The 137,791-nt window shown below is 28.5% G+C and overlaps 9 protein-coding genes across 38 annotated transcripts in view; 5 read left to right on the top strand and 4 right to left on the bottom strand.

Annotated features, from left to right (window-relative positions):
* Nucleotides 1–13,865, top strand: part of LOC107439470 (phosphoethanolamine cytidylyltransferase) — a 34,204-nt gene extending 20,339 nt beyond the window's left edge. For both annotated transcript variants that reach the window (XM_043041289.2, XM_071185022.1), the window contains 4 exons: nucleotides 3,715–3,780; nucleotides 4,731–4,796; nucleotides 4,873–4,961; nucleotides 7,585–13,865. In XM_043041289.2, the coding sequence (XP_042897223.1) occupies nucleotides 3,715–3,780; nucleotides 4,731–4,796; nucleotides 4,873–4,961; nucleotides 7,585–7,660 (297 nt within the window). In that variant the 3' untranslated portion in view covers nucleotides 7,661–13,865. The remainder of the gene's footprint in view (nucleotides 1–3,714; nucleotides 3,781–4,730; nucleotides 4,797–4,872; nucleotides 4,962–7,584) is intronic.
* Nucleotides 13,866–19,039: 5,174 nt separating this feature from the next.
* On the top strand, nucleotides 19,040–19,831 carry LOC122269229 (uncharacterized). The gene has a single exon (XM_043041277.2). The coding sequence runs from the start codon at nucleotides 19,040–19,042 to the stop codon at nucleotides 19,829–19,831; it is 792 nt and encodes a 263-aa protein (XP_042897211.2).
* Nucleotides 19,832–25,680: 5,849 nt separating this feature from the next.
* Nucleotides 25,681–26,499, bottom strand: LOC107439449 (uncharacterized). The gene has a single exon (XM_016052051.2). The coding sequence runs from the start codon at nucleotides 26,497–26,499 to the stop codon at nucleotides 25,681–25,683; it is 819 nt and encodes a 272-aa protein (XP_015907537.2).
* Nucleotides 26,500–28,783: 2,284 nt separating this feature from the next.
* On the top strand, nucleotides 28,784–48,207 carry LOC107439468 (uncharacterized). Of its 6 annotated transcripts, none has more exons than XM_016052090.3 (7): nucleotides 28,784–28,922; nucleotides 35,913–36,001; nucleotides 36,632–38,653; nucleotides 39,785–41,181; nucleotides 43,068–43,230; nucleotides 44,767–44,935; nucleotides 47,779–48,207. In XM_016052090.3, the coding sequence occupies exons 3-7, from the start codon at nucleotides 36,691–36,693 to the stop codon at nucleotides 47,960–47,962; spliced, it is 3,876 nt and encodes a 1,291-aa protein (XP_015907576.2). In that variant the 5' UTR covers nucleotides 28,784–28,922; nucleotides 35,913–36,001; nucleotides 36,632–36,690; the 3' UTR covers nucleotides 47,963–48,207. The 6 variants fall into 6 exon arrangements, with proteins under 6 accessions (XP_015907576.2, XP_015907569.2, XP_071041087.1 ...); XM_016052083.3 differs by having other exon boundaries at nucleotides 43,068–43,248; XM_016052087.3 differs by lacking the exon at nucleotides 28,784–28,922 and adding an exon at nucleotides 28,941–29,049 and having other exon boundaries at nucleotides 43,068–43,248.
* Nucleotides 48,208–57,998: 9,791 nt separating this feature from the next.
* Nucleotides 57,999–74,125, bottom strand: LOC107439466 (BTB/POZ domain containing protein 3 lute). Of its 2 annotated transcripts, XM_071185002.1 has the most exons (4): nucleotides 74,076–74,125; nucleotides 73,788–73,989; nucleotides 64,197–64,620; nucleotides 57,999–62,492 (listed from the first exon to the last, which is right to left on the bottom strand). In XM_071185002.1, exons 2-4 carry the CDS (start codon nucleotides 73,858–73,860, stop codon nucleotides 61,445–61,447), a joined length of 1,545 nt encoding a protein of 514 aa, XP_071041103.1. In that variant the 5' UTR covers nucleotides 73,861–73,989; nucleotides 74,076–74,125; the 3' UTR covers nucleotides 57,999–61,444. The 2 variants fall into 2 exon arrangements, with proteins under 2 accessions (XP_071041103.1, XP_015907566.1); XM_016052080.3 differs by having other exon boundaries at nucleotides 73,788–74,115.
* Nucleotides 74,126–74,924: 799 nt separating this feature from the next.
* On the top strand, nucleotides 74,925–83,394 carry LOC107439467 (ribosomal protein S27A). Of its 2 annotated transcripts, none has more exons than XM_016052081.3 (5): nucleotides 74,925–75,084; nucleotides 75,511–75,567; nucleotides 76,528–76,582; nucleotides 79,429–79,646; nucleotides 83,227–83,394. In XM_016052081.3, the coding sequence occupies exons 2-5, from the start codon at nucleotides 75,520–75,522 to the stop codon at nucleotides 83,374–83,376; spliced, it is 471 nt and encodes a 156-aa protein (XP_015907567.1). In that variant the 5' UTR covers nucleotides 74,925–75,084; nucleotides 75,511–75,519; the 3' UTR covers nucleotides 83,377–83,394. The 2 variants fall into 2 exon arrangements, with proteins under 2 accessions (XP_015907567.1, XP_015907568.1); XM_016052082.4 differs by having other exon boundaries at nucleotides 74,989–75,203.
* An 8,900-nt stretch (nucleotides 83,395–92,294) lies between these two features.
* LOC107439464 (aarF domain containing kinase 5) lies at nucleotides 92,295–114,278 on the bottom strand. Of its 9 annotated transcripts, none has more exons than XM_071184911.1 (13): nucleotides 114,261–114,278; nucleotides 111,111–111,383; nucleotides 108,212–108,275; nucleotides 107,459–107,659; nucleotides 106,567–106,707; nucleotides 105,507–105,620; nucleotides 103,159–103,290; nucleotides 101,647–101,730; nucleotides 101,376–101,457; nucleotides 100,195–100,365; nucleotides 99,224–99,401; nucleotides 94,682–94,849; nucleotides 92,295–92,471 (listed from the first exon to the last, which is right to left on the bottom strand). In XM_071184911.1, the coding sequence occupies exons 2-13, from the start codon at nucleotides 111,374–111,376 to the stop codon at nucleotides 92,363–92,365; spliced, it is 1,710 nt and encodes a 569-aa protein (XP_071041012.1). In that variant the 5' UTR covers nucleotides 111,377–111,383; nucleotides 114,261–114,278; the 3' UTR covers nucleotides 92,295–92,362. The 9 variants fall into 9 exon arrangements, with proteins under 9 accessions (XP_071041012.1, XP_071041004.1, XP_071041000.1 ...); XM_071184903.1 differs by lacking the exon at nucleotides 114,261–114,278 and adding an exon at nucleotides 113,366–113,503; XM_071184899.1 differs by lacking the exon at nucleotides 114,261–114,278 and adding an exon at nucleotides 112,559–113,359.
* Nucleotides 113,564–130,631, top strand: LOC107439465 (protein IMPACT). Of its 8 annotated transcripts, none has more exons than XM_043041282.2 (11): nucleotides 113,564–113,715; nucleotides 114,153–114,205; nucleotides 115,580–115,699; nucleotides 116,731–116,783; nucleotides 116,872–116,934; nucleotides 118,373–118,533; nucleotides 119,984–120,087; nucleotides 124,520–124,593; nucleotides 125,561–125,651; nucleotides 127,685–127,816; nucleotides 129,963–130,631. In XM_043041282.2, exons 2-11 carry the CDS (start codon nucleotides 114,167–114,169, stop codon nucleotides 130,098–130,100), a joined length of 975 nt encoding a protein of 324 aa, XP_042897216.1. In that variant the 5' UTR covers nucleotides 113,564–113,715; nucleotides 114,153–114,166; the 3' UTR covers nucleotides 130,101–130,631. The 8 variants fall into 8 exon arrangements, with proteins under 8 accessions (XP_042897216.1, XP_042897219.1, XP_071041047.1 ...); XM_043041285.2 differs by having other exon boundaries at nucleotides 124,538–124,593; nucleotides 129,963–130,320; XM_071184946.1 differs by lacking the exon at nucleotides 129,963–130,631 and adding an exon at nucleotides 128,572–128,654 and having other exon boundaries at nucleotides 124,538–124,593.
* The window catches only part of LOC107439463 (NAD-dependent protein deacylase sirtuin-5, mitochondrial), a 48,938-nt gene continuing 40,907 nt past the window's right edge, over nucleotides 129,761–137,791 (bottom strand). For all 7 annotated transcript variants that reach the window (XM_071184962.1, XM_016052069.4, XM_071184957.1 and 4 more), the window contains exons 5-9: nucleotides 137,154–137,241; nucleotides 136,241–136,294; nucleotides 134,175–134,292; nucleotides 133,585–133,700; nucleotides 129,761–130,319 (exon numbers count right to left, since the gene is read on the bottom strand). In XM_071184962.1, coding sequence (XP_071041063.1) covers nucleotides 130,265–130,319; nucleotides 133,585–133,700; nucleotides 134,175–134,292; nucleotides 136,241–136,294; nucleotides 137,154–137,241 — 431 coding nt within the window. In that variant the 3' untranslated portion in view covers nucleotides 129,761–130,264. The remainder of the gene's footprint in view (nucleotides 130,320–133,584; nucleotides 133,701–134,174; nucleotides 134,293–136,240; nucleotides 136,295–137,153; nucleotides 137,242–137,791) is intronic.

Here is a 137,791-nt window from a genome sequence, read left to right as displayed (position 1 = left end):
AAAATAAATTCAAAAATAAAAATAAAAGGGATTTAAATATTATTTTATAATTAATTTTAAAGTTGTTAAAAGGTAACGCAACAAACAGGAATTCTAATTTTGCAATTATCTGAAAAAAGTGGTGCGGCACAAAATTAGGGTTTCAATTGAAGTCAACATAAAAAAAATAATATTTAAGAAATGTAAAAATTGAGAAGCCTGTGTAAGAGTCTTTTTTTTTCCGAATTACTTCTACTATTCTAGTTTTCATAGAAGAAAATAGTTTTTAACAAAGTTAGGTATATGTTTTATATTATTGTAATCTCGTCTTTTATCACACGAGGACATAGTTTCTTCTTTCCGCATCCTTTTTTACCATTATTGTCTTTCAATTTTAAGAACTTACTGACTAGAGTCTTTGATCTTGAACTACCTATCATTATCATCGCGCTAGCACGAATATTTATTGAAGAAAAAGCTTCTATCGGTTCTTTTCATGATCAGTTAATCTCTTTACCTTTGCAACCAAAACTTCTAAAAAACGCAATAAAAAGTACATAGCAAGAATTCATGGCAAATTTGCAAATAGAAGTGTTTTTCAATCGTCGTAGTAGCAAATAGTAATTTTTAATTATATTTATTTCTAAAAATTACTGGTAGCCTTTAAGTTTTTACTCAGGCTAAAATGCTAATTTTGATCTTAACAATTTTTTCTACATAATTGCAAATCTTGTTTGTAGCGTTATTTCTTAATAATATACTTTAAGAGTTAAATAAAAGGGATTTAAATTGTATTTTTCGATTTCTCAAACGTTTGCTCTAGTCTGAAAATTTTTACTCAGACAGTACTTTATGTTGTATTTCATTATAGATTGTTTGATTTGTAATTTTCTGCGCATTTAATAGTATTTTTTCACAGAATTGTGCACATGATGCTCCGTAAAGACAACTCCTTCGATAAATTTCTAGAATTCTTGTCACAAATGAAGTTATAAAAAAAAAAAAAGGATCACAAATTGATATTTCAGGGGGAAAAAAAGAAAATCAAAACATGACCAAAAAGTGTGACCATGAGTTGCCGAAAAAACATAGAGGAATTGAAAGACACTTATTTGAGACACTTCAAACTTATTTCGGCAATCAAACTGGTTTGAAAGTTTCAATTCCGTTTATCTTAATAGTGATTTTTACGATTTTCTTATCGTTTTTTCCCGCTTTTAAATGGTAGTTTGCTATTCCTAATTTGTATAGTTTTTTAAACTTAATTCTTAAAGATGATGCTAAAATTATATATGAGGAAGTAGATTACGGACCACTCTGCATCATAGAATCAAGATGTTTCTTGATTCTATGATGCAGTGGTTATTCATTCATTAGAGTTGTATTCTTATTATATATAATAAGGGCAAGGGTGATATTTTTCTTTTTTTCTCAAGAAACGTGAAAATAACAGTCTTAAGTATGGTCCCCCCCCCCCCAATAAATTTTATCTGACAACGCCAATGAGTTGGGAAATACATTGAATTCAGTGAAGCAAATCAAATCCGGCTATAATATTTTCAAACTTATTAAAACTTTTGTATTTGAATATGGAGAAGAAAAGCTATGCAATTGATTCTTTGGAACACTTGTGTAAAGAGAGTTTAGAACATGTTCGAAACAACACTATCAACAACAAACCTTACCCTTAAAAACTTTAAAATTGTGTTATCAAAGTATTCTTTTTTTTTTGTAAAAAATAATTTTTAAAAAAATGCCAGTAACAAGTTTTTTTTTTAATTCCTGATTTTATCTTGTGTATTAGATTATTATTTTATTGATTCACATTATGCTATTGCAATGATTGTATTATTATATTAGTTCTCAAAAGTGTTATTGAAAATGGCATAGGATTTCAGGCTGAGACAACATTTAGATGAACTTTATTATGTGCATGTTTTGTAGAAAATCGTACTGAATTGATTGTGTTTAGTAGTTCAGATTAAAATGAAATCAGGGTTAAAATGAATTGTTTTTCTTTTTTGCATTAACTAATTATTTTTAATATTTTTTCTAATACAATTTACACTACAAGAAAGGTATTTAGTTGGATTTAGAAGCAAATAAATAATACAACTAGTAATGAAAAAAAATTTATTATAATTTTTAGTAAAAAAAGTCTCAGAAATATCGCTAACGGAGAAATAAAAGTGCTACTTTCAAAACAATTTGCAAAATGTTGGCCAGTTTTAAAAGAAAAATTAAAATTCAGTGCAAAAATTTGTTTCAATTCGTAAAAAAAAAAAATTATTTTTTTTTGCAATTTGTTTCGTTTTACTGACATATTTAAAGCACTGGAGACATTCTAACAGTTCAAAAATACTTTTATAGAACTGACTAACTATTTTTCCATTTGAATTTGAAAACATCTTTAAATTTGATCTTTAAAATTGGTTGTTATAACAATAGGATGATTCAAAAACTTTCAGATAAGTTAAAATTGATTTACAATTGAGATTTGATTCCAAAATTCAAGTTTTTCCACTTTGAGGAAAAAAGAAGGAATGTTATACCAAAATTTTTGATTGAGTTATCAAAAATCAGAATGATAGACTATCACATTTTTGACCTTTGACTATACATTTAATTCTCATATTTTGATTGATTTTTAAAAGCCTCAAATTTTGATTTAATAAACTTTGTATGAGTTATTTCAATTTCTTAAGCGTTTTATAATTAAATTTATTCTATTTTAAGACTGCACTTTGACTAATAAAACAATTAAATAAATTATTCACTAGAAATGCACAAACAAATTGTTTGCTATTTATTTTCAAAATTAATTAGGATATTGTGCTATTTTATTGGTGGTATATTAAAATGTCACAATTGGACCTATAATAATAATTTAAATGCAGTATGTTTATAAACTGAATAATTTTTATTTGTCAGGGGTTCATTTTTCAAATTATTAAGTTTTTTAACATATCAGAAAAGAACTTTTACTAAAATGACGAGTAATTTAAAATATATTTATTATTGTAACAATTTATTCTAAAACTCATTATAGCTTTTTTGTAGTACTTAAAATAGTACAAATTTAAAAATAATTATAAAATTCAATACAAATATATATTTTTTTTTTAATCTAAATAAGTTTTTTTTGACAAAATATTCTTTATCTAATATAATTTAATTAGAATTTTGACCATAACAAAATTCTGATGACTACAATTGCTTAAATTAAAGTTTTAAAACCTATATAGTACGGTAAGTATAGCTTAAAAAATTAATAAAAATATTTTAAAATCTAAATATCGAGAAGAAAAAAAGTTACAACCAGTAGCAAACTGTTAAGTACCCACCTCATCTTGCACATCAGGTTTTGACAGGAGGAAATAAATTGAGAAGAAACTTACAAGCTACTGTTTAGACATATATAAATAAGGCATTATTTATTTCGTTTATTATGCTGGATTTAATTAGACCAATCAGAAGACAATAGGACTAATAATTTAGAAATCAAAAAATATTTATTTGAGGAAAAGAAAATTTCACTCTTTAAATTTTTGTTCAGCACAATACTTATTTCAAAAAAATAATGAATTCTGAAAGATTTTTTTTTTCAAAAACTATCTTTAATAACTGTATAAGAGATATAAAATGCTTTTATTATAGAATTTTTATGTTATATTTCATTGTTTAAAAAATCTTATGTTATATTTCATTGTTTAAAAAATCTCATATTGTATTTAGTATGTGAATGAAGTAGTTATTGGTGCACCTTATGCTGTTTCTACAGACTTAATGGAGCATTTTAAGGTAACTATTATTTCACTTTTGTTTAATAATTTTTCTAATTTATAATTTTAAATGTCAGTCACATTTCATTTTAAATTTAATAAATTGCACCAAATCTTGAATAGACAAATGCATATTTTAAAAAAATTTATTGGCTAAAAAATTTGATTCATTAAAAATATAGATTTCACAGTTTATATTGTACTTGTTAGTGTTTTTGTGCCATATGCATTACTTATTTCATAGCTTTTTTAGTATCAGTTGACTCTTAAATATATATTTAATTCTCTATTTCTTTTTTCAACCAATATGTTTAAAAGAATTTCAAAATTACACTTGTAGTATTCTCAGTTTAGATTGTAAGTACTACTTAAATGTAATAATATAAAATATGTAAATACTACTGTACTGTATTGTTGTGCTATGTGCATTACATATTTAATAGTTTTTTAATAACATTTTACTCCTAAATGTATATTTAATCCCCAAATCTTTTTCTTGACCAGTATAGTCATTAAAAATTTTCTCCAAATTATTCTTGTAGAACTCTCAGTTTATATTGTAAATACTTGTGTATTGTTGTGCCTTACACATTACATATTTCGTAACTTCTTAATATCATTTGACTGTTAAATGTATGTTTAATCCTCTTATCATTTTCTCAATTAATAGATATATTAAAATTTTTTCTCAGAATTACACTTCTAGATTTCTTAGTTTAGATTGTAAATACTACTTACTATGCATAAATCATTTAAAATTAGCCACTATTTTTGGTTGATCTTTCGATAAATTAGCCAATAAATTGATTTTAGATAAATTTGCCAAATAATGGATTACTGTTTAAGATCAGTATCAATTATTTCACCCACATTTGTTAAATTTTTACTACCCCCCTGTTTATTGCAATATTTTACAATTGCTTTTTCAGTTCTTATTTGCATGTATAATGCATCTTAGTTTATTATTAGGTTGATTTAGTTTGTCATGGCCAAACTCCAGTAATGTCTGATGTAAATGGAGGTGATCCATATGAGGTGAGTATGCAAGTTTAAATATAGAATCTGTGAAAGTAGAATACAGTAAATTCATTCAAAGAAATTTTTTTTTCAGGCCCCCAAACAGTTAGGCAAGTTCAAACAACTGGACAGTGTCAATGATATGACTACTCAAAAAATAGTAGAAAGAATTATTTTGCAAAGGTAATCTGACTATTCATTTTATAGTCATAGGTTTATTTAATGTGAAGTATTCCAGGAACAAAAAAATTCTTCAGAATGGAAAGAGATTAACTTGTATTGTTTCAAAATAGATTTATGATTAGCTTTGGTTCCCATAGAAGTGAATTTCACAGAAGTTGTGTTTTTAAATTCTTGATGCATAAGAAGTACTGGACAGATTTCCTTCAAATTTTGAATTTTTATGTTGTTCATAATTGTGTAAAAATCTTACAATTCCTTTGGATTCATACTAAAAAAAACCGTTCTTAAACATGATTTCTTTAAATCACCATGCTTTTTCTTATAGATAATGTTTTGGTCCACTCATATTGGCCCTATCTAGACAATAGGGCCCCTAGCTAGGAGTAATTGACCCCTTTATTATCAATTTCACTTTTTGCTCATATCCTGAGAACTTTTTGAGCTAATGAAAGAAAAATTTCACATGGATTTGTTTATCTAAAGATAATTCCTTATAAAAAAAAGAATTTTTTAACAACTATTCATTATTTTATCTAATAATAATTTCAAAAAATGGAATTTTTTAATAGACCTTATTAATTTTTGAATATTTCAACAAAAGCTTTTTGGTGTGACTGAACTATTAAAAAATAGAAACAATAATTTTGTAACATTTATAAATAAATTACTTATGTTTCGTATTTAATGTGATTTATAAATCCATGTGATTTACAATTTGCCATCCTGGCTGTTACATTTTCTACTGGATTCTTAAAAACTCTTTTTTTTTCTTCCCTCAAACATAGATTAAGTAAAATTCAGATTATCACAACTGTCTTGTACATAACATTGTTATTTCCATTTTACATAGCTGCCAACTAGTACAATCATTGGAACAAGGTTTTAAAAAGGACAATAAAATGAAATTTGAGTAATTTCTTAATTACTTCACTAGTCCTTAAAAGCATAACTAACTATTGGTGCTTATTTGCATGCTAATCATTGTTGTCAAAAAGTTTTCTTAAAATCAATGATGCATAAAATTTTGTGCTAAAAAGTATTAAATGTTGCTAATACTAAGAGAAAGTTTTCTCAATGACTGTGCAAGTTGCCAATTATGAGTAAAAAATAAGTCATTAGTAATTGAGGGGAAAAACTAAGAGATAATAGTGGACAATAAATAGACGTTAGAATAGTTAATAGAAGTTTGACTAAATATTTTAATTATTTGTAGATTACTAAAACTCTACTTTATAAGCTTTAGAACTTTATAAGCATCATTTTCATAAGCATAAAAAATAGATCATAAGTATACAAATAATAGGGAGACAATAATGGATAAATTATTTGACTGAATATGTAAGTCACTTACAGATTATAGAGATTCTTTTGTATGTCATGCATTCATTGTTTTGTACATAAGCATAAGTGCCTGCTTATACAGTCATTGAATATGATTTTACAAAATGGTGGTAAAATAAAGTAGGAAGAATTTCTTAAATATTTAGTTACTTCATCAGCACTTAAAATCAAAACTGTCTAACTACTGCCCCTTGTATACATACATTTAAACTATTGATTTATCATGAGTAAACATTTTTATATTAAACTTTAAATGAATAATGCATTCATCTTTATTTATGCATTTAAATAAATGGTGTACATAGAGAAAGTCTCTTCATTGATTGTGTAAGTTGTCAATTATGTGTTAGAAATGAGTTATTATTGTTCAAATAGAAGGCAAATAACAGTGGATGACAGGTTGAATTGAATTAGCCTTGATTAATTGAGCATTTGAATTACTTATACTGATTACTGAGACTCTTCTGTATGTCACATATTCATTGTTATATGCCTAAGAAGTAAATAATAGGTATACAAGAAATTGGGAGACAATAGTGGATAATAAGTTCAAAATAACTTCAAAATTTGATTGAATATTTTTTAACCTACTCACAGATTATCATTACTCTATAGTACATATTCATGGCTTATATGCATAAGAAATGAATCATATACGTCAGAAAAGAAGACAATAACTAATAATTTGACTACAATTTTGATTGAATATTTTCTTAAGTTACAAACAGATTGTCAAGATTACATATTCATTGTTTATATTCTTTAGAAATAACTCATAAGTGTACAAAAAAAAGGAGACAAAAATGGATGATTTAATCTCTAATTCGATTGAATGTATTTGAATATTTTTTATTGCTTGTTCTAAGTTAACTCTTTTCTTAGAACATATCTTTAATAGCATTATTTACTGATGTTTAATCGTGTAAATTTTGCTAAATTGTAATTTAAGTTAAGTACAAGAAAGAATTATTTCTGGTGAAAATAGTTACTGATTTACTGTTAATTGAATTTAAAACACTTTTTTCATTGCACAATCAGGGAAAAAGCTGCATAAGACAGCAAATTATGTCAGAAGTTCATTGTAGTTTTTAAAAATCATATATGAGCTAGAATTCTTTAAAATTTGTATTGCACTTTTCTTTCCTTTTTATTAATTATGAAGAATTTTTGTGTTGTATATACTAATTAATGTTATTGATTTCTCTGATTGTTATTCATTTCTAAAGTGATTTGTTTAAAATTAAAATATGTTATAATTTTCTTTCTTTTTTACTCACCATAGATTGGCGTATGAAAAAAGAAACAAACTGAAAGAGGAGAAAGAAATTGCAATTTTAGATGCAATGAAAAGATTGTAGCAATGTCAAAAATATATTAGGCTTCAAAATTTCTTCCAATAAGTAATAGAAATTTTTAAGTGCCATTTCATTACAAAAAATTTTAACTCATGCTGTACAAGCTTTATGTGATAAGCATATTCACATACACAATAGTTTGTTAAGAGACTACATATGCTTATGTTGATAAGAGTTCTAATCTGCATGTACTAAATATTTGTTTTTACTGATATTTTCTTTCGGTTGACTTAAAATAATACTTGTGTAAATATTGCAATTTTAAATTTAACTTCTTTTAAGAATTCAAAGAAATAATTAGAAAAATGTGCATACTAGAGTTTAAAACTAAAGATTCAAATTATAACTTTTTAGGGATGTGATTTGAATAAACAAGTTTTAAACATTCATTCAAATTTTATAATTCAAACATATTACTGACTGACGTTATTATGAATAAGTTAAAGTTAAAAATTTTAATTATGTTAAAGTTGAAAATTTTAATCCATGGATTAAAATAGAATTTCTAAATTTTATTCTAATTATTCTTAATTTCGGATTAAAATGAATTATTAAAAATGTTAATAAGTAGATTATAATCTCTAATTGAAACTAATGTTACAATGGCTCAGAGGATTTTATTTAATCAACAAAATATGAAATTAACTGATTCAAATTTACAGATTGTAATCAATTAATCTTGGCATAAAGATAGATCAATGGTATTCTAACCACAGATTCAAATTAATTAAATATAATGAACTCGTTTGATTCAACACATTATAACCAATTGATTTGAATCAACAGATTATTACAAATTAATTTGAATCAATGACTAATTTCTTCAATTCCGATCATTGATTAAATGCCCTACTCTAGTGTGTACCCCATTTTTTTTTTTTTTTTGTTATTCTCAAAGGGAGTTTAACTTAAATTACAGTGAAACTTTACAATACCAAATACAAGTTAATAAGTATGATTATGAAGGTTCGCCTTNTTTTTTTTTTTTTTTTTTTTTTTTTTTTTTTTTTTTTATCTTGAATGTAATTTTTTTCAAAAATTTTACATTTACTTTATAATGTGTTCATTATTTTTTAAGCACTATACTAGTCTTTTAAAGTGAAATAAATAAATAAGGTCATAATGGAGTATGATTTTAAATTTTTCCTCCTTCAATTTTATTTTTAATCCATTTTTCTTAGTATCATTTTTCCTTCTCAATTTAATCTTTTTTTATAATTATATTTTATTCTTCCTCTCCTATCAAGTGCATATAATAAAACATCATTTATGAACGAATTTTTCTATTAATTTTTTTTTTAATTTATTGATGTTTATTTTATATCTTAATTTTTCCTTCAATGAACTCTATTTTTATTTACTATGAATTTGTACATATATATATGCATCTAACTGGTCAAATCGCAGAAGTATGTGAAAGAAATAATATATTTTTAGCTTTATATGAAAAATGGCAATATTCAATTTATTTTTATTATTTAGTATTTATTTTCTTTCTCTTTTCAATTTGTTAATTGTTACTTTCCTGTCTAATGAAATTAATAAGAATTTGTTACACTTTTCTTTGACATTACAACAATAAATTTTGTGAACCTTTAAATTATTATTTGTATTTAGATTGAATAATTTACACTATTTACTTCAATATATGCTATTAATGATAATATTTTATATACTCTAAATAATATTCAAAAATTTTAATTTGACAAACAATAAAACACATTTACCCATTTTAAAATAAAATTTAAACTTTAGCTTTTGTTTGTAAGATTATTGTTTTCTGTTCCACTTTTTTTATATGAAATGAATTATGTTTTAAAAAATAAATATTTTATGCTGCCATAATTTTTGTTCCTAAATGTAAATATAATCATGTTAAATTAGATTATGAATGTTTTTATATATTCTTTAACTTGTTAATAAATGTATATTTATTTGAACAACATAGTATCTCTTTAAGCGATACATCGTTATGAACATTATATGTCCCGTTACCTAAACTAGTGCAGAAGCTTCTTGACTGGAAAATTCGCTAACTGTAAACTAGACTGAAAGCATTGGTATTTAAAAACTTCTGGCTTTTTTTTTCTTCCTTTTATTAAAAAAAGGTCAATACTGAGTCAGTTAATATGAATATCTTCTTTATAAAAATTAAAAGCTCTGTTGTAGTTTTACTTACTTTATTTTAATTAGAAAAATTTATTTAAACTGTAAAGAAATAACTATTTTTTTTCTTTCTTAGAATTATGTTTATTTACACTTGTTACAGACAAAAAAAGTTTAACATACTTTTTATGTGAACCCATTACCTATTTTTGATGCAATATGGTATTTTGTGCTCACTGTTACTAATGTAATATTATGTTGTATTTTAGTCCCTCCATTTCCTCTTGTTTTTTTTATGTATCATTTTGTCCTTTATACCTGGCCTGCATGCTAGAAGATAGCAAAGATTGTCTGCATGCAAATAAAGTGAGATAGAGAAGCAAATAACTTAAAAACAAAGGGGATGATTAAATAATAATTTTGACCAAATAATGCTTTATCTTAAATTTGCTCCACACTTCTCTTAAATTTTTCATGTTTAATGTTCTAATCATTATGAGATTACTTGTAGTATATATTTTGTTTGTGTCCTGTTATTTTTTGATCAAATATTGAACTTCCATGGTGTTATATGTAAAAACATAATACCCTAGTCAAAGTGCATAAATACAATGTATAATCATCTGATTCAAAAGAAAAAACATTTTTGTTTAAAAAAAAATCTCAATTTACTTAACTATTTTGTACTTATGGTATATTTTAATTTTCTGTTTAGACAATTAGTGTTAGTAGCATTTTGTATACATTTTTATAAGATCAAAATGAATTTGGTAAAATTTGTAGCCACTAGTATTTATGTGATTTTAACTAGCTTTGAAGAAATTATATTGCTTATAAGCCTTAAGCGTTCAAAATGCTTTATATCATTTTTCACAAAATAAAATTTTGCCTCGTTTTCAAAACAGATGATAAATGTATATTACTGATCATCTATTTGAAAATTTTTAGAAATTTGTTTGTGCTTAATTATAAAATAAATAAAAAATTAATTGGCTGAAGGGTTTTTTTTTTTTTTTTTAAGTTCCTATAGGAAATAAAGTATAAATTACTCAAAACTGGTTATTTTGAGTATAAATATATTTACTGTGTTAAAATATGGCTTATTTTATTTTATTGTAAAAGAAATATATGTATATTGTATAATGTTACATTTTTTGTATAGAAATACCTTGTTCATTAGAATTTCCAACCCTTTGTTGTTTTTTTCTTCTTTATTTAAAACAGAATTGCAATAATAACACTGCTTTTTTACGACTAATTTTTTTATATTTGGAAATTATCTTCATTTAGCTTTAAAAATATTTTTTTACCAGTACTTTTAGGTGTTCATATTCCCATAATTTCTGCAAATGATTTTATGTACAAGTTTCTAGTCATTAACTTTACAAAGAGCTCATAAGGTTCCTAAAAAGTTAAGAAATGGTTTAAAAAGTAAAAGAAAATCAAATGCTTTAGCATGTTTTTCATCATAATATTTTAATAATTTGAAATAAATTAGGAGTGTGCAGTTTGTATCCTAGTTCCTTGAACAGGTCAATGTACAGCCAGCTGCCTTCCAACAGAAAATGTTAGTAAAACCACTTAAATAACTTAACAAAAGTTAATGACTGTTTTTTCAATTCAATATCAATTAACTTTGAAAAATTACTAAAATTATGACATAGAAAATGCACAATATAAAAGTGCTGATTAAAGAGGCTGAAATTTTTCTCTAAATAAAAAATTCTTTGTCAAAATCATGTTTTAAATAAAAAATAGTTCAAGATCTTAAGAATAATTATAAAAATGATTTAAAACCACTTAAAAAAATGTATGCATGTAAAAAGAAATCTTTTGCTTTGAAACTCTTTGTTACTTTTTTTGTTTTTTAAAATTATGCATTTTAGTTTTATGTCATTTTTTCTAGTCATTAGCTCCAGCTATTACTTTAACAGTAAAATTGTTTTTTTATCAAATACATGTGAGAAGTTGCCATACATCTTTTACTGTAGTAAATGCTGTTTTATACCTAACCATGATCAGAGAAACTATTTTATTATTTACATTCCAACATATGATCTTGGAGTATGTTTTGTTTTATGACCCTTTATTTTAATTGTTAATTAATTTCATCAATAATTAAGTTTTTCTAAAAATTGTTCCTCTAAATATTATACTATTCTAAGTTTTGTGCTATAGTAAAATCACTGTGGAATTAATTGACTGTTCTAACTCTGAGGCAATGTAAACTACTTTTTTATAATTTCTATTAATTTTAGTTCTGTGATGAAACTATAGGAAGCATTTTGTAATTATAGAAATGAGCAATTTAATTCAAATAAAGCTTTTTTTTTCTTAATAAAATTAATAAAGACAATAATTTTGCCAACTCGTTTGCAGAAATATCTTTGTTTTACAGCAAAAATTTAGCTTTAAAAAAATCTAATGAAATTAATCAGTTTATATTCAATTGTAATCTTTTATATATATATATATTCTACAAAGTTCACAGACTAATCAACTTCCGCTTTTCAAAATGATACACATATTAAACTTTTATTAAAAATTTGAAGAACGTATGAAAATTGAAAAATTCTGTTTCATTTTCAAAAGTAAATTAAGTTTTTAGTTAAAATTAATAAGATAATATTAAATTTAAGTAACTTTCTAATTAACTGAAAATTAAACTTTCTTTTATATTTATTTTTTTAAACTTGGTCCCATGTCTAAAAAAGTTGAGGCATTTTGACTTTGAGTATTCTCTTTATATACCAGTATATGAGAGTGCCTTCTAAAATCAACTTACATGACTTTATTGCAATTGTTTTACTAATCATATAAATAGATAGTGCTCAGTGAGAATGTGTGCTTTATCTATGCAACAATAGTTTTTTCATTTAAAAATTATGGGAGAACACCATTCTGATATTATCTGAAAATCTAAATTTTTTTATTTTATGACATTATATATTCTGCACTATTTTAATATTTTGTAAGTATTTTTTTATGAGGTCAGTCCCCAGCTTCATTGCACACATAAGAAAGAACATGACACTTTTGCTTACAGTTTCTGAAATTTAATACAAAAGTCAAATTTAAAAAAAAAATTATAATATACTGAAAGAAAGTAGCTGTTATGTTATGCATGATATAGCCACATCTGGCTCTCGTACCAATAACTCCAAAATAAACTAATATGTATGGGTGGTTTTTGAAAAATTAACATAAAGGATGGATGTTTTAGAAAAAAGGTGTTTATATAAATAATTTGTGTAGGTTGTAAAAAAATCCTTTAAAATTGGGACATCGTAAAAAAAAAATTTTAAAATCCTATGTTTTGTTCTACAAAATTCAATTGTTCATTATCTCATTTAAACAACAAAACCTAATGGAAATTATATGAATAGTAGTTTTTGTGACCTCAAATTGAAAGCAAAAGGAGGAAACCTGAGTAAACCTTGCAAGGACAAATCATGCAGACCAGGACTTGAAAAAAGCTGTCGGCCAGCATTAAATTTGCAGTTCAGCATCTGTCTACCGCCACCTTGAAATATTCTATAGAGAATAGTTGGCCACAAAAGAATTAGCACTTTTGAATTCTAAAATTGCTGCATGGTCAATAACGGGATGATAGAAATTGCTCGTCCTTTTTCAGAGATTTGTTTCACACACCATCAGCGATCTAATGATTCTGTTTGCAACCTATGTTCTTTCAGTAGAATTTTGCGGCCTAATTCAGATCCAAGGTTATGAGAAATCGTTTAATATATATATATATATTTTTTTTAACAGATTATCAGCTTTTAAGGAATTATGAAAATAAAAATTGGATTCTTGGAAAATATCATATTGATGTCCCGTCTCTTCAATGTAAAATTAATATTCACTTTTGAACAGCATTTCAAGTTATTTGTGTATAAAGCTAGATCATGTGACTTTTGTGACAGCATTTATTTTGTTCTGTTATACTTTTAAATTTTAACTAAATACTATATGATTTTAAAGTTTACATAGAATTAATCTTTGAAAGTAATATTTAAAGTAATAATTCTGTTAAAAGTTTAAAAAAGAAATGAAATTTTGTTGCATATTTTGGTTTTTCAATAAAATGTTCTTATTGCTCCATTGTCTGCTTTATTATAATTTTAGCCAATTGTTACTGACTAATCATGAAGAGTTTCCAACGTTAACCACATATTTTATGATCTTAAAGCCGAACTAAAATAATTTTGACAATTCTGGTGTTTTATTTTTTTTAAAAATCACAGACCCACAAGCTATGTCTATGAAATGTAACATAATTTTTTATTCAAACTTTATGGTTGTTCCGTAATGTCTTTTAATATGCATTTTAAACGTTTGCTAAAAATTAAGTAAAAAAAAATATTTTTTTATAGTGGATCTCAAGTTAATAATGTTCATGTAAAAAAATTATCGAACTTTAAAGAATTTTTTATAAAGAATAAAAAACATACAAAAACTCAATACTGTATAAAAACGAAATTAATAATTAATTAAAATAACAAAGAACTTTTTTTTTTCATCTCTGAGAGTGTTGGGAAACCTGTGACACTTCTTTGTGAATTTATACGTTTTCTTATTATCTACAGCATTCATTATTATTATAACTGAATTAACCCTCTTTCGTGTTTTTAACGATGGTAACATGCAATTGAAATTTCTACTACTTTCTTATTAGCCTGAGTACTCAAACCTTTACTTGAGCTCCTTGCTTATTGGCGAAAGCTACGCTCGAATACGCCATCTGGGGAGAGATCGGTTTCATGCCTTTGGCCCTTCTCCCTTCCCTCTCCTCTTTTCAGTTGTATAGGAATACACTACGATATTTTCCCTTTTCTTAATATTTGTCCATTTTATTTAATAAAAATATTTTTTAGAGCTATGTTTAATGTAGTTTTCATTTCCATATATCCCCTCCGCAGAGGATCAAAATTGTGATGGCATGTCTTCGGATCATCCTCCGGGATGTTTCCCAGACCGTCGCCAATAGCCCATTGTGCAGCTCTAGTGCAACGTAAATTAACAACAATCATTTCCATATAGTTTTCCAACTTAAAATATTTTAATCTGCATGTAAATCAAGTGAGAAACTAACATACTTCCTTCCTCTATGACTCTCTACATGCTAATGGGGAAAGTATGCGAGTGTTGCCATAGTTCTGCTCTATGCCACCTGCAGCCCATTTCGATCGCCAATTGAGAATGCAAGTCGTTTCCTCACCACAAACAAAGTTTATTTATCATTTCATCGGCAAATAGAACGTAACACAAACCGAAATTTCGATCGATTTCTAAGTAGCCGAAGTGCTCCAAATTCAACCAGTATTCTATTGACAAAGCAAGTTACGATTGTTCCGGAAAACTGAAAGCGTCATTTTATTACTAAAGAGAGTTTTTCGTTAATCAAAACTTCGAATTTTTTTCGCCTTATAAGTACAATCCTCAAATTTCAACTGTGTCTGGAACTGAAATTCTGTGTCCGATGATAATTCAAGTTACATTTGTTTCCTAAAAATTTCGAAACAAAATTTATCGCCATTTTATTCGTAATCAAAATTTCGACCCTGTTCAAACATGGAAAATAGGAATTTTAAAACCTACATTTTTTAGGTGGACTAAAAAGAATTTTATTTTTGTCGCCCCTAAAACGAAAAATATAGGCGTATCACTTTCTAGAGATGGAGAGAGAAATTAATGTTGGTAATAATCCTATCACAACTCCCCCCCCCTCTCCAGAAAGTGGAAAATCGAATTCTTTCTTCTTTTTTTTTCGCTCACTTGAAAAACAACGTTTAAAATTTTATTTTGTATTATAATGCAAAACAAAATTTTTATTACAATCAATTATTAATTACACTCGATTTATTTCTTACAGTCAATCAAAAATATTCGACACATTTAATATGTTGAATATACAACTAAAGTTCTGAATTAATAAGTTAACTTTATAATTGAATCATTATGCGTTACTTCATTTTGAAATCTTTTGTGTGAAAATTAACAACAAAAAGCGAGTTTCGTATTTAAGTCATAGATTGATAGAGCGATTGCTTTATAACGCACAATATGCATTGTATCTATCAGTTTCTATCTTCGTTAAAAAAATCTATCAGTTTCATTTATTTATTTTTGTTTACATAATCTGTTGGCTATAACAGATCGATTGTTGTTTTCCTGTCGGCAGAGCCGTTTTTAAGGATGGGCTCCAGTGGACATTGGCCCAGGACCCCGAGTTCAGGTGGGGCCCCCGAAAAGTCTGAAATCTCATTGCATTAATTGTTTATTTTTTTTTTTTTAAATTCTAACTCATTTATTATTTATAACTAAAGAGGGCCCCCTAATCCCACTGTCTGATGATTTTCAGAATCTAATCGAAGTGTTTACAAACATAAAATAATTGTTACTCTTCACTTTTCTAACCAAAAGAGCAATAAAACGCTCTTTAGATGAAAATATCCCCACTTTCGTAGCTACCACCCACTTTACACTGTGAGAAAATGTTTTTAGCTTCTTTATATTGCCTTGGGGCTCTTTTTTCCTAACTTCGGAAATATCAGATATCCACAGAAACACCCTTATGTCTGATTTCTGGTCATAAATTTCTGGGAAGAAAGCATTTCTATGGCTGTAAATAGGGGGAGGGTCTTGCTAGAATTTCTTTGGGTCACTCTGTCTTGAGATTTCCATAGTGCCTTTAAATTGGGCCTCGTTATCAATTCTAAATTTTCTTTCTTACAAAATCTATATATTTTTTTCTAATTTATTAGAAAAACTTTTTTTCCCTTTACTCTTCCTAAATGTTTCAACTAGCCTAATTGTTTAATTTACTTAATTATTGTAGTTAATTTTATTTTGTTATTTTATTTTTCAAATTAATCGTAAGAGAATCCGTAAACTAGGAATTTCTATACCAAATTTTCATAGGATAATAGGAAGAAATAAATCTTTCACGTTGGAGGTAAGCAAATGTTTTTATTAAATCAATTTTGGTTGTGGTTAGGGAAAACGTGAAAGGTTTGCGCAGTTTGTTATATATACATTGTGATTTTTTTGTTTATTTATTTAAATGGCCGGCCACTAATCAATTCCCTCCTTGACTTGCCTGTCTGCCAAAACTCTTGATTTGGTCTGTTCTGGGTGAAATTGAGATAACAAATGAAATTTTATTTTAATTTTACTTACTGCTAATAGTCAGAAACAACGTACGATTTTGTTTAATAGAGCATTGAAATCAAATGATCATCAGCTAAACAAGAGAAAAAAATTGTTTAAAACTCCTGTATGACCAAATTTTCCATTTTCCCCCTAAATATGAACTATGTTTAATTTGCAATATTATATTTCGCACACAAAATTAATTTATTTAGTTAGCTTGGCATTTTATTGTTTATTGATCACATTTGTTTCTATTTTTAACTCCTTGATTTTTGTTGTTATTGCGGTGTTTAAAATTAATAAGGCTTCTCAATTTTTTAATTAGTAAGGCTTTTAAATTTCCAAATCAAAGTCGAAACAATTTCTTAAAATTGTAAATCGAAACTATATGTGAAATTTTGACAGCTTTGTTTTTATTTTAAACGTATACATTTAATTTAATAAAATAAAAATAAGTAAAAAAATGAAAAAAATATAAGTAAATGACTGAATAAAATAAAAAACTTCGTTTTCATATCATTTTTTAAACAATTCGAGTACTAATAATGATTTAAAAATAAGCAAATTTTTAGTTTAAAAGGTAAAAGAGTTTTTGATTTGTTTAAAAGGTAATTATGCTCCATCATTCGATCATGAGACTATTTAATATCTGTTCCTTCGGAATCTTGATCAGAATTCTTTTTTATTTTACTTTATTGTAAAAATGATATATTTAATACTTTCATGTGATATGCTGCAGTTTAAAATACCTAAAAGATGACCGAAATTGTCAATAAATAAAAAAACAGTTAATACTTTTGAACATGAATTTAAATAACTCCATACGTTTTGTTTGACTATCTCATTTTATATTATCGCAGTATTTAGAGCAGACAGTTGCTTGTAGGTGGGGATGATATAAGTAAAAAAAAAATCTATTGATGCCCTTAATATTATATTTTTAAACTTCTCGCAAAAATGTAGTAAAAAAATAGTTGTCGCAAACAAATTAAGTAAGTACGAAACAAAAATGATATCAAAATATGCTGAATCACTAGTGAGACAGGTGGGATGAAAGACATCGAAGCCAATTTGATTGAATGGATGGAAAAAACTACACATTTTGTAGATTCAGTGCGGAATTGAAGTGAGTATTTTGCATAATTTTAGATCGAATTTATATGTGCGTTGGTTAACAACCACTCTAACCTATAAATTTATTTGTGAAGCTATTTGATTTCATATAAAACTTTTTCAATTGTTTTTATTTAAAATTTCTTATTTGAAATATTAAATAAAAAAAAAGCAAAAAAATAAAATTACGCATTTTTTATCTAAAATTTGGTACAATAAATTTTTTCAGTCCTGTTTCCTAATTAAAATATCATTTTCAATAAATTACTCATATTTTTCATGTACTATTTTACAGTATTTTGTTTTACAAAGAAATGCCACGTCTTCGTGGAAGAGCAAGAAATATTGGTCGACGTACTCGAAACGCACAATTGGTTCATGATCGTCGATTGAATAGAACAGTTGAAGAACACTTGAAGGATAATGTGAATTCAAGAAATCAAGTTGCATCTTCACGTGAAGATGAAAACTCAGAGCAACTCAATCAACGTCTTCGTGCAAATGCATTAAGACAAGAGAGACGCCAACGAGCGACCAACGAAAACAGAGAACGTAACCAACGGCGAATGCAAGATAATCGAGCATTGATACGAGCATCACTTAATCGTCTTGCGTTTGAATATGACCCTGAAATAGACTATTCGTCACATGCATTAATCTTAATCGGTAGTATGGACAACGAGTGTCAATTTTGTCTTGCTTTAAAGTACAAAGGTGAATCAGCTGGTTTATGTTGCGCATCTGGAACCTTTGAAAACGTTATTAGCTGGAACCGCATCTCAATCAAAATTGTTTTTGCGGAAAATTCGTAAATTCCTTTCAAATGACATCATTTGGAGCAACAAAAATTGTTCATAATGAGGATGGTCGTAATTTTGAATCTACATTTAAGATTCAAGGTCAAGTGTACCACCAAATTGGTTCATTAACAACATCGGTACCGCATATATTCTTCCATCATGATACATTGGTAGTCCGCGTCATATGCAAGAATATATTCAAGACGCCATGACTTACGTACGCGCATACGGCCGACCAGATCTTTTTATCACATTTACGTGTAATCCAAGGTGGGAAGAAATTAAAAATTTGCTGTTATCAGGTCAAACATCGATGCATCGCCATGATATCATTGCACGTGTGTTCAAACAAAAATTGAAATCTCTGATGAAATTGATTACACATCACTCGGTATTTGGTGAAACACGATGTTGGCTTTATTCTGTTGAATGGCAAAAACGAGGTTTACCTCATGCGCATATTTTGATTTGGTTGGTGGACAAAGTACGTCCAGAAGAAATTGACAAAATTATTTCAGCGGAAATTCCAAATCCGAATGTTGATCAAGAATTGTTTGACATTGTGACTACTAATATGATCCATGATCCATGTGGTTTTCTCAACATGATGTCACCATGTATGGATAATAAAAAATTTACGAAACGTTTTCCTAAACCATGTCAAACTGACCCTATCACCAATATCGATGGTTATCCATCTTACCGTCGTAGAGATGTAGACAATGGCGGCCAAACATATGAATTGCGTCTATCAAACGGTGTAAGAGTTGACATCGATAATCGCTGGGTGGTTCCATACTCACCATTGCTGTGCAAAACCTATAAAGCACACATAAACGTTGAGTTATGCAGTTCGGTGAAGTTTATCAAGTACATTTGTAAGTACGTTTATAAGGGCAGTGATAAAGCTATATTTTCTGTTCAAAATGTAAATAAGAATGACGAAATAACACATTATCAAATGGGACGATACATAAATAGTAATGAAGCTATTTGGTGAATTTTTACATTTCCGTTCCGATACATGAAAGGGATCCCGCTGTTGTACATTTGGCTGTGCATCTTGAAAATGGACAGCGTGTTTATTTCACAGGACAGAATGCACTACAACAAGCTTTAACAGCTCCAAAAACAACTCTTACTGAATTTTTCAACCTTTGTAATCGACAAGATATTGTTGGTGAACTTGCAAAGACATTAATGTATACTGATTGTCAATTTTTAAGCAAAAACTGAAGAAAACTATTTCTATAAATCAAGGTAAGTTCTACTTACCCCGTTCTCCAGGACTGCCACTGTTGGATGGTAATAAATATCATCCTTGGTATCAGTGCAACCGCCCAGGTGGCAGCCTGACCCTTCAGTGCAGCAGGCGGGATCAGACGGTTATATCAAGATTTCGAAGCGGTCACCTAAGAACTATGTTGTTCAGTAATGGTTCAAGAGTTTTCCCTGTTTGCACTAAGTGTAACGACCAACAAGCTACTCCTGAACATATACTTCAATGCCTAAATATCTCTAAAGTGGACCTCTTTTCAGATCCACTTTTTGTTACAGACTTGCTCAGAGTCTCTGGAGTCATGGACTTGGTTTAGCTCCGCTAACCGTGTGGGCCAGCAACAACACAAAAAAATTAAAAGCATTAAATATTTACTCGAATTATGTGTTTCTAATAATCTTGGCTTCACCGGTCCCCGGTGACCCCCATGGCGTTAACGTGTTAACAATCCAGGAAATTCTAAACTGCCTTACTTTCAGCACGAAAGCTCTGTGTGAAGCCCATATATAATTGCAAAAGCTGGTACTACATGATTAGCCATTTCTTACCAAAAAAGGAAATACTACACAGATATAAATTGCCTTATTTCATCTTTGCTAAGATTAATATTCTTGCTATTGTAGCGTAAAACTATCACTACAATTATTCAATTTTCATTCACTAGTATATAATACATGATGTTAACTCGATGTACCTTTTGATAGATGACGGTCGATACTGTTCGGTAGCCAAAAAAATCCACCACATTGGTGACTTTTGGATGTGATCAGAAAACGCCTACCTCAACTGAAACGCCCACTTCGATATGAACACGCCTACTTTGATGTACGGTACACAATGAAGAGTTGACTTGCTATTTGTGACAGTGAGATTGTCTTCCTCTCGCTGCTGCTATTCAGTCTCGATCACACACAACGGGGGCCTGTACATTTTCGACTGCTAATGGCATCACAGGAGAGACCATGCACACAACCGAGTTCTTAATACAGCTCTTCCTGCGTATCACAAATAGTTATTAATCAACTAGTGATATCCATTTATCAAATTCTATCACAGATAAAATTCTGATGGGGGAGTATTGTAGCACAGCTACCTCTATAATTATTAAATTCTCATTCACTAGTATATAAGGAGGATATATATCTGGAGGTACCTTTTGCTAGAAGAAGCTTGACAATGTGTCGGTAGCCCAACCTCACACTAAAATAAAATCTTCGTTATGGTTTACCTGCAAGTGACGTAGTGTGGGTATTTCGATTCTGATTGGTTGTTGAAACGTAGCATTTGTTTACGTTAGCAATTGTTCTTTCCATTCTATTTTGAGTAAGCCAAGTCCGTCAAGTATCAAATCCCTTAAATGACACATTTTATATTCTTTCACAAAGATTTCAATTCAAAGACACAACGACAGGCACAGAGCCATGTGGAGCATACACTAACTAATTATGCATCAAAGTTGCCAGGAACGCAGAAAATATATCATGGTTACAATAAAATACATGCGCAAATAATAAATCTAATTTATCTAAAAACGTAGACTGTGCAAGAATTCTATTTCAACAAATTTGATGTGCGATACGGTACTCTATGTAATTAACNCTAGGGGGAAAATATTCATGCTGTCTACTCCTGTCCCCCATGTCCACAGTAGCCTCCTTTTCCTTTAAATATAATGCTAATCATAAAATACCAATTTTATAAACCTCTTTAATCCGGTTACTATATCGTTAGGAAGGTCTTTTCAAGACAAAACCATTATAAAAATGAAAATTATTTTTTAGTTTCTAATCTAAAAGTTCTTGATCGCGTTATGAAAACTGAAGGAAATTACAGACTTTTTTTTTCTAACGACACACGTACCCACATTTTAAAAAGTCCTAATTGAAAAAATATTCAGAATTTTTTTCTCTTTATACATCGATTTACAAAAATAAAGTTGCCTTACTCCAATATGGACAGGTCCATAGAAAATCGTTCTTGAATATTTGGCCTATGTATTCATGAGGCCATGTAATCATATGTGACAAAATTATGACAAAGAGTAATAGTTTTTTTTATGAAAGAAAATGAGAAAAAGTCAAAGCATATTTGTTAATTAAAAATAAATTCTTTTTAATGGCTTGTCATGGAAATGAATTTTAATTGCTACGGATTTCTAAGCTGATGTTCATAGCTTTTTTATTAAATTAAATGCGTTCTTTTATTAAATTGAATATGATTTTTTTTTTATATAAAATGAAGATTGCATTTCACTTTTTAGTGAAATCAAAGTTGTTAAAAACCCTAAAAATTTGAAGTTTCAATTTAAAAAATTTAAAGGTCTTAATTTGAAAAATATAAAATAAGAACAAAATCCATGCACACAATAAACAGTAAAATTATCAATTAAAATATTTACTATACAAATTAAATTTTATATACGAACATAAAAAAAGCAATTTTTATGTTGCCATTCTTATAAAAGAATTCGAACAGTATATAAATATAAAATTTAAATGTATTAAATGAGTTAATGCAAACATTTACTTACCTCCTTATAAATAAATTTACATTTGGTTTTCTTATTTTCCAACGAAAATTTTTATTAAGAATGGGAATTATTGATATATCACGATTTATGTATGAAAAAAAGGAAGTTGCAAGCAATTTCAATAACTCTTAATTAAAGTTAAATTTTAATTTCAAAAATTCAATAAAATGAAAGCTAACAGAAAATTCATAGCTGAATTAAAAATGATTGATTTAAATGACGCAATTAAATGAGCTAAAAACTGGAATTTAACTGGAACGTTTTACGTTTGTCTCCGAAAAAATCTCTTGACAAAATGACCTAAGTAAATGTGAACAAGAGTCATCCCCTTGGATCCCTTAAAAGCTTACATCTGTTTTCCTAGAACATCTAGATAATTGCTAGTTTAAGACAACTTAAGGGACATATAGATGGTACTGTAAATATATGACATTTTATAAAAGCACAATAGAGCCCAGGGTCATAAAAATGATTAAGGCAATTTAAAGAAGCAAAAGGTCATTTTTCCATGGTGTAAAAGGAGATGGCTATTTTTTGAGGAGTCAGATAACTGTAGGTCAACTCTGCGGGTGGTATGAAAGTTTTAACACCTCACCTTCATACCACCCACAGTCAAAAGATGCTTTAAAATATATCTATTAGTCTCAGTGTATGATGCATTTTTCAGGATGCAAAACAGTGGTACTTATTTTAGTTTTCTAAACACTTGTTATGTTTTTTTATGATGTGCTCCTCTTCTCTTTTCGTGCTTGAGTTTTAAATTTTTTTAATAAATTAAAAGTTGTAATATGTAAGAAAAATTGAAACAAAACCGAAGTATTTTTCTTGTGGGAGGGGGGGGGGATTTCTACTTCAATTTGGAAAATAGCTAGTAAATTGGAAAAAAAGTAGTTTCTTTTCTAAAATTCTCAATTCTACTTTACTTTATTGTAGCGATATGTCAAATTTTCAGAAGGGGTGGCGCACATTATCTTCCATCTCAATTAAATTTCAGAGGAAAATAAAGTTTTCGATTTGGAAAATAGCTTTAAAGTCGAAAGTAAGAGTTAAATATAAATTTTACTTGACTTTATTCTTGCGAACGTCTGAATTTCAGAAGGGGCGAAGTATATTCTTCGCCCCCTCACTTTAATTTAAGGGGAAAATAAAATTTTCTTTTTAAAAAATAGATTCAAAGTTTTTGTTTCAAAAAAAAAAATTACTAGACTTTATTATTTAAAATGTCTAAATTTCAGAAGATACAAAACACATTTAAGCCCCCCTTACTGTATCTCAGAAGAAAATAAAGTTTCCTATCCCCTTACTATAATTTAAGAGGAAAATTAAGTTTTCTATTTGGAAAATATCGTCGAAGTTATGAAACAAAACAATTTTCTTCCTCTAAAATTTCCTACTTTACTTGATTTCATTCTATTAATGTTAATGTCTAAATTTCAGAAGATGAGAAGCAAATTCCCCCCCCCCTCACTTTTATTTCAGAAGAAAATAAAGTTTTCTATTTGGAAAATAGATTCAAAGATGAAATTTTTTTTAGTTATCAATTTCTATTATTTTTTAGCACTTTGAAATTTCAAAAAGGGCAAAACACTATGTTCGCCCCCTCATTACTATTTCGGAAGAAAATAGAGTGAAAATTGGAATTATAATATTTTTTCCACTTTCGCTTTACTTTTCCAAAAGTCAAAAAACACATTAATCGCCCATAGAAATTTCCTACTTGTTGTATAACTTCAAAGCTGAGAAAGAATAGCTTTTTTTTCTTCTTCTCTAAAATTACCTATTTTAATGGACTTCGTCTTGGCGAATAACTAAATATCAGAAGAGGCAAAGCACATAAATGTTAGTGGAATATAAAGTTTTCTTATTTCAAAAATAGCTTCAAAATTGAATTTTATTTTTAAAATTACCGATTTTACTTTATTCTTGTGAGTGTCTAAATTTAAGGAGGGGCGAAACGCATCGTTTGCCCCATCACTTAAATTTTAGAGGGGCCCTCTGCCTCCCTCTGGTTGCCACGCCACTGGGTCTGACGCTAGATAGCAGAGGAAACAATGTAAACCAGAAGTGCAATGTACAGAAAGTGTTAACAATCAACTACATGCAGCTGTGGCCTTTCCCCTTCTCTGTAAAGCGTGTTTGTTCTTACGAGAAAGGGAAATAATTCGCGAAAAGCTGTTATACCGTTTTTTACCCTTTCCTTTATGTTATAGTAGGTACGTAATTACAAAAAAGAAAATTTTCAGCAACTCTATCTTAACACAATTTCTTTCCTACATATATATAATTAGAGTACTGTATTTTGAAAAAACATGATGTGATCTCTTCATATGGGGCCCCCTTGACCGTCGGGGCCTCGGGGCGGTGCCCTGGCGTAGTTACGGCCCTGAGTTAAAGTCTCTTAGTTGGTTTCAATGATCGTCCATAACGAGAGTATCGAACTTCTTTATTGGCAGGGATTAAATCCTTGTTGTGACAAGGACTCTCATCATGTCTACCAGAATTGTTCACAGATGGAAAGACATTTGCTTTCACTTCCAGCGGAAAAAGTCTTTGTATAGGTCTCAATAGTTTTCCAGATTGGGTTTTAAGTTCAACTAAACGTACTCTACCATCCTTTCCTGGATAAGTCTTTTCAACTTTGGCTAATGGCCAGTGGATTCTTTTATTGTTGGAATCTCCTATTAGCACAAGATCTACTTCTTTGATAGACGACTCTCTTTTAATTTTGGAATTATCTTTAAGCAATCCTAGATATTCAATTCTGAATCGGTTTCGCAGGTCTTGTCGCAATCTTAACCGATAAGAATATCTTTTGTTCAATTTTTTTGGATCAATTATGTCAAGTTCAGGAACACCAATTTCTTTAATTTTCTGAAGAAACATAGATGGCGTGAGCGCTGACAGATCTTTGGGATCTTCTGAAAGATACGTTATAGGACGGGAGTTAAACTTTCCGCGTCGCATAATACTGTAGCTAACTCTTCTTCATTCAAACAAGCTCGTCTTAGAACCTTTCTTAGGATGCCTTTCAAAACTCCTATTAATCTTTCGAAGAAGCCTCCCCACCAAGGGGCAGAGAAGGATTAAATTTAAATGAAATTCGTTTCCTTGAAGCAAAGTCTTCAACTTCCTTCCAATTAATGTTCTTCAAAAGATTTGCCGTTCCCACAAGATTTGTCCCTTTGTCAGAATATACTGTGGACGGGTGCCCTCTGCGAGCAATAAAACGGCGAAGGGCCAAGATGAAACAATCTGTTGACAGGGACGAGACTACTTCGAGGTGTACCGCTCGGTAGATGGAACAAGTGAAGAGTACCACCCAGCATTTTCTATCTCCTTTTAAAAGCAGAGGCCCGCATGGGTCGACGCCTATAATTTCAAAAATAGCTGCGTCTCTGAATCGATCTTCTGGGAGAAGAATGCTTACGGCTTCCAATGGTTTAACCGAGAATCTCTTGCACTTGACGCAATTTTTTACGACGTTTCGAATTGTCTTTCTGGTTTTAATGATCCAAAACGACTCTCTGAGGTGAGACATCAAAGTTTGAACACCGGCATGTTTCAGTTCAATATGTTTGTCCATTATTAATTTTTCCACCAAATCATGCTTGATAGGCAATAATATAGGGAATCTAAAAGTTTCTAAGTCTTTTCTCGATGTTATTTTTGTCTCAACTCGTAAGAGACCATCTCTGTCTTTCACTGTTCGAAAATTTATCTTTCCATTAAAAGATTCTCCTTGAATTTCTTTCAAAACGAACTTCTCGGATGCTTCGATCTCTTCTACCTCCAATTTTCCCTTCTTTCTATCACTATGATTTCTTAGAGTATTTTTATAAAATCTGATGACGTAGGCCATGATTCTCACAATTTTATTAAAGGAAGATCTCTTTTGGAAGATTTCAAAGGCATTAGTTGTTAAATTTGTGGCTGAGGATATAGTTCGTTTTCTTTCTGAAAGAACTACTTCAATATCCGGAGAAAGTACGAAAGTACACTAGTTGGCCAATTCTCGAATGGCAGTTTTAACCATTGGGGGCCCTCCCACCAATGGGATTTCAATAAACCTTTAGAATTGCATCCCCGCGAGGGCAAATCTACGAGATTATACATTATACTTTCCTTGAATATGCCGCCAAGCCTCCGAATCCGTAAGTTTTCGAATTTCATTGACTCTGTTAGCAACAAAAGTGGCTCAGTTATCTTGCTTTTTAATCCAGTATAAAACGTTCATTGAGTCAGTGTAGAAAAAGGTTTGCACATTCTTCATATTCAAATCATCTCTTACAGTTTAAGCGAGCCTGGCTTCAATGGTACACGCAAGAATTTCTAATCTAGGAATTGTTATCGATTTTAGAAGTGCTACCTTGAATCTAGCCTGTAAGAGTTGACAGTTAACTATTCCCCCTTTAACATTTCTAATAAAAATTGAAGCCGCGTAAGCCGATTTGCTCGCGTCTACGAAGACATGCAGAGTAGAATTTTCATCTACACTATCTAGCCATTAATGACCGGACACCCCTTGAACGGCAGGTGGACTCGTCCTGGTGGAATAAATACGGAACCTGTGGTGGGGGAAAGACCACTCGCAAGCAGGCGACGGCCATACGAGCGTTAACAGTGAAAATGAGTGGACGACGAGAGCTGAATGAGGCGGAAAGGGGCATGATCATAGGCGCCCACCGATTTGGCCATTCCATACGTGCCATCTCCGACAAGTTTCAGGTACCACAGTCAACAGTTGGTGATGGTGACGTCGTGTTGAAATGGGAACGAGAGGGAGTGAAAAACCGCAGTCCCGACAAGGCAAGGCCAAAATAATGTCCGACAGGGATCGACGATCTCTTCGACGTGTAGTGAAGGCAAACCGACAAATGTCGTTGGACACTGTTGCTACCAACTTCCGGGCTGCATCTGGCAGTGTTGCCAGTGCACGTACCATTCGTCGGGAGCTGATTGCACAAGGATTCCATAGACGAGCATCAGCACATAAGCCAAACATCTCTCCATCAAACGCCCGCCACCGATTTCAGTGGTGCAGAGCGCGTCGCCAGTGGACAGAAGAGCAATGGAAAAGCGTTATGTGGAGTGATGAGTCACGCTACATGTTGTGACACTCTGATGGACGAGTGTGGACCTGGCGAATGCCCAGAAAATGGTACCTACCGGAGTGCATTGTCCCCATTGTGAAGTTCGGCGGTGGAGGAATTATGGTTTGGTCCTGTTTCTCATGGTTTGGCCTTGGAGCCTTGGTGTTAGTGCGTGGAACCCTGAACGCAGAAGGGTATAGAGACATCCTGGACAATTCGGCGCTTCCCACCCTGTTGCAACAGTTCGGTAATGGCCCGTTTGTGTTTCAACACGATAACGCTGCCATTCATAAAGCACATGCCATCACGGACTGGTTTGATGAAATGGAGGTGCAAGAGCTTGACTGGCCATCCCAAAGTTCCGACATCAATCCAATTGAGCATCTCTGGGATGAGTTGGAGCGCCGGTTGAGGCCCAGACCACAATGCCCCAAAACCACCACTCAACTCTTCGCCATGTTACAGGAGGAATGGCGGGCAATACCTGCCGCCGTATACCAACACCTAGTGGACAGCCTTCCTAGAAGGGTTAAAGTGATTTAGGCGCGTGGTGGCCCTACGCCCTACTAACTTGATACTAGCACCTCATGTATCCGAAATGAGGGGTGTCCGGTCATTAATGGCCAGATAGTGCAGATCAGGTGTTTTTCTTGGGATTTCTATTTCTTTCAGACATTTTAATTCATTAGCCCACTTTAGAGATTTATTCCTCAGATTATCCGGAATTCCTGTAACCCAATTAATTTTTTCCTTCCAACATTCTTGCAAGATTAATTTAGGAACTAGTGTGACTTTATGGGGCTCCTCTAAGCTCTGGTGCCCAACGCACTTGCTTAGTATGTTTATTGGTTGATCCGGCCCTGAATCACGATGAAATCTGTATATGTTGTCAAATAAGTTGCTAAGTAGTATTGCAATATATAAATTAATGGGCCTGCAATTGAATGTTTGAATTGAATATTTTGCAGGAAAATATTTTTTACCAACCAGGTTCGTCCTCTCCTTCGTCGGCGACAGGAAGTGCGTGTCACATTGAAGTAGCTACATCTGCGTTTCAATCTGTTCCCAAGTTTTCTGGCCATTGCGTTTATTTCTATTTTTATGCATTCAGGGCATAAACTTCTCATCTCATATTAATTTTCGCGTTTCTGTTTCTGAATCGTCGACGGACGAAAAGTAGAAGTTAGATGAGGTATTTCTTTCTTTCCTTTTTCTAAATTGAATTGCAAATAATCCCTATATGTTGCTGAAATTTAATAAAATTATAAATTTTTAGAGAATTAAACAAATTCTGCAATTGTTTGCTTCTGACATCGATTGTAAATAATCAGCTGCCCTCTTTCCTTATTATGTTTTTTTTTCCTTATTAATGGGTCTGCATACCTAAGATTTAGACATTAATAATATGAACGGAAGAATTCTAATCATTGTTTTATCGATATTCTAATTATACTATAACTTAATAGATAGTAAAAAAGAGGGATATGCAACTAAAACAAAAACGTATACATATTATCTCATTTTTTAATTGTTTTTGACAATTGAGAGAAATGAAAACATCGTCTATTGAGAAAATTATTTTGCATTTCTTACTATGATTATTTTATTAGTTTTGCATCTGAAACAAAAAATTATGTACTATCAATATGTTAACAAGTCATTTTAATCGATAAAATTGTTTATAGCATACGAGAGAAATAAAAACATTACTTATTGAGATTGTTTTTTTTTGCATATCTGATTACAATTATTTCATTAATCTTGCACCTGAAACTAAAAAGTCTATGTTACCTTTTTTTAATCGAGAGAATTGTTTTTGACAATGTATCAAAGTGAAAACATCGCTTGCTGAGAAATTTCTTTTACCTTATTAGATAATTTCATTAGATTCGCATCTGATATAAAATGTACATTTTATCAGGTATTAAATTGTTTTTGAGAAGCGAGAATAAAAATGAAAACCTCACTTATAGATTTTTTTTCATTTCTCAATATGATTATTTTATTAGCTTTGCTTCTGAAACGTTGCAAGCAAGATATTTATATTACAATTGATGGAAATGAAAATATTGCTGAGAACAATTGTTTGTATTTCTTATTGTGTTTATAAGTTAAAATCTTTCATACTAATTGTTATAATTATTTTCTCTATGTTACATGCAATTTTTAAGTTGATCAATTTTTTTTACTTTTATTTTGTCATTAATTTACATTTATTTAAAATATGTTTCAGTTTTCTGCTTATTTAAAATTTACAAAAATTAATTACATTTTGTGAGCTAATTTTAAAATGCATGAGCAGACAATGTCTTAATTTGCAATTAAAAAATATTAATGTATATTTTAAAATTATTTACTATCAAAATGTCTTAATTTTAAAATGGGAATTTTTTATTAAATATAAAATGAATTAAATAAAAAATTAATGTAAAATTTTTTACTTAGTGAAAAATTTGCATTACATATTACTAAACAGTTAATCTTCATAAATATAAATCAGTTGATGATTTATTAATAAAGGGAGATTATTTTTTTAAAATTTTATCGCTTCAGTAAATTTAAATTCAGTATATTTAAATATGTGCAGAAATTCTTTTTTTTAAAATTTTAATTTACATATAGACTTAAGATACACGTTAATAAAAAAAATTAACTCTTGTTTATATTTGCATCTTTCCCATCATGTAGGTGTAAGGTATAAAATTAGACAGGGATATAAAATTAAATAGATACCTAACTGAATGATTTATATTGTTAATAGATAAGCACTAAGTAAGGATTCTAAATGAAATATGAAAATTTTAAGCAGTTAGCATTTCAAGTGTGTTTTAAGTTTTTAGGAGAATGTTATAAAATTAAAAGTAGCAATGAAGGAAACGAAGGAAATAAAAATAAAAATGTGACCACCGAAGCAGACGTCTTCAGGGGGTACCAGCCCCGGTAGCCATAAAACAAAACCATTTCTATTGAGGAAGAAGCAAATGCCTAAAGTTAACTCCCTCAGTACCCCGATGGTTTTGTATAGAAGTCCAGGAAAAAACATGAAATGCAAAGAACCAATTTAGAAACGAAACTCAAACAAAATAATCAGAAAATAAAAACTCACTTTAACCAGGTCAAACAGCGATTTCACCAGCAAACCGAATGAAAAGGAAACATTTAAAACTAAAGAAAACAAGGCCCTCTATTACAATGTGGAGATTGAAAAAAAAAAGTAAAGGAAAAGATACGTAACAAATTAATAGAATGCTTCACTGGGGCTGCTCAGTTAAGACTTGAATTGCGTCCTGTTAAAAGAAAAAATATATAAAAAACTAGAATTCTTCAATCATTTTCTTAATTAAAAAATTAACATTACAAAAGTTAAAAGGAAAATCATTATTACTCAAATTATTCAAAAAATTATTCACAGCTTCCCGAAAACTTTCAACATTATTGCAAATACTTTTAATTCTAACCAATTGTGAAAAAACTAAATTTTTAAATCTTTTATTACACAAATTAGTATTAAAGTTGCAGAAAAAAGTAACTTTAAATTTAAAAGCTTTTCTTTTATCTAAAACACAAATTTTAATAAAACTGTTAACAATATCAATTTTAAAATCTAAATATTCAACATTTAAATATTCAACATTTAAACAATTCTCATTAGTTTTCTTCGAAACCAAATCTCCAGGAAAAATACTATAAATAAAATTATAATTATCGCAATTAAACAAAATCAAATCATCAATATATCTAAAAGCATTAAATTCATTATGCTCAAGAAATTTAGCTTAAAAAAATACCAAAAAATATTAGCAAAAGCACCAGAAAAGGAATTACCTTGTGGAATTCCAATAATTTGTTTATAAAAATCTAGACCATTAAAAAGAACATTCTCAAAAAGATTAAACTTACATAAATCCAACCAATTAGACTTATCAATTTTCTCATTAAATAAATACCTATCATAAATGCCGTCACAAATCTCAATAATCTTTCCATGTGGTATACTNGTAAATAAATGACAAAATAAAAGTTTAAAAAAAATTGATCAACTTAAAAATTGCATGTAACATAGAGAAAATAATTATAACAATTAGTATGAAAGATTTTAACTTATAAACACAATAAGAAATACAAACAATTGTTCTCAGCAATATTTTCATTTCCATCAATTGTAATATAAATATGTTGTTTGCAACGTTTCAGAAGCAAAGCTAATAAAATAATCATATTGAGAAATGAAAAAAAATCTATAAGTGAGGTTTTCATTTTTATTCTCGCTTCTCAAAAACAATTTAATACCTGATAAAATGTACATTTTATATCAGATGCGAATCTAATGAAATTATCTAATAAGGTAAAAGAAATTTCTCAGCGAGCGATGTTTTCACTTTGATACATTGTCAAAAACAATTCTCTCGATTAAAAAAAGGTAACATAGACTTTTTAGTTTCAGGTGCAAGATTAATGAAATAATTGTAATCAGATATGCAAAAAAAAACAATCTCAATAAGTAATGTTTTTATTTCTCTCGTATGCTATAAACAATTTTATCGATTAAAATGACTTGTTAACATATTGATAGTACATAATTTTTTGTTTCAGATGCAAAACTAATAAAATAATCATAGTAAGAAATGCAAAATAATTTTCTCAATAGACGATGTTTTCATTTCTCTCAATTGTCAAAAACAATTAAAAAATGAGATAATATGTATACGTTTTTGTTTTAGTTGCATATCCCTCTTTTTTACTATCTATTAAGTTATAGTATAATTAGAATATCGATAAAACAATTATTAGAATTCTTCCGTTCATATTATTAATGTCTAAATCTTAGGTATGCAGACCCATTAATAAGGAAAAAAAAACATAATAAGGAAAGAGGGCAGCTGATTATTTACAATCGATGTCAGAAGCAAACAATTGCAGAATTTGTTTAATTCTCTAAAAATTTATAATTTTATTAAATTTCAGCAACATATAGGGATTATTTGCAATTCAATTTAGAAAAAGGAAAGAAAGAAATACCTCATCTAACTTCTACTTTTCGTCCGTCGACGATTCAGAAACAGAAACGCGAAAATTAATATGAGATGAGAAGTTTATGCCCTGAATGCATAAAAATAGAAATAAACGCAATGGCCAGAAAACTTGGGAACAGATTGAAACGTTTTAGTTCATTTCCTAATGGTACTTATTGATTATGATTTATTGAAAAAAGAATTATTGCGTTTAGTAAAAAACTAAAATTTAGGTTAAATAGGATTACATCTCCATATTTATTTCCAAATTGTTAAATTTCATAAAAATCTGATTAAATTTAGATTTATAGCGCGTGGTACTAATTGTTATAATTCTGATATTGGTAAAAGGTTTTTTAGTTTCCTAAAAATTATTTTGCTTAAAATTAAAAAAGAGAAAAATATTGTTATAAATAGCAATGTTGAAGTTGTGGATTATATTAATAATAATGATATTTTGATTTTGAAAATTTGTATACAACTATACCACATGGAAAGATTATTGAGATTTTGATGGCATTTATGATAGGTATTTATTTAATGAGAAAATTGATAAGTCTAATTGGTTGGATTTATGTAAGTTTAATCTTTTTGAGAATGTTCTTTTTAATGGTTTAGATTTTTATAAACTAATTATTGGAATTCCACAAAGTAATTCCTTTTCTGGTGCTTTTGCTAATATTTTTTTTGCTTTTTTTTTAAGTTAAATTTCTTGAGCTTAATGAATTTAATGCTTTTAGTTATATTGATGATTTGATTTTGTTAAATTACATTAATTGCGATAATTGTAATTTTATTTATAGTATTTATCCTGGAGATTTGATTTTGAAGAAAACTAATGAGAATTGTTCAAATGTTGAATATTTAGATTTTAAAATTGATATTGTTAACAGTTTTTTTAAAATTAGTGTTTTTAATAAAAGAAAAGCTTTTAAGTTTAAAGTTATTTTTTTCCTGCAACTTTAATACTAATTTGTGTATTAAAAATTTTTAAAAATTTAATTTTTTTCACAATTGATTAGGATTAAAAATATTTGCAATAATGTTGAAAGTTTTCGGGAAGCTGTGAATAATTTGAGTAATAACGATTTTTCTTTTACTTTTTGTGATGTTAATTTTTTAGTTAAGAAAATGATTGAAGAATTCTAGTTTTTTATATATTTTTTCATTTAGCAGGGCGCAATTCAAGTCTTAACTAAACAGCCCCAGTTAAGCATTCCTTTAATTTATTACATATCTTTTCCTTTACTTCTTTTTTTTTTTCAATCTGCGCATTGTAATAGAGGGCGTTGTTTTCTTTAGATTTAAGTGTTTCCTTTTCATTCGGTTTGCTGGTGAAATCACTGTTTGACGTGGTTAAAGTGAGTTTTTATTTTCAGATGATTTTGTTTGAGTTTCTTTTCTAAATTGATTCTTTGTATTTCATGTTTTTTCCTGGACTTCTATACAAAACCATCAGGGTACTGAGGGAGTTACTTTAGGCATTTGCTTCTCCCTCAATAGAAATGGTTTTGTTTTATGGCTACCGGGGCCGGTACCCCTGAAGACGTTGGCTTCGGTGGTCATGTTTTTATTTCCTTCGTTTCCTTTATTGCTACTTTTATTCTTTTTTTTTTTAAATTTCTGCTGCTTTTTAGCATGTTTTTTTCAAAGAAGTTTTATCTATTTAGGATTTAAAATTTTTTTTTGTTTTCTTTTATTATTATAAAATTAAATTAACATCTGTGAATAAATAAGCTTAAAAAAAATCTTGCATTATCAGAATATTTATATACTAATTAATTTATTTACTATTGCTTTTTTTAAAACGTACTCTCTGTCACTTTTTTTTCTTTTTCTTGAAATGCTTTCAACTATATAATAAACCAAATAAAAATACATACTTTTGAATGTAGCATATTTTATTCAAAACTTTTTTTTAACCTTAAGCAGCTTTAAAAATTTTTTTATATCTTACTATTTAAAATATATGTTTCATTATATTCCTACAAAGATGTGTTTTGAAATTGAATGTTACATATTCATTCCATTTTTTAATGCCCTGTTTATTTATTAATGCAAAATAATAAATTTTTAGAATTACTTTACTCTTTATGCAATAGACTCCTTAAATTAGATGAGCAATAGTTTCTATCAACAAAGAGTTTTTTAAAAAAAATCCAACAATACTTGTTGCAAAATCCAAAAACATAGAAAAGTCCAAGAAACTCACATAAACTAATGCAAGCTGTGTTTTTCTGTAGAAATGCAGGATTTGCCAAACCTATTCTATGAATTTTGCAAATCAATATAATAATTGTTCAGATATGAAAACAAATTAAATTAATAGTTTTAAATAATAGCATATTATTTATTTTAAACAAAGGAAACATTGAAGTAGATCGTAAAGAAATAATAGACTGTAAAAAAATTAAGTATACTAGTGTTCTCCCTACGCGTTTTTAGAAGGGTTGTCCGCCCTGCCCCTACCCTTTGATCTTCACCCTCCTTCCCTTTTTTGTAAAAATAAGTGGCAATGCCTACAAACAATGCCTTTGTACTTCAGGAAAAGATTGTTTTCTTAACCACCTGTTTTAAGTCCATTTCTGATTTATTTTGTTATTGATAATTATTTAACTTTAATTTTTAATTTCATTCCTTCATTTTAGTAAGATTTTTCTTATGCTGTCTAATTATGTAGCTAAAATTCGCAAAAGATTTGGCCTCAAAGATATTCGCATCTTTTATTTGGGTATTAATGAATTTTAGTGATTTTTAGTTTTACCGTTATATAAATACCCTTTTATTTAAAAATGCACCTTTAATTGTTTATTTTTTCATAATTTTCAGTTAAAATGTGAAAAAAGCTTCCAAGTTGTTCATCAATTAATCCCTTTTTTTTAAGTTTACTTTTTTTTTTTTTTGAAGAAAATTTATACACAGAGAGGTTTTTAGCTTGCCTTCCAATTATTTTTCAAAAGCTTCAACTTTTTCTTTCATTTTGATAATGGTGTGAACTACTTAGTGAATTAACACATAAAGTAGTATAAAGAGTAATTTAAAAATTGAGGATCATCAGTCATTACATAATATTACATTGCGAATCAGTTATTACATAATATTATATATTTTGATAAATTTTAATGGTGTTAAGTGAGTACCCTCTCAAAGTGCCCTTTTCTTATTCCTAGGGAGAACTCTGAGTATACCATATAATGATTTATTTACATCCTCAAATCATTCCATGATTAAGCTATTGAAATAATACTGGGTAACTTAGGTGAGTAAGCAATTAATTGCATTTGCACTTATATGTTTATTTTCATTTCTCAATCGAAAATTAATAAATTTTTTAACTACATCCTGATCTAATCTTTTGCAATAAAATAGGAAGATTAAATTATTTACGATACTCATACAAAAATAACTATAGCTTTTGGAAAAACAATTCTAAATATAAATAATGAGCGAATAAAGGTTATTAACAATTAATTTACATTTAATATAAATTAGTCTTAAAAATTAAGACAGATAATGTTAAGTTACTTTTTGTTTATTTTAAAGAAAGTAATGTGAATAAAAAATAAAATAAATATTCATTGCAGATGATTTTTTTATATTTTTAATTTATAAGTTTATTTGTATACTTCAACTGATTTATGTCAATATATTATTTTATATCTAATGATTACGCCTTGTGTAATTATTTGTGATCGAAAAAAGTCATACAAATTTATTAACTATACCAGTTTTGAAATTCAAACTACTATCCGGGGGAAAAAAAAACTTGGCCATGCTCCTTCTTATACCAAGTAAAGTTAATAACATAAATGTTGGATGTTTTATTTACTTCTCTTTTTTTAAAAAAAAAATCTTTAAATGAAGCATTTAATTAATTTATTTTTTTTAGGTTGTAAATTGGACATGTAACTAATAGATCTCATCACTGTAGCTGCAGCAGACTTAATCATGTCTGGATCAAAATCATCATCTCGCTCAGCTGCAGTGAAACGAGATGGAAGTTTGCGCTATGCCACTAGGCATTTAGTTGCTGAAAAAGGGAAAAGAGGTAGTCACAAAGAGGTTAATTCATCAAAATCATGTGATTGCTTATTAAAATCTGAAGGAAGCAAAATTTCAAAACATATGTACAATTCTAAGCTTCCTATCAAGCGAGGAGCAAATAATCGTATAAGTAACACGAGAGATTCAAAAAGTAAATCTGCATCTTCTAACCATCAGGAGAAAGTTGTTATAGTTTCTAAACGCTCATCCTCTGTTAGTGTGGTGAAATCTTGCAAATTACGCAAATCAGTATCAGTTAAGAAAGTTAGTTACTCCACCTCAGTTGTGTTATCTTCAGAAGAAGAAGATTCAGACAGTGAAGATGATGAAGAAGAGTCGGGGGATGAAGAAAAAGAAGAAAGTTTAAGAAAAACCAGAACTGTTGTGAAGCATACAACATCTAAAGTGAAGTCAAGCTTTTCAAATGTAAAGAAATCTACCAAGAAATCTGCGCAAAAAGCTAAAGCGATTAAATTGCTCTGTGAGAAATTATCTTCTGGTAAGCATAAAGATGAGTTTGCAAACCGTGAACTTCGCCCAAGATTTCCCTATAGCATGTTACAAGACATCCCAACTGCTAGATCTCACAGAATGGCAAGTTTAAATGCTTTAGCCAAAGTTCATGTTTTATATGAAAATGAAGGTAGGACAGTTGGTGAAAGCCTGAATGATGCTGATGAGACAACATTAATTGACTTTCTAAATGAAAATTCTGATGAAGAGGATGATGAAGACGAAGAAGATGAAGAGGACGATGAGGAAGAAATAAAATTCAATAAAATGTTGAAGAAAGAGGCAAAGATATCATCTAATAATCATAAGGAGTCCAACAGTGATAAAAAATCAGAAAAAACAAAAGCTGTTGAGGCAAAGCAGAAGAACAGTAAAAAAACTAAACCAAAACCTATTCAACGTAAGAAAAGAAAGAGAAAAGCTCCTGATGTTGAAATAATAGATACCAGAATATGTAAAAGAATGGCTAGTTTAAATGCACAAGCTATCTTAGCTGCTAGCTATCTTCAGGAACCAAAGCCCAAAAGAATCTCCAAAAAAAGTGATAAATGTGATAGTTCTTCAGATACAGAAGATAAAGAAGTATTTCTTGAATCCAAGTGTGACATTGAAATTATAGAAACTGAAAACAAAGATACAAGTGCTATTAAAATTAAAGAAACTAAAAACAACTCGGTGAAACAAAAACCTGATCGAAAATCCCTTACTTCAAAAGATAATTCTCTTGAGAGTGGGAAATCGCCTGCATACAAACCCTCAGAGTTTCCTAGTCGTTCCAATTGGTCGATTGAATCAGATGTTGCATTATCGGAGACACTTTCTTCAAAATCAACTCCACTTTCTGTTAGCAACAATACTGTTGTATCATCCACATCAACTAAAGTTGGCTTAACCCAATACACAGAAGTCACTAAAGTTCAAATCAAATCTCATCAAGATACTGAAATCAAAGAAGAAAGTAAATCAGAAAGAAAAATAGAGCACATTGTATCAAATGACGATGTAGCAATTACTCAAATGTATCATTATCAATCTAAAAATTCTAATGAAAGTTATTGCGTTCAAATGCAGACAACTTATAAGCCTGGATCAAAAACCTTGACCCCACCTTCTCTTGGCAACCCTTTACACAAGCATATGAGTGAATCAATGATGTCAAGTGGTCAAAATTACTATGGAAGACCTAGTCATAGTCCAATTAGTCCCTCTCAGTCATATCACATGAATCCTAATATTGGGCCTATGTCACCTGTGATGGGAATGGATCGAGTACCTCGACAGTATGGTGGCAGTGCTTTTACTGTACCCCATTATCGTCAGTCACAGCAACCTCAATATTCTCAAAATGAATATGGTAATTTGCATTCAGTTTGTAATTGTTTTTTTACTATTTTCCATTTTTATTATTATTTATCAGTCAATTTTTACAAAAAAAAGGTACTTATCAGTTAGCAGAGTGCAAGTAAATTAATATATATATATATATATATATTATTTTTATTAGTAATTAATTTATTAACATCCATTTTGTATTACGTTTAAAAAAATTCAGTAAATAAAATATTAAATTTTCTTGCTCTTAGCTAATTAAAAAGTGCAAAACAAATAAAAGTAAATATAAAATTTTTCACTTGGGGTAACATAAGCTTTTTACTAGACAAAATTAAAATACTAATGTTTGCAACAAGTTTTGAGATCTACCAGTTGAATGCAATTAAAATTTTAATTCTTGTGAATTTTAATGCTAATTTTCAAAAAATGAACACATTTACACAATAGTAAATAAAATTAAATATTTTGAGTCTTAATTATTTGAGAAGATATGGAATAATATCAACATATATTGGTACTGTGAAATCAGAATAGATTAGATTTTCCTATCATAAAATAAATAATATACTTATAACTACTGTTCAAGTAGTTAGTAAATTTTAATACATAAAAAGAAAGCTTTCTTTGCAGAATTATACTCTTACAAACTAAAAACTAGGTACAATAAGTGCAATGTGATTGCAGTTTACGTAGATAAATCAATTGTTCAGGCTCATTGAAACTTAACTCAGATTGTCAATACCTGTGACAGTGTAGAAACAATAAATACACATTTATATACGTATTTTTCTATCAAGTAATCTAAAATTTATATACATACAGTGATACACGAATAAAAATTCCTATTTAAAAACTTTGCCAGTTTAAGTAGTTTATATTCTTGTTTTTATTTTGTCCCTTATTTCTTTATTACTAAATTAATCCCTTTAAGAAATTTTGTCTAACTTCTTTTATCGATTAAAAAATTTTCTGGGATTTCCCATTTTTCTTTCTTTCTCATAAAAATATTATTGTAAACAGGTTTTGCTACTGTATATATATTTTTTAATCTTGAGTAAATTGTAACAATATGTATATATTTTTTTTTATATTCCCATTATAATTTTTTTTCCTGACATGAAATATAAATATAAAAGTTATCATTGTATTCTAGGATATTATCAACCTGCTGGTCCTTTGATTCAGCCAGCACCTGACAACTGTACTATTCACAAGCCTGTTCCATATCATCCTCAACCAAATCTTCATCAACAACCACAGCGACCTCAGCCTCCCGCACCTCATCGAAATGCCTACCAAAACTTTCACTCTCAACCTCATTCTAATAACTCTTCAGTCATGGGCCCTCACCACATTCAAAGACAGAAGCATATCATTCCTGCCTGTCCACCTCCATTGGAGATTCTTCCACCTCAACCTAAACACCCTCGGTATTCTGTCTGTCGCCCAGGGGAAGAAGTTTCTCCACGAGGATTCAGTAGCCATTCAACTTATGAATCTTCAAAACACCCTCAAGCATTGCATTCATCTTATTCCTCTAGAGACAGTTATTCTGGTTACGATAAGCAAAAACCTTCTACAAACGCATTTGTTAGATATTCTCAGCCTTATGAACAAAAAGATAATCATTCTAAAAACAATTTTTCACGAAGTTTGGCATTTAATGCTCCTCATCAGAATGTCACAACCAGTTCATCTTCACGGGATTCTGCCCGTTTACACAGTAATTTAAGTCATTCTTCAACAGAAATTCATCAGCATTCATCGCCTCCTCAAGGAGCTAATCATTTCAAAAATCTAAATGAAATGGTCAACTCTAGAGAGAGGTCATGGGGTTTGAGAGATAGCCGACCTAGAATGCCTGCATCCTCTTCAAACTTTGCATCTTATCAAGAAGATGCTAGAAAAAATTATTCGGTTGACAGTCATGAAAATGCATCATATCCAGTACGTCCCCCATCAGTAATAGAAATTGTTGATGATGCACCACGTGATACCAAGACTTACATTCAACTAGAAGTTCCAAGAAACAGTCATAGGGAAAAAATTGTTGTCGTTGATATAGAGACTGATGATATAGAACAAAAACCTTGTGAATCAGTTAACAAAGAGGTCGTCTTGACTGCAGATGAGACTAATAAAAGTCTTCCAGAAATTGAAGATACGAGTATAGTTAAAACCGAGAGTCAGGTATCTGTGAGCCAATCTCCTGCTGTCACTATTGCTGAACAGAACAAAAATAAAGAGTCCAATGAAACTTCTGATATTACTATTTTAGAAGTAAAAAAAAAGAAAGAATCTGCTGTTGTTCGGAGAGCTAGACTTCATGGGAAACAGAGGACTTTTAGAGACTGTTATAATAGACCACTTGCACCGTTGTTCAAATCTAAAAAGTGTGACATATTAAACGTCACTGAGGAGCATTTGGGTAAAAAATTCCAACCTCTTGTGTCATTGCCTCGTCTTGTGCTTCCAAAAATTCCTGATAAAAAGCCTATTCATGGTTGGTCGTGGGAAGGACCTATGCAAGAAAAATTAGTTTATGTTTCAGTAAGTATCAAATTATATAACATTTCTATATTCACCCCTTGTACTTGTTATATTATGGTACTTATTCTCTTTAGGGTCAGGTGGGTTATATGAAGTAAAATGGGTACTTAAAAAGCATCTATTTTCTCTTTTTAAATTGAGATTATTTGTTTAGCATTTTTCAGAAACATTTGCTGGGATTTCGGACAGCAAGCATTTTTATTTCAGTTTTAAAAATTGATAAAAAATTTACTGTTTACAATTTATTTGCTTATCAGGGGTCTGTCTAGGTTTTTCTGAGAGGTACCTATTTTGTGAAAATTTAGACATAATTTGTGAAACATTAAAAATTATATTAAAAAATCACGAAAATATGGTCAAAATATGGATTTATCGTTTCTTAAGGGATGAAAAAATAAAATTTAAAGAAAAAGTATTTTGTGAAACTACCGTTTTTCCTAAAGTTGAATTTGTGAAGATACCGCTAAACTAGGGGTGCACAACCTTTTTGAGTGAAGGGCCACTTGCACAGCAGTTTGACTAACGAAGGGCCACACATGTATTTAGGCATATTGACAGCAAATATAGTAATATTTATTTAAACATGAGTGTTCTAATTTTTTTATCAATAAACTTTATAATATATTTCTTGAAAATTAAAGGCCTTTAATTATTTGAATTCATAATGAAAATAAAAAATGCAATGCTCAGAATGAAATTAGGATAAAATTTCATACATATTAAGTAATATAAATTCAAATTAAATATTTTAATTGAAGAAAATTTATAAGGTTTAAACAGAAGCCTAAAAAAAACAATATTTCAAAATAAAATTCAATACTTTATTATTTGTTTTTATTGATTATAAGATTTTTTTATATGGTAAACGTTTTCTCTTTTTTTATCGCGAAAGGTCACTTAAGTTACAAAAAATTTAAATCAAAATTACAAATGGTTAGCAGTTTAAAAATTCACGTTTTCCACTACTTGGGGGATTTGTCAGGTTGCATTAAAATTTGTCAAAAATTCAGTTGGTCGAATGATCGTCCAAATATTCGGCAGAGTATTTTTTAGAAAAGTACTTTTCTAAGTTTTTTTGAAAATTTGTATAGATATGATAAAGAATAATATAAAATCGTATTTTTAACTATACATATATATATTTGCTAAATCATTTATTGATGAAAGGGAAAATTTCTAAGAAAAAGTGTGTTTTTTTTAATGAAAAAGTATTTTTTGAATGAATTCTAGTAATTAAAGGTATTTAATTTTCTGCAAATATACTAATTTTTTTATATAAAAATTTAGTGCTAGAACTCTAACGTTGACATAAAAATTATCGTATTTGCCACCAACTTGACTAAATGTATCATGGTATATGACAATTAAGTCATTTAATAAAATTTTAGTCTTATTTTTGCTGAATTTTTGTTCTTATTTAGGCAACTATTTTCATGTTTTAGGCTACTAAAAGCAACTATTTTGTTCATTTTTTTCTGTGGCAACCCTGCTATCTGCGGGTAAGACTATCTAAATCAGCAGTTTAACTAGTTCTCAGTATTGGGTGCAATAATGTGCTTAAAATAATGTATAAAAATTGAATTGTTAAATAGGAGTTAAGTAATATGAGTGAATACAGCTAGCTTTCTTAACAAAACAATCTAATAAAACAGCACTCACAGTCCTATTGTTTTAGCAAGCTCTTGGGAATGTATTTAAAATAAAGTGTAGAAGCTTAGATATTATTTAAGTTCGAGGTTAAATTGATAGAGCAAAGTGATCTGAAAAAATTGCAAAACCAGAGGGTTGAGAATTAGCTGTGTTCCTAGTTCTGTAAAAGTAAAAAAGTAACTATAAAGTATTTATTATAAAGTATTTTAAATTTTTATGTTATATGTTTTTTTTAGAATGACAGCCATCCTTGTTTGAGACCTTGTTATCCTGCAATTCGCCATGTTGAGGGTGATGTGATATGTGTTAGAGACAGTGTTTTTCTTAGATCGGGTCCAAGAAAAACAGATTTGCCATTTGTTGCAAAAATAACAGCGCTGTGGAAAAATCCTGCTGATGGTAAGTGGAAACATCATGGTAAGTTAACTGACTACTGAATATCTTATAATTTACTAAAATTATTGTGATGTTATCTTTGATCTCATAGTGAAATTATCTTTGTCATGTGTTAATTGGTTGAGAATTATAGATTACAATCAATAAAATAAACAAAATTTGAAATTTTTAAAGTAGAAGATCTAGTTTATCTATATTCTATCTCTAGATCTATATTTGCTATAACCTGCTGATTTGGTTTTTAGGATATACTAATCAAATTGTTTATGATGATTATGGCCATCACCATTATACCATCTGTTTTAAACAAGATTATGATTTGCTCTTGGAGATATGTGATGAATTTCTAAAATATCAAAGTTATAATACAACTACAGTTTTTTTTCAGACTTAAGTCTGGTGCTTTTTCTGGAAAAAAAAAACTGACTTCTCCTATTTTTCCCATGAGAAAGTGGTACATACCAGAGGAAATTTTGTTCAATTTTACCTAGAATAGACAATATGCATGATTTTCAAAATAATTTTAAAATGAAAGAACTTAAAATACTACTTTGAAATAGGATAATTAAATTGAATTGCATTTAAACAAAGTTAATTATATATATAAAGGCCTTTTTAATTGTTATCATGTCACTACCAACATAAACGACTGGTTGATGACGATCATTGCCTATGATGTGACTTTATGCTAAGCATTCTAGCAAGTGCCTTGAGTAAAGAGAAAATTTAATGTAATTATTTTTATATTTATTATATATTTTTATTTTCATATGGCATAAAGAACTGTAAAAAAATGAATTCGGCTTGCTTTTTTTTAAAATTTTTCTTTTCTTTTTTTAGAAATAAATATGTAAATTGTTATTCTATTTATAAATATTTGCCAGTTTGATGATAAGGTGAGATAAACAACATCAGAACTTATTTTGTCACATTTAAAGTAAAGAAGAACTAGTAAGAAATAACTAAACGAACTAATAGAACTTTGTAAAACTAGTTTTGTTTACATAAACCTTACAAATGAAGTTCATTGGCTCACACAATTAATAATAGCAAATAAATGCCCAGTATGATTTTAACGAAGTTATTAATTTGTTTTATTATCCATCAAAAGTGTCTGAAAAAAATTGAGAAAATTAACATAAATATATTTTTTAATTTTAGCATATTGTTGTACCAAACATTTTAATTACAAATTCATCTCGATGCCCATACAAATATGTAAAAGACAAAAAATTAATCCATTTTCACTTTGGCAATATGATTTTATTTTTTCTTGATTTTTGTTTTTACAATTTCTAATCTCAAAATACTTGAAATTCTACTTATTTAAAAAGATGGACGAACCAGCTGCTTGCCAGAGGCAGCTAGTATAAAATAAAATTATTAAAATACATTATAAATTCTTGTTTTAAAAAGCAGAGATCTTCAGATTTCTCTTTTTCACAATACTATCTTTTTGATTGTTTTGTGTATTATATTTTACTTTGGCTTGATTTTTCCATTGGTTTTTGCATGTTTCAATGTTACTTTTCTTTCTAGGGGAAATGAACATGAGTCTTTTATGGTATTATCGCCCTGAACACTCTGACACAGGGAAAAAAGTCACTTATGCTGAAGATGAAATATTTGCCTCTAAACACAGAGACACCAATAGTGTTGCTTGTATTGAAGATAAATGTTATGTTCTAACTTATTCAGAATACTGCAGGTATATTTATTTATTTTTTCTTGCAGTTAAATGTGTCCTAATACAACACAAATTAGGAATATGAGTAATTCGATTCAAGCTATTCCATCGGGATTTCACATCGTTATATGATAGATTTTTGCAAATTATTTATCATCTTTCTTACATAGTTTTCCTAATTATGATATTTTAATACTATATTATTAGAACTATATTATTTAATACTATATTTCGAGTTTGAATTATCACTTTTTGACGAGTTTACTGGGCATGCTTGATTAGTGACGATTTCATTGTAATTTTACGTAATTTGATGATTGTTCTTTCTCAAGTTATTTACCTTTTTTTTTTGGTTTTTTGAAATTCAGATATTTTTAATACAATGTCATTGCGACATAAGAATTTTGAATTACAGTTACTACTTTTTGATGTGTTAGATTCCATAATAAATTCACGTAAATGAGTGCCCCGTTTTTCAGCGCTTTCCTCATGGGTTTTTCAAAAAGTCTTATATTCTTTAGATAATGTTATCACCACAAGTGAGCCTTTTGAACTTGAGGAGTCACTTTTTGACTCTCTCAATTCACAATGATTTTTATCGTAAATCTATGTCATTTAAGAATCGTTTTTTCAGCAGACATTTGTTTCTTTTTTCTATTTAGATATTTTTCATACGATATAATGGTTATCGAATTTTGTATTTTAGTAATCACATTCTTGCATGCTTGATTCGTGAAGATTCAATCCCAAATCCACATTAAATTCCAATGGCTTTTTCGGCAGTTGTTACAGTTACTTATTGTTTTTTCAGGCATTTTTTAAAATCCTGATATTTTTAATATGATATTACGAAAAGCAACATTTTCAAAATACGAGAATTACCCTAATTTTAAAACTCTCTAATTTATCTGCAGAATTATATTTAAATTAAACTATCCCTATGAAAATAAGACTTTTTTTAACTATAAAATTATAGACTTTGTATATTTTGGGTTTCTTAAGAGCAATGCAAATTTTTGTGAAATGCAACTCCTTATTGTGATGGAGGTTCTTTTTTTCGGGGATATAATGCCCTTAAGATCTAGAATGAAACCTGCCTTATTTTCAAATACACAGTGTTTATCTTATAGTATTAAACTGTTCATCGAAATTATTTATTTGATTCTACACTGATTATTTATTTTAAATGATAATGTTTTTGTTTTAATATAACTCAATATTAAATATCATCTGCGCAATAGAGGAAAAATCTTGAATTTGTGGGGAAATATCTTCTCACTGTACACCCTGTAACCAGCTTTTATTCATATCAAGTTTCTAAGTCTCAATAGATGGCCCTGCTAACTGAAATTTTTAAAAACAAAACAAAGGTTTCTAAATAACTGCTATTTGCAGCAACAACATGATGCAACCTGAAGACAAAATAACAGACTTTGATGCAAATATTTTAGTTACAATTGTGTGACAATAAATGTTATTTTATTGATTAGTTATGCCATCCCCTTAAGTATTCCCTTCACTGCACCCTTGTAGTTTAATTAGTTTGTATCGCTGAACAATCATTTATAGTTCACAATTTCAGCTGGAGTAAAATTATTGCTGCAAAATTGCTTCAAAACTTATAAATTCCTAGCCTGTCCTCAAAATTTGCGCTAACAAATGCAAAGTAGGCAGTCATGTCACTAGCTAAACTTTATACGCTTTTCAATCCATGGCAGACCTCGCAACATGACCACTAGCATTGTGCTTCCTGAAAATTGCATGGCCCTATTCTGAAAAACAGTGTAGGAAGCACACTGTCATCAAAAGAAATGCAGTATGTGTCAGTGATAAACTGAACATGATTCGGACCAACTGTCACAGAAGAAACAGCCCCAGATCATAATTCCCCCTCTCAATAGAATTAGAATTTATGACACTCGTTTTTGCCGTTTTCTAGATCGAATGATTCTTTAAAGTTGATTGCTGGGGGTTTTTATTTAAAACTGTCGGAACCACACTTTAGTATAAATGAGCTAATTAAAGTGAAAAACTTCTTTGTTTTAAAATCAAATTGTCTGGAAAATTAAAAGAAAATATATTAATGAAAATTTGTGTATAACTAATTCATTTCAATTGATACAATGCGGTTAAAGACTAAGAGATTAAATAGATAAACGTTAAAAGTTAGAATGTATGGGTGTCTGAATTCTAACTGGTAGGTAATGTGTAAAATTTATTTATTACTGCAAAATATGCTTACACGCAGGGCTGTAGCAAAAAAAAAGAGATTTTTTTAGAGGGTGGCAAAATGAAAAATTATTCTAAACCCAAATAAATAATGGTAAATTTTAAAAACCTCTCGAGATTTTAATTTTTTCATATTTTATATTTAATTAGTATTTTTATTTTATTTTTATAATTCATTTTAAATGATGCAATATTATTGATAGTAAAAAATATCTGGTTCTGGTTTGAATATCTAGTTCTAGATAGCAGCAAAAGTAATTATGGTAAAATAATTTTTTCAGTTGGCAATTTGAAAAAGAAAATGATCAAGTCCAACTGAAAAAAATATATTGATGTACCTATTAATAGGTTGATTATTGTTTTTTAATGTAGCTTTGACAGAGAAAAGCGAAAAGAATTCTGTTCATAGGCAAAATAGTTTTTTAGTCAATCTCCTTGCTAATTTAAATATATANCATTTATATATATATATATATATATCAGAAACAAGAGTCAACTGAAAAATAAATTTATAGTTTTATCTGTTGATAGAGTATTTCTCCATAACTTTGGAGGTGCTGACTGATCCCTCACTACGCCCCTGCTTAAAATATTATTTTTATTTTTGAAAACTATATTCTTTATTTTTATACCAGGTACAAAAAAAGATGTAGGTTGTTAGAGGATGTAACCAATGTGCCAGTTTGTGTAGTACCAGAGGGTGAAGAATCCCTTAGGATGAAAAATCTACCTCCAAATAATGTTTCACCTGACCTGGTATTATTTTGTAGAAGAGTTTATGATTACAGGCAAAAAAGACTACTGAAGAATCCAGTCTAAAATATTCATAACTGTGTGATGCTGCTTTTTAAACCTTTTATTATGGACCAGCTAATTATATTAAAGGAAAAAGAATTATGCAATTGTTTTAATGGAAGCTCTGTTTCCTAACTTTTGCATCTGTGTTTGGAAACAGTTTTATTTAATAAGATGTGTACATAACATTATTTATATTATAATACTGAGCACTGTAAAAACAACTTTATGGTCATTGGTATTATTAAATGAAATTTTCATTGAGCTTATTTAAGACGAGCATTTTTTTATTTAAAAATTGTTCATAATGATTTTTTTTTTGTGTTTTACTGTTTTTTTGTGAGCTTATAAATACTGTTACTTATATACTGTTTATGTAATATGAGATTCACATGTACTAAGGAAGAAGAAAATATTGAGATATCATAAAATAAGTATGTGTTTACAAAAACACATTTTTTAAAAAAATTATATAATCAAAAAAATGCATTTTTAGCTCAATATTTATTTTGTAATAAGTAAATAATTAAAATAAAGTAATTGTCAAGCACTTATTTTTATTTATTATAAATACTTTTTTAAAGTTTCACATTTTTAACTAGTATTTTTTTCATTGTTATTTAAATTCTTGCATTTTTCAAAACTTTGACTTAGGTAGTTTTATAAGATTTATAAGATTGAATTGTAATAATTAAACCAAATCCAGATAAAGTACACGATAATTTTATCAAATAAGTTTTTTTTAATTTTACTTATTTTTTGACATCCACAGTACTCTATTAAAAAGATCTTTAAATTAAAAAATTATTCTTATGAGGAAATATTAATATTTGCCTTGTATTAGTTGGGCTGAATTGTGACTATAAATCAAGCTTCCATTAACACACATTTGCATAATAATCTTTCTCAGGTGAGAAAAAACAACTTTTATCATCGTTTCCTTGATGTTATTCTTGTCATTTTAGCTTAGCCAATGGTATAGTATGATTATTAACTAGTACAGTATGGATATCTAGTTGTTTAATCTAAGCTGTAAATAAATACATGACATTGTGATTTTATTCTTTATGTAACACGTCTTCGTTAGGGTTTAATGTCTCTTTAATTTAATGAAAATAGATTTAAGATATTCATTAAAGCACTGATGAATACAAGTAACTCAAAAATTACATATTTAAGTTTTTCAACTTTTGCATTGTTATCAGTTCTATTTTGACAAAAGTATTACTAATTATACATGATAACAAAAACATTAAGAAACTATTCATCACAATCATTTATTAAAATTAAATTTTGATTAAATTAAATTATTAAGTATTTATATTATTTCTTAAGTTTAAAAATTAATAATAAAATAGAATGAAACAATAATAAATAAAAAAACTGAAGCAGAAATATGCTTGAAAATAAAAAGAAATTTCCTACATCAATATTTAACATAAATTTAATTTCTGTAATGTTATAATTTTTCCTATTTATGTTGCATCAACTTATTTTGATGTTCTTGAGTGGGATTTCATTTGTGTCAATGCTGATTCTTCAGTAAGTGATCTCAACTCAGCTCTGCATTGCACATAGACATTTATTAAACTCTGATTTGCTTATTATTATGGCCACTGCTGCTCTCGAGGTCACCATGGATAATCTTTTTTTTTGTCTTTCATTTCCCTGTATATTTTTTTTGTTGATAACTGTGTCTTTTCTTATTTCTAACCTACTTCTGTTTTCATCATCCATGTGTTGTCCTAATGATAGGTATCGTGTTCGAGAGCTCAAAACATATCAACCTTTCTTTCATTTCAACTGTGAAGCAAAGGAAGTTTTTTATTTTCATGACTAAAAACATTAGTTAAGTTTTGCTGTGAAACAAAATAAAATTAATATAAAGCATATAAATTTTTATATTGTCAACAAAGATATTGAGAGCAGTTAGTTTTAAATGCATTCTGTTTTATTTTAAAATTTTCTTTTTAATTTAAAGAATAATTTTTTGTTTTGAATAGAAGACTGATGATATTTGTGATCACGGATAATTGTTTTATTTTTTGTCAATTCTGTTTATTTGGTGTTCTTAAAATGTGAAAGATAAATTCTGTATTATTTTTCACTGTACATTTAAATCAAAACAGAACAGCAATGTATTTATTATTTTTAAATTACTTTGAATTATCAGATTTAAGGATTTATTTAGTATTCAAATTTTAAAAAAAAAAATAAAAGCTCCATTCTTATTTTTTTTATTAATTATTTGAATAAATATTTGGATATCTTAGGTTTTATAAAAAAAAAATATATGTTGATGTTTTATGCTTGATACATTAATATGCTTTTGAAATTGTGATAATGATTAAAGCATGATTTTTTATTTAACGTGATTCATTTTTATTACCTTGTGTGGTAATTAAACAATTTCTACCTTTTCCAATAATGTAATCATGTAACACCTTTACATGTGGATGTGAACTTTGCTTGAAATTAAAATAGTTCATTTTTGAAGTTATTTGAGCAATTATTATAAAGTAACTTGAAGCTGCTATTAAAAAAAACATGTTTAATAAATACCATTACAGATAGTATTAAAATTATAGAGGTATTATATAATTATATTTAAGAAGAATGTATTTAAGTACTATATTAAATACATAAACGTTCTTTTAGTTAGTTGTGGTAATATATTACTGAATCATTGCAAAAACTTTGATAATTAGTTTTGCTTCACATGTATAAGTAAGTACCTTTAGGGGTAAAAGTTACTTGTATTTTATTAAATAATTAGTTTGCTTTCAAAATGTATAGCTACAGTTTATTGTACACTTATTAATATAATTTTTGAATTTTTATGAAATGTTTTTTTCCCCTTTCATACACTTGTTATCTTTTGAATTTTAAATATTTATAATTTGATTTTTCAAATATATCTGTTATTTTTATACTTTTTTTAATCATCATGTTAAAAATAAACATACCGTTTTGTTTAAAATTGTTTATATTTTTAATGAAAATAAATTTAAGTTAAATTAAAATATAAATGATAAATTTTATTTTTAGTAACTTAATTATGATCCAAGTGGCAGCATCATATGTAATCAGTAATTATTATTGCAATTTTAAATAATTAAATTGTATCTTTTTGTTTGTCTTTCATCCCTCTTCTTCTTTTCTCGTAACTCTGCATTTGGTATTGTTAGCACTATAGGACTGAAAGTGGCAAACTCATAATTAAATTTTTTTTTTTAATTTTATTAAATTTACTGTCATATGCACTTGGTCTGCTATCTATTAAAATTATTTTAACACTTTTCACCTTAATTCTCAATACTGTGGTTACTGACAAATCAACAACCATTTTTTAGCCTAGTTATTTATGATGTGATCTTTTTGTGATGTTGTCACTCGTGCTGTTTGTTTTATGTTTTTTTTTTTTTTTTTTTTTTTNAAGTTTTTTTTATGTTTTTTTTTTTTTTTTTTAATTATTGAAAAAATATGAGATTTACCTCATCTAATTATATAGAGGAATTAGTGAAATTTATTTGCTATGCCATTGGTTCATCATCTAGTGCTTATTTTATAAATTTGTATATTGTGGACTGTGGTGTCATAAATGAACTGGTTGTCACTTTACCTTGCATGGATAACAAAAGAGATATATTTTCTTAAGATGTTGAAATCATCTATAAAAATATACATTATTTATTTCACAAGTATGGTATATGTTATTATTTATTTTATATTTATTGAACTTGGTTTTAGCGGTTTTAAAGAATTTTTATTATAAATTATTAAAAATTATTTTATATGTGATTTACTATATATACATTGGGATATCTGTGTGCTGTTGGAGTGAGACAGATTAATTACTTTATTCATAGTTACCAATTATTTATAATTGTGTATTTCATTGATAGTATTATATTTTTTTTATTATTATATATTATGATGTAGGCAAGAAATAAACAAATAGGCTATCGTAATCTGTCTAATCAATAGTGAGGGAGCTGATTTAAAAACATCAAAACCAGTTTGATTGTTTGCTAAAATTTAGAAGTGTTTCACACAATCACCTTTCAACTCTTTTTTTTTTTTCAGTAGTGATTTGAGAGATTTTATATAATTTCTATATTTTCTTTGCTTAATATTAATCCAAGGTCCCTTTAGTGATTACTTTTGTTTATTTAATTTTTGACAAAAAAATAAATAAAATATATATATATTTAGGGTGGCCATCACAGAACATCTTGCACCATTTCCCTACAGAACTACTGGAAGGTTAATGTTATGAATCGGTCATTGTAACTAATTCTTATGTTTCATGCTAAATACAATTTTGGAAACTATACAATTATATACAATTTTGGAAACTAATAGCTTGGCAAAATATACAATTTTGGACACTAATCTAGTAAGTAATGCTATCAAGTCAAGCTTAGAATTATGTATAAAAATTTAAAAAACAAATAATGATTGCAATGTATCAGTTAGAAATGATGCTGATTTCAGTAGGGTTTAGAGTTGTACATGATTCTGGGTGCATAAAATATTGAACGGTTCTTAAAAAGAAAAAAAAAAGTTTATTAAAAAAAGTAAAAGCTCATATTGACATTTTAATGCCAGGGATGGCGAACATTTTTCCATCTGCATGCCAGTTAAATTACACTTTATTGTTTACAGTTTTTTAGTGTGTCACATCAATTTCATTCTGAAAAATCATTTTTTAAACCATAGATTTACATTGTGTAACTATGTTTGGTTAGTTTTAAACAGTATTTTAAAAATATTCTAATTTATTATGCTTACTAAGCTAAATCAAAATATCTTAAAACCGGCACCCTTTGCGATAAGCAATAATACGAAATAGATATAATCAATGATATTTAAATTTTCATAGATTTCTTCTGAAACATGGACTTCAGTAGTAGTCAGCTTTACATCCTGTCATAAATGCAACCAAATTCCCACTTTTCAAAAACAAAAAAAAATGTTAGTAAATAAAATTAATTTAATATGTACATCTCGCATGTCACCAAAACACCAGTTATGTAACCACATAGCGGCACACATGCCATAGTTTCACCATCTCTGTACTAGGGAATAATAACTTTTGCCCTGTGGCTCATAATATTTTATCGACCATGTGAGTTAGAGATTCTCTATCTAAAATTTCTAGGTGTGATCACTATAACATTGGTCCAGATCATAGTTTGGAACATTTCTACATATTTTTGAAAAAATTAATAAGTCAATGCAGTTTATACAATTTTTGATTATTTAAAAAAATTTAGAGTTACTTATATTTAAAAAGTTTGGTATTAAAATATTTTATTTTCAAAAATAAAATATTTAAATTTATTAGAACTGAATTGTTAATTAAAATTAGATTTAAAGATTTATGTAGCCTATTTTGGGATTTTTTCTGATAAAATAAATATTATAGCGTGCATTTTATTTTTTGTTACAGGTTAAATTTTTGCAATAAAAATTTTTTCCCCTATTGATTTGAAATCTAAAGCAAATATATCAATAATAAAAAATAAGTTCAAAACTTTAAAAAATTTAATTTCAGTTCAACTTAAAATGCAAAAATAATAATAATAATAATAATTGGTAACATTGAAGGAATTGAAAAGTTTTGGTATAAATATTACAGATTTGAAGGTGTTAGGCTATTTTATATTGCGCAGTTACATCATGGTATTGATACAAATAGAAAATAATCAATTCATTAAAAATACATTTTCAGTAAACACTGCCTCTTGTCTCACTTCATCTATGTTAAAAATAGAATATTTTTCACATAGTATTTGCTTGTGATTGTGTAAATATGAATAAAGTAGCTAAATATGATTCATGTAAACAAGTAAAACAGCTGGGAAGGAATCTGTATTTCCATAAAATCTTTAACCTTAGAATGGGGAAAATAGTGTTTTATACTTAAAACAGTAATAGTTAGCTATCACAACTGAATAGTTTAGGTTGTAAGAAAATGAAAATAATTAATAGATGCCACATTTAATCTTTTGTGTTTTCATTTCAGACTTCTTGTGATAGTTATTTTACTCATAGTTGTGATATGAATCATTGTGCAAAGCACTTTTCTATGAAATAGCTTGTATTGCCAACAGAGGTGATGCTATATGATTTTTTTTTTCGTTTTTTTTGAAGATTTAAACTTCTTTTTTTGTTGACACAATTTTGTATGAAATAACTTAGTTGCAAATCTGTTCTAGAATTACAAAAATTATTAATAACTTGTTCACTGCTGTGAATAATGCCTTTACACCTAAAATCAATTTTTTAATTTATTAAATTTAAATATAAAACATAAAATTTAATATTATTAGGGCTCTTTTTGAAAGCAAAATTTTAAGATGTATCTAATCTGTGTTGCCTGTCCTAGCAATAATGAAATTTTAAAAAACTTATTCAAAGAAGTGAATGGTGTGTTTAAATTATATACTCGCAAAATATTTTTAAAAAATATTAAAATGAAAAACTAAGTATTAAATTAATTTTAATTTAGTGCTAGTGCCTGTATTTGGAAGTAAAATTTCAATTAGTTAAAAACACTATTGAAATAAATGAACAATGACTTTAAAATTCATACAACTTAAATATTTTTGTTCTTCAGAAATTAAGTTAAAAACACTAGCGTTAAATTGAAACTGGTTCTAGTTTTACTGATATTTTGTTTCTCATTTGTTGATTTAAGCTATCGAATACTTATATCCTTCCTTGCTAGTGAATAATATTAGAAAGTTACAGCATTTATAGTCTATGCAACTGTTTTTGTTACATTAAGAAAAATTAGAGTAAGTTTATGTTTATACAGTTATTTGCTATGGCTGTGTTCCAAACAGTGATTGTGTGTAGTATGTAAATGGTTTGTCACAATTTTATGGCTATGTATGGTAAAATTTAATTTGCAATAATTTTAGTCCTTGTAAAGAAATAATATATATATATACCAATCTTATTTAATATTACTATAGTTAATTAAAAAGTGCTTTTACTGATATGTTAATGATGCCAAATTGAGTTGAGACAAGAACTTTTAAAAGTAACAGTTTATTTTACTTTTATAAATTATGTACAAGTAGGTCATATTAAAAACTGTGGAAATTTAACGTTAAAAATTTTTTTCAGATGTATTTAGTAATAAATCAAGCAATTTGAATAATTATGGAATTTCCATTGATTATCAATTATTTGAAAGAACATATTCTAGTTAGATTGAAAAGAAGAAAATGTATAGTAGGTGTTCACTATTTTTCTAATAACTGCAAGTTTTAAGATACATTTTAAGGTGTACTTTTTAAATTTGATATGCAAAAAATATTGAACTGCATATCTGGTTGGATTTGTTTTTGGCATGGATTAGAATGAACAAAACACAAGATGTTATGAATGATTTGTTGCACTGGAGAATAACCATTTGCTTAATTGTGGTTAGTTCTTAGTAGTTGTTAGCAGCTTTTCTAATATTCTTGATAATTGGTGGTCCAGATAAAATATAATGAGCCACACTCATAAAGTGGATATAAATTATCATGAATGAAATATATATGCAAAAATTGCTTCTAAAATTTAAAATTTTTTAGAAGAAAGAGCAATAATTATTAATCACGAAAATCCCTAATAAGCTTATAAAAATCTTTAATAAGCTGAACTGATTGAAATTCTTCCTTAGGGTTTGTAATTTTTTTGACATGCAAAATTTACAAAATTATCCGTTTTATAGTTTAATCAAGATGTGAAAAGCTCTTTGAAGCATCAATTCCTTGAAAAATCACATTATTATTTCAGTCATCCATGCCCGTGTAAACTAATAAATAAAAATCAAGTGCCAATTTATGAATTTTTATTTAATTCAATAATTTATCATTTTTATAAAGTTTCATCGATTTATAATCGTAAATGAAATCAGTATTTTGGAAAAATAATCCCCCCCCACTTCAAATTCACAATCGTTGCCAAAAATGTGTAGATGAACAATTTAACTACCATTAGCATCATTAACAAATCAGAAGTTAGCTATTTTGTGCTCTATATTTTCTCTCATTCTGTTCGTTTTTGTCTTCCAAATACTAATATGTGCATTAATGAAAATATTATCCATTCCCAGCTTTCATGTGCAACAACAAAAAAAGAGCATTCAAAATGTTTATAATAAAATGTTTTGCTACACGTTTATTTTATGAATTTTTGTTTAAACATTGTCAATAGTGGCATTTTTCTTTTTTAAATAATGCACGTGTAAAAGTTAACACTATTCTATTTTAAGGTCATATGTTGAGAATTATAATAACCAAAATATAATATAACCACTGACAAATTATAGGCTGGAATAGTCTATTATAAAAGGCTGTGCGTAAATGAAAATTCAATATTTTTCTACTCCCCCAATTGTGGATTACCAGTTAGCAAAATAAATAAACAAATCATCTTCATCTATAATAATTTCTGATTTAATAATTTATTTTAAAACCTAAGGAACTCCTGGAACGCCAACAGAACACAGCTAATTATTTGAAGAGTTTAGTTTAAACTCCTCAATGCTTGATTATGCAACAAAAAATCGATGTAAAAAAAGTCAATTGTTCGTTATATTTCAAAAAAGAAGAAACTTTTACAGTTCAAAAAAATGCGAATGGTGACTTCTTAGAAAAGTCTGTTGCTTTGTAACCATGCATTGAATTAATTTATTAAAATCTATGCTAAGCAATGGAGAGAAATGGTAAAATTTCCTCACAAGATAAGAATTTAGGCAACTGTACCAAATTCTTCAGAAATGTTTACTAATAACTTTCTGTTGAATTGAATATTTATTTAGAATTGAATTCTAAATAAATATTTTTGGTAGAATAAGTCTATATGCAATTAAAATCAAAATTTTGTTTTCTAATAAATAAAAAAAACTTTTTTGCGACTTTAAATCTAACATGCATGTTGCAAAATTTGCACACATAAGGCAGATAAAATTTTATAAAGAAACAAACTAATAGTTACATAAGTTTTGGAATCTAATAGGATTTTCCGTTTCTCCTCTCAGCAATTTTTTATCCCTTTAAGATAATCTAAACTTAAATGTAATCCACAGATTCTGTACTTGTCTACACAGGGTGCATAGCCAAATCTTTCAACAACAAAGTACTTTTTAAGCACTCAAAAAATATTTTTAAATACTATATACATAAACAAAATAATTTTCAAAGACTTTAGATGATCGTGATAAAATAACTAGTTTGTGACAAAGGACTCTTTAATTGATTATATTAGGCCATTATAAAATAATCAAGAGATTTTTTGGTTCAATATCAGAGAGAGGAAAATGAAGCCTGGAATTGAGAATATCTTGCAAAATGCCGCAGAGTTGAGAATGCAATAATCTCACCAGCTTAGTAGATCAGGGGTGATTGTGAGCCCCAACTCAAAACTCCTGAAAATTTCTGGAGTGAAATCATTAATGAAGTATCTCAAAAAATTAATGTCTTTATAAATTCAAATTTTTGATCTTTTCAAAACATGAAATTTAAAATATGCAGCATAATTTAAATGGATAATTATGTATAAGCTTACTTTTGTCTAATCTACAACAAATGAAAGAGATGCCAAGTATAAATTCTAGTTCTAATATTTCTAAAAAAATATACAAGAATTTTTAAACAAAAATGTGATTGATGATTTCTTGAGACTTCTGGACCTTGGGTTTCTGGATCGCGGTTAACGAAAAATCCTGAAATCCGGAGCACAATCATCTCCAGTAGATGCACGTGAGTAAGTATTTCATCAAACAAATGCATGTAAATTCATACGGAATACCGAAATAGTTTGTGGTTGAATGAATTGTGAAAACGTTGAATAGAACAAAGTGAAAAGCACGCATCTGCATAATACACGGAGAAAAAGAGACATTCCCTTTTCAAAAAGGGAAAAAGTAAGCACTTTTTAAAAACACCCCATGAAAAAAAGCACCTTTAAGGGCTTTTAACACACTTGTTGAAAGGATGTCTTGTACTGAGGCCCATAGCAACATAAAACAAGAAATTTCAAAGAGAGACAATACTGCTAGTATGGATATATTTATTTTTAAAGCTTCTTACATTGTACTTTTGAGCTATATAATTTTAGCTACATGTGAATATTTTAAATTCATAATATATAACATAAAGTAATTTTTTAAAAATAAAATAACCTTTTTCATAATGCACTTCGCCATCACCATTTCTATACAATATTTGATACATGTTACCTGTACAGCAATAAAACTTATTACCTTTAAGACTCAATACAAATTCAGATTTTTATAGGTTAAGTGAAGTGCATAATAAAACAAATACTAAGTGATTCATAAAGATAAATATCAAGACAAATACAAAATTAAATTTATACATTTCTTGACATTAAGAGATCAAATCAAGGCCAACAAAGATTAATTTTAACTAAATATAAGTAAATTTCTAAGACCAATTCTGAATCTTAAAACTAATTCAAAAGATAAATTTAATCTATACATTTCTTCATAATCATTGCTGAAATAAAAGTAAGCAAATATTATTTTAAATTACAAATAGACATGAGAAGAATGAATTTAATATACAACTATCTATTCTACTGCAAAGTACATTTCAATCCAAAAACTATATAAACTCGGTATGAGAAATTACTCGAATGGCAAAAGACCTCCAAATTTTATAATCCTGGTTGAGCAATATTCATATTTCATAATCTCTGCATAAATCTGTACCTAAACATTATTTTAGATTGGCACTAAATAAAATAAAAAATTCTCCAAGATAAATTTCAACTGAAATCTATAAAATTTTAGCATTCAGTTTCAAAACCCATTCCTACTAATTAATTTTCTTAAATTATAAAGTGACAAAAATAACCATTTCTCATACACATGTTTGAATGAGGGTAAATTTTGCTTGGAAAGGATTAAAGTTCACAATTACTTTGCAAGAGTTTAAATTACATTTTAACTTTCACATAAATTAAGTGGTTCTGTATCATTGAAACCATAACATGAAAAGTTCGTAATTTTTTTTTTTTCCCTTCATATGTATATAGATTTATGATATTCTGGTTTTATTTAGCAAAATATGATAGTATGTGTTTTTAGTTTTGAAAATATTTCTAAAAAGGTCAAAACAAAACAGTTAGCAAAACAAAGTTTTGCAAACAGTTTGAAAAGTTGTTAGAATAAAAAGAATCAGTAGGTTCTGAAAGCTAATTTTACCAACCTTAACACTGATTATTAGTTTTCCACGTTCAGCAATCGAAAATAATTCTGATGTTTATTAGTAACTTCATCTAATTATGAAATCAAGTTAGGAAATTTATCTTTCACACAACTGTTCAAGAAGAAACAAAAGAATGATATATTAATGTATCAAAGAGTAAAACAGGTGTTTCCAAGAAAATTAAATTTATATATATTTACAGCATTACCAGGAGAACAATTTAATATAATTCGGAAATTTTTTCTAGTTCAACTCTGAGATTTAAAATCTGTTAACTTAGCTTTTACAAACATAGAGATTTTAAAAATATAATTTATTGCAGATGACATTAAAGGTACACTTAAAAGTATATTTGACCTTTTAATACCACTCTCTGTCAAATACAGATATTTACAATTATGTCACAAAAAACCTGAGGTAAACCCCTCAGGTTTTTGTAAATTGATGTTCTAATTATTAAATAATCTCAAAAACATTCAATATTATTAACTATTAGATTAATATTTTTTAAATTTTATCATACTTAGATCATTCTAAGAAAAAACTTGTTTACATCTTTAAATTGTTATAAATAGAAAGAAAAAAAAATTATTTTATTCAATCTCAATCTATTAATGAATATTATTTTTTTTAACACCCTAAAAGCTTAATTTGAGTTTAAAAAAGCTTATTACAATAGTTTTGAAGTCAATTCAAAACTACTTAAAATGTTGAGAAAATAGTAATTTCAGTTAAATAAATTTATATAAGTCAAAATGATTAACTTTTTAATTACAATGCAAAAGTTATCAAGATAAAAATTAACTGTCAACTATAAATATTTAAATGACAAAAAATAAAAAAACTATATTATACAATAATAAATGCCAAGTAAAATACCATTTACATACTCAACAATACTTAACTATAATTTTTTCTCAGCAATTCAATAAAAAATATCTAACATTACGTGTAAAACTAAAAATGTCACGTAAGACAGATGAATTTTTTTTTTTTTAATTGAAAGAGATATTTAATATATTGGCCTCTCTAAAACTATACAATACTTAGAAAATTTAAATTGTTTTTAAGTTGAAATTTTGCACAAATAGATTTCAATTTTCCAATTGCAAAATGTATTTTACTATAGAAAAAGAAAATTTTACTGACACTTCAACAACTATTAATTTAAAAAACAAACAACTTAAATTTTGGTAATTACAAATTTTTCAGTTAAAGAAAAGGCTTTGAAAGGTTTTCAAAAAATCAAAATCACTTTTTAATAAAGCAATATTAGGCATACATTACAATACATAGAAAGCAATTAACAAAGAAAAAAAAACACCCTAATTTAACAAGGAAAAAAAAACACCCTAATTTAACTAGGAAAAAAAAGTGAACACATAGTTGGAAACATCCTTTCAGTCATTTTAAATAAAAGATAATTCACACAGCAATTACACAACCTACATATATTTAGGAAGATGAACACCAGGATGCACACCCGTGGGCAAAAAACAGCATTGGAATCTTTTGACTTGCTCCTTGCACTATGTTAATAAAAATATGAAGAATAAAAATATATATTTTTTTAGCCAAGGTAGTTATTTCAGTTACTGATCCAGTTTAGCCTTCCTCAGAGTATGAGACATTTTGTCATGCAAATTTTGTTTACGACAATGGCATCACTGCTTGTGGTAAAATACACACAATTACTAACCAATTTGTACTAAAAATGAAAAGATTACTCTAAAAATATAAAAGATAAGCATATAAAATATTATAGTTTCAAATATTTGATCAGAATCCTCATGTCTGATATTGGGTTAGTTTTAAGCTTTGTTTCTTGATTAAATTCGTAAAAATGAAGAATTATTTTAAAATGGATTAGTATTTTTTGACAAACGAAATTACTTTTCTTACATTCCATAAAATAAATTTATATAATAATTCTATCTGTTTAGATTTATTTGAAATAATTATTATTCATTAATATTAATTTTTATTATCTACACCAGGGTATAAAATCAATTATCTATATGTATCATTTTCAAACAGACTGAAAATGTCAGCAATTACTATAATTACAGTTGTTTGCATTGAACAAGATATTCTGTAGCCCACTATCTAAATATTTAGCTGTGCATCCCTGACAAAACAAAATATTTTAAGACATAAACATTCGTTTCATACAAGAGTAAAGGACAGAGAAAAAACATGAATATGGATCAACGACAAATGAGGATGCAGTCTTACGAAAACCGCTAAAAATATGTTTCATTTCGAGTCATGTATCTTGACTGGGACCATAAAATATTAGCTCTGGTATTTGGCCACCTTGCACTCCAGTACCATTAGTGCTGTCAGACGAGCACTGAAACTGAAAAGTTATGCACCCAACAGTCATCTCACTTACACCATCCTGGCCAAAGTAACTTAACTCTGCACCATCAAGAATTGTTGATGCAGTGTAATAGGTGTCTGCTTCCACTAGTATTGGGTGCTCAAAGTATACGTGAAAAGTATTACTAGACCCATCGGAATAAAAATTGGTCTTGTTTTCGGCTAAAACCTTTCCCATTCGCTTTAGCTCAATTTTCACAGTATAATCGGCAGCACCATTGCTGGATCCATACAATCCGAAACCAACAATGAAAATGCGTTTATCTACAGAAAACTGAATGCTGTCGCATCTACCGCGATATCTCCACTGGTTACTTCTGTAAGCAGATGACTGAAAACGATGACAGACTTGCGTCTTCAAGCCAACACGCGGTTTGATGGGGAAAGGCAAAACAGGCTTATTATTAGCTGTGTAATGCAAGAAGATATCTTTTGTTTCCTGTAAAGTGAGCAAACCAGATTGGGCAGCACCATTGGCATATTCTTCAAGGGACATTGTTGGGATTCTAATTAAGTGCATGGCATTACCTAAAACACGTCTTTTATTCTCTACACTTGGTTCCAGATCTTGACGAAGGCATTCTGCTGTCGACCAGTTGAGGGCAGCTTGAAATAAAGCAAACTCTTTAATCATCAGAGTTTCTCGAGATAATATAGACTCGAGTGTAGTGTAGTCAATGTCTGCAAAGCCCTCTGAAGCAAAGGCAAGTTCAGCTTGAGCATCTATCACTTCCCAGCATCTTTGCATCAAATCGGGCTCTTCAAAAAGACGACTCTGACTCAGTAGCACACAAGCGTTTTTAGCTGTCAGACTGGTTTCTAAATAAGCAACACATGCACGAGCCAAGTGAGGCACTAAGTACTTTTTTGCAACATACAAAGTGGACAAGACAGTATCAGCTTCTAAGTTAATATCATCACAGTAAAGGAACCTAAAAAGAAAGACAGTATTTACCAATAATATTTCTACTTAATATTGCTCTTCGTGTTTTTTTATTACTTAATTTCTAAATTTAGTGTTACAGTAGAGAACCGATTATCCGGAACGACCAGGACCATCACGATTCCGGATAACTGATTTTCCGGTTTTCTGAATCGCTACAAAATGCCGTTTCTTTTAATGTTTATTAAACGAAACTAAAAAATTTTTTAAAAATAGTTTTAGAAATAATAAAAAATGATAAATAATAATACACTTAAGTTTAAATAAGGAAAGAAATTATGAAATAAAAATTATATACAGGCTTATATATTTTATTAATGTTATTATTAACATATATAAGCCATTTGTGCTTATGTGAGATTCGTCTACAAAAGGCTTTTGATCCGTAATCTAAATCAGTTCTTTCGTCAACTCAATACGCCGTACGCTCTAAATAACAAAATGGGCTCAAAATCCTGCAGCAAAAAAAAATAATTTTTTTTTTAATGGAAGAAAAGTAATTTCCGGTTCCGAATTTCATTCCGGTTATCTGGTTTTCTGATTTCCGGATAAGAGGTTCTGCACTGTATTATTAATTGCCAAATAAAGCAACATTTTAAGACAAAGATATTTACAATATTCAAATAAGCATTTTTATAATAAATTTTTTAATAAATTATTAAGTCAATGTTTGAGAATACTAAATCAATATTTAAAATTCTCTAGCTATGTTAAAAATAATATTTTCAAATTATATTCTTAGCAGAATAATAACCGGAAACTTTTTTGATTTTTGATTTACCAGTTTTTTGATTAAGTTTAAAAACTGAACAAAATGATTAAGTTCAACAGTAGTGAGTAAGCAAAAAAACTGTAATGGATAAAAAATTTAGTAATTAAGGTGTTGTAACTTAATCTAACAGTATATTATAATTGTTATACAAAAATTGGATTTCGTTTCAGAACTATATTTCAAAACCGATAAGGCTAAGTTTTTTTTTTCCATCATACTTTAATAGCAAGATTCATAGACATTTTTTAGAGATTTTTTTTTTTAATGCAAGGGTCTGTCTAGGTTTTTCTGAAAGGTACCTATTCTGTGAAAATTTAGACATAATTTGTGAAAATTAAAAATTATATTAAAAAATCAACACAAAAATATGGTAAAAACACAGATTTATCGTTTCTTATGGGATACAAAATTTTAAGAAAAAATATTTTTTTAAACTAATGTTTTTTCTAAAGTTGAATTTGTGAAGGTACCGCTAAATGGTAATAAATTTGGCTTGCACAGACCCCTGTAATGCATTTTATTGCTCAATAGAAAATTAAATATTTGTAAAAAATACAGTTTGATATTCTTTTTTTTAATCAGGCAATAAAAAATACTACCTGATATTCATTATTTAAACACTCTAAATTTTACCACATGTGGAAAGTGCTTGTGCTTACGTTTGGGGAGTTAAGCCTGTTCACCTTTTGCTAACAGCTACCAGAATAGGCTTTACTTTACTTAACTCAGTGAGCTAAGGTTTAACTAATTTCAGAAAACAGGGTTGGGCACATTTATACACTATTTTAAGAAAACTTTAGCTTACGATCGTAAATCCAACGTTTCTGTCTAGAACCCAACTCTGAATAACAATGGGGGGAACACATGAATTTGCTGAAACAACATTCAAATTATTCTAATAAATACGAAAGCCAATAATACCTCAAAAGTGTCAAGAAGGCAGCAGGTTCCACATCCGGAATTTCAATCTCGGATTCATTGTCGGCTAAGCCTCCGAAGAACATTGCATAGAAAACAGAACTTCCTGTAGCAAGCACGTACTTGTGAGCAGGTATTTTTTGAGCACTACCCTTAGGACCCACAAGGAAGTGAACATCACTCATCAATTCGTTGTTGAACATAGCAGCATTACGTTCCCTGACACTAGCGTGGTTAGATTGCCAGTTTGGATCAGATGTACTACCTGGACTGGTACCTCCAACGCTGCTCCCACTGCCAGAGGCAGGTGAAGGACTGCATGATACAGAATACTTTAGAATAGGACTCGGTAAAGGACTGATTAGAGATGGGGGTGGAGAATACTGCAATGGCAAATTAGCTGGGATCGTTTGTAGGTTACCCAATCCTAAAAAGAAAAGCATATTTCAACAGAATGTAGAAAAACTACTTGTAAATTTGAAAAAAAAAATACATAGGTATTTTTTTGACAAAAATAATAGATTAAAACAGGGTTTGTGATTTATTTATTACTTTCTGAATTTGATTTGATTTAAATTATTTCTTAAAAAGATATTTAAAAATGTAGGTTGCCATGCAAAAATACATACTTTAAAAGGATCCAAAAATTGTATACTTCACAATTCAAAAATTTTTCAACTATTACTAAATAAAATAAATATTTATAAATTTTTCTTTTGCATGCAATTATTTTTGGATATTTATAAAAGTTTTCCATTTCCTTAAAAAGTTATGAAGAAAAACACATAAAGGAAAAATTAACATTAAGGGACCCTATTTCATAGATTGCTGCTATTCCCTTTTTGGCAGGGTTTGAAAAAACCCGGGGATTTTTNAACCCTGCTTTTTGGGGGGTCAAAAATCTGAACCCATTGAAAAAAAGGGTTTATTCAGAGGAAGTCCATTTGTAACTTAAAATATTTGTAAATAACTTAAAATATTTATAACTTAAAATATAAATAAGATGAAAATTCAATGATCATGTTTTTCTTTTGTGTTTTTAAAAAAAAGGATAAGTACTACTAGTAAGTTTTGATACCATTATCAATAGTTATTTACGAAGAAGAAAAATTTCTTCAATTGAAAATGTAAATTATTGGAATCATTGTATTTTAGTTTTTATCTGAGAGTGGGTATAATTTAATCATCCTGAAGTTCACATTTCGATTAATAAATCCCAATATTTGTGGTTTCGGAAAGAAAGTTTTACCAAAAATATATTTTTAAAATGGAAATTTCTTTTAAGTAATTTTTTTTTGAAAATTTATCATACAAAACTTTTGCTGCATATAAATAATATATAATCCTTCTCAACAATATTTGAACAATAATGCACAATGTGTTATTTAAACAGTCTGTAAATTTTTGAATTTTATATAGAGTTATTAGTAATTTATTAAAACATATAGAGCTTAAATTAATAAGATTCTCAAAAGGGTAAAAAATATATGTTAATGCTAGCCTGCATTTATCAATATTTTTAGATTTTAAGTTTGATAGGTTGTTATGTTTCCTTCCCTTAAAAAAAATATAGGTATATATATAATATAGGGTATAAAAATATATGGTTGTAAATTAAGTAATGGCAACATAGGTATAAATCAATTTTTAATGAACTTACAAGTACAATTGCATTACATTCCTTCTACGTAATCACCAGCAAAGCTTATAACTAGCCAGGGGATAATATGCAACTGCATATGCAATTGCATATTTTAGCACTTAATGCACAAAAAGTTATATTTGCTCATATAAATGCATATTTTCAGCATTTTATGGCTTTTCCCCCCTAAAACCATATCACTATTCTTTTTATATTAGCATAAGGAACGCTTTAAATTTTGTTTTGTCGTTCTACACCACCTGAAAGGGACAGTTGGATTGATGCTGCTGGGGGTGATTGCAATCAGGTGAAAAAGATGTAGAAATGAGGTATGTGTCGGGAAGGGGGGAACAAAGGGCCCACCCAAACAGACATTCGTCATAGAAACCTCAGAAAGGGATGGTCAGATATTCTATGAAGGGATGTCTTTTCCTGGAATAAATAATTGTCAATCTGTGTGGGGAAAATAAGGCTTCTGTGGTAGGTAGAATATGACCTCCCTTTCCTGTGATTGATTAGTTAAAAGGTAGAGCGAATACATTTTCGGAGAGAGCTGCTATTCTAACATATTTTGAAAGTCCATCCGATAGATAGATAGTTTCGACATCCATCAGTTGAATACGTAGTTAGTGAAGCTTCGAATGCGATTTTTGACTGCTGAATCTTATAATATGCCAAAAATTAAGTCGACTAAATAAAATTTAATGAAGACATGGACTTCGGACTAAGGGAAGGACTTTACGACCAATGGGGAAATAGTATTTTGTGTGATTTGTCAGAAACACATTTCCTGTGAAAAAAAAGTACCAAATCGATTAACATATAAAGGCTAATGCTCACTCCGCGAAGAAAAAGCAGAATACAAAAGGATTTGTTCAAAGCTTATTAACTATTCCTGTTCAAGCAGCTAAAAAGGAAAGTGATTTTTCTAGTGATTTACGCAGCCTTAGTAAGCAGCAATATTCCTTTAAAAATGTTAAATAATCCAAACTTAAGACAGTTTTTAAAAAAATATTGTACCAATCAGATCATTCCCGATGAATCGACTTTAAGAAAGAACTAACTTCAACCGATATATAACGAAGGACTGGATGATATTCGACGAGATAGTAGTATTTAAATAAGTTGAACTTTTAATTTCTATTTTAAATGCATATTTCTTGTTTTAAGAGCATATATTCAAGTTTTTTAGTACATATTTGCACGCATATTTTGTCCGTTTTTTAGTGCATATAATCCGCTGTCTACTTATAACCTTTTGCCAAATGTCGGGAAGCCGTTGTAGACCAGTGGCAAGGTGTTGATTGTTGATGCGAGCGCCCTACTGAGTGGAGCACAGATGAAACGTCATGAAATCGGTGACCTCGGAGGGGTTTCTTCAACTTCGGAAACAGATCGAAGTCACAAGGACTAATGTTGGGTGAGTAGGGAGGGTGTTCCAAGATTTCTCACTGCCACCATCGCAATAAGAAAGTGACTTTGTTTGCAACATGGCAACGAGCATTGTCATGCAATACGATGGGGGAGATTGTTGTGCAATAGACATGGACATTTGCGCCGCATAGCCGGACGCAGGTAGTGCTGCAGAAATCAGCAATAGCAATCTACGTTGACAGTTTGTCCTTCAGGTACAACATGTGTAAGAATCACACCGTCCCAGTCGTATGCCACAATCAGCATAACCTTAACCCAACTGCGTTCCTTTCGAAATTTCTGTGGACGTGGCGAACCTTGGTGACGCCATTCATTTGATTGACGCTTTAATTCAGGCTCGTGCCCGTTTCTCATCAATGGCGACAATACTCAGCAGAAATATGTCTCCTTCATTGCGGTATCTCTCCAAGTGGGTGCCAGCAAGTGCATACCGGTGCTATTTCTGTACTTCGGTTAGTCGATGGGGAACCCAGAGGGAAGCAATTTTCCTCATGTTGAGAGATTTCTTCATTATGCGCCACACTGCTTGATGACTCAGACCAACCTCTAAGGATAATTCTCGGACAGCCCATCGGTGGTTTATGGTAAGGAGACCGCTCAGGATGTCGATCTGTTCTTGAGGAATGGAGGGCTGACCTGTGCCTTGCAAACCCGCAGTCCCATTCCGACCCGAGCGAAATGCTTGAAACCATCGTGCTACTGTCCTATACAGTAAAGCACTTGCGCCACAGGCTTCCACTAATCCTCAATATCATTCTGTTGAATTTCTGCCACGGGCAACCTCGATTTTAAGTCATGACCGCTGATCACCTTTTGCAAACATGCTTTAGAGTAGGGGTGCACAACCTTTTTGAGTGAAGGGCCACATGCACAGCAGATTGACCAATGAAGGGCCGCATGCCAAAATATTTAGACAGACATGTTGGCAGCAATTGTTATAAAAACATCATTGTTCTAGGGACTTCTTTTTGTCAGTTAACCTTGTAATATCTTTGCATAAAATTGAATAATTTTAAATTTTTAAAATGAGAAACTGCAAAACTGATTACTTTAGGGGGAAAGAAACATAATAAATTTATCAGAAAAAAAAATAAGATAAATTGAAATAATTAAAAAGTAAGGAAAAATCCTTTTTATTTTTATCATATTACATTATTCAAAAGTCCCTTTAAATATAAATTTTAATGTTAAAAATTTAATTAAATTTAAAAAGATAAATATTTCGTTATTAAAAAAAATGCAAGTTATACTTTGATTTAAAGAAAGATAAGGGTTAAAAATGATTAAAATTAAAACAAAACCCCTTCAGCGAAAAAAAAGAATTAACATTTAGTAGGGAATATACCTCAACTTTAAAACATTTATTTTAAATTAATTATAAGAGACAGGGAAGGAAAAGAAGAAAAAAAACATTAATTTTGAAGGAATTATTTTACTTAATAATAAAAAACTATTAAGATACTTGTTTACAACTTTTTGTGAGCAATACTTTTTTAAAATGACACTTACTATTTACAGTTACACATACATATTTAAAATTTAATGATAAAGAAATCATTTCCCAGCATATGATCATAAATGATATGAAATGGTCTAAGTAGGAAGAATATGATTTAAAAACTTTTTATCCTGTAAATTGCAAAGTTTTTAAATATTGTGATAATTTTATCGACCTGATCATGTGATAGCTTTTTCGAGGTATTAAATAAAAATTTTAATGATTTTGTTTGAAGACTGCTCTGTAATTTTTAACAGGCCAAATTCATTCTGAAAAACTGTATTTCGACAGAAGCTGTTGTGGGCAATATTAAACTTAGGGCAAATAACTTCATCTGTTTTGGAATCTGTCACAAATGGTGTTCTTCCACTCCTGATTTTTAATATGATTCGCGATATGTGATTTTTAAATCACATGACAACAAAAAGAATAGGAGTGTGTGCTATTAAACTTCCACTTGTTCATGGGAATTGTGCACATGTTTTGAATTATTTTTTTTACAAAAGAGACTGCGTTTTATATAAATTTACACATCTCGTTTTTTAAAATTATTTTTCTTATTCTCTTCAGGAAGGTGTCGATTTTGATAAGATACGTAATTACTTTTTAGGTTACAAAATAAATAAATAAATAAAACAGAAACGAATTGCACGAGTTGTAATATTCTGTTAAAATATCAGGATATTTTAAATCACAATAATGGAGAAAAAAAGAAAACTTTTGAAAAACCTATTATATTTATGTTAAAATCGGCACAAATAGAGCACATAAAAAGTAATTATTTTAATGCATGATTCAAAACTCAAGTGCTGTCTGACTAGTATTACAAATATAAGAATTTTTTAAATCATAGGGAAAGCGCAGTAAAAACTACCAAAATTCTTTCATATTTACAATGAAATTGGCGCGAATAAAGCGCGTCAAAAAATTATGTATTTCAATGAGGGACTCGAAATAAAGGCGTCGCAATAGCGTATAAAAAATATCAGGACTTAAAAAACCTTGTAGAAATATATAGCAATAATTGCCAAAACAACAATTGAAAAATAATTTGATTTGCGATAAAATCGGCACAAATAACCCACGTCAAAAAATGGTTATCTAAATTAGTGAATCTTTACTCGTGATGTGTAATAATATCGTGTTAAAATGTAGAAAGATTAAAAGCCATGCAGTAATGCTTAGCAGTAACAGCCGAAAAAAGGATCAAAAGTAATTTAGATTTGCTATGAAGTTTGCGCAAATAAAGCGTTCACAACTTTCAAAAAGCGCAATTTCAGAAACTTCGCGAAAATGGGTAGCAACAACTACTTAAAAGTCATTGGATTGATGAGGAAATCGGCATACATGAAGAACGTCAAAAGTGATAACGAAAATTCAAAATTCGTGTATCGTAATAATGATGTATTACAAATGTTAGGATTTTCAAAACTATGCTTAAATTTGTAGCGTTACCTATCGGAAAAAAGCGATCGAAAAACTACATTGATTGAGATTGGGTGCGTCCAAAACTTGAATGTAGAAATTTAAAATTTCCAAATTTTTTTAAAGGAAAAAAAATTGTAATTATTTTTTTTTCATTTGGTTCAGATTGCTGCTGCAGGTCGCTGGTTGTGCACCCCTACTTTAGAGTGATGGAAACGAAACCCCTCACTTAAACGAAACTCCTCAACTACCCTTCTAAGCAGATCGACTGTTTTTTTTGCACTCTACACATCGGCAACAGCGCCACCTCACCGCTCCCATATCCTATTTGCGCATGCCAGCCCTTATGTGAGTTTCAAGGTTAAGTTGCCACTATTTAATTTACAACCCTCGAATATATCTGTTTTGGGAGAAGAGGAACACCTATATTTTTCTATATTTAAAATTAAATATCCAACATAAACTCTAAACAAAGATTCACATATTATATTTCATGTAATAAATAGTGTAAGTTTTACAGAAATTTAATTATACTTGCAGGAATGAAAAAGAGAAATTATTAAATTTTTTTTTTGCTATTTAAATACATTAAATTGATTTGGAAAAAAATGTTTTTAATAAATTAAATGCTATGATTTTAAGTCTGATTAGAATATAGTAAGTGAGATGAGAACAAAAGCACACAAATATATAATAATTTATCTGAACATAATTTAAATTGCAAATGTTTTTAATTGGTGACTGATATAACTTTAAAGTTACGCTTGATAGATTATGAATTCTTAAAGTTTATCTTTCTTTCTCATTTGTATAAACAAACCTTAGATAAAAACTTAACCTTTAAAACTCATGAAATTTTTCATATTATCCATTTATCCTTTTTGTTAAAGTGTATTTTTATTACAAATTACAAGATATTTAAATTCAAAGAAATATTGAACTAAAACTTAATGTTGTGAATTGTGAACATTTAATTAAAAACTTGGAACAATATTAGAATGGAATACTACTTTTAATAACCAATATTTTACATAGAATTGAAAAAAGAATACAAGAAAATAATAAATTTAACTCAGTCATATTTGATAACTTTTGAAACAATAGCTTGTCTAATTTGTCTTCTATTCTAAGGGTTAAATAGTGTTTTGCTAATAGTTTGCAAATTAAAATGTCAGCATTTTTATTCAGTATTTTACAGCACAGTCAGCATTTTTTTTGTGAAAAATGAAATTTTAAAATTTCACTAAAACATCAATGACTCAAACATCAATGAAATTAATTTTTATTGTTTTTAATAAGATGCAGAAAAAAACCATTTAAGCAAAATATCAAATGATTTTAAATTAACATTAAAAAAACTCCTTAAATTTAAATAAATCATCATGGTTTTATTGTTATTTTCTTGAAAAAAGTTAGATATGAGATTTCTAGCCTTAGTTTTCTCATTTATATTAAATTTATACAATTAATGGAAATGAACTAATATAAGAATTTTTTTTTGTTTCTTCCAGTTTATACCATAGTCTTGGAAATTTTTTCTTTTTCTTTAAAGAGTTCAACCTTCACTCACCTAATATTGTCTACTTAGTGATATTGCACAATACAAATCCTTTTACATTACTTTTTAATGGAATAATGCAGCTCCTCTACTGAGTATTTATAGTTTTTTAAAACATTTTTCCTTGAATTGATATATTCTAAGTTTTATTGCCTATTTTTGAAAATTAAAGATGTAATATTATTTCCAGAATTATAAGCAAGACAAATGATGGCGTTTTTAAAAAGGACGAAAAATCTCGGCTTTGGGGTATTTATCCAAGGGGCTTCCAAGGTAGATCTTAAAAATTTGTGCTACTTTAAATCAAATTTCATTTAATTTTTAAACAATAATCTTGAAATAGACTGAAACTCAGTCATCAGATATTCAGAAGTCAATACATATTTGTTTAAAGTTCTTTCTAGCTAACTAAAGAAAATGATTTGGAATGTTTTTAAAAATTATAAATTTTTTATCTAACAATCTATTGATTATTTTTTAGTTTCAGATAACGTTATGGAAATCTCCCCTTCTGTCTGCAGTATCCGAATAGGGTTTCTGCTGCCAGAGCTATCACTTTCGGATGATCAAAACTATCAAGCTAATAGGCTCACAGTGCTTTCACTACAGCGCGAGAACCTCGATTACTTTTTTCTTTTCTCGCAGTAAAAAATTATTAACGCGAGAAGATTGCGCTCTCTATTAATCAATTTCAAAATGAGCGAATTTTAGAAAAAAAATTCATCTTCTGCCATTTTGAATAAAATCCGTTTCACTTTTCTTCCTTGATCTTTCATTATTTTCAACACGGATCCCTGTTATCTAGCTTCCCTATTTACCAGTATTGTTCAGAACAGGTGCGAACAGCAGAACACAATCCCCCCCCTCCCCGAATGACGGAACACCTTTCAGAACACATTTTTCTGCAACCACATGTTCACGGAAGGTAAGATTTCTTCATGCAAGACGATAAAATTTTTTTCAATGCTACAAATTTACTAAGTGATTCCGAATTGTTCAGCATGTGCGGCAAGGTCATTTAGCACTCAAAACCGAATTAAGACAAAATATCGTATACAAATGACTGAAAAACATTTGAGCAACCTAATGTAAAAGTAGATATAGAATGGCTTCCATATGATGATGCAGCAAAAATATTCAATGCTTTAAAAATTAGAAGATTTAAAAATTTATTATAATTAAAGTAATATTTTTTTTCCAAGTCTATNAGCAACCTAATGTAAAAGTAGATATAGAATGGCTTCCATATGATGATGCAGCAAAAATATTCAATGCTTTAAAAATTAGAAGATGTTAAAAATGTATTATAATTAAAGTAATATTTTTTTCCAAGTCTATTCGCGTTTTTTTAATTTTCACTTAACTTTTTGAGATCTCACCCTGGTTTTGAGAAAGGGTGAGAAATTCTCTCTCATTTTTTTTCTGTAATGAAAACACTGGGCTCACCATAAATTGTGAAACATCATTAGAATAGGTAAAAACATGGATCTTATAGATAGCAGGTTGCAAGCAGTGTTCGAAATTATATAATAATATTCTCATATTTGTAGAAGGATAAAGAAACATTTTTATTGATATCTAACAGATTTCAGCTTTTTACAATAGCATAACATTTATTCCAAATTTAACACCATACAAAACATTAACGAAAATGTTACAGCAAGTAGCTTAAAATTAAATGCACAATTAGCAAAGAAGAATATTTTTTTAATTTCAACATAAGGAATAAATGTAATAATATTTTTTCTTGCATTAAGATCAAAAGTAGAAAATATTTTTTTACTGCAAATATTAATCATAATTACATTAAAACAAAATTAGAAAAATGCCAAATAATTGAACGATTAATATTAACCAAATATCTAATTGGAGTAGCAGTTATATAATCTTAAATAAATAATGACATCAAAGCTCAGAGGAAGAATTGTAAAACAAAAACAAAAAATGAGAAACGAAAACAAACACTCGGCACTTATTTTTAGTATATTTTAAAAATCAAATTTATATTTATTAGTATAACTATAAAAAATATATTACCCAACATCCAAGTTTTATTAAAATGGGCGCAACTCGTTTCTTCTCGACGTTTGTTTGTTTTTGCAGACATCATACGTCTTACTGAAGTTTAATAATATGTACGATTCACCATTGCTACGCCATTATGGAAATATGGAAAACAAGGTCGAAGAAAGAAACTTATGCAGCTTAATACATAAGTATCATTCAAAGGTATTTCATTCTGCAATGGAATGCAATGTTATTTATTCATTTCAAGAAAAATAACAGAAAAATGTAAATATAATATAATTAATTTATATGCCTCGCCTGCAACTGACTTCCATTATCAGCCTAGTTGATAGGATATAAAAGTTTTCAGAAGGAACCTAATCGATATGATTAGAATCGATAATACTTAAATTTTAAAGTACGCACTGTCTTGGCTGACCGCCCTCTTATAACCCTAAACTTTGGCGATCAGCTGAAATGGGTGATTGCCAAACNTACTTTTATATTTTTTATATATTTTTAATAAGCACTTAAATTGTTTTTTTAATATTTATTTCAAGTATTTGAATTTCAGAACAATATAAAAATCAATTTTTTAAAATACATTAATTTTTTCATTTAAAATTTACAAATTATAAATCTTTAAAAAAAATGTGTTCAGATTTTTCTGGCACAGAGACAGAATGTTATTATTTATCATAACAATTTATGAAAATCAAATAAAAAAAATAGAGACTGGTGATGTGTCCAATGTTTCGTTCACCCTGACATCTGTTTGGTACAGTGATTGATCTTTCCATCTTTATGTCTTTGTTTGAGTATACGCAAGCAAAGGAGAGGATACAAGCATCTATATTCATTGTCTACGAAGTACTTCGATTGGTTTAAATAAATTATCAAACTGAGCATGCGCGTTATTAAAATTCTGCCAAGCAAAAATGCTAAAAGCGCCATTCTAGTAAACCTGACAAAACGATTAACCGATAACGATGAAAACGATGATGTAATCGACCAATCAAATGTCTCTATTTCTTAAAAAAGCGGTCAGCCAAGCAACAGCCTTTAAAGTAAAAAACAGGAAACTGATGATTAGTGATAAAATTTTTTGTTTTAATTTTTCTCAGGTTAAAAACACGGAAGCATAAAATTATCTGCAAAAAAAAAATTATTATTTATTTACGACACTGCAAATGGCAATCGAATAAGAAAATATGTCAGCCAGCCGCCGTCTACAACTCAACTAAACTGAACTTTTCGTGGATGTGACTGCATGGCCAGAGTGTAAGGGAAGCGCGTTAATTTCTTATGAATTTATGAAGTTATATTAGTAAGTTTTATATAAACTTTTATATTTTTGTTAATTGCATTAGAAATTTAATTTCAAAATTTAAGCTTATTCATTATTTAAGTTTCTTGTGTCTTAGACGCTTCAATCTTATCGACAGTGTAAGCCTAACAAAGCAATTTTTTTCCTTTTTATTAGTTCTAATTATGTATTAAATAAATGCTTAATGAATATTTACTGACCGTGCATTAATTGTTAACACTTATTAAAATTGCAATTGTGATTTGTTTGAATTTTTTTTATTAGTCTTGCACGTGTGCATTGCCTTATTAAAACTACTAAGATAGATCATTTCTACCATGATCGCAGCTCAACTTTTATACTCTTATTGAACTGCAAATAAAATGATATATGCTTCAATTGATACATGCTAGCTTTAAAAAGTGATTGTTTACATTTTCATTTTAGGTTGCAATCATGCAAATTTTCGTTAAGACTTTGACTGGGAAGACTATAACTCTAGAGGTAAGATTTTGTTGAAATGCATATAAAAATAATTAATTGATGATGTAGTTATCTTGTCATATTTTTATATTGGCTTAGTTGCAATTTGGTGGTTTAGTTGTAATTATCAATTGTTTGGTCAAATTCAATATTCTACTTGATAAAGGTACATTTATTTAGTTGGGTACATTAGTTGGGTTACATACATTCATAAGTTGGATTAAGGTTCTACTTGGATAAATTTTTATCTGAATCAAAAGGTTATTTTGTTCTAAATTTGACGTTATTATTAACTATAAACTATCAGAATAATTCAAAAATTGTGCATTTATCTTAATTTTTTACTTGAATTTGCTATAGTTTGGGGGTTTTCATTGCAATTAACAGGTTTGCAATTCAGTACTTTGGTTGCACACAATTTAATATTTCTGCCTCAGTTTTTGCTTAATAGGTTTTCTTTTTCTCTAAAAAGTGTTTCTGAGAAAAAACAGTAACTGTTTTTGCTGTGGGGATATGCATACAATAAATGTTCAAACTTCATTGTCCATTGTATTTTAAAAAGGTTTTAATTTAAAAAAAATGGAGTTTAAAAAAATTTCAAATTAAAAAGCTGTTGTTAGGAAACAATAAGCTTTAAAATTTTCATTGCTCTTGGTCTACGCTGAAAGTTATTTCTTTTTTAAGACTAAATGCCTTGTCTTACATACCCTACTATTGTTTAGAACAGGCTATAAGGAAGATTGCAATTTTTAATAGTGTTTAATAGATCTGTAGGTATTTATAAAATTTATGTTTTGCTTTATGAAGTTAGCTTAATTTAAGTGAATATTAAATTTATTATGCTTGTAATATTAATAAGACATGCACAATTAATTAGAGATTTAATAAAATTGGATACCTTTAAACTTATATATAAATGTGTTAGACCAATATGCTACAAGAGAATTCACAACTCTTTATAATATGTTTCATGTTTTATAGGTTGAGGCAAGTGATACCATTGAAAATGTAAAGGCTAAAATTCAAGATAAAGAAGGTAACCTTCACTTTGTTTGGTAGTATATTGTAGGATACTGCTTGGTATATCACAAATGCTTATTATTTTGGTTATTTTTGTGATGAAAATTTGAGATAAAAGAAACTTAAGCACTGTGAAAGTTAACAGTATAAGTTGTAATTCCATTAATTGCCCAAGTAGCAAGATTAAAAGATAAAAAGAAAAAAAAATTAGAATAGAAAGCAATAAATCGATATTTTCTTTGAACCTTAAATTATAGACTGGGTATGCTTTTGACAGTTAAATTTTTGGATAATAATAGTTATTGGTATAGTTATGTGATGCATTTCTATAAGTTTTATGAATGAGATATTCAAATTTGAAATTGATTGGTGCTCAGTTTGTAAAGATTAGAATGTGGGCATTTAAAATCTTATAACACAATAAAATTATGTGTGATTACGGAGCCCGCTTTAAGGATTTCAAATTAGCTTGCTGTTAAAAAATTTCTTCACGTGATGCAAATCTGACAACAAAACTTTTTTTTTTATCTGGGTTTGTATGCCTCCTGAAATTGCCGTTTATCTCGTGAAATTTTTTTAGCAAAAATAAAAAACGATTCTTAAAAGGAGAGGATAATTAATCAACCCCTCCGTCCTCTCAAAATGCCTGTCTTACCAGTCATGCGGATTAGTTGAAAGTTGGCAAGAAATAAAGAACAAGTTGTGGATTTAATAGCTTTTTGCTCACCTCAAGATCGTAGTATTGGTTCTCCTAACCAACCAAGTACTTCATATTCAGTTCAGAGTGATGTTTCTGTGCCGGTTTATAATTTGAATCGAGCAATTAATTTGAGTATCCTCACTACAAAAGTTGAAATTTTATGGATTTTAAAGGTTTTAAGCTCATATTATTCCTACAAATCTTGTGAAAATGCAAATTTTCGTTTTTAAGCTATGTTGTCTGATAGCGAGATAGCAAGCAATTTCAGTTGTGGTGAAAAAAACTGCCTGCCTCTCAGTTTTTGGTATAGCGCTATATTTTTCGTCTCTACTTAAGTCAAGGGTCAAAGAAGAAACCGATTATGAACTGCTTATTAATAAAGGTCTAAATGATGTTAATCAATTCAAACAACTGGATTGTCATGTAAGATTTTGGATGGTGGCCGTGCCACATCTGAACTTATATGTGAAAAAATAAATGAAAAATCCTGTGCATAAATACTACAAGTTTGTTACAATTGTCATTGGATGGCCCAAATGTCAACCTAAAAGTGTTGGACATAATGATGGAATAAATGAAGAATGAACACTATGTGAGTCTCTTGAATGTAGGTTCATGTAGACTGCACATAGTACATAATGCCTTTAGGGGTGGTTGCTCTGCTGCTTTTCCGGAAGTAGAGCATGCTGCACAGTTTTTTAAAGACTCCTGCTCGAAGAGAAGGTTTTGCGTCTGTAACTCCTGAATTTGTAAAATTCCCCTTAAAATTTTGCAAACACAGGTGGGAGGAGAGTAAAAAAGTTTTAGTTCGACTTTTAGAAAAATTCTTCTGATGTTAAAACTTATTTGAAGGAGATAGAAAGCAAAAAGTTTTCTCGGCCAAACAGTAAATCATATCAGTGTTTTCACTACAGCGCGAGAACGCGAGAATCTCGCATATTTTTTAATATTCTCGCATTAAAAAATGATTACCGCGAGAAATTCGCGCATTCTATAAAAAANCATATGCAATCTTACAGGACATGGTTAAGGATGAACTGTTTATTGGCAAATGTAATTTCATGTTATCTGTTGTAAAAGATGTTGAACCTTTCTTAAAGTTGTATCAAACTGATAAACCCAAAGATTTTTAAAAGAAAGGCTTCCAGCATCTTCATACAATGTGTTAAGTATAAATCTAGAAGATAAAGAAATATGTAAAGAGGCATCCAAAATTGATGTTGGTTTGGTTGCTAGAAAAGAGCTGATAAAGAAGAAAATTTTGAAGAGTGAAAAGAAAACGATGGAATTTTATTTGAATTGCAGGCAATTTTTATTGAAGTTGTCAAAAAGACTAATTGAAAAGTGCCCGTTGAATTTCTCTTTAGTGCGAAATGTATCGTGCCTTGATCCTTGTACGATGCTTGTTAATAAAGAGGCAAACTTAAACAAGCTTTGAAAAATATTATTTCATTTGACCAATGCTGGCAGAGTAAAAGAAGATTGTGATAGCATTCTGAAGGAATATGTTAAATTTGTTGAAGATTTTTACAGCATGGATACTAGGACAAAATTAAGGTACTGCATCGGTAATAATTTTGATCCTAGTGTAGATCAACTAGATGTGTGTATTTTTTATAAATGATGTCTAATATAAATCATAATTATAGTGCAGTAGGGAACCGATTATCCGGAACGATCAGGACCATCGCTATTCCGGATAACTGATTTTTCCGGTTTTCTGAATCGCTACAAAAGGCAGTTTTTTTTAATTTTTTTTATTGTTTAACCCAACTAAAGAAATATATTTTGAAATAATCTTAAAAAGAAGAGAAGACGGTGAAGTAATATACTAATGATTATTTCCAAAATGATGGTAAGGTAAACATCTTTCAAAAAAGAATGAAAAATCCTAAAATCTTATGAGGAGAAAAAATTTTTTTTTTTTAAAAATGGCAGGAAAATTGAATTTTGTTTGTTTGTGTTTTGTGAGTTAAAACATATAGAAAATTCAAAATATAGTAATATGTATATAATATGATTTTTATGTCAAATACAGTGATTAATTTTTCATTAAAGTGATACATTAACGAACTTCCAGCTTAATATGATTAGTAATTTAGCTTTGTATTTTAATTAACTTTGCTTGGATTAAATCTAAATAATGTATTGTTTTCTTTTAGGAATTCCCCCTGACCAACAGCGATTGATCTTTGCTGGCAAACAGTTGGAAGATGGGCGAACACTATCCGATTACAATATTCAGAAAGAGTCTACTTTACATTTAGTACTCAGACTTAGAGGTGGTGCCAAAAAGCGCAAGAAGAAGAATTACACCACACCCAAAAAGAACAAGCATAAGAAGAAGAAGGTTAAGCTCAGTGTATTGAAATTTTACAAGGTATGCGATTAGTTTAAAATATGAGGTTCACTTTTTCGTGTCTTAGAATATATATTTTTTTATCTTTTTGACACGGTTCCTTTTTTATTATGCATTGTTTATTTATTTTTTCATTTCTATTCCAACTTCATTATGATGAAACTTGGAGTTACCGTTTGAGTTGAAGTGAAAATAATTGACTTGCGGCATTGTTTCTGAATTGAAGGTTGCCTTTTTATATAAAGTATATTGATGTAATAGTTAAGCACTGTTTCAATGTTTTTTTATGATGAGAACTTTAAGTTACTCACAGCAATAGTATTGTTTATAAATTTTTGTCTGTAGTCAATAGTTGTTTTCTAATGTCGAAAATATTTTTAATGATGAAACTAGGAGTTACCGTTTGAGTTAAAAATGAAACTAACTTACTTGCGGCTTTATTTCTGAAAGATGGTTTAAGTATATTGTCAAGTTTATGTTAGAATAAGTCTTTCGAGACTTGGTTGTTTCAGAATGCCTAACTTTTTGATGATGAAACTAGGAGTTACCGTTTGAGTTAAAAATGAAAATAACTCATTTGCGGCTTTATTTCTGAAAGATGGTTTAAGTATATTGTCAAGTTTATGTTAGAATAAGTGTTTCAAGACTTGGTTGTTTCAGAATGCCTAACTTTTTAATGATGAAACTAGGAGTTACCGTTTGAGTTAAAAATGAAAATAACTTACTTGCGGCTTTATTTCTGAAAGGTTGGTTTTGTTAAACTGGGTGCATTGTTTTTCTGAAGTCTTGTTTTTTATGATGAATTATTATGATTATGATATTCTTTGCGAAAGTATTTTTTTAAACCCTAATGTCTCCTCTTATTTACTTCTATCTTTTACTCAACAGCATTGTAATGTAGCTAGTGTTTGAGGTTTGAATTATAGTGAAAATAATATATGTACAGTCTGTTTCTAGATCTGTCTTTTTGAAAGGCATTCAGTGTTTGGTTTATATAAAGTAAGATAAATTTTGTATTATGAGTTACCATTTAAGTTTTAAAAAATAAGTAAAGATAATTTATTTGCAGAGCTCATTCTAGGCAGGGTAAACAGGGCGCTGCACCCTGCTGTCCTTTTAGTCGAAAGAATCCACCCTGTTGCATTTCTTAAACTTTTATTATTTTCAACTCTTTTTATTTAGTTTGTCTTTGCTGTAAATATGGATTTATATGGGATAGGAAAGATAGCCATCACACCCCCTTGTTTGAAAGTTTGCAGTTACTTCCACTATCATTAAATCACAATTATTATTAATTATTTTAATTATTAAATCATAACTACAGTCGCTTTTAAACATACATTTATTATTTTATTAATACTATATGATGCATGCATTTTAAATAAATTACTAAGCTAATTATCTCATTAACTCGATTTGTATGTTAATTTATTAATAAAAATCAGTAATTAATATGATTGCTTTGCTACTTTTAGTAAAGTGGAAGAAGAAAAATTCGCGTCTATGTCACTATGTTACACGTCCTATGTTTATAGGACGTGTAAAGCCCATAGAAAGAAATAATTGCCTTTCTAGAATAATAATGCCCTTTTTTTTAAACTGTTGCACCCTGCCCTTTTTTCTGCCTGGAATGAGCTCTGTTATTTGCATCATTTATTCTGAAGGAATAGTTTTATTTTCATTTAACATTATATTTAATTTTACTTCAACTATTGTGTGCAACTGGCATAATTATAAATACAGACCAGAAGCTCATCATAACCTTCATTAATAAAGTTAAAGTGTTTTGTATTTATGAGGATACACCATAGTATCTACTTTTGTCTCTAAGGCCAATCATTTCTTTGATGAAACTAGGAGTTAAAATGATTGTGAAAATATCTATTTTGCGGCTTTTTCTGAGATGATTTTCTGTACTTCATTGGGAAGTTTAGATGGCTGTTGGATTATTTCTAGGGTGCAAGTGCATACTTGATGATGAAACTAGGAGTTACCGTTTGAATAATGATGAAAATAACATATTTTGCGGCTTTGTTTCTGAAAGAATAGTCATTGTCTACTATTGAGGAATGTCATCATATATACTGATATATTTACACTTACATGTGATGAAGCCAAATCCATTCTCTGAATAGTCCTTTTCTTTCTTGTGCCCTGTTACACATTGTAACAGCTCACCAATGTATCATGAAGATATGTCAGGGTTCTCCTGTCATTTTCTTTGTCATTCACTGTGAGTGGGTCAATAGGAAAAGTTGTGATAATTGGTGAAATAAAGGCTCTGATTAATTTAAAAATATATGCCATGTTTGGAATGTCTAGACCTGTGTAGTATTTCAGCAATTTAGTTGTTTGTCAATTGAATTACTGAATTATTATAATTATTTGTGAATTCCATGTATGATGACAATAAATCCATTCTCTGAATCCGTTCTTCTATCTAACACCCTGTTATACACTGTAACAGCCCATTAGTGTTTGACGGAGGAGTTTCAGGGTTTTCCTGTTATTTTCTTTGTCGAGCACCTTGGGTGGGTGAATAAATTAGTTGAAGAACAGGCATGAATGAATGTAAGGCTCTGATTATGTTTAGGAAATAGCTAAATAGAAGTTTTGAGTATTATAGTATTTATTACATTTGGTTCTTTTAATAAGCATGAGGTTCATCAAAGGTTTGTAGATGCTCTGAAGCTAACTCTAAGTACCCTTGTATCCTTAAGCATTAATAGATTGGTAGTTTTTTTTTAACATGAAGATTCTAAATCCATTCTTCTCTGAATCTACTTTTTCCTGGCATCCTGTTACACTCTGTAACAGCCCAATTGTGTCTGGCAAAAAAAGTCTCGGGATTCTCCTGTCATTTTTCTTTGGCTGGCCACTGTGGGTGGATGAATTGGTAAAAGGTTAGGTATGAATGCAGATACGGCTCTGATTGCTAATTCGTAAATTCTATACATTGACAAGCTTGTTTTAGTTTGATTTATACAAGAATCTATTGTATTTTCTTATCCGCATTTTCCTTGTTCAGGTGATATTATTGAGTTAATTATCAGTTACTGTTAATTTCGTCTTTGCACACTTTAAATTTATTTGGTATTGGTCAGGAAGTTTATTCAGAATATTCCCTAAAGGTATTAAGTCACCCTGTATGCGGGCCTCACAGATCTATATTTTTGAAAATGCTATAAGGTATATCATATTTAAAGAAAGAAGTTTTTTTTCCCTATATCATTTGGGATATTTTTGCTTATTTAGATTGACATGCTAATGTATTGAAAATACTTATCTTAAATAGTAATGGTGATGGTTTTTATCAATTTGAATTGATAATTTTGTTTCCAGTTATTTTTCTCTTTTGTACCGGTGTCAAGGTTTCATATTTTTTTAAACTGTGCTTTTTGCTGCTTATTTAGTATTCAAAATTAAGGCATTGAATCAACTACTTTTCAGCAAAGGTCAAAGAAATTTTTTTTTGTTTTAATTGTGATTTGCTTGATTGGATGCTCAGTTGTTCTATATTATTAAATTGATAATTTGTAGTTGCTTATTATATTTGATTAGTAATGTAACAATAATAATTTTATTTAAAATATTTTCACAGGTTGATGAGAATGGTAAAATAACCAGGCTTAGGCGTGAGTGTCCCAATGATGAATGTGGAGCAGGTGTATTTATGGCCTCTCATTTTGATCGACAATATTGTGGCAAATGTTGTTTAACTTTTGTTTATAACAAACCTGAAGAGAAATGAATAAATGATTAGTCTTAACTCTTGTTTTATGTTGTGGTTGTCTGAATTATTTAGTCCTTTATAAGATTCGAGCTTTTAAGAGTTTTCTATTTAAGCTGTTTCTGAGTGCAATTATAGTACAAATCAAAGCAACAAAATGCTACCTGCGATGACACAGTCTTTCATACCCCCAAAGTAATGTATCTTATTGTTTTTGTTTGCAGTGTTCTCAAGAATATTTCAAGGCAACATTTAGTGCAGTATCATTAATCAAACTGAAGTTATGTACTGAATGTAAAGTTATGAGATAATGTTTACTGTGTTTTTTTATTTATCAGGTTTAATAGCTAGGTTAGCAGATGACTTTTTCTTTCAGGGTTCCCATGGTCCTTACAAACTGCTTAATTTCTATTTTGAAAAATAAGGGCCCTTTAAGGTGCTTAATTTTGGTTCAAGGTTTTAAGGTCCTTAATTTTTCAGCATCACTATGCAGGGTTCCCACGGTCCTTAAAAGTCCTTAAAAACTGCTTAGTTTTTATTTTGAAAATTAAGGGCCCTTAAAAGTACTTAATTTTGATTCACGGTCCTTAAAAGTCCTTAATTTCTAGTATCACTAGTTGGTTGGAATAATTTTTTTATCTTAGGAAAATATCTGCAATTAAGAAGTACGTCTTTCGCCTAGAATGAGACCCTGCATTGAGGGTAGAATATAGAGAATGTATGTGAGGGTAGGGGTTACAAGCAAGTGGAAGAAAACACGTCCTTATTGTTTTGTTTTTTTTTTTCTTTTATTAATTTTTTCATTAAAATATTTCTTTCTGGATCACTCTGAAAGAAAAAAATTTAGTGTGGGGAGTGGGATACTGCAGGTGGGTATGAGGTCATGACTTATTTTTAGACATTACTTGGAGGTACTTTATCAGCTGAGGACCTGCATTACCCTTTTACATCCATAGGGTTCGAGAAATTCAATTCTTCTGATAGCACACGTGGTAGCTTTGATACTTCATTCAAATGTGAAATTGTTAGAAATGCCAGGAAAGTGTGTTATTAATAATTTATGGACACTTGATGAAAAATATAAGGAATGGATCAGCATCTAGTGATCGTCGCAAGGCAAAGTGGATTTTTTTCATTGTATCAGATTTTTTTCTGAAAGTGAATTTTATAAGTGACTCCATTTTTTTAATATTAGGGATATTACGAATATTCGGTATAATTTTAATCAGGAAAGTCGTTCTCTCATCGACACTATTTTTTTTTAAAGAGTGAAATGTTTGCTTTCTGTTTTCACTTTTGCTGGGTTTTTCTTATTTTATAGCGCGGCATTTTAACAGCGTTTCTGATATATTTTATCTCCACTTTTTCTTTTAAAGTTATACAGATAAATAGATAACCGGTAAAATAGAAAATTGAATTTCTACGTTGCAAGTTTTGTCTTAAGAATTTAGGAAAATTTTCTGTTTCTCTTGTGCTTTTTTGATTAATTGTGTTTTTTTTATTTATTTTGATAGCATATTTTAAATAGCTTCTTTTTCGTCATTTTTTCCAAAAATCCGGCGTTGGGGAACACTTAAAGTGTATTTTTCAACGTTAAATTTTTCTTATAAAAATTGAGAACGATTTTTTTGTTTTTATTTCGTTTGTCTTTCCCATTTTTTTTATTTTTTAAAAAAAAGCTATTGTTTTTGTTATGATGCGGCAATTTTAAAGAGCGCTACGCTTAGACATTTTTAAATCGATGTATCGCGATTTATCGACCTAATGCACATATCGGCAGGTCGATATAATTACTTTTATTTTAGGCAATGCATCAGGACTCTGATCTAAGACGCTCGCGGTTTCTCTTGCCTAATCGATGTAATGCACCTATCAACAGGCCGATATAATTACTTTTTTTAATTTAGGCGATGCATCAGGAATCTGATTTAAGACGCTTTTGGTTTAACGTGCGAGGATTCTTGCCTATGCTAACGCTATCACCGCTCTGACGAAGACTATTTTGATTTCCTCTAGCTGCGAAGATGTTGATTTCATTTTTAGCTACGATCTCTGGTTGATAAATTTTAAACATGTTAAATTGCGATACACCGCAATGTCTGACTGACGATCTATCATGATATAAAATTTCTTACAATGCCCAGGCCTATTTTTTACATAAACAATAAAAATTCTTGAGGATTTTTTTTTTTTTTAAATGTTGTTTGATCACTGGGTAGGCGGCCATTTTATTTGGCCAGATATTTGACTATTCGACCAAATCACTATTCATTATTCCCTATTATATAATAAATAATATGTATCTATATAATTCATATTTGCATCCAATTTTCATTACCTTTGATTTATTTGAAAAATTATTGTTTTATAATTTCAGACAATACTTGATTCCGAACAAATTTTTTTTATCATTGATTATCAAGACACAATACTTTTTAATTGAATAAATTCTAATTCCTCAGAGGTGCAGTATTCCTTATCAGTGTAAGCATAAAATGTTTTATAACTAACCGCAGACTATTTTATAAAGATTTTTTATCTTTTTTTATAAATGATGTTTCTGATTCCACTATGTTTTGTTGTTTTTTCCCCTTCATTCACAATAAATTTTGTACTTAATGAATTATTTCATTTCATTTTCAATTTTTAGATATGGAATTTTTTCATTTTTATTTCAATTGATCATTACATCCTGCCTTGTCCTGTGTTTCAATATTTATGTTAGCACTTATTTTAACTATCATTTCTGTTTCTCAGTTCTTAATTTTAATTAATAAGTTTTCCTTGTAGTTTATTTATTTCTTTTTTCCTGATTGTTAGGTACTAAATATATTCTGATTTTAATCATTAAATTTTTTATATTTTGTGATTTTAATAAATCTTTAGCTTATTATAATTAGGTTTTACTTAGTTTAAAATAATTGTCTTAACCTCAATAAACTTATATTTGTTAGTTTCTTTTTGTCTTGGTTTAGTATTAGTCACTCAAAATAATATTTTTATTAATTTAATGAATTTACCATCTTAATTTATATATTTCTATCTGTTTACCCAGTTTTTTTCTATTTTTAAAATAGAAAATCTTAATCTGCATTCTTTGAGTTTTTCTTTATATTCTTAAAAGCTTATGTGAGGTGATTAAATGCAATTTAATTTTAATTAAATACAGATTATTTGTATTAAACATTTCTTTATTTAGTTTTTTTTTAAATTTTTTAAAGGATGACTGAGTTGAAGAAAAGCTATTCCATTTTTTTAATCTATTATTATTAATCTATGATGTTTTATTTGATGATAAATAATCATTTTTAAGGTCCTTAATTTGTTGATAAAAGTCCTTAATTTTTGCTTTGATAAAAGAGTGGGAACCCTGCTATGGTTGGTGTGAACAATTTTTTAACACAAAATGTCGTTCTTTTATCTCTTAGAATTAGACCATGCATTAAGGGTAAGACATGGAGAGACAAAAATTATTGTGTGTGGGGCAAGGGAAAGAAAGCATATCCTTTCGTTAGTATATTGGTTCTTTCATTAATATATTCTACCTTCTGCCTCGAATGATACTCTATGAGGAGAGTGAAGCATCCTAAAAGAAAAGAACAGTATGGATAAGGGGGATACTGAAGAAATAGTGCTCTTTTTTGGGTAATGTATCTTANGGGGGGGGGGGGGGGGCAGTTTTAAGATACCGAAGTAGAAGTCCCACACTAACCTTCAAAATTGACGGAAATTCAGATCTACTTATAACTCATCTGCTTAAATGAATTAAGTAAAACACTAACAAAAAAGAAGTATTAGAAAAAATTTTGATATCCCTAACGGAAACTATTTCCTGAAATCTTGAATTATATAGATTTGTATAATATTTCAATGCGTAATAAGTAACTGAAAATTTTTCAGTCAAACCCTGCTATAGTGAACGAAGTGTTCGGTCCCATTCCTTGCTATGCACATATAATGTTATTTTTTGTGGATATAGTGAACCGAAAAAGTGGGGAAGTTGGATATAATGAACTTTTAAATAAAAAATTGATTTTTTTAGATAACTGAATAACCGACTGATTTTTTTAAATAAAAATTTTTTAATAATTTTGAAATTTCTACAAATTAAATACATATACCCATTTTCAAAACCATCTATAGAGGGGAATGTAGCGATAAGCATTTTTTCTTGTTTGCTTTTATCTCACTTTCCCATCCCCAAACGAACCAAGCAGACGATGCACCTTTAAGGTGTCAGTGGGATCAATATGCGTTTTCTGTCGGAGGGAATGAGTAATTATTCATTATTGGTCAAAAGGGTTGCACACTAATATGTGTTGATAAGGTCCTCATTTCAACTCCTTTTTGCTCTCAGTTCAGTTTAAAAAAAATCCTGCAAACAAGTGTCTCAAATTTAACTATGGCTAGCAGTAAACGTAAAACGTTCTCCCTTGATGATAAAATGGGCATAATCAGAAAAATAGATGCTGATATTTGCAGGGAATATAAACTATCCAAATCTGCAGTTAGTAACATGGAAAAATAGGCAATTCATAATTTCTGCTCATGAAAAAAATTTAAGTGGTAGAGAAAAGCGGATCACAAGGATGTTGAAGAAGCATTACTGAAGTGGTTCACCAATCGAAGAAGCCGCAATCTTCCAGTATCTGGACAAATGTCGAATTTGCTAAGCGATGAGACTACTTTTATGTGCTCGGATGGCAGGTTTTAAAAAACGGAATAACAGAAATTCAGGAAAAATTATTTGAGGGTCGGGAAGTGTTTCCATATCTGATGTTGAGAATTGCTCATCAGCTAGAGATTATTAATTTTTTTTTTGTACGCAAGAAGAAGAGTAATGAAAAATAACAAATTTTTTGCTACTACATAATATTTTTCAGTCATTTATTTGAATTATGTGTAAAAGTAGGGAGGAGTTAAGGAACCATTAGTTAAACTGCCTGTGTAACGGATAAAGTGAACCGAAACTTCGGTCCCTTGAAGGTTCGTTATAGCAGGGGTTTGACTGTATAAAGCTTAAACTTTCTAAAAATTTATGATAGTACTAAACAGATTTGTAAGAAACTGGGTTTGAAGAATCCCAGCCCATGTAAGTTTTTCATCAAAAACTTGGGGGTTTTTGATGAAAGCAAAATTTTTTATTTTCAAAAGTACAGTAGAGCGCCGATTATCCGAACTGCTCGGGACCGAGCGTGGTTCGGATAATTGGAAAGTTGTTTAAAATCTAGTTTAAATGATTATTATTTATGCTCTAACTTCCCTTTTCTCACTTTTTCCAGGCTTAGAACTGGCAGTACTATTTAAAATAGCTCTGGCGTGTTTAAAAATTTTTTTTCAGCAATTTTTCTATCGTTTTTATTTATTTACTTCCTTTTTTTCCCATTTTGAATTTTTTTGTCAATTACCGATTTAAACCTTCTTTGTCTATTTTCCATTTCAAAAGAAATTCAGTAAAGACTTTTGTTTTAAAGAAGATGCTCTTTTTTGAGAAGCCTTTATTCTTTTTAACTAAATCAACTGAACTGGATCAGCATCATTTTGACGTTCTAGACTGTCAAAATGAAGCTCGCATTCTTGGAAAACAATTTTAAGTTGAAGAGGGCTAAAAGGGTTTGTAGGTTTAACTGTATGTATAGCTACTATAAGAAAACTGCGAAAAAGGTTGTAAATTAAATATGGTCATTAAATGTAGTGGATATTATTTATTCTTCTGAATTTAGAATTGTCGATAAGTTAAGAAGTTCTAAATTTGAAAAAAGGGGAAAAAAACGAATTCGGACATAGTTCGGATAATCGGCGCTCTACTGTACTTTTAAGAAATTTTTCTGAGTACTAAATAAGCAAGCATGATTGACATCTAACAAGAAAGTTAAATATTTGGTAACTATTTATAATTTGTTTAATTGCTATGTAAACATTTTAGATAGTTACTCTATAATTTTTATTTCTAAAGAATAAGCAGATTGTTACATAAAAATTTAAGTCCACTCAACTAAAAGACCCGTAGATTTAAATAATCATTTTATGCAGTTAACATTATAACTAATAATAGATTTGGCAGGAACTGATTTTGTTTAAGTTCATCAGAAAAGTAAACACATTTGCTGGTCTAGTAGTGTTTTAGACAAATTTCTTTATTTACTCTTTTTTTAATATACATGAAAAAAATTGCAAATTTTAATTTTTAGCACTTAATTTTACGATTCAATGAAATCATTAAAAATGGAATGCAGATTAGTTTCATTTGTTAACTTTACAATCTGAATGATGCTTACTTTTAACAATCTAAAATTGTTTTTTAGAAAAAAACCTGACCCGGTTATGCAAAAATGTCCTGGTAATTCTTTGGCAAGCAAGCCCTGTTAATTAATACAATATCAGTGCTTACATTATACATGTTTTTTACATAAAATTGTTTTTTAGTATTTTTTTACTGATTTTTTAGGAAGGTATATTCGATGATAAACAATCATACTATTTTTAAGGTCCTTAATTTTTCAAAAGTGCTCAATTTATGCTTTGTTGAAAGAGTGGAAACCCTGTCTCTGTAATTTTGATGGCTTCTTTAGCTTGTTGGTGATCACATCCCCTTTAAAATTTTAGAACTGCTTTTAAAGTTTGTCTAATAATAATGTAATATTTTATTTTAGACACCTTTATCTCAAATCTGATTAAATGTAAAAATGCTGATTATTTGTTTAGAATACTAAGAGCAGTTACAGTACTTAATATATCTGCAGGTTTGTATGCGCTTATGGAAAATTGTCTTGTGGGTGTATCTTTAAATTTTTCAGCCTGTGTTATCTCACAAAGGATATTCTGCTTTTGCTTGCCATTGCTCATTATATTTGTAAGAGTATTAAATTTAATTGGCGAATGAGCTATTTGGTTGATGATTCAGTATTTCTGTAGAGGAGCAACAGGAATTGGATAACTTCATTCTCATTTGAAACAGTGATTGAAGGATTTTGACCTATTGCCAATGCATCACTGGAAAAGTGATTTGGAATTTTTTACTATTTATGCACTGCACTTTGTTGTGGGGCTAGGGCTGTATTCAAAGAAAAAATTGTGCTGAACCCAGTCAGATGCATAAATGATTTTAAACTTGGACATATTTTTTAAATTTTATTATTTTGCTGGTCACAGAAAGTATCTTGCTTTTTGAATTTCTGAGGTTGGCAAGTCTATGCAGAGAAAATTTGCTTTCGGTCCTGATTTATTGTGAGTGATAATCATTGAATGATGATTGGCATTAAAAAACTTTTCTAGTTTCAAGAGCAAAGCAATTTTTATTTTGATTGTTACACATACTGCTTCCTTTTCTTTTTTTAACTGGGGGGGGGAGCTTTTAATTTAATCAAGAAATAGTGCTGTGTGTGGTTTACGTGTTAAACAGTGGGCTGATTGTGAGACACTGAGCACATAAGTGAAGCAGTTGACGACTTTGATCAACCTGCAATGTGTCCCTGGTTGCACAGCTGCTGGTCTTATTGAACTATTCTACTATGGTTTCAAGTGCTCTGCACTATTTCTCTTTTACCATCGCCTTTTTTTACCCATAAATCTGGTGCATGCACGGTTTTTTCTTGTTAAGAAATGCAAAGCATTTGCAAGAACGAATCACAGTTTCGATTATACTTCGAGAGCACGAGACTCAGAGAAATATTCCATAATAAATGTCTTTGACTGTTATGACTCAAATGCAAGGATAATATATTATTGATTATTTAAAAGTAATTCTGATCTTTCACTAGAAAAAAACCATTTAGCTTATTTTCTTACTAACTCTGATTCGATATCTTTAATACCTGTTCTTTCATTTGGTGTTATTTAATGTTTTTATTATGAATTAATATTTTTAATCAAATATAACAAAGCAGATATTTCGGATTCAGTATTTGGCAATAATGCATTGTGGTCCTGTAGTGATATGTAAATTAAAAACTACTGCATGCTACACATCTTTCACTAAAAATGAATTTTTTTTCATATTTAAAACATGATTAGTGATTTTAGTAATGAATTGTCTAGGTGTTTTTATTAAATTTTTTTTGTAGTGAATATGATTAGATTTCAGAATTTAAATAGTGGATTATAGGGCAATTTAAATTGTGCTGTTTCTATTGCTTGTAGGGGCTTTCCTAATCCTTTAACAGTGGCATCTTATTTTTAAAAAAAGGGCGGGAGAATCAAGGTTGCAAGGGCAGCTTCATTATGTCTCATATTTTCTAGTATAGATGCTGCAAGATTTTTAATTGTGTTAAATGAATGTAGAAATAAAATTATGTTTGAATAGTGCTGTTATGGGAAAATGCCATTTAAAGTGTTTTCAAATAATTATGATAATCCATCTATATTTTTGTCAAATAGTAATGACACCTAAGGTTAACCAAAATAAATAGTTGCCAACTCTACTAGAATTTAGAAATTTCCCTAAAATTGAGTAAGCTTCTTAAAAAATCCCTATTGGAGAAATAGTTTTTTTGTACAGATTATTACTTACTTGAATATTTAAGTAAATAATGAAGCAAATCTCATTTATAGAAATCAGTTCAAAAACTTTTTTTTCTTAAATATTCAGTTAATTTTTTTTTATTCAGAACTCTCTTTTTAAATTATTTAAAAAAACGAATATTTGAATTAAATTCCTGTTAATATTCAAAATTATGAGTTAACGTAATACATAGCATTTCAGGTGTGTTTAATGTAAAGGATAACTGAAAAATATGGCAGTTTTTCTATTTTGATGACTATAAAAATCCACATGTGTTAATTATTTATAAAGTTATGCAACAATTATCTTGAAATTTATATTTTGTAAAATCTATTGGATTTTTTCCTATCCATGTGGGCAGCTATGAAAGTAATGTAATGAGTATTTTCGGGGTTTCTTTTATAATTTCTAGAGAGGAATCATTAAACAGACTAAAATCTGATGTTATTTAAATAAGAAAATACATTTTATTTTACACTTTTAAATAATTAACAAGAAACTTTATGTTCATTTCATGAGATCTAAAGCAAGAGAGGCACTTTCTTCAGAAGCTCTGCCAATAAGGACTAGAATCCGAAAGTATATGCTAATAAATAACATCTGCAATGATTCCCAGCTACAAAGAAAAAATTTTCAAAATACATTTGTGATACATAGCAAAAAACTTGTTTCAAACTGCTTAAATTAATGAATTTATTTTAGCGTATTTGTAAAGTCAACATTGCTTATTATTAAAATTTAAACTACCATGTTCTTAGAAATTATTTTGATCTTAGATTATAGCTTGTATTTATCCTTATGCTAGTTCTAAAAAACCTTAAAGAATTGTTGCATGAAGCAGGACAAAAGAGTTTGCACACAAAAGTAAATAATTTTGATATTGCTAATTCTTATAAGATTTTTGGTGGTGATAGGTAAGCTTATTTTCTCCCCAATGCCTTCAACTCTAATTTGGAGAGAAGAAATTCCTCTTTTTCTTTCACACATTCAGTGCACAAATTAAAAGAAAACATTGAAAAGAAAACATTGACTTGCCAAAATGAACTTTTATTAAAACTCTCAAATCATTACTTATGTATGATCTTTGTTTATGCAGATTTATTTAAAAAAAATTTTTTTATTGATATTTCTGAGAAAAGTATTAACTTTAGTGTGAGATGTTTTTGGCACATAATACTCTCTTGTGTGCTTTCTTGAGATGGTATTTCTTGATAGTCACACTTTAGGAAGAAAAAAATGGCCAAGTATATCTAGCTTACATTCTAGACAACATTGTATTCAATGTCATGGAGGGGAAAAAGTCAGCATTTCCCTGTACTTCATGCCAAAGCTCCTTTTACAGGGAACCAAAAAAAAAAAATCTCTGAATAGACCGGAATTAACAATGAAATTTTTCAGCAGTTGTAATTAAAATTATTTCTAAGAATCATGTTTGAGTAAAAAGATGAAAAAAATGTCAAATTACTAAACTATGCCTGTTTTCCTCATGATATTTTAAAATTTAGTAAGCATTTTTCTCTCAAACGTTATATATAATAAAGGTTATCTTAGTCTGTATTCATTCATACATTAATAAAAACAGAATACAAAAAAGAAAATGGAGTAGTTCATGTTCCTATATCAGTAGTTTAGGTGTTAACAAGTACAGTGAAGTCAGTAGTTAAAAGGTTTATTAACATTTAATTTCAATTTTAAAAAACATATTTTTAAATGCTGCATCTTAAGTAATCAATATATTTCTTTGTAATTAGTAAAACTATGTACCCTGCATAACTAGATTATAAGGGATGTAAAAATTTATATGTATATTAAAAATTGGTTACAGTTAATTTATCAAGAGTTTCGTAAACATTTTTAAATTTGAAATTAATAAATTGAGTCTGTTAAACTGTGCTAAGTCGACAAACATCCTTTTGAGAAAAACATTTCACAATTTGTAATGGCTTAACAAGTTATTTTTTTAATATATTTTTTTAATGAAAAATTTTTTTTTTTGTTGACCAATAATACAGATGTTAACTTTCAAGTGGACAAATTGTATCAAACATGCAGAAAATATAAGAATACTACTCCTTAAGAATAAAGTAAAAATTTATCAGTACCAAATGCTAGTTAAATTTGCTAATTTAGACTAAAATGTGTAATCCCTTAAGAGGCATCACTTTTTAGCTACAGATTGATAATTAGGCTATTGTCATGAACTGTAACCACAGAAATCACTATCTTATTGCATGCAAATGATGTTACAGTTTGTTTAATAAAAAAGTTAACTATAAATATGTCTTACTCAATTTTTACATGTTATAAATATAATTTTAAACATAGCCATCTTAATGAGATAAATGAAGTCACCAGGCAAAATTGCACTCCATGTACAGAAAGCTGATAACCCTGATTCAAATAGATTCTACATTATTAAAAAAATTTGGACTAAAAGAAAAAAACAGTGGGATGTGAGTGTGTAGCAAATTAGTTGAACGACTATAGAAAAATTTTGTTATTTTCTAAATTTTAGCTTTTCAGGCATGTGTAGGCCTTGTTTGACTTAATGTAGGTTTTTTTTCCTGTTGGACACTAATAGAGACTGAGTATTGGTCAAACTCAGCGTATCGTTTTTTAACCACAAATAAGAAAGTTAAAGTGAAAATTATTTTCCTCTCGACCAATTCGTGTTTCTTTTGGCACAAGTCTGTATTAATAGTCACTGTCATTTAAATTTCAGAAAATAATCTTTTCGAAAAGCAAGTCCCACCTGAAGCGTTATTATTTCTCAAACTCTGCTTTAAAATAACAGTAAATAATTATTTCATTATAAAAATAACTTACTGTAGCTTTGCATTAAAACTCAGCAAATCAATCCGGTTTCTAACAGCATTTATCAAAGTAGGATTATATTTATTATAGGCACCACGAATAGCTATCTTTGCCATAAGAGTATAACGATCCACATGGTCACCATGATTTTTAACTATGGATCGAACTGTATTGATATTTCTGAAAGAAAATTTCAAATATAGTTTCATTTTATATAAATATAGCAAGGCAAACAGTGGTTCCCAGCAAGAATTATAAATGTGCCCTATTTTAGACTGTTAACATTTTCCCCTTAATGTCCGGCAGGTGGCGCAGCGCCACAACTGCTGTGTCTGTTTTGCAAATGTGAGAGAGCGTAGAGGTACACGCAAAATGAGCCTGATGTGAAGAATGATGCAATTATTGATGTCTGTAAATATTGTTTGTAAATAAATTGTTAATATGCTAAAATAATCAAACTCTTACTTCCTCCTCCCCAAGGGCGCCGGCAGCGGGGTGCAAGGGGGTGCACTTGCACCCCCCTGGCTTTTTTTAAACAATTAAAGAGTATAAAAAATTTTTATTAAAAATATTTTTATTCAAAAGCAAATAGTTAAGCAATTATTGATACATAACAATTAAAAATTGTTTAATCAAACAAGAATTGTAATAGTCTTGTTAGCTGTCCAAATCTGTTTATAACATTTTCAATGAATTCTGAGTCATCTTTGATTCTTTTCTTATGCACACTGAGCATGCACAAACTACTTAATCTCTCGTGAGACATTGTAGTACCGATTCCATGTTTTCATGCGTCGCATTGTACTAAAAGTGCGTTCAATAGTGCACGTAGTAGCTTGAAGAGTTAGGCCAATTTTGATTGCCTCCGCTACAGCTGGATAAAACGGTGTGGCCTCAATATCTAAATCGATGTATTCGAGGGATTCATAAGAATTTTCTCTATTCCTCCACATTTCGGATCACGTAAATTCGTAATTTTTTTAAAATATCTTGTTAACAATGAAGAAATGTACAGGTATAGGACAAAATAATAGGAACATCTGTGAAAGAATGGAGTCGTTCTCGACCGTCCAATAAGCGGCGGGCACGTGTCGCAAGAATGTGACACCTAGTGGTGATGAAAGACAAGGTATCTGTCTAGCATTTGGCAGTGTGAGATTTGCAAGAGAAAAATCTGTTTCTAGCAAAACGAGATTATGTCCGACCTCTCTGACCTTAAAAGAGGCATGATAATCGGAGCTCGCCTGGCTGGAGCGTCCGTGTTCAGAACAGCGAACCTTGTAGGTGTTTCAAGGACCACTGAATCAAGGACTCTGTCGGCATACACAAAGTTGGGTAAGGTGTCTTCGGCGAGGCACAACAGCGGCAGGAAGTCGAAGTTGTCAGACCGTGATAGACGGGTGTTGAAGAGGATAGTCACTCGAAAACGCAAGACAACACTACCGGTGATAACATCCGAGACGAATACCCACCTTCAGAACCCTGTATTCATGAAAACTATTCAACGGGAGTTGCATGCTGCTAACATTCATGGCAGAGTAGCTATTCCAAAGCCGTTAATTTCAGCGCGGAATGCTTTGAAGAGACTACAGTGGTGCCAAGACCACCTACAATGTACACAACTGCAATGGGAACAAGTCATCTGGTGTGATGAATCCTCTTTTGCACTATTCCAGACCACCGGACTTGTGTTCGTGTGGCGAACGCCGGCAGAAGCATTTCATGTTGACTGCCTGGTTCCAACCGTGAAACATGGAGGTGGTTCAGTGATGGTGTGGGGCGCTATTTCTGCCCGTGGATAGGGGCCTCTCGTTGTCTTGAGGGGGTGGTCAAAGGGGACATCTACGCAATAAATGTCTAAGAGATTTGATGACTAAATTTAAAACAAAAGGTCATGTTAAGGAAACAATTTTGCATTCAGTTAAAACAATATCAGGTGATTCNGATAGGGGCCTCTCGTTGTCTTGAGGGGGTGGTCAAAGGGGACCATTACCGAAGCTTCTTGCATATCATCTTCACCATATGCTTCATACTCTCTTTCCGGGAGAGCGTCCTGTGTTCCAAGATGACAACGCCCCTGTTCACACGTCTCACTGTGTTCAAACATGGTTAAATGAGCATAATTATGAAGTGGACCATCTAACGTGGTGTCCTCAGTCCCCTGATCTCAATATCATTGAGCCTTTGGGGGGTTTTTTGGAGAAAAAAGTCCGTGCTCGGTTTCCTCCTCCACGCACACTCTCTAAACTCGAGACAGCCCTGCAAGAGAAATGGCTGCAAATTCCAAAGAACTTGAATTTTTGTTCAAGACCTTTATTTGTCAATCCCACGTCGAATGCAAGCTGTCATTCAGGCCAAAGGTGGCCAAACTCCTTATTAATAAAATATTTTCATTTTTTCACAGGTGTTCCTATTATTTTGTTCTATACCTGAATCTTGGAAAAAAAATTAATAGATGAAAGTATATGTAATAACTAGAAAAAAAAACGTAATAACAGAATATTTAAAAAAAGAAAAAGAAAAATGGGGGGGGTTAGTTTGTTAGACGGTTGCACCCCCTTTTATATTATTCTGCCGGCGCCCTTGCTCCTCCCCCCAACAGAGCTACTCGACACCTGAACAAAAGATATGATTACAACAAGACTTAACACAATTTTTTGGAAATTATAATATGAGACAAGAACACTGAAGAAACAATCAGGAATTTTTAATTATTCATTTTATATTAATTTATACACTTTAACTTAAATTATTTTAATATACCAATATTATTTATTGAAATTGCGTTAAAAAGGCGTAATTTATAAAAAAATAACTAAATTGAACTTTGTATACACCGAAAGTCTAACCACATAGAAATGAAATTTATCTTAAAAATACAAGGAAATAACTCGCTATATTCGAAGTTTAGTTAGGAGTTTTTTTCTAATTTCTAAAGTAAATTTTAAAAAAATATCCTATAAAAAATAGAAATATTTTGATTGAAATTCATATCATAAGAGTGCACAACCTTCTTTTTGAATAACGGGCTATGTGCCCAAATATCTAAATACATTAACAGTATTTTTTTTTAATACATAAATTTTTAATTATTCATTTTATTTTAATACAACAAAACACTGTGTCTAAAACATTGATGCAAAAGTCTGTGCTTTAGACACAGTGTATCAGTTTTTAAGGACCGTGGGAACCCTGTTTAATGAATGCTACATTTTGAAACAGTTAAGTACTTTTTTAAACTATCACAAATTAGAAATAAAGCTTAAAAACGGTGAAAAGTTTAAAACTCGCATTCGAATTCTGCGTTTTGTAATAATATTGTGTAAAAAAATAGAGAGATAAATTAAAAAATGTGGAAATAAATAGTAGCAACTGAAAAAAAAAATGTATTGATGATGAAATTGGCAGAAATAAAGCATCTGAAAAGAAATTATTAAAATGCCGAATTAGAAAATCGCTAGCCTGTATACCAGAACATCTGGGATTTTTGAAACCCTGTGGAAAAGTCTTCCAAAGAAGCATGGTAGGCAAAACTTTGTTTAATTTCAACAGAATTGTTCAATGAGCACTCTAACTTTTTGTGACAATGAATATTCTTGCATTAAGCCACACAATTAGAATATCCATCTAAAAATTAAATATTCACTGCCATACTAGTATTTGTCCTGAAAATCACTGCCTATTACATTAATTTGAATGCCTGTGTAGGGGTCAGGGTACTGTCCTTGCATCAGAAAGGTTCTGGGTTCGAATCATGGATGTTCTTTCATTCTCTGTACTATCTGTCCTTAGTGTGGGAGCAACACTGGCCCACCTAATAGGGTGCCCCTGAAAGAGTGGTCAACAAATTTGTCCTTCAGGTGCCTGTATGACCTAGGTCATTATCCAGGTGGGCATTGAAAATTTTTTTTTTTTTTTTTAATTTGAATTGATTGTTCAACGTTTTGCTATGTGTAGAGTTTATGACCTAAATACATTTCGACAAAAAAAATTATTATTATTTTTTTATTAATTCCAAAAAATGTTGAACACTTCACAGCCTCATTCATTAATTTATTATAAGTTTTTTTGTCGATTTCATAACAATATGATGCTGAAAAAGTGATAATTTTAATTAATTGCTCAGCATTTTTCATGATGCATAAATTTGTGTAAAACCTAAATACACTCTGACAGAAAATAAATTATTAAAATGCTTTTTTTTTAATTAAAAAAAAGATTAACACTGCACAGCTTAATTCATTACTGTATAAAAAGTTTCTTTTATCAATTATTTTTATTAGCATATTATAATGCTAAAACACTTCACAGCTTAATTCATTGACATATTAAATGTTTCTTTCATCAATTCTTCTTATTAGCATATTATAATACTAAAACACTTCACAGCTAACATTTATTTCTTAATTTCATTATTAATACTATAACAATAGTGAAAACATTTCACAGCCTAACATCTTCTGAGTTTTTTTTAAATGTCTTTTATAATCTTCAAATGCTGAAAAATAGCTCAATACACAAAAAAAATCATTATATTGAATGTGAAACATTTACCTAAACACAAGAAGCATAGGTAAAGGCAAGCTCTGGACAACTGTCATAATACTGTCAAAATGATCTTTAGCCATTTTTTTCATGTATGCAGTGTCTTCTGCAGTCAGACAATTAGGCAAACGCATTCCTTTTCTATTCAATGGCCTTTGCATTAAAATTTCACTAAAGAGATAGTAATCTAAAAAATTCTCACCAATTAGGACAAAATATTTTAACATATCAAATAATTACAAGATAAATAACAGTTCTTTAGATAAAAATATGTGTTTCCTGCTGCAAATAACGAATCTATATTTTGTTTACCATGTACCATTCCCCCCCCCCCAAAAAAAACATGTTTCAACATGGTGACTATATATATTTCTATAACACGCAATAACATATTACAGGCAAAGGAAAGGCACACTCATTGACAGTGGAATCATCGACAAATCTTGATATTTAATGCATCAAGACAAAGTTGAAGCTCTAGATACAATAGGAAGTGAGATATTTAAGAATTCATTAAAAACTTAGTGACTTTTTTACAACAAAAACAATATGCAATGAATCATTTTGGTATTTATATATCAATACCACAGATTTTATTTATACAGAACCATATATTTTAATCTAAAAGGCAGAAATTTATTCTATGATCAATAAAACAATTTGTTATTCCCAGATAAACTTTACTAGAATCTAGTTTTCGATTTAAAATTTGTTTTAATGCATTTAAACCCTTGGAGCATTAGTCCCAGTTTTTTTCCCCAAACATTCAGCTATCTCTGGAGCTGTATTAATAAAATAGTAATAATAAATAGTAATTAATAAAAGGTTAATAAAGTAAAAATTTACCATATAATTATTGTTATATTAAAAACACTGATTACGATCAAACAAAACATCAAGACTATCATTCTCCAATTTCCATCATTTAATTTTAAACATGTCACATTTTTTTTAAGACATAAAATGCAAAACATACAAACCTTGGACATTTAGTTCCTCAGAGAATTTTTTCATACTTTTGTTATCATTTAAAACAATGGATCTCCACAGACAGCAAAGAGACATACGATTTTCTACTGGTAAATATTCATACAAGCCATGATCAATGAGCACAATTTCAGCTTTTTTATTTTTTCCTTTACGAACCAATACTGGAAGGAAAAAAAAAAAAAGACTAGTATTATTATTTAATATCAAGTTCGACACTAGTCACTTCATGTAGCAGCATTTTTACAAAATTGGCCTTTGTTCAATTGTTTTTTTTAAACACATTCTCATATTTTTTTCATTTAGTTCACATGATTTACATTTTTGCATATCATGCATGAAATCATTCAATAGATAAAAGAAGCTATGTAAAGATACACTGAAATTGTCTCTTTAACAATGCAATTTTGTTAAATTAAATGAATAAGTCTGAGTCATTAAAAGGCAATTTGAGAAACTAGAGTTAAAAATGTGCCTCTACTTTTATATGACAAATTTATATGATTTAATTTGTCATTTCAAAAATACTCAACAGTTTTGTGAACTGTAACCTTTTTTCAGTAATTGATATTGACTATTTCTATTCGATTTATATTTCATTTGAAGTATATTTTGCACCTATTATGTATTATCTATATTAGTACAGTAGGGAACCGATTATCTGGAACGGTCGGGACCATTGCTATTCCGGATAACTGATTTTTCCGGTTTTCTGAATCGCTACAAAAAGCCGTTTTTTTAATTGTTAAAAACAACTAAAAAAAAAAAAAATTGGAAATAATCCTAAAAGTAGGAAAAAATGATGAAGTAATACACTAATGATTATTTCCAAAATGATGGTAAGGTAAACATTTTTAAAAAAGGAAAGAAAAATCGTAAAATCTTATGAGGAAAAATTTTTTTTTTTTTTTAAAAATGGCGAGAAAATTTATCGAATTTCGTTCCGGTTTTTTGGTTTTCCGGCTTTCTGATTTCCGGATAACGGGTTCTGTACTGTATATAAAATAGTCTTTTATGGAGTAATATAATAGTATCATGATTTATTTTGATGATTAATTTTAAACACCGGCATGATTTATTTCAAGTCATTATAAACAAAAAATCTTAAAATACCCCTTCAAAAAAAATAACTAAAATAAAAATGTTTATTTTTTTATCTCATTTTTACACATACTGTTTCCTGGATGAGGGTCGGCATGCACAAATCCTGTATGGAAAATTTGCTCAGCAAATGTCCTAACCATTTTTTGACCAACCTACAACAAAGTAAAATTGAGCACAGTTAAAATTTTAAAAATATATAAAAATAATTAAACGTGAGTATGATTTATAATATTCCCTTCACTCATTGAAGATTTTTTAAAATGCATACATATCTTTAAAATGTATAAAAATTTCTATACAATATAAAAATAATGATTTTCAATATAAAAATATAAACTCACATCAACTATGTTTAAACCAATTTTTTGAATACCTTTGACATCATCTATATCAACACCATCAATGAATTCAGCTGTTAGGATTCTCTGTAATAAAGAGAAACGGGCAAATAATTTTAATTAAAAGTAGATCAGCAGACAACCCCAGACTCTGGCTGGAGGAATATTTTCAGAGACGGGCTCAACATTTAACTTTATTTTGATATGTAATATAAGATAAATAAATAATAAAAAAACATTAAAAAAAACATAAAATATAAGAATAACGAATAATAATTTATAGGAAATGAATATTATTCCTTAACCTAGATAAGTTGACCATGAAAACAAATAGACAGCCTACACAGATTTCTGTATTACAAAAGAAATTCATTCACACTGAAAATTATGTTATTCCTGCATATACTATATAATGAAAAAAGAGAGGTAGAATATTTGTAACAAGAGAAGAATTTGAAAAACTAACAACTGTGATGTGGAATCTTATTAAAGTACATTTTATATGGTATAGTGTTTTAAAGTAAGAGTTCATTGTTGGCAGGAAATGGATTTTTCTCTGATGAAATCTTACTAAAGAGTTTAAATAATTTTTTTTCTTTTTGTAGTTTTTGAAACAATAAAAATTGCCTGACAGGCGTGTCAAGTTAGAAATATTTGTAGGAGAGTTTTTATCATTGCTAAGCAGTGGACTTTTTTGATAAAATCTGACTACTGAGCAAAAATAATAACAACACAAGTTTAAAATATTTTGCCCTTAACAATTGAATTTGTTTAACATTCAAAAAAAGCTATTTAAAGTTTTGAGATTTTTTAAATAAATAATTAGATTCAAAATTGATATAAATTAAAAACAATATAATAAGTACTGACAGAAAATATTGAGAAAATGTTCAAACTATTTCGTTTGGGAAAATAAAAATTATATTCTTTTTGAACAAAATGAAAAAAAAAAATTTTTTTTCCTGATTGCTGGAAAAAAAAAAGTAGAAAACAAAGTGACGTGGAAGAAAGAATTGAAAGAAGTTCATCACATAACAAACACAAAAAGTTTCTAGACACTCATACCTCTGCAATAATAGGACAACAAAATACTCCCAACAAAGCTATCATTTTATGAAATATATATATTGAAATAACTAATAATTTTTTAATATTTGTGTCCTTTAATTTCCTATAAAGAATAAACAAAATAGTATCTAAATAGAGTCAGACATTTAATGAATCACTGATTCAATTGAAAGGTTTGATTGATTGATTTTTAGGGGGGTAAGAAATAAGGGAATATAGTATAAGGGGTGGGACTAATATACCAATAAAGGTAACATATTTGAATCTAAGTAATTTTCAATAGGGTTTAAAACCTTCTCCCTCCAATGCATGACTATAAAATTTTATATTAATTCTAATATAATACTTTTTCATTTAAATGATAAAGATAATTTTTGTAACAAACAATAGTAACAGTTTTTATGGGTTACCAAAATATACCTAATATGAAGAGGAAAAAAATTTAACCTTTGTAGATAACTCCCAATAAACTTTTGGAATGTAAACAAATGATAAATGTTTCAGATCATTGGCACATCTTTCCATATTTTTGGCTTCATTGATAAAATCTAATTCAGCAACCAGACTTTCTCTCAAATACTACTGAAAACAAAAAATAAATAAATTTCTAAAGCAAATTTAAATAAAAATAGATTTATAGTTTACATATTAGAGATTTATTAAGATAAAAAGAAAATCAATTAAAACTTTAGCATTTTATCAACATGGCTATGGGGTCACAGTATTATACATTTTCAGTCAATACTGTATTGCATAATTGAAATCAAATAGAACTAGAGTAAAACTTTGAAAAATCCAAATTTAGACAAAATTAGTCTAACTTTTAATCAATTAAGACAATAATAATTATGACATAGCTAGGCCCTGGGAGTAATCTATCATCAAAAGAATTGTGAAATATGGATTACTTACCACCCTATCAGTAAAATAACTTGGACCAATATTCACAAATCTTGGCCCAATAAAGGTTCAAACGGCCGTTAATTTCTGATATTGGCCCTGTATGGAATTGTCTGACTCACCCAATATTTTACAACCAAAATCAGCCCTATATAGAGTTGCCAGACTTACCCTACATTTAAATTCTTTATTTAGCCAATATTAAAAAATCTAGATATCTCAATATTGGTTTCTATAGGACTCATATTGAGCCCAACTGGGACCAAAGTAAAATTGTTGCCCTATTGAGAATTTGAAGTGTTTATTGCAAATCATTTAGAAATCTAAGTTTTCTGTACCTTTCAAATTTCTTTTCAAAATGCTCAATTTATTCATCAGTCATATATTTCTTTTTGTTCACTCTTTTTGTGAAGTGTTCACATTCTTTTTAGTTTTTGCTTGTTCTCTATAAATATGTTATTTTTCAAAAATCTTGGCTCCTAACCAGTGTAATGCTACATGCTTAGAGTGAACTTAATTTTAAAGGAAGTAGACAGAAGAATAACACAAATTGCTAAATAATTCAAAATTCAGAAAAGCACTTTGTTTGCAATAACTTAAAATCGTGACGTAATTCTAAAGGCTGAAGAACAAAGGGTTCTGATTTCATAACATCATTCTTGTGAAGCAAAATCTAGAAAAAGTACTGAATGAATATCTAAAATTTATGCACAATTTTGAAATATGTCATTTAAAAAAAGTTTACATGTATTTTTAACCTTTAATGTACTATATTAAATAATACTTTTACTCTATTGACATAAAAAACAAAAATGTGTATTAGTGTCGGTTTCATAATTCTACTTAAAGTGTAGTATAGTTTACTCAAAATAAACCCAGTATTTAGGAAATATAAGTAAATATTTGCACTAATTTTATGTAGTCAAGATATATAGCGATCTAACATTATAACATCATTTTCATTTGGACCGCAAGGGTTGTTATATCAAGTGGCGACTGTATTTACTTTATTTTAAAAATGAGTAAAATAATGAACAGTATTAAATTATCCCACACAAATGTACCAGCAATTCTAATAGGTGTAACAAATCTATCGTAAAAGTTATTTAATGAAGTACTATTATGTGTATAATTTTTTTCCTGATATTTAAGATTTAAATTTGTGTAAAGAAAAAATTCTATTTTTACCTCAAGAATTTAAATTTAAGAATTAAAATGAAGAATTTAAATTTCTCCAACTTTAAAATAAAAAATTTTCCTGATTTTTCAAGGTTATACAAATTGCTATATATACCCTCTAATGCATATTTTTTTCAAAACAAAAATGAATGCTTACATATATAATCATCAAAAGCAAAAATTGCCAACTGAACTAAAAAAAAAATAAAAATAATAATAATAATACAGTACAGAACCAGTTATTCGGAAATCAGGAAACCAAAAAACCGGAACAAAATTTGATAAATTTTCCCGCCATTTTTTTTTAAATTTTTTTTTTCCTCTTAAGATTTTAGAATTTTTCTTTCTTTCTTGAAAGATTTTTACCCTACCATCATTTTGGAAATAATCATTAGTGTATTACTTCATCGTTTTTTTCTTCTTTTTAAGATTATTTCCAAAATTTGTATTTTTTTTTCAGTTGGGTTTAACAATAAAAAAAAAAGGCTTTTTGTGGCGATTCAGAAAACCGGAAAAATCAGTTATCCGGATTAGTGATGGTCCCAATCGTTCCGGATAATCGGTTCTCTACTGTAATAATAATAATTCTTTGCATATTTCTGACTTTTTGTTTTCCATACCTCATAAAGTAAAGAATATAAGACAATAAAATGCATAAAAAAACTGTACTCTCAATAAGTTAAAATAATGATTTTGAATTATAAAAAATTGCTTACATCCATCACCCATGTGAAGTCAAAGTTTGGATGCATCCAACCAATCAGTTTTAATAAAATATAGATAGTGTTTGTATCTCCACTGAATCTTTGCTGAAGATCAATGTATTGGGCCTGTATTGAAAACATTAAATAAATTGTGTGTGATAGAAAAAATAAAATATGCATAAATTTACTTCTTAAATTTAATAAAACAATAAAATACACAATTTTAATAAATACCCATTAATGATGATAATATTCATATTCAGTATGTATTACAAATGTTAAAACAAAATAAATGAAATAAGATGGCACAGTGATTAAAGTATTGAGCCCTCGCTGTAAAGGATCAGAATTTTATCTATTTGGAGACTTGAAGCCTATCCAGTTTCAAATTGATGGATACCAGCTAGTCTAAGAAGTAAAAACATCTTGGGTGCACAATGTTGACAATACTGCAATCACCATGGCTCCCTAGGCCGACAGAGACGCTGGTAGCAATGGAGCTAAGAAACAACGCTAGCTAAGGAACAAAAATAATATGAAGCACAAAATGATTTCTGGAAAAGACATTTTCCCAGAAATTATCTTTCATTGGTATTATTCAAATTTTTAATTTAAAAGGAAAATATAAAAGACAGTAGTTTCATCGCTCAAAAAGGCTACATAGAGAAGAAAAAAAAAATCACATAAATGCCCTTTCTCACTAAATATCGTTTTACGAATTAAAATTAGAAAAAAAAAATTACACTATATTTCCATTCCTTGCAAATGAATAAAGAAATATTAAAGACAGAAAAAAAAGAGGTAAGGACTAAGTGCATAGAAGTCCCGCCCACACGAAATTTAATTTTATCAATTATCATGTTTCGAAGAGATAGAAAACAAACTATGTATCACAAATACTTAAATATCAAAAGTAAAAAAAAACATCAACTTGTTTTTAATGGTTAGTCATCTTTTTATTAATTGGCTGTTTCAGTTTAACTTTAATTAATTGCAGGTAACATTTCATTTTACAGAAATATTGCAAGTGTTTTAATCAGATTTATTCATATATATTAAAAAAAAATCATACTTTAACAGCAACTGTTTCTCCACTGTGCGTAGTAGCTTTGTAAACTTGAGCCAAACTAGCAGCTGCAATGGGCTTCCTTTCAAAAGAAGCAAAAACATTTTCTGGCAGTTTCCCAAAATCTTCTTCAAATAATGTTTCTAACTGTAATTAATTTTAGTAAAATAAGATACCATGATATTTTATAAAAAAGCAAAGCATAAAAAATTAATCTTTTAATAAATTTTAAAAGTTGACTCTCAATTAAATAGGATTAGATTGTCCAGGCAGTACCGTCTTTACGCATGGGCATACCTGGGCAGTGCCTGAGGACCCCAGGCGCTCAGGGGGCCTTTGAGAATCTTACTTTTTATAAATTGTATTTAAAAACACTAAGAATAAACAAAATTGCCTTATATATTTTTCAAAAATAAATATATTCTATTGTATAAAGTGTGCATTTTGCTTTTCTTTCTACAAATAGTGATTGATTATCATACAAACAACAATAATTTGAATAGTTTATCACCAGGGAAGCTTAAAAAGTCAACCGAAATCTATTTTTCCGCTTTCTAATGAAGTTTTAATTTGGATTCAGTTTTTTGGGGTAATCAAACTGTATTTAAATTTTGTAAAATTATTGCATATGTTAAAAATGCTTTATTTTATGTATGTGAAGATTTTTAGTTCAATTTTAAGCAGTATGACCTGTTATAAGGGTCCAAATTGTTTGCCCGGGGGTCCTGCATGCTATTAAGACGGCTCTGTGTCCAGGGTGGTTCAACAAAAAGAAAAGAAGAAAAACCTTTTCTACTCTTCCTACTGTATTGGACCAACCTTATGGGCATTTAACATGTTTTGTTTCTATTACACTAGCAAAAATAATAAGCATTGCAATTATTGATTTAAAACTCACTTCTTTTTCTTCTCGTATTAATGCCTTATTATGAAGGACTGATAAAGTTTCAATATATTCAGGAGGTAATATATGGTTTAAAGAAACTACACCTTGCCCAAGTTTAACATATAAGCCACCATTTTGCAAACAGCCTTCCAGCAACATTTCCGCTGCTTTTTTATGACACTTTCGTAAAATTTCATTATATTTTGAGGAGTTCTGAAAGAGAGAAAAATTTTTAGAAGAGAGCTTATTAAAATTCGAATTTGATTGTTATAAGTACAATCAAATTAAAATTTTAAAAAATGAAATGCAATAATTTTTATAAAGTTTGAAATCAACTTCTAGTTTAAATAACTTTGTTAACACTTAGTATGCTATAAAACTATTAGTAATATATTTCAATCATTTATGTATTTAAAGTATTATTATTAGGTACTAAATTCTAAATCATTTCAATAAATGAAACATTCACACCAAACTAAATATGATTTTTATCATGGAAAGCACTAAATTGAAAATAGGTCAATAATTCTAATATACAAACAAAAAATAATTGTTTAAAATTCCACATTATGTTTTAAAAATAAAAAAACAAACATAAAATATCTGCTTCAACCATTAAATAAATATACAATACTACCAGCAATGCTTTGATACATTTTTCTGCTACTAAAGATACAACAGTCGCCATAGTTTATTATTAATGCAAAAATTTGTAACAAAAATTAAAATTTAAAAAATAGTTATCAAAAGTGCAATCAAACTTACTTCATGCGTTCCAAAAAGTTTTATCCAATAATCTAAAGATATAAATAGACCAATTTTTAGAGATCTAAAAAAAATAATAAAAATAAATCAATATGAATAGTATAGAACAGTGGTTTCCAACTGGCGGCCCGTGGGCCCCATCCGGCCCATGAAGCCTTTTTCTGTGGCCTGCGAACTAAAATATAATAGTTGTCATTTTTTGGCGGACAATTTTGTAAAAAATTTATATGGATTTAAAATACTTTTCTCATTAATAAAAACCTAATTTCTTCATTTCTGTGAAATTTATCATACCAACTGTGCAAAAAAAATTATTTCTCAGGTTTTGCATCCAAGAAAATATTTATTCAAATACAAAAATAATTGTGTATGTTGCTCTTTCTTATTTCATTTTTTTGTATTTTGTGAATATAATTTAGCATGTGAGTATCAGAAATTTTCTCGAAGAAATTCTCCGATTTAACTTTCTGAAACCACTCATTTTGGATGAAAATATTTACACACGCATTTGTAAATTTAAAATGAAAATATCGATTCTCTGGTGGTTGCAGCAGACAAATCTCAATTTTATCATTGAACATTTTCTGTGCTACTATGCAAGTTTTAATACCAACATTTTTAAAGTTTATATCTTAACAATTAGATAGCTGTTGCACATTAATTGTTTAATAAATCGATGCGCATTAAAGTTATTGTAGCCCGATTTTTTTTATTTAATATTTTTAAAAATATTATTGATAACAATTAAATATTTTTAAAAATCTACTTCTTATTTTAATTTGTAATTCAATACTTTTGTTTTGTACAACTTGGTAAAAATCTGACAATAATATTTAATGTTCCTTCAAACATAAAAGAGTCCCACATAAAATTTTGATAAAGTTGCGGCCCGCCATTTGATTTGTGTTTTTAATCGTGGCCCCCGGCCTCATGTAAGTTGGAAACCCCTGGTATAGAAGCAAATATTGCAATTGTTAAAACAACAGACATACTAAGAATAACACAATCACTATCATTTGTCCAAGAAAATTGGTATCATTTATTAATATAGCATGTTTACCAACACTTTAAATTTTACTATAAAAATTTTTATTTATTGATTCTATAACAGTTCATGGATATAAAACAGTCTTTCATATATTTGATAGACAATTTTACATTATTAATAGACTATAATATTCCACAAAATTGAAAACGTTAAGAAACATTAAATTTTTGCACGTAGTGAAAATTATGTTACTTTTAAGGAATTCCATATTTTGAAGCATTTTTTGCTCAGCAAAAACCTTAAAAAAAAGAGTTGCTGTTTATCATCCACATTACCTGTTACTACCGTTTCCTTGTTGAGCTCGTTATTCCTTTTGTGCCAACCACTAGCTTAGTTAGCCCTGTTTGTCATATATTTTGGGTTAATTTGCCAAAGGTTATGTTGCAAAATAATAAGTTGCTTTGTTTACTTTTTCTAACATTTCCTGCAGAACAGAGCTTAAAACTTTTTTAAATGTACAAAATAAGAAAAAAGAAAGAAAATTTTTTTTTTTTAGTATTTTGACAATAGTTCTTATTTACATGTGTGTAATTAAATTTTGATTTAACAATTTTTATCACAATTTGGTTCTGATTCAGTAATTGCTTTACCTTATTTTTGTCTAGGTGAAAAATTGAATTAAATTTGACACTTTTATAATGTATATTTCTTTATTTTGACAAAGAATAGAAATTTAACTTTAATAAATTAACAAAAATTAAAACTTTAATTTTTTGAAACAAATAATTTCAAGTTTTGTTTGTAGATGTCACTGATATTTTACTTCATTTTATTATTTAAATGAAAACAAACATTTCATTATTTTTAAATAAGTAATAAATTTGATACGTTATGAATTAATTCACAATAAGAATATTAAGATAATATAAATCGAATGATTTGTATACATGGGACAAATTATTTGCCTGTACTTGCTTGGGCCAATTACTATTACTAAGGTGACAAATACAAATTTTTAAAAAAATTATGTAGCACTTTGCCTGTGGTGGTTATAAGTTATAGATTTGAGTTAATTCTCGTCATTGACTTTATTTTAGTTTTTCATGAGCCACTACCCGGTTGATGGCAAAATACGCAAACTTTTTTAACGCATGTACCAATATGGAATCTCTCTTTTTTAGTTACTAGATACCAAATTATATTATGTTGGCTGGAAACCATTACAGGGTGCGTAGCCAAATCTTTGAATCAAAAATAAGCACTTTTTAAAAACTTTTCAAGCACTATTATCACTAAGTTACAAAAGTTAAATTAAAAATAATGTAACTCTAGTGAAAAATATCAGAAAGTCTTTTTTTGAAATGATAATAATATTTGTTTTCTTGGAAAGGTGTGTCGTNAAGTGCTAGAAGTAAAATAAAATAAACAAGAATAAAATTAAAATAAATTAAAAAGAAAAACATTTATTAAGGATCTGACTATCCGAATTGGAGCACTCGGGTTTCAGTTTCGAGTGTGCGCGCATGCGCAAGTCATAACGTGGGTACCACATGAAGTCCGTGTGAATGATTACGTAGCAAACACCCCATTTTTCATGAAATGCAGGGGATCCGCCAGATATCACTGAAGGAAAAAAAAATTAGTCGTGAAAAAAAGCACTTTTTAAAAACGTCAGCTGAAAAAAGCACCTTTAAAAGCTTTTAAAAATGAAATCCCCCAAAAAGCACATTTAAGTACTTTTTACAAACGCTACGCATCCTGCATTAGTTTTGACCTGTTTTTGTGACTGGGCAGAATTAAAAAATTATTTCTGTGCATCAAAACTTAATTATGGCACTTGATTCCCATAAGAAATAGTAAAACTATTGCATCAATTATGTATTTAAAATAAAGTTGTTAGAAAGTACAAACCTTAAGAAACGAACAAATCCAGATAGTGTCACATCAACTTGACGTTTTTGAAAAGTATCTAAAGAATAATAGTAAATTGAAGGACCAATTATAAAGCTTCCAAAAACAGCATATTTCCATTTGAAGAAACTAGTTTTTTTATAGGTTTTCTTCGTCGCAAATGTTTGAACAGTTTTCAAATTTATATTTTGAAACAATTTTCTTTGCAAAATGTTTGTGGCACATCTACTTGAATGACTCAACATAAAACAATAAGGTTTGGCCATTTTTTGCCTGGAAAAAAATTATTGATTACAAAATTATTTAAACAAATAATAAAACAGATATGATAGCTAATGATTCTGTAATAGTATTTAATGAAAAAATTATTGAAAGAATTAAATTAAAAGTGCTGAAAAAGGAAAGAGTATTTTAATTGTGTAATTCATTAATTTTATGTAAAATTTCAAAACTTACACAATTGTTAAATAAATATAATTGAAAGAAGAGTAGAAATTTTAAAAAAATTTACAGGATTAAAAAAGATTTAAGAGAGAGAACAATAGCATCTAGCTCATAAGACTCACATCCAATAGATGATTAAGTAAGGACACTTCAACTAAACTTATTATGTACTATTGAAGTTGAAATTCAACACGAAGTTAGTTGACTCAAGCAAAATATTTTATGAAGAATAAAATGTGCAATAGAGCAACAATAAGTTTTAGGTTTCTGTAAGTTTCAACAAAGTTTTAGGTTATTAATATATTCATTACATTTAATAAAAAATTAAAAGTATTTTGTAGCAAATCCTTCATTTGATAATGCATAAAAATGAATTTAAAGTATGGATTTAGACCTTTTTAATTAATCCAATTAATTTTTTATTAACTGTTTTTGCCCACTTCCTACTGTTGCTTCACTAACATCTAATCAAGGAATTAGATAAGGGCATCTACACACTTGTGCATGCTACTCAACCCAATTATATTTTAAAATTTTTTTTAAAACTAATTTATAAAATAAGGTTTAAAAACTGTATTTGCAAAACTTAGGTAGGTAGGTACTTTATTTACGTCGCACTAGAGCTACACAATGGGCTATTGGTGATGGTCTGGGAAATATCCCCGAGGACGATCCGAAGAGTAGCCTTAGCGATTTTGATTCTCTAAGTATAATAACCATGCTCTGCTAGAAATTATATTTAGAGGATCAAAATTGTGATGGCAAGTCTTCGGATCATCTTCATGGATGTTTCTCAGACCACCAATAGCCCATTGTGTAACATAAAGTATCTAAGTTTCACAAATAAAATTTTTGAATTTTTCTACATTAATTAAAAAGGCAAAATAATCATTATATAAATTAATATTTTATCATTATATTGCAATAAGCAGGTTTAATGTGTAGTTAAATATGTTTTATTCTAATAAACAGGTTTATAATTATATTCTAATAAACATATTTACCTTAGGAAGGGCATTATATAAAAAGTAATTAAAGTGAAATTAGATGACAATAAGAAGTTCAAATTTATTGTGAAAGATTTTGTGACCATGTCACCAAAGATAAATAAATACCAAATCAGCATATAATTCCTTTACAACAATTGATTGATTTGTAACTGGTCCAAACTGCACAAAGGTAAATTAATTTGATTACTCTTTGTGACAATATAAATATTACTTTTGTTACTAAACTGATTAATTTTCATCAGAATAAAAAAATCTATAATGAATGCATTCTTAACTGTGGCAAAATTCATAGTAAAATATGCTTACAATTAAAATGCAATAAATTAACATAGTTAACATAAAAACGCAGCTAGATTTAAGATTCCAAAAAACTTTATAAGTATAAGCTTCATGCGATTGAATGATAGTATCTATTTATTTTAAAAATTTATAAAGTAGAAGGAGGTAAAGAATTTATAGAATTTGTATTATAAAAAATTCAAATAGCTTAATTTTTTGCAATATATTTATAAAAGCACCTAATAATATAAATATATCATTTCCAATAAGTCATGAAAAAGAATAATAGATCTTTTATAAAAAGTATATATTTTTATTACTATATGTCATAAAATGAAACAATTTTAATTAAAGAATAATTAAAATATTTTAGAAACTCCTTCGTATTTGAAATTTTAATCAGTTCAATTTTAATCAGCAAAAAAGAAAATTTGATCTATCTTCTATCTTTTTGCTTTGTTTACGTAATTTTATAGCTGATAGTATTTCAATGGAATATTCGTGCTGAATAGAGTCAAATACCTTGGTTCTAACAATGTAGTTAAGATACTTTTATGAATTAAAACTGAAAAATCGGAGTGAATAGGTAGTATATAAAACGTCTAATATTTAAACTATTTTTAATTTTTAAACGGACAGATGATATCCTCTGCGATACATATATGCAATTTTGAATCAGTTGAACTTTTCGACAATTTACGAACTCAACCACTCGTAGAACAACCGCTGTAAACAAAAACAACTTTATTTGCAAAGACACGTGTGCAATGATTATTATATTTACTTTTAATAAATATTCCGTTTGCTCACATTTTAAAGATTCTTGAACGTTAAACTCATTCTGTATTATTCATATTTTTCTGTATATTCTGGTTTTCATATTTTTTATTTTCTTTAAATATTAAAAAGTGTTAAAAGTGACCACTTATAAGCTTTAAAAGTGTTATTTTACATAATGCTATATTTTGTTACTAATATGTTTGATTTCAAACTTTTAGCCTGCTTTGTTTTAAATATTTACAATTTATTATTAGCTTATTCTTGTTCTTCATTACCAATTCAAGGAAATGATAACTACAAATTTAAGTTATAATAAAATTTTTGGAAAGAAAGAACTAATTAAAAAAAAATTTCTTATAAATGCAATAGTTATAGTTAAATTAAGTTTTTTTTATTGTAATCTTTATATGTAAAGCTTTCAGTTAACCTGCATATTTGTATCACGTTTTATACATTATTGATATTTTAAAATTGTGAAGGTTTCTGCTTTACAGAGGATAAGATATTTCAAATGTCTTTTATTTTTTAGGAATAGTATATATAATGGCTGATTGTTCTGAAGAAACCAATAAATCTTTGCAAGTAATGTATCATTTAAGTGTTAATTGAAAAAAAAACTTGCTTTCTGTAATATTACCGAAAATCACAACATTTTTAATGACAGTTTATTACAAAACTGAAAACATTATTTTTGAGTTTTGATCTCATTTCCTATTAATAACACTGCAATAATTACTTTTTTTTTTATTCATTTTCTCTGATGAACCCTTACATTAACATAATTTGTCAACCTCTTTTGCAAATCCTAGGTAGTAAAAATATTAATATTTAAAAATAAAATAAAAAATCAGATTTTTTAATTTAGATAAGTTTTTTTTTACACTTATAATAGTCAAATTAACTGTATTGATAATAGTTTTTATTGCTAACAAAATGAAACTAGAACACTAAGACTTCGATCCAAAGTTTTTAATATTATTGATTAATTATTGATAACTAATTTCTAAATAAATGAAGTCATTGTTATTTTTATCACTTTCATGGCTTGTCATTCTGATATCGAATAAATAGTTAATTAATAATTTAAATTAAAAATCAGTTATTGTTAAATAACTCTTAACAGAAAATACTTTAAAAAAATAAATTAATTAATTACCTATTTAATAATACATTTTAAAAGCATTAAGATAAATTAATTTCATATAATTAAAATATTTATCAGTGATACTTAAAACAACAAAGTATTTTAACACACATAATTAAAATGTTTAGTTCAACAGTTATACTTCATTCTTATCTATATTTAAAAAAAATTTTCCCTTTCTGTTTTCTTCTCTAATTAAAATATTCATATGAATAAAGTCCCGCAGTGGACTGATCGTTAAGACACGGTTCCCAGCAGATCGCTTAAGTCAAGCATCACTGGCTGTGGTCAGTGTGCAGGTGGGTGACCGCTTGGATCAGTCTGTGTAGGGACCGAGGGTGTGCGGTATTAATCCTCGTTAAACTGTTCTACCGTAAATTGCTTGACTTCGCGTGCAGGTCGTGGGGCTACCGAAGCGGGGGTGCCATCCCCTCTGCAGAGGATCAAAATTGAGATGGCATGTCTTCGGATCATCCTCAGGGATGTTTCCCAGACCGTCACCAATAGCCCATTCTGCAGCTCTAGTGTGACGTAAATGAACTACAAGATTCATATGAATAAAATTAGTCGTAAAAAATAATACAACTTTAATAATGTATACATCTGTGTAATGTAAACCAATTATCCTAGTTTCTACTTATTCATTATAAGCAATTTGATTCGACTGTATCAGGATTAAAGGACCATTCTCGTGGAAAAATTAACCATCGGAAAATTTTATTCTAATTTATAAATTGAATTATACATTAATAAATTGAAATTCGAAATTCTGTATCATTATTTTCAAAATTTTTTTATGCTTTGTTTTTCAGGCTGATGAAGTTCAAGCTCTCTCAGCTATATATGAATTAGATTGGGTGACAGAAAATCTTGTTCAAAATGCTTACAGCATAAAAATATCAGATGGTGCAAATAACATAGTTTACTTTAAAGTAAGATTTTTTAGTTAGTTGGTTTTTAAGTTTTTTATGCTAAAATATCTTAAAATGGTCCATTTTATTGAAAAAAAATTAAAAAAAAAATATATATATATTTTTTTGCTTCAAATCATTTTAATAAATTTGCATTCGTTAGCATAAGGATTATTCATGCATCCATATATAAGTTTTGTGGTGATTTTAGATCATTTTCATATAATGATAATAATATCAACTTCGAATAAAGAAACATTTACCCTTTGATCTTTCTTGTACTGAGTTTCATCACATCAACTTTCTATTAAAAAACCAAATGCTTTGTTATGTAGGAAAGCTGCAGGTTGGTTGGAAAATATCAAAAGAAAATCTTCTTTTTAAAATGTTTTTGAATAAGTCAGTATGCTATCGAAAAAATATTTTTTGGTTAAAAAAAAAAAAGCAGCAATATTTAATTACCTTCTTAGCAAAATAAATTATATTGTATATTTTCATTTAAAACTTATAGCAAGTTGTTTTGAAGTCCAGTAAAAAGAGTCTTTCAAAATTTTGTGAAACATTATGCATTAAATTAGAAGTTAATTTATGATTTAAAAGTCTTGCCATTTTTTAATTTTTGACATAAGAAAAAATATAGCTTTAATTTGCTCTCAAAATTTACTCTTATGAATCTAAAAAAAAAAAAATTTAAAGAGAAATATTATTTTCTTTTTTAAATTATTTTTATTTAAGGGGATTGGGAAGATTTCAATATCTGTATATATGCCAAAATAATCACCTAGTTTTGGTATATTCCAGACACTGACCTGTGAGAAACCAAATAAAAAAAATAAAAAAAAAATATATATATATATATATATATCACAGAAGATAACCAACTCATTGCTATCTGTAAGCAAATCTCTACATATATATTTTTTTTTCTTCAAAATCTCTTTGGTGCTTTGTTGGCTGTAATTGAAGTGAACAGATTTTGATATGTAAATAATATATCAATGTTTTGATGTTTCTATAAAGTTACTAATTTTTTCTTCTGTTTTTCATATTAGGTCACTCTTCCTGAATCATATCCACTAGACTCTCCACCAATTTATGAATTAAGGTTTGTGTCCTACTTTTTTTTTTTAAATTTCGATTGTTATTGTTACATTAGTAAATATTCAATCTCTTAATATATTTTTGTTTTATAGTGCACCGTGGATGAATAGAATTGTTAAACAAAATTTGTGTTCTGCTTTAGAAGATGTTTACTGGTATAATGTTTTTTCTTTTTGTATTTTGAAAAGTAAAGACTATGTCAGAATGATAATTAGAATTCTATTATCTCCTAAACAAGCTTGCTACCCCCTCTTTTAGTGTTTGAGTGCTCCTTTAAATTAAATACAGCAAAAGCATAAATGAAATCCCCAATAAGTGAAAAAATACAATGCAAAATGACATTTAAACTATACCTATACAAATTATGAAAGAAAATAACAATATATTGAAGTGGGGCAAGAGGACATAATTTATTTTGGTTCAATGTGTTTTAGTTACGTTTCAAATAACAAAGATAGTCAAATAAAAGACCAGGAATTTATAAAAATTGTATAATAAAACTTTTAGATTTTTCATGATGGATTTTTTACATGTTATTTAACCCGTTACCTAATACCTGTTATTTCTCACTCTAATCACTCAATTTAATAAAAAATTTAAATTATGTGCTGTTTTGTCACTGATTTTTGCCTTTAAATGCATTAATTATATTTATATATTTTTTTTATCTTTTTTAAAGTAAATTTAATATAGAAATTTTATATTGGAAAATTTTAAACAAATGTTATAAAATCCACATAACCTCACTATCCTAAACTGCAGATCTCACAGTATCTCAAAAATGCAGGTAAGCCTGCCAGGTAAAAAATTAGCTATCTTAAAAAACATATAAAAGCTAGAGGAATCTTAAAACACATTAATGCCATATAACTATGACTACAGATCTAATAACCACCTGGATTCAATTAAGAAATGAGTTCACAAAGCTTTGAAGGCACAACATGCAAATCTGCCAAATTGTGATTAATGCAAATTGATTATTTTGGTGTTTTTACCCACTCTTTCAGCACCTAGGATGTTGCATTCTTCCAATTCGTTTGTCCTCTCGAAAAATACGGGTAATTGATGACATATTCATCATGTAGATGTTGATTAAAAATTAATACCAGATCATCCAGAAAAAAAAAATTTTTTTTGCTTCATGTCAGTGGTCACTTCAGTGAGCTGATGTAATTTGTGACCACCGAACTATACCTAACTTGAACCGGATCTTGTAAGCAATCAGGAGAAGCAATAACTAATTTAATAATTTTTTTTTTCTGGTGAGCTTAGATAATAATAAATCTAAATGAATTCTATAAATCTAAATTATATCAATTTAATGATTCTAAGTAATAAAAAAATATGTTTTTCTAAAGNGTGACCACCGAACTATTCCTAACTTGAACCGGATCTTGTAAGCAATCAGGAGAAGCAATAACTAATTTAATAATTTTTTTTCTTCTGGTGAGCTTAGATAATAATAAATCTAAATGGTATCAATTTAATGATTCTAAGTAATAAAAAAATATGTTTTTCTAAAGTATTATCTTTCAATTGAAATTTGTGTATTTAATCAATCAAGTAATGGCAAGTTTTGTATTTTTAATCTAGCCAAAATATTGGTAGAAGCATAATCTACTTGTGGATTGAAGCTATTCGAAATTTTATAAATACTGACACAGTTGTTGATGAGGATTCTATCAAACTAGACGATTTGAATCAGTCTCTAGTGTATGATGTAGAGTCTTTTTCAAGTGATGTCAAAGAAAGTGGTAAGATGAGCAAAAATTTTAATTTTCAATATACTAGGCTGCTTAATAAGTTTTTTTTTCTTTCTTCAATCCAATTCACGATTTTTTTAATGGTATTTTGAGTACTTGTGAATTTTCTCATAAATTATTTATAAAAGCTTTCAAATTACAGGGTATTCGTGCACCTGGAAAGTCATGAATTTTGGTATTGAACAAATTTTGTCATGATTTTAACTATTTTTTTAAAAAAAAAATCATGGAAAGTAATGGATTTAGGTCACCGAAAAATCATGGAAATAGGTCACCGAATTTTCAGAATGGATTTTACCGCTCCCCCTAATTTCATGGTGTTCCGAATATCTGAATTTCTAACAAAATCCCCACTCACAGTCATGTTTTATTAAAATATAAAATGTTTTTATCGTGTACTTTAAAAATTATGGTGTTCTTTTAAGAAATGAAAGAAAAAACATCATTTCTAGAGTGAATTATCTTTTAAACTTTTTATTATTATTTATTTTTTTTATTTTATGAATTTAAAATTCTAGCTGAAGCAAGCCAGTCATTGGCGAATTTTTTTAAATTCCAAAATGAGAATGTAAAAATCTGGAGTATTTCTTTCCTTTCCGATGAACAAGAAAAATATCTTTAGATTATAATTCTGCAGAAAAAAATTTTTGCTTCTGTATTTTTTTCAGCTATTTTATTGTTTCAACACAGATGCAGAGTATAATTGTTTTGGCTATACCTATCATTTCAATTAATGTTATTATAATGCTTTTTAAATTTATTGTTCTGTTTTTGTCAGGAGAAAATAGTAACTTCGTTAAGTCATGAAAAGTTCTTAGAATTAGTCATGGAAAGTTATGAAAAGTCATGAATTTGAAAATCTAAAATGTAGCAGATACCTTGAACTTATATACTAATTGTTTAAATTTGTAAAAAAAATTTCGATGCCAAACACAGTTAACTAATATGCATTACGAACCTAGCTCGTGAACAACAGTCAATATGCAATCGGTTACAAAATTACACATAAGCTAGATAATAGTGTTAAGTTACTGCACAGTATGCTTCATTACATGTAAAGCTTGTGTATATTTATCATATTTTACTTTTTATTGCATTTAAGCTTAATAATAGTTTATAGTCATTACACTGTTACTTATCGTGACAATTTTTTTATATTTTGTGCTCTTTGATTTTTGCACTTCTATGACATTTTTCAATTTGTTATTTCTTTAAAACTTGAACTATAACTACAGTAATTTTATGTCTTTTAATGAATAGCTTATTATTATAAAAATGTTTCGATATATCCGGTGAATAAAGTAAGAAAATTAGGATAGAAAAGAGGAAGTCAATCAATGAATCAATTTTTGTTTGTAAATAAATAAAAAGTTTTTTTGCCTTTTAATTTATGGTACGGCAGGTAATAGCCATATTTTTTATTAATTAATTTTTATTTTAGCAATCACATTCTTTGAAGCACCATCTATTGAACATGGCCAGCCCATAATTGACCGAAAAAGTGTCTTCCAAGCTCACATTTCACGTGTTGTTTCTGTGGAACAAGTAAAGATTTAAATAGTATTGTTTGAATTACTTTTTATTTTTATTGTGTTAAACATTTTATGTATGTGTGATATTTCGTGTTATGATATTCATATATACCTTTATTAATTTTGAAATTGAATTACTTTCAACAAGGAATATGCTTGCAGAAGTGTGCAGAGAGCCCCTCTGTACACCTCTCCATTATTTTCGTGGACATGTTTGTTATTTTCTTTGTAAAATAACATTTTTCAACAGTTAAATGTTTAGAAAAAGCAAAATATTTTATGAAGAATAAAATATCTTTCTAGAAGAATTTTTATAATTATGTTTTAGATCATTAGAAATGAAATATTTTTTACATTTATGTAAAATATTAAGAATATTTTGTTTGGAATAATAATTTTTTTACCTTGAATTATTTTCTACTTTCATTGATATAATAAAATAGGAAATTAAAGTTTTATAACATATCATTTTATTTTTTTTAATTGGGTACTTGCACTTCAAGAAAAGAAGGTCATGGATACCCACACATGTAAACTATGACTAGGACTGGGCTATGTAAGAAATTTTATATTAAAGATACATTGACTGCTAGTCATCGCAATATAGCGATGTATCATGATTTAGCATATGTTCAAAAATTATCTATCAGAAATCTTTACATTAATCGAAATTAAATAAGAGGAATAAATCTACTGCAAAACAAAATGTCTTAAGTAAAAAATAACCCTACCTTTATTTTAATTTTTTTTTAAAATTAAAAATGACTTAAGATTTATTGGTTTAAAAACAATAATAAAACTAACAATAACTAAAATATTTTACATACATGCATTAAAAATTTTAGAAAAAAATGAAAGTAAAAAAACAAACAAACTAAAGAAATGTTCACTTTAGTAAAACATTTTTAAAATTATTTGTTGAAAAACATCGTGCTTTTGAATCATTGTTAGACCTTCTTTAATTTATTTATTTAAAAAAACAAAGTTGTACTAACTAATGGTCTAATTCTATACTTAATGAATGTAAAAATAAATGTAAGTTTTTTATTTATTTATTATTATTTTCTTTATTCAATTAAAGAAAATATTTGTTTTAACTAATAGCCAAATTTTTTTATAATTAAAAACGACTAATGATTTATTTGTTTAAAAATAATCCAATTCTATCTTATTATTATACTTACGTGCATTAAATAAATTTTTTTGAAAACTAACTTTTTATAACAAAGTTAAATACAAAATACCCCTATTAAATTGTATCGCTTAAGATGAAAAACAATAAAAAAAAATATTTAAAAATTTTTTTAAAAAACGAATTGAATCTCTTTTATTCATATTTACTTTTCATTAATAGATTGAGTTCAGAACGAAAATTTAAGATATAAGTAATTACGCAACGATTGCCAAGTAACAGTAGGTCTACTAAAAATAATTGACAAGAATCGTTAAATACCGACAGACAAAAAGAAAAAGAAATGACGAAATAATACACAATGAAATGATCGCTAAGTAGCAAAAGTCTCACTGAAAGTAATTTACAAGAAACTGTCAGACTATGAATTTTAAAGAACAAGGTTCGAGCAAGAAGAAAGGTGAGTCAGAGATCACGAGTTCGAAAAACCACTGAAAGAGGGAGTTTGAACAATTAAAAATAATTTAAGGACTGAATTTGCATAGTATTAATTTTGAGTGTAAGTTTTCTACCCTCATTATGCAAATGTTACTTTTTGATTGGATGAAAAATATGCTTGTATATGTATGACAAATCGAGATTAGATTTGGAGATTTTCATGACTGTATGGATTGAGTTTGTTACCTCTTATGGGGAGTAGATTACTCTCGAGGATTGTTTTCTTTTATAATCTTTTATGATGCTTAAGTTCAGTTATAATTTTTCTTGCTTAATGAAGATTCTTGTTAGTTCAAAGATGATTTTTTCATTATGCTTGCTTAGCATTTTCCACATTGCACTAAACTCTGCTGTTAAATCCCGACAAAATAAAGTACACAGCGATCATGAGATAACATAAGTCCAGCTGAAAATAATCTTCAAGAAAAGTAAACTTCCAAAGACAAAAATGGCGCATAAAGAAACTATGCATAGCTTTCTATTTCAACGCTGATCCTCGCACGAAACTGGGAGTTCTGATTCAATACGCTTTTCGTTATTCAACATCACGAAACTAACATCGTCTTCGTAGCTAGACGCTAGCAACAGCTCCGCAGTTAGACAAAATCAAAATAGTATTCGTCAACTCATCTGATGCATCGCCTAAAACGAAAGTCACTACCGTCGGCTAAAATCCGATTTCTGATGCATCATCTAAAACGAGAGTCACTCTCGGCAGCTTAAATCAAACTTCTGATGCATCGCCTAAAACGAAAGTCACTACCGGCGGCTAAAATCAGATTTCTGATGCATTGCCTGAAACGTAAGTAATTATATCCGCCTGCCGATATATGCATTAAATAGATATTTCGCGTTGCATTGATTTATAGCCCAGTCCTACCTATGGCGTCAGTCTCAGCTAATCATTCATAAGCGAAACGGCGTGTTAAAGTTGAGCTAAGTTTCTCCATATGCTAAGTTTCTCCATAAGTTGGAATGTTAATTAACGTAAAGTAAATTATATACAGCTCGGTATTGCACTCGCTAAAATATAATTCTTTCGCGTCTATGTCTTTTACTTAGCTTGGTTTTATTATTTGTTTATATATTTTATTTCTCAGTGATATATTATTTTTTCTGTGTGTACCTGGCAAGTTTGATGCATAGTTAGTTTGTTTATGTTCTACATGGCTTTGTGTTAAATGAGAAATATATAGTGAAAGAATTGAAATATTTGTGAATGAATATAGAATGTGTCACTTAAGAGAATTGATACTTGATGAACTGGCTTACTCGAAATAGAATGGAAAGAATAGTTGCTAATGTAAACAAATGCCAGCTTTCAGCAACCAATCAGGATCATGATACCCACACTACATTGGGCATATGAGTGAAAAGTTCGAAAATTTTTTATATGTGCTATCCTGCATCTTAGTCTATAAAATAGATTTACTTTTACATTATACAGTGATTGGGATAAACTTATTTTGTAATAAAAATAAACATGACTAGCGCAATTAAAAAAATAAGCTAACTATTTTTTATTCATTCTTTGTATAATTGAATTCAGTAACCTTTAATTCTTACAAAACATAATCAAATTTCGTTTCTTTCCTCTCATCTTCGGTACTGTTTATTTATCCCATCCAAAATTTCTGATTTTCATTGAAATTTAAGGGGGGACTTAATTGATAGTTTGTAATATTTCTATTTGAATATTAAATATATATGTGCCTTATCAAAACTTTTACATGCCCTTGATATGTCAGGCAATGCAATTTTCTCTGTCATTAATAATTCATTATATGCATTTATAATTGTAAATACTGCCATGAAGCAATGGTTGGTGTATAAAATATGATGTCCCAAACTTATTTAATATAAGAAAACACTCACAGAATATCAAATATAGTAGCTTAAAGTTAATTTTCTTCTCTGACATACATTTTTAGAATCACTAAAAGATATATTAAAAGTATCCAGATAATAAAAAACAAAATTAAAAATATCTTCCAATGAAAAGTGTTCTATACAGTTAAATACTGATGCAAGTAGTTATGTACCCAATTATCAGCATTTTGAACATAAAATATTTTTTTGTAAACCTATTTTTTAACCAGGGTTGGTGTTTTTCCTAGAACATTTTCCAAGTCTAATAATTCTCAAAATATTAAGTGTGGTACACTGTACAATAAATGTTTTATTTTTTGTACTGAAATTTAATTTTAAATAAGTGCTTAATGTTGTGTATTGCATAAACTCAAGTATTATCAATTAAACTTAGTACTTAAATTTCTTAATAGTTGTGAATTAAAACAGTACATTTTTCTGATTTTCTAAAAATTAATTCTACTGATTCAATCCCAATTAATAATTGTAGGTTAATTACCTGTTATAGTTTTTGCAATTTTTTAAACTGTATTTAAAATATACTCTGCTTTATTGACAATTTAAGACAGAATTGATAAAACCAATTAATTTCAATTTCTTTTATTAAATATTTTTAAAGATATAGATTCATTTAACAATTGTTAATTAAGTTAGATTGTTGTTGTTCCTCAATATTTTTGAATTTATTCAAATTAAACTTCTTAAAAACTGTTTCCGAAAGCATATGAAAAACTGTAGTAAAACCATGGTTTTTACAGTACTGTCTTCAGTTGCTTACTCATGTCATGATTTTTACAATACATTTTACTATTGTGCTCAAAGCGTTGCTCAACCTGTTTGCTGTAACTATGTATGAGTTTAAACAGATAAGAGAATTATCTCCCATTATAATTATTTCTATACAGCTTCCATTTAAACAATTACTTTTTTTCTCTCTGTTAATCAGGTAAATCATGCTTTACAGAAATTGAAAGAAAATAGAAAAATAGCAACAGCCACTCATAATATATATGCTTATCGGTAAGAAAACATTTCTGTCAACCAATTTGCTATTTGTGTAACCTATATTCTTTTAATATGATTTTAGTCAGTATTTATTTTTGTGTTTTGAAAAATTTTCAGATCGAAATTATTTCTGATTTTGACAAAACACTTTCATATATAATTTCTATGAATTTTTGTTAAATATTTTTGATGGTAGTATAATATATATTTTATTGACTTAATGGATTTAGAAAATTTCACTTTTGTTTAAAAATCCAGCAATTTAATTTTCTAAACTTTGTCAGTTTTCAAATTAAATCTTTTTTTTTTCAATTGCTTGTTGAAGTTAAATAAGTTTTAAAAAAACACCAAATTTACAATGGGGGTTATTCTTTAGAAAGCTTACATGCTCTTACAGTTCATTTAACTTAAAATGAAATTTTTAAAATCATGAAAAAATGTATATTACTGTAACTTCTATTTTTCATTTTAAATAAATTTTTATAATGTTAAATTAGTTCTAAATAGTTGCGAAATTCGACTGCGTGTATATTTATCTAGGTACATTGTCTAATTGACAATATGTCATTATCTAATCCACAACATATCTAGTAAACCTTTTTTAATTCTTGTGTATAATTTCTTAATTGACACATTACTTAATACAATTTTTAGGAACTAAAGATATCCTATTTGAATGTGGTTACTTTATGTACTTATACAATATACATAAATTTTCTTAAAAATGTTGAGTACAGATTGGGCTTATCTGATTGCTATGCAGTTGTAATGCTACGGTGTGATTCATTGTATTGCAGTTAAGTGGTGCTCTGTAATGTTACTGTACGCCTAGCCGTGCTGTGTAGGTGTTGTCAAAACATTTATTAGATTGATTTTACTTAATTTTTTCATCATTTTTGTTTTAACATATTATTTTAATTCCTTTCCTACTAATTTATCCGTAAAAATTAAATTTGTTGTTTTTATTAATGTAATATTTTAGGATATCTTGTGGTGATGGGAAAACCTTTATACAAGATTGTGAGGATGATGGAGAGACAAAAGCTGGTTCTGGTCTACTCCATTTGCTTCAGGTACTTTTAATTTTCTTAGAATCGTAAAGCAGGGGTTCTCAAGGTGAGATCTTCAAAGTGTGTCATTTAAGGAAGGCCATGAACCTGTACACCTTTCCAATGTATGGTCGTGATTAATTCCTGATCACAATAATTATCTTTTTATGTTCTCCACATAAACCTCATGAATCACCCAAGGTAAAGTTTACCTCAAGACTGTAACATAGCTGCCAACTCTACTGGATTTTGGCTGTTTCTCCTGGTTTATTTGAAATTCTCCTGGTTTTTGTACATTTTAGAAAATTCCCCTAAAATTGAGGAAGTTTCCTATAAAACCTATTGAAATAGAATTTTTGTACATATTATTGCTTGCTTACTTGAATATTAAAATAATATGAATTTCATGATAATACGTAATACATAACGAAGCGAACCTCATTTATAGAAATCAGTTCAAAACTTTTTTTGTTTTAAAATGTTCACTTTATTTTTATTCAGAACTCTCTTTTGATGACTATAAAAATCCCTATGTGTAAAATATTTAGTACATTATGCTACAATTATCATGAAATTTATATTTCGTAAAATCTACTGAATTTTTTGCTATCCATGTTGGAAGCTATGCTGTAAAAAAAACTGCAATTCGCCTAGGAAAATCCCACGTTTTCTGAATAAGAATAATTTATTATATTCTTTGACAGTGTAAATTATAGTCTGTCCATTTATTAAAGAACTCCCTTCGCTAATAGTTTAGAGCGTTCTCGATGACTATGGTTACAAGGTTGAACTATTTTACGTAGGGATGTGGGGTAAACATTTACAAGTTTTGACATGGGGTGATAAGAGATGTTTCAAGTGCCTCCTTTTGTAAAAGAGGTCTTTCTTGTTCCAATAGCATCTTTAGTTTATTGTCGGGTATTTAATTCGAATAAGTGTTGCAATTTGAATGTTTTGAGATTTTAAAATTTTTTTCAACTTACAAATGCAACTATCGTACACAAGTGATTTGCATAGATTTTGGAATGTGTGATAATTGGTCTTGACAGTTTCAAAATGGAAAGATGTGTCTGTTTATGACCTAAAGGTAACTAGTAATAATTAAGGTTACTTATATAACAGTAAAGGTTTCTAATAAAATATCCATTCTGTTGTTAGAAACTATAAAGAAAAAAGTAATAATGGAAAGGTATTAAGTTTGAATTACTATTTTTTAATATTTTTTTTTCAATTGGAATTAACAAAAAACTCTAATAACATCTTGCCAATACATTTATTCACAAAATTAAAAATGGCTATTGCTCTTTGATTTGATTGTTTTTATGTATGATTTTTTTTTTTAATAAATATATCTTTACACTTTTTGTTAATCACAAAAGATTGATTATTCGAAAATATGAGATGGATTGAAGTTGGCTTATTAAGAAATTTACAAGCAGTCTCTATTATAATTTTTTTTGGTACTCTTTCATTGCTTAAATTTTCCGATATTTCTTTCTGATTATTTTTGATATTCTGTTGTGCCCAAAATGCTCATTAGCAATCTCACGTCTAAATGTGATTGCAGTTTTACTGACATTTTGTGTCAAAGGAATTTTTCACATATTTTAAATTAAATTTTTATTAAAGTAATAAAAATAAATTACTGTTGTTTTCCACCTCATATTTGTTTATTATTCAAGAACGAGCATTTAATAGAAAGCAGATAATTTAATTCTGAAGGGTAGTAATTCCACAGTTAGATTAATGTTAACTTTGAAAATTGGAGTAACAGTTATGCTAAATGAGTTCTACTAGGTGAATGATGCTCAGTTATTTTATAATTCACTTATTTTAATTGTGTACTACCATTATTTCACCAGTATATTAGCATAAGTGCAAGTGAAATTTTAATTTCAAATTTATATTATTTTTCTATTCTAATTAATCTCTATATCATGAAGAAAATATTTTTAATTCATTTTTTTTTATTTAAGAAAAAATTTGAGTTGAGGGAAAAATTGTAAAAATGAAATCATAGTATATTTTTTGGATTTATTTTGATAAATACTTTGTAGATATTGGACGTGAGTAATATTCTTGTTGTTGTTTCAAGATGGTATGGAGGTGTTCATCTTGGACCAGATCGTTTCAAGCACATCAATAATGCTGCAAGAACCCTCTTGTCCGAAACAGGGTTAATATCAGAGGTATAAGTATATTTATAACACAACTTCTTTTCTTGTTTAATATTGTTTTTTTAGAGTTTTAGAAACATTGCTCTAATTTGTTACAATAATAATTATTAATACGTTTATGCATATTATTTATACCTCTGACTGTTACATTATTTTATTCTACAAACATTTTTCAAGCTATCTGTATAATAAAGAGTTTCCTTAAAGGAGACACTGTTTTTAAAAAAAACACTTTACCTTATTAACATTCCTAGAAAAAACACAAATCATTTTCTGGAAAATTATTTATATTAATTAGTACAATTTGAAGTCTTTAAGAAACTTTATGCAACTCATTCATATTAAATGTAATCAATTATCGAACAAATTGTAAAGAAATATTTTAAAACATGCATTATTGTGGCATAGCTGTGCATGCATCAACCATTTTTAATTTATAGATTTAACTTAATACTTTTTGTTTATAAAAGATATTCAAAAGTTTCATCGACAAAGGTACATCTTTCCTCTTAATTCTTTTAAAATATTTAATTTTGAAAGCAAACAGCAGATACCTACTTTTATATTCATGTTGTTCTTATTTCATAAAACAATCTAAGTGTGAATGTTTCATGAAGCACTCACATTGTATTTTCAATTACATGGCAGAATGCACAGAAACATCTTATTGCTTATATGAATTATGCTCTAAAAAATTGTTCTGAAATTGGGATTTATCATTATATTGCTCCAAGCCCCTAATGATTTCATGTCTCATAATTTTCTAGAAATCACAGAATACGCCCAAGAAGACTCAGAAAAGATGACAGTGTCTGGAAGCATTTATTGCCTTACTTTTAAGTTTTAAAATGTATATTGTACTGTACTTTTGTATAGTAAATTATTAATTTGTTTCTTGAGGTTCTTTTTTTTTAAAAAGTCAACATAAACAAGTGTGAAAAGTAGTTTTTAATGTTATATTTATTTTTGTATTATCTCTTTAATCTTGCATGGCTGCTATAGTTTTAAAATTAAAAAGATTTTTACATTAAGGAATTATTTGGCGAAATATAAAAAATATGTTGTTTTTTCTATTAACACGGGCAATACTTATATTAACCCATTACTGTTCTCAGATCTTTTTAAAGGACAATTTTAAAAATGCCTTATAAAGCCCAAATAATTTTTTTATATTTATGCATAAAAAAAACTAATCTATAATAAATTAATTACAGAAAAATATAAAACTTCCATTTAATAAAAGACCTATATTAGTATAATTGATACCACAATTAATTAAAGCTACACTGGCCTTATCAACAGTCGGACGAATTTTTTTTTTTTTTACAGACCTCCAAAACAAAATAGTACCAATGAAACTTAATTAATAATGTATTTAATAATTTTGTGGAAGATATAGAATACACGAGTTGTATTGAAATGAAAATAATTTCTATATTAAACCATGCTAAATTAAATACCAGACCAAGGTTGGAATTCTCAGGGACATATACAATTTACTCTGGAAATTTTTAAAATTGGGTAGCGTTGTAATGATAATAAAAACATATTCTTTCACTTAGCAATTGTTAATTCCCAGTATATCATTGCTTTTTGATTTTCTAACATATTAAAATTGAGACTTAATAAACCATTGATATGTTTAAACCTTTTTTAAATCAAGCATGATCAAAAAGAAAGAAAAATAGTACAACCATTTTTGCATAAAACTGCTAAAATTATGCAAAGGAGCACAGCAATGACCACTGTTAGTATACATTATTCAAAACCAATTTGATTGCCTTAAACTTGCAGATGTTTATAACTAACTTTTGATTTTTTGTTTCCACTAGAAATCTAGCAAGTGTTTAGTTAGATAGCACTTTTTCTTTGACTATTAATTCATAAATATATTAACAGCAATCATTTTAAAACGCTGTATGGATAAGTATCACATAAAAATAAATGACAAGACAATAATAGAAGGATGCAATTTATTTCTGAAGTCACGTATAATATATTCGATTACTAAACAAAAGTTATCTACATTGCATATGCACCACCTAATTATTGGTGACTAGTGGACATATATATATATAATTTTATTTTTTGATAAATCTCTTTAGATTTTTTTATAATTCTCTGGACTTGAAATAAAAAGAGTAATATTTTTTTTCAGGCACAAGTCACAGGCATACAAAAAACGCACTTAAATTTGAGGATCTGGAAAATGCATCATCCCCTCCAGAAAGAATCTAACGAAAGATGTAAAAATTTTATTAACAAATCTGTCGTTAATTATTTTGTTGAGTGCTAGCAAGCTCGATCCACTTAGGCACCATTAGATAGTCTTGTCACTGAAGTGATTATACTAATTTGGCAGGAATTCCTAGTGTAGCCCCGCCTCGGATGCCAGACAAAGTTAGAGATTGCTACACAGTTTCTAGATGCACAGTTGATTACACAGTACTTATACAGTATCTAAACTCCCAGAGCTTTTGGCAGTGTGCTTCCACAAAATCCTTCAAAATGAAACCTGAAGGGGCAAAAATCAAAGTTTGCAAATAAATTCAACATGAACTTACAAATTAGCAGGGCAATGCAGTAATAATAGACAGGCTCAAAGTATTAAAAAAATCTTCTTTTCAAACTTATATTAAGTATGCATTTCAGGGTTGGTAAAAAAAAAAAGTCCGATTTCACTTAAAGTGGATTATTTTTGTAATCATTTTTCTTGACTATTGCTAAACAAATCATCTGATAAAATGTAAATAAAAGGGAGAAGTATATTCTAAAATAGTTGAAATTAACCATTGTATAATAAATAAAATCAGTTATTTTTGTTTAATCTCAATATTCAGTTTTAAAGACATTAGGTGATATTTGTCTGTCACATTTCAAGCAAAGATTTTACTGCCCGAACAATTTGGTAGAAACTGGAACAAATATTGTAAATAACTCCTTTTTTGACCTCAGAGACGATTCGCTTCAAAGATAGGTTATTTTCTTGATGTTTAAGAAGTACATCACACAAAGTTTTCCCCCGTAAGAAAATGATAAACACATATGTCAAGCTTCGAGATTTAATTTAGGTGTTGCAAATTATCACAAATATTCTTATTCGATAAATACAATTTTTCAGTGATCTTACAAGTTGTCATTTGCCAGTTAGCATCAATCTATGTCTTTATTGGGTCTTCCTTAGCTTTAACTGGCCTTTCAGGACAAAGTGCATTTTCAACATCAAATTTGCCATTTTGAAATTTCGCAAAAAATTTTATGGCACTGGTATACTAACTCCGTGGCGACATTGCAGAAAGATTTTTCCACTGAGAAGTAAAAAAATAGGTTTTCTTCCCTACAGAAATTTTCGTTTCATTTTGTTATACAGTTATTACTATTGATTTCCACAGAGCTTTAAAAATCCAATATTATTTAATACAACAACTGAATCTCGAAATGAAAACACATATTTAGTAACGCCTTTCTAAAGAGTCCGATTCACACAATTTCAACATAGATTTTTTTCGGTAGTTACTGCTACGGATTTCACGTTTTATTTAAAATTATTTTTTTTAATACGGTGATTCACAAAATTTGAAAAAAGGAAATAATAAGTGTGTTTTCCCCCGATAAAATGTGAGAATATTGCACATAATATTAGGATAAAAAAATATTACATATTCAATTAATAAAATATTATTTTATAAGAATTTTTTTTAGAAGTTGACGTTTCTGTTACTTAGTAACATGTATATTTTTAAAAGTATCTTGTAGAAAGATATTAGTATTAAAGAAGTATGTCACAGAAAGCTTGAAAAAATTATCCCACAGGGTGTGCCAATATCTTCTTCATACACATCAGACAATTTTTTTTTTCCTGCATAAACAGCATTTTTGCCCTTTTAGCACACCTACCAAAAAAATATTATACATAATTAAACTTTTTCTTAAGTGAGCCTAGCTATATCAGCTGTCAAAATATATAATGATTATGTGTGAAGTTGGCTGCGAAAAAATACGATTAAATCTTATGTTGGGAAAAGACATAATTACTTTCGGAACAACCCAATAAGTTTTAAAAACACTTCTATTTCAATAAACCTAAAAATAAATTCATGTAATTGAAGTTTGCTTATTACTAGCAAATGGAAAATCATAATTTAAAAGTTTCATACAACTCTCATTCACTTTTAGCCTTTTTTTTTTGTAAAAAAACTTTATTTGTAAAAAAACTTTATTTGTAAAAACAAACTTTTAAAGAAAAAGAATATACAGTCGGACTTCTATATAACGAACTTCCATTTTACGAATTTCTCTATTTTGCGAATTTTTTCGTGGAACCAAGAACATTTTGGAAATTTCTTCGTTAAATAACTTCTAAATAGCGAAGTGAATTTTCTATTTAACGAATTTTTTTTTAGATCTACTTTCCCCATTTCCCAAAATATTTGAGAAAATTATTAACTCGTTAACGTATTTTATGGGGGAAATGACCTTGAACTGATTTTCGCATCCCCTTAACTTTTAGAGAAAGCTGTAAAATTCCTTTCCCTTTTTGTTTGCATTTCATACAGGAAATGCAATCCCACTAGAAAAGGGGGGAGAAAGGGTCAAATTCCTTGAATAGGAAATGAGCAGAGAAGATAAAAGGAATGGGTTTTCAAAGTGTGTGGTCCCTGGTCCCTTATTGACATGTCCTATTATCTCCACCCCCATTGTTCACTTCCTTTCTAGAAAAACTTTCAACTTTCTCGTTGCTCACTCGGTAGAGCTCCTGTTTTAAGATTGCTGATCAGAGTGCTGCTTGTTGCTTTTCTTACGGCTGCAAAATGTCGAAGCGAAAGTGCCTGACTATTAAAGAAAAAAATTACAAGATAAAGGTGCATCAATTGCCATTTTAATTATTTCTAGTATCCATGAATTTAAAACCTATTCTACGTTGTGTAAGTATTTCAAAAGATGATTTTCTATTTAACGAATTTTCCATATAACGAACTTTTTTTCGGGATTTAGCGACTTCGTTAAATAGAGGTCCGACTGTATTTATGAATTACATTGTGTAAAAAATATTTTTGACTTAAAATTATTTTTTTAAAAAAAGAAATCAAATGATTTAAATCATATCAACCCTGATGCATTTCATAACAATTATGTTACATATATAAAAATCAAATGATTTTATTTTTTTATCACTTTATTTAATAAAAGTTAGGTTAAAGCATTTTTTAATTAGTCAGTATATAAGTAATACTTTCTAGATTCCAATTTTTTTATAGTTTTTGCTTTAAAATTTCTTAATACAAATTATCTTAATCATTCATTTTCTCTAATCATTTAAAATTCAGACATGCAGCAAAACAGGCTAAATTTGACAAAAATTTCACTTATTTGTATCATTTTTTTAGGAATATATTTTTCAGTCCTGTTTCAATTCGCCTTCAACTCCAGACTGAATATATAAATTCCAAACTTACAATACTATATATTTCATATGGGGGGGGGAGGGAGAAATAGAAAGGAAAATAAGAGGGCCATTCAGACATACAAAGTTGTGGAACCTGTATTTATCTGATTATTTCCTTACTATTTAATGCTTTGCTATTGACTTTCTTTTAAGCAGCATTTAGATTCACACTTGGGATGCATGATAATTTTGTAAAATTATTATCAATCTCAGATATTGCATTTTTTTTCAAATTATACTAATAACAGCTAATTATTATGATACACAAAATACCTGAATACAAATACTTTCATACTAATATGCTTTAAATTAATAAAAGAACATATTATATTACCCAAAATTTTCAGTTCCTGGTGTAGATTCAATGTTAAATTCTGCAACTGGCACACCTCTGTCTGCAACAGCAGGAGCGAACATAGCAGCGGGATAAACAACTGATGAAGTACCAATCTATTCATAAATTCAGAGAAAATTATTTTATTTAAAAGGTAATGTTTTAAACAACAATATAAATATATTGGGAGTAAAAAAGAAATTTTTTAAAATCTATTTTATTTTAAAACTTTTATTACCAATCTTAGAATTGCTTTTAAATAAGTTAGTATTTTTCATATTTCAGTAAACAAATAATGCTTTCATAAAAACGAGACAAATTTTTTTCTAGAAAAATTTAGTGATTTAAAACATTTTCTAAATCTTCTGATGTAAAACGATGACTAATTGTTAAATATATCCTTTCAACTTTTAAATTTAAAGGCATATTTCTCGGTCTGTTTTACTTTAGTGTCTAAGCATTCTAAATCAATTGATAATCATATGTAATCAATTATTTCAATGATGATATGGAACAAAAGACAAATGATTTTTAACTTAATAATATTATAACTGAATAACCTTCATAGCACAAACTGATTTGGCACTTACAACTAAACAGAGGTCACATTGATCCAATTCCTGTTGAGCTGAATTTAAGACATCCGGATCTAAAGATTCACCAAACCATACAACATGAGGCCTCAGTAGACCAGAGCATTTTGAACACCTGCAAAATTATTAACAGATTAGAACAATTATGTGCAGGAGATTATTAAAGTTCTGGGAACAAGAATCGGTTGTTTTAGGAGTATTGGAAAATAGCTTAGCCTCGTTTTATAGCTTGGAAATTAGCTTAGCCTCGTTTTATAGCTTGGAAAATAGCTTAGCCTCGTGCAAATTTGGAATTATATAAAAACAATTTTTAATTTAATATCATTGAAAAATTAAGTATTTAGAAGTAAGTGGGTTAAGTAAGAAGTAAGTGGTTGTTAATAACACTTTTAAGTAGAAGGAATCAGAAAAACCAATTGTAATTTTTACTTTAATAAGCTAAAATCTAGAAATCTGTGCACTTAGTTGTAAAATGAGATCAACTTATGATTGCAAGAACCAAGATTAAATTGTTTGCTTGTTCAATATCGCTATTTTGTATTGAAGCAATTTTTGTAGGTGCTTCATTTTAAGTAAGATTACCCATAAAATAATCTATTTTACACTAGATTTTTAAATTCATAGAAATAACTTTATTTATAGAATGCCTTTCATTTCATTTTTAAATAGAACTAATAATTAAAGATCAAATAACAGAAACCAGTACAAATGATTTAATATGAGATTTTAAGAATGTTCTGGTTAGATGTTAGGTTAAGAAAGAAAAAAAAATTGCCATTTATTTGAAACAAAAATATTTGGATTTTTGAGTAAAAAATATAGCTTAAAAATACTTGGTGCAAATCCTCAAGTCCCATAGCCACTGGATAAGTAATTTTTTTGCTTGAATACACATTAAATACTATAAATAATATACTAAATAAATAATATATATATTAATTCTCTTGGAAGCACACCACAGAAAAAGGAAAAAATAAATATTTTAAAAAGCAGCAATCAGGGTAGAAAACAAATAATGTGACATAATTATCCTTATAGAGTAGTTTCTTGCTATCTTGAATTTAACAGATTCAGACGATAACAAAAAATTGTAGACAAACAAACATGACAATTATAATTATCAAATATTGATTTTCAATACTAATATTGTAATAAGATTAAGGTGAGATTTATTTTTCAACTTTTCATCACAATTCATACTCAGACATATTTTTTTTACAATATGTCTTGATGCAAATTTTCCGTCTGTCATTGTAAAACTATTGAGCAATAGCACTCTATAAGTTCAATTTATTTTGCCAAAAAAGACTGAATGACATCAAAAAACTAATAGCACTTCTGCAACAGCCACTATGCCTGTTATAAGGTTATGTAAATTCAGGTCCCACACAATTTTGAGACCAACTGCATGAGGCTCAGGCCATCTTTGCTCCCAGATAAGCTGGTACCAGACAAGCAGCATTGTACCACCATAGTCTCTAAAATCATTCAAATAATAAAAAATAGCTGAAACAACCTGCGTTAAAGAAGGCTACTAAAAAATATTTTTATTTTTACAAATCAAACTTCAGCAACTGTGCAAAAGTACTATACCCAAAAAGAAGATAGGATGTATTTTGTGCTTTGTAGACTAAAGCAAAAATCGCTAATCAAAACAAATAAAGAACTATAGAAATGGACATACTACAATGGACATCTTGTTTATAGTTTCAGTTCTATAAACAAGAACTTCCCTCAGTGTCAAAACACCAAAATTAAAAGGGAAAAAAAACATTAAAGTGGTTTTTATAATAATTATTTGTTCTTTTATGTGTTTTTAATAAACATTAATAAAAAAATTGTAAAAAATCTACTTAAAATGCAAAGCAGTATTTAAAGATTTTTAGTTTCCTATGAAACTGCTAAAACTAAGGATTTTTTCATCTCTTTTGTGACTTTTTTTTTCAAATTTATTTTTATGGAAAAGGTGACTGATTGGGGACCACTGCTTAGCACAAATATAAAAATTTTTAAAATATGAATTCTAAATTTAAAATGACAAGACAAGCATGCAAAATATATACCGTGGTAATTCTTGTTCAGGAATTCTAGCATCAATAGCATCTTCATCAGGAGCGCTTGAAAAATAGAGCAAGAATTATAAAGTAGCAAACATAATGTCAACATTTCATAGAAGATAATTTTAGCAAATGCAGTTTGAAACAATTAGCAGCAGCAAATCACTAAATACATTTAGATGTAGTCTTTTATTTATTTATTTTATTTTCCTCTCAGAGTAGAGAAAAAGCATAGAAGTTAAAAGTGAATTATGCATTGTTAAACTAATTTATTATCCTTTTAAAATGAATTAAAATAATTTAAACCAAAATAGCAGATATAAAATAATGTCTTTAAAAAAAAAAAAGAAACTGATGCTGTAGAATATTATTCACCTACGATTGGTAAAACTTGCTTAAGCGATTTTATTTCTATGCTCCCTTTTTTTTCCCCTTTCCCTCCAATTTTTGCTATTTCTTTGTTTCACAGCCCTCCTACTATGCATATTTGTCTCTCATAGTTATTTTCAACTATCAAACAAAGTAAAGTTTTTTCTTTTAGAAATGTGTTAAAATTATATTGTTCTGTATTGCATAAGGTGTCTTAAAGATTATCAAAGAAATTGGTTGTAATAATAGTATTAATTATAATAATTAAGATAACATCAAATTACACATTAAAAATTCTTAATAAATATGTGTTTCACAATAGTTTTGTATTCTTCAACATCAATGTAATGTTGCCTAACACCTTCATTACCAGACTATCCTTATTATTGCACAATAATATTAAGATGATAATATTAAACATAGAATATTTTATAGGTTATTCGATAAAACTAATTTTAATCCAGACAAATTTCAATCTAAACTATTTTACTGATTTCAGTAAAAAGAGAGTATATATTTTTTATTTTTACAGAATACATTTAATTCATACCCTTTTCCAAGTAATGAAGGGCAGATAGGGTTCTTTCTATTTTCCGAAATATGTCCGCATTTCGTACACCTGGTGCGAAACAAAGTACCTACATGTTGAAAATAAGAAATAAGACTAAGAAGCAAATTGAATCTCAAAATGAGAAAAACTAACAATAAGAACTAATAATAAAATACTAAAACCTATTCATGTTTCTTTTTAACAATTGAGCCTAATCAGTAATTTAAAATCATTTTGCTTTTAAATTACTCAATGCTTAAGAAGTTGTGAACTAAATTAAAAAAATAAACAAAGAAAATAAATATTTTCCTCCAGTTTTAAAACTAGGAAAAAAAGGTGATGTCTAGAAATATGTGCAATAAAAAAATTATTTTTATGAAAATATATTAATAAATATAGATTTTATATCAAATTTTAAAATAGCAACAGATAATAATGATAAAATTAATTATAATTATTAAAAGAATAATAAAATACAATTCATGGCAATTTTGATATCAAACCAATGTTTGTTAATTTTCAACTTATACACTATATCAGGGGTGGCGAACCTTTATACACCAAAGTGCCATTTTCTCTAAAAAATTGCTTAATGAGGTCATAGACGTGCCGTCAAATAATTTTAACTTCGTGATTAT

The sequence above is a fragment of the Parasteatoda tepidariorum genome, chromosome 1, assembly GCF_043381705.1.
Source record: "Parasteatoda tepidariorum isolate YZ-2023 chromosome 1, CAS_Ptep_4.0, whole genome shotgun sequence".
NCBI lineage: Eukaryota > Metazoa > Arthropoda > Arachnida > Araneae > Theridiidae > Parasteatoda > Parasteatoda tepidariorum.
The sequence above is the reverse complement of the archived record's forward strand: the minus strand, read 5'-3'. Positions and strand labels throughout refer to the sequence as shown.

Excerpts from the sequence above, each read along its gene's own strand:
- LOC107439464 (XM_071184899.1), bottom strand. The coding sequence starts at position 112,680 with ATGCTGATTTGGTATTTATTTATCTTTGGTGACATGGTCACAAAATCT. Across the intron at positions 100,366-101,375 it reads CGACCCTCATCCAGGAAACA|TATTGGTTCGTAAAGGAAAA; the intron begins GTATGTGTAAAA and ends TTTTCCTTCCAG. Across the intron at positions 92,472-94,681 it reads AGTTTTAATGCAAAGCTACA|CTGGGAATCATTGCAGATGT; the intron begins GTAAGTTATTTT and ends TTTTCTTTGTAG.
- LOC107439467 (XM_016052081.3), top strand. The coding sequence starts at position 75,520 with ATGCAAATTTTCGTTAAGACTTTGACTGGGAAGACTATAACTCTAGAG. Across the intron at positions 76,583-79,428 it reads TAAAATTCAAGATAAAGAAG|GAATTCCCCCTGACCAACAG; the intron begins GTAACCTTCACT and ends GTTTTCTTTTAG. Across the intron at positions 79,647-83,226 it reads GTGTATTGAAATTTTACAAG|GTTGATGAGAATGGTAAAAT; the intron begins GTATGCGATTAG and ends ATATTTTCACAG.
- LOC107439468 (XM_016052083.3), top strand. The coding sequence starts at position 36,691 with ATGTCTGGATCAAAATCATCATCTCGCTCAGCTGCAGTGAAACGAGAT. Across the intron at positions 43,249-44,766 it reads TGGTAAGTGGAAACATCATG|GGGAAATGAACATGAGTCTT; the intron begins GTAAGTTAACTG and ends TTTTCTTTCTAG. Across the intron at positions 44,936-47,778 it reads ACTTATTCAGAATACTGCAG|GTACAAAAAAAGATGTAGGT; the intron begins GTATATTTATTT and ends TTTTTATACCAG.
- LOC107439465 (XM_043041282.2), top strand. The coding sequence starts at position 114,167 with ATGGCTGATTGTTCTGAAGAAACCAATAAATCTTTGCAA. Across the intron at positions 114,206-115,579 it reads AAACCAATAAATCTTTGCAA|GCTGATGAAGTTCAAGCTCT; the intron begins GTAATGTATCAT and ends TTTGTTTTTCAG. Across the intron at positions 120,088-124,519 it reads GTGTTGTTTCTGTGGAACAA|GTAAATCATGCTTTACAGAA; the intron begins GTAAAGATTTAA and ends TCTGTTAATCAG.
- LOC107439449 (XM_016052051.2), bottom strand. The coding sequence starts at position 26,499 with ATGGCCTACGTCATCAGATTTTATAAAAATACTCTAAGAAATCATAGT.
- LOC107439466 (XM_071185002.1), bottom strand. The coding sequence starts at position 73,860 with ATGATGTCTGCAAAAACAAACAAACGTCGAGAAGAAACGAGTTGCGCC. Across the intron at positions 64,621-73,787 it reads TAATAAAACTTGGATGTTGG|GATTGGGTAACCTACAAACG; the intron begins GTAATATATTTT and ends TTTTCTTTTTAG. Across the intron at positions 62,493-64,196 it reads GCCTTCTTGACACTTTTGAG|GTTCCTTTACTGTGATGATA; the intron begins GTATTATTGGCT and ends CTTTCTTTTTAG.
- LOC122269229 (XM_043041277.2), top strand. The coding sequence starts at position 19,040 with ATGACTTACGTACGCGCATACGGCCGACCAGATCTTTTTATCACATTT.